The following is a 144,179-nucleotide window of genomic DNA, read 5'->3' as shown; positions in this document are numbered from 1 at the left end:
TGGCTTGTCCTGCAAAAAGTTTAGATGAAATCAGAATCATAGAATCATTTAGATTGGAAAAGACCTTTAAGATCATCAGGCCCAACCATTAACCTAGCACTGCCAAGTCCACCACTAAACCATGTCCCTAAGCACCACATCTACACGCCTTTTAAATACCTCCAGGGATGGTGACTCAATCACTTCCCTGGGCAGCCTGTTCCAATACCTGACAACCCTTTCAGTGAAGCAATTTTTCCTGATATCCAACCTAAACCTCCCCTGTTGCAACTTGAGGCCATTTCCTCTTGTTCGATCTCCAGCCACCTGACAGAAGAGGCCAGCACCCACCGCACTACAACCTCCTTTCAGGTAGTTGTAGAGAGCGATAAGGTCTCCCCTCAGCCTCCTTTTCTCCAGAGTGAACAGCCCCAGTTCCCTTAGCCGCCTCTCATAAGACTTGTGCTCCAGGCCCCTCACCAGCTTCATTACTCTTCTCTGGACACACTCCAGCACCTCCATGTCTGTCTTGTAGCGAGGGGCCCAAAACTGAACATGGTATTTAAGGTGCAGACTCACCAGTGCCAAGTACAGGGGGACGATCTCTTCCCTGCTCCTGCTGGCCACACTATTTCTGATACAGGCCAGGATGCTGTTGGTCTTCTTGGCCACCTGGGCACACTGTCTGCTCATATTCAGCCGGCTGTCCACCAACACCCCCAGGTCCTTTCCTGCCAGGCAGCTTTCCAGCCACTCTTCCCCAAGCCTGTAGCGCTGCGTGGGGTTGTTGTGACCCAAGTGCAGGACCCGGCACTTGGCCTTGTTGACTCTCATACAGTTGGCCTTGGCCCATCGACCCAGCCTGTCCAGATCCCTCTGTAGAGCCTTCCTACTCTTAAACAGATCAACACTCCTGCCCATCCTGGTGTCATCTGCAAACTTATTGATGGTGCACTTGATCCCCTTGTCCAGATCATTGGTAAAGATATTAAACAGAACTGGTCCTAATACTGAGCCCTGGGGAACACCACTTGTGACCAGCTGCCAACTGGATTTAACTCCATTCACCACGATTATTTGGGCCTGGCCACCCAGCCAGTTTTTTACCCAGCGAACAATACGTCCATCCGAGCCATGAGCAGCCAGTTTCTCCAGGCAAATGCTGTGGTAAACAGTGTCAAAGGCTTTATTATAATCCAGGTAAACAAAATCCACAGCCTTTCCCTCATCCACTAAACGGGTCACCTTGTCATAGGAGGAGATCAGCTCAGTCAAGCAGGACCTGCCTTTCATAAACCCATGCTGACTGAGCCTGGTCACCTGCTTGTCCTGTACATGCCATGTGATGGCACTCAAGATGATCTGCTCCATAACCTTCCTCAGCAATGAGGTCAGACTGACAAGCCTGTAGTTCTCTGGATCCTCCTTCTGGCCCTTCTTGCAGATGGGTGTCACGTTTGCTAACCTGCAGTCAACTGGGACCTCCCCGGTTAGCCAGGACTGCTGATAAATGATTGGAAGTGGCTTGGTGAGCACTTCCACCAGCTCCCTCAGTACCCTTGGGTGGATCCCATCTGGCCCCATAGACTTGTGTGTGTCTGAGTGGTCTAGCAGGTTGCTAACCATTTCCTCTTGGATTATGGGGGCTTTGTTCTGCTCCCCATCCCTGTCTTCCAGCTCAGGAGGCTGGATACCCAGAGAACAACTGGTCTTACTATTAAAGGCTGAGGCAAAGGCGGTATTAAGTACTTCAGCCTTTTCCTCAGCCTTTGGCACTATATTTCCCCTCTCATCCAATAAAGGATGGAAATTCTCCCTAGCACTCCTTTTGTTGCTAATGTGTTTATAGAAACATTTTTTGTTGTCTTTTATGCAGTAGCCAGGTTAAGTTCTGGTTGGGCTTTGGTCCTTCTAATTTTCTCCCTGCATAACCTTACAGCATCCTTGTCGTGCTCCTGAGTTGCCTGCCCCTTCTTCCAAAAGTCATAAGCTCCCCAGGGGCCTCTTTTATAGGTTGAGGGTGGGGCTTGCCTGCTGTCTCTCCCGGCCCCACCCAGGCCCCGCCCGGCAGTGTGGAAGGAGGTGGGTTCTGGCGGCAGATCTCTCAGCCCCCCTGAGGTTGCCCCAGTTGGGGAACCTCTTGTGCACCGGAGCTGGAGCACTCTGCTGAGGATCCAGCTGGCACCGGAGCTGCTCGCCTTGGCAGTTTGATCTTTAATATTGTTTATATGTGTGTACATTCTTGCATCGTGCATTGAAGTGACAGGGGGCCTAGATGAATCTTTTAAAGTAGATGGTAAACATAACACCATAATGCAATTACCACTTCTGGGTATTTACACAACCACACTTGCTTCCTCTCTTCTGTATATATCCATAATTAAGTATGTACACGTGTTTCTAAGACATATGCATGTGCACTTCCAAGTCCCTACACAATACAAATTGTAATCAACACCTTGAAGTTGAGGAGAGCCATTTGTCAGCTCTTCAGCACAGTGTACAACTATAAAGTTAATCCCCTGTCTAGGCAAATTGGCTTCTTATTTCTGATGTTTTCCATTTTCAGTATGAAGATTTGTTTTGTATGTGTTTCTTATGTGCATAAAATTCTCTTATTAATTTTAATATAACAGTACAGAATACAAACTCAAATATATGCACAGATTGTGGGTAGGATAAAGCATTTTCATAGGATTTATAGTAATGAACTTAGCCATTACAAACATTTAGCTGGGTGTTTTGAAGTATTTTATATTCATGAATTCAAGAAAACGGAGAGAGAGGAGGTACCATTGGACTGGACTCTCTGAAATCAAAGCAAATCGAAATCATGTTTGAACAAAGCATCCCTGTCATTATAAATTTCTTTCCTTCCACAGATTCTCTTTCACTCCTATACTCTCAGTAAGTCTTGATAGCCCAAAAGCTCTCTTGTGTAGCATTTGTTTCTACTAAGTTACGAATTTGGTGTCCCTTTTTTTAGTGTTCCTACCCCCTTTCCACATTTTGTCCTTCCTATCCACGTTTTAGATATCTGGAAAACATGAAAAGATAAATATGTGTCCAATCTCACTGTTAACAGCTTAGGTTTTGCAGCAGGTAGAAATGTCTCAGCATCATTCATGAACAATGACCTGGGGTTGCTGAAGAAGCTGAGACTTTCATGGAGGCTTGAGATAAAACGTAGTGGCTTAGCTTCTGTGTGAATTCTACTTTTTGGTGTGTTTAAACAGGTTTAGTGCAATTTTATTAGGTGTCACAGACATCACCTTTAGCTTTTGGGGAGCTCTCTCTTGAATATGAATCCTTTGATTCTAATGGATCATGTAATCCTTGTTGATATGAGTTCATGATCTCTGTTAGCAATCATAACTCCATAAGAAGTGATGTTTGAGAATATCCTTGCTGAAGATAGTATATGTATGTTTTGCTAAGAAATTGAGACAAAGGTACAAAAACCACATAATAAATTTTAAATATTTAAAACACTATAGAAAAGAAGTATTTAAAGATGTGTGAGCTACAGCTTTGTTCTAAAAATAGAGTAAGACTATTGACATGATTTTCGCTAAAACTTTCAAACCCCTATTTGCCATTCCTTATTCTACAGTTCTCTGTTATTAGTCAATGAAAGTATGAAACATGAAAGTTCTTAAGGTAAGGTTTTAGGTAAAACACGTCATTAATAGCACTACAGCCACTTTTTGAGTTATGGACTGTTCCACTGCTGTTAGTGTACAACTTGATAGATAAATACATATATCCCTTTTTTAAACATTGTGCCAATTTGGTATCATACTGTGCCAAGGTATCCAAATCTCAATATTTTCTGAGCGGTACAGATATGCGTTAATCTCCCAGGAAGCAGAATAAACAATTTCTCATTCAGTAGTACTACTAAGCATAATAAAGAGCTACAGTATCTATGGTAGAGAAAAGATTTGTGACTCTCCAGTCAGTGATCATTCAGATAAAGTACTTAGTTTCTTGCTAGGTGTCTTGTAATTACCCTCTGAAGTTCATCACATCCAGAAATAGAATATTCAGAGTTTAAAATCAAGTATCTTCAAGGGATCAGCATGAATATGGCCTTGGACACCAGCTGAGGCCCCATCTTTTTAAAGTTATAGCCAAGAATAAACAATAAGAAAAATATTTTGAAGGAAAAGGTAAGTCTGAGAAAAACAGCCATGTGTCCTACTGGTCCCGGAGTGAGGGAGGCACTTACAATTGTAGTAGAGATATAAATACAAAATGTTTGGTCCAAGAAAAACAAAATTATCTAGCACTTGGAATTTGTGGTGTTCCGATATACCTTTCTGAAATGCATTCTGTTCTGAAAGAGAGAAGATATTGCTTCTTCTGTAATTACTTCTTTCTGTTCTGAAAGAGAGAAGTGACAGGCTACCCCATAGTAGCAGTGTATGAACAGGAAATGCAGGAGATGGAAGGAAATAAACTGTCCAGAAACAGCAATGCTAATGCAGTGCACCAGCAAAAGCTGCCTGTTACTATGTTCAAATAGTCAAATTTGCTAGCGTTCTCCACCTGTCTTTCTGACAAATAGAATTGCAAGATCAGAGGAATTGGGGTTTTGAACAGTAATGTTCCTTATAAGATCAACTGGCAGTCAATCACATACACTTAGGTTCTTATGCACAAGTAGTCAAAAGATAACACAAATTCATGTTCCATATCTCCTAACAGTGACCTCAAACCCCAATGTATGTATATAACTCTGGACAATTTGCTGTTACCAAAGATAAATAGTCTGATAAATAACTGCACCTTCTAGGAGCATCTTAGAAGCGCTGAGTTTATACAGATATGTCCATTCTCAACTGGATTAGACATGATTTATTTTCAGTACCAGGAAGAATCATAAATCTTAATTGTTAAAAAACAAGCAAACTTATAAGAATTTTGGTTGTTCCGGGTACAGCATTGAGACTTCTGTTCTCTGCACAGGATGGACGAACTATGTGTTATGTGAAAAGTGAGAAAGTACAGTCAGTTTCACTGTATGTTCTGCACATGCTCAGGACTGTTATGAAAATATGCTCAGTAGTTTCAGACTTTTCCTGGAAGTCTGAAAACCCGCTCTGCTACATACTTGGAAAAATGCCCAGTTACAGCAAAAAATGCAGAAAAAACCCTGTGTCCCATAAGACTGTCTTAAGGGATATGGAGTTTAGTGATATACAAGAAATCTCGTTATATGGGAAGACTAGCAATGGTAACTGGCCAAGGAGTCTTGAAGGACTTTTCAAGAGGTAGGGGATTGGGGCTGGTTGCTTAAAAATGACATTATTGGGAGTATATAAAGAATTAAGGATTTCATACTGGGTTTCAGACACTTTCTTAGTTTCTGTATGATGTTTCTCTAAAAGCATCTGGTTTATAGGAGAAAAATTCCACATCTCATTATGTAGGGACAAAAAAAAAATTAAAAAATTCAGTATTATCAGATTTCAGAGATATTTTGTAAATGTTACCATAAACTATGTCACTATCTCAGTGATAAAAAAGGCATTAACTTTCAATACATCCACTCCCAGCTCATGACATACCCTCAGAGAATCAGCTGACTGCAAAGGTATTGATGATAGTTAAGAAAGCAACTATAACCTTGAAATCTCTGAAGAGACTTGGTTGGTCTAAACAATATGAAACTTGAAAAGGTACATAGCATTAAACATTCCCATCTGTTATGAATAAGTATGAACCAGGTCTCAGTTGAAATAAACTGACAGATGCTTTAGTTTTTGATGATTTTTTTTCGATCATTTGAAATTGTTACTTTGAAAAATTACTCAGTGTCAAAATAGTGGGCGTGTATGATGTTTTTCTCTTCATGAAATAACCAGATAAAACAATCTTGATAAAATAAACAGGCACTGCTAAGAGTGTGCCTATTAGTAAAGAGGCATTCTTTAAAATGTGTTAATAATGAACATTTTTAAGGAGTAAGTATGAAGGTAAGCAATTCTGAGAAAATCTCTTATTGCATTCTGAAGTGCTGGAAATGATACCCCTCCAGCCATGGTCTCAGGTTGCAGAGAATTATTGCAAAGTGTTCCAGCTACAAGCCCCTGCCACATGTGGTGGTTGGGAAACAAAAAGGTATTAGGGTGCCTCACAGTAGGGTGCCTCACAGTAGGGTGCCTCCTCCATTGGGATAATGTCTTGGGATTGCATTTGTTGTTTAAATCTTCCAGAGAAAATCATTAAATATTACTTAACTTATTATGACTGTTAACAATACTTTTTCTCCCTGCCTTCAAATGGGTAATCTGGAGAAAAGAACCACAAACTGCTACAGTCTGTAAAAAAAAAATGCCTACCATCTTCCTTTCATTTCCCTCCCCCCACTCCAGAACTTTGGTAATATATGCAGTCAGTAAAGGGGAAAAAAATCCAGAAATGACTGACATCAAACATAACTCAGTGTTCAATCAGTGGCATACCATGCATATTGTGTTAACATAGATTGTAATTACTTTCTCACCAAATGCTATGCCAGATCTTTTCACTGAATAAATGTATGCATGTGATGTGCCATCATTCTATCACTGCCAATTTAATAGGCATCTCTTTTGGAGAGAAGAAGAAAAGTGAAGGTATTTAACTCATTTCTTTGAATTTGCACATTCAGTATTGAATAGCTATGTTTGCTAGGGAACACAAAAGTTTTTATAAAAAAGTTGTACAGAATTAACATCTAAAATGATGGTGAATATGAAGGAGAACCAAGAGCCCTGAACCCTAAGAACCTCTGACAGTACTGGGACATTCAATTCCGTTCACTAGGAAAACAGAAGAAAAAAGAACAACACAGATGGGATGAGCTTTTTGGTTCTCTACCCATCCTTCTTCCTCAAAAAGAAAAAAAAACAAACAACATTTTGTCTCAACTCAGTACTCAGTTTTTGATGTAGACTGTTGCATATCCATTTTGTCTGGAATCCCACCTCAGCTGAGTATGCTGTTTTCATTGTATGTTCTTCTTGTGAGATAATGGTCAGAAACCTGTGAAGATAAAATAATATTCTAATGCTTGTTTGTGTGGTCTTAGAGCTGACACAGCCTTGTTGTGCACCACCGCACATTAAAATATAGCGTCCACAGCCATGCAGATTGAACTGTATGAGAAATGTGACACTGCAGCATGAGAGGGCGGTAAGGGAGTGAAAATGAACAGGAGAAACAGACAAAATGCCAAGTATAACATGTTAAGCCATGTTGTTTGACATGCTGTAAGCTAGCAAAGAACAAAATCAAGCGAGCTTGGAGGCAAAGCAGCTACAAAACCACTCTCAGTTCAGGTGCCTCCAACTAGGATTATGGGATGGGTATCTGTTTTCTGTGAGTTTGTGAGCTGAAGGGAGGAATCTGGGCAGGAAGAGAGTGCCCCTACTGAAATGGAGACGTAAACAAATTAGCTTCATACTGAAAATAGGTTTTATTTAACATGAATCAAGGCTTGTGCATTTTATTTCAGACACTTTCAGTAGAAGGAAAGACAATGGAAATGAAGAGTCTAGACTTCGCTTGCGCTAGACCAATTTCTGGCTTTTATTTATCAGTCTAGTAGTTTGGTAACTCACTCAGGTTGTGGAAGACATCTTCAAATCCATTCTCTGTCTGAATCCCACAAAGGCTTAAATTAGAATGCTTTAGGATATTTTGGAAAATGGATGCTCTCCCTTTATTTGTTGAAATTGTATATCTGATGGAACATTTAACTATCACTTTAAATCAGGACACGCAATTTAGATGTCCAGTTAGGTAAATGGCTTATTCATTAGATTGTAGAGTTTGATCTCTGGTGAAAACATTAGTGTTCCAAGAAAGGTGCAGCTGCATCTAAGAAAAGGGAATGGTAGTGTCCCATACACCAAACCTCAATTCAGAAATATGACATTACTTTGGGAAGATGCAATTTGGATTCATATCTCAGAAATCTCCAATAATTGAGTGAAGTAGCTGTACAATGTTCACAACTGCTTATTTTGGAAAATAGTTTATTTCCAAAAAAGAATTTGCACTTCTCTCGCCTAGACTGTAATCTGTACCTCCAAGTAATTCTGAAAGAGGTGCCACTTTGGGCTTTGATCTTCTTAAGGCTTGAACTACAGGAAATAGGTGAGATTGCTGGCTTTTGAAAGATACACTTTTGCATGAGTTTTTTAAGAAATATAAATGGTTTTTTTTAACCTTTCTTTTTTAATATATAAGGAAAAAATTTGTGAAAAATATCTACTGTTTTGTCTTTCTTTTCAAAGACAAGATTAAGATACATTATGGGGAACAACATGTAATGAAGAACGGAGTTGATGAAGTCAGGAGAGACCCTAGTTTCACTTTCTACAAGGGACCACAAGGTACTTCTAAGTAGTATTTCCAAATTTTATTGTTTCGTGATGTTATTCCTTTTCATAGAAAGTAAAAATTTTCAGGTAGGAAACCCTGTGAAGTCTTAAAAAGGAAACTATACATTTTCCAGTTAAGTATTGCAAAGATAGCTTTAGCATACTCAGGGGTTTGAGCCTTCAAAGTTTCAGGCAATGTAGTGCCTGAAGAACTTCCATGGTTTCTTCACTTTCCTGGCATTAATTGCCCTGAAAAGTGAGGATATTGGCAAAAAGCTCCCCTTCATGAGTTTCTTCTCTAAGCCCACAGTATTTCTGAGGATTTGACCCAGAAGTGTTTATTCAGTATAAGGATTTCTAAATATATGTATTTTTAAGAGAGCATTCTACATTGAAAGAAGGCCACAAGAAATGAAAAAAGATCTCATCAACAATGAGCCAGCATAAGAGCAACCAATAAACAGACATTAGCCAGACTAGAAAAACACACTCCAACCAGAAATGAAAGCACAAACATAAATTTAAAAAAAATCATATGCAATTATAAACCAATATCTTGAAGAGCTATATTTCAGAAAGCAGAAAGGTGCTTTAAATGCAAAAAAATTACCCAGCCTCATTAACCAGACATACAGTTATATGAAAAAAGACTGAAACCAAAGCAGGAATGAAAAGGAAGATCAAATTCAGGCAAAAGCTTTTAGATATTATTAACACTAACTTTGACTAGAGGATTTTTTTTTTTTAATTTGCCCACTCAGAATAGGTCTCCATTACTTGGGATAATAGGTACAGTGCTTTTTATTTTCTCTATTATTTTTAGCATAATCCATTTTCAAGCTGATGTACTTTATTTCTCATTTGTCTCTAATTATTTTTTTTTCATATTCTGCATCTTTTTTAAGTGATCTATATTGTTCTGTTGATAATCTTTAAGGAAAAGCTTGACACAAGTTGAAGAGGTGTAATTAGATACCTGTGAGCCATATGTCAGTAAAGAAGAAAAAATAAATAATCTTTTACTCCACAATTTTGTCTGTTATTTATGTAAGTGCAATGAAAGAATCAAATTAGTAACTGGGTAAAATTAGTTCTCTAGAATGTATGTTCATTTATCCAAGAAGGACTTTGTACCCACTGAATAAAGCTAAAAAAGAAAATCCCATGAAAATTCCCAGAAAAATATGAAAACTACAATGCACACCTGACAGTAATAATTTAAAAAATCATGAAATAAACTTGTGATTCAGCTTACAAGTTAGTCTACAACACTTAAAAATCTGTCATGAATGATTCAGTGTAAACACATACAAATTAAATTGAGACTGAGAACACCGTTATCCTTTTAGCTCTCTAATTTGTCTTGATGCTCAACTATCAACTCAGATTTTCAGTCTTTATTCATCTTTGGGGGGGGGGATTTTTTCCCCCTGTTTTGGGGGGTTTGGGGTTGGGTTTTCTTGGTATAAGGAAGCCTTTAAGATTTCTAACTCCTGGTAATTGGTAAAATAATATTTACATGCAAATGAATACTATGTGTAAAAACTTGGAAGAATTGTGAAGCCTGAGTAATTCTTCTCTCTATACTTTGTATCAGTAAACGCCAATGGAAATTTTTAAACTGCAGAACCAAGCAGTGTAACATCCAGGATTAAGGTTCAACTATATCTAGAGCAAAAATGTAACTTTGAACATCGTTTCTTTTGATGCAGTCTGGTGTGTGAGGGACAACAATCTGCACAGTCTACTCAACTTTTAAAGTCAGAATGAGGAAGACTCATCATTTCCTCTGCTGATCAAGACAAAGGAGAAGGATGAACTACCAGACTGTATTCTTGTTCCTTAATATTTTATTACTGCTTTATTTGATTGCCTTATTCAGTACAACAGATACTCAATATTCCTTTCGTACAGCTGTCAACCCACACAACTGGCTACAAAATTTGGTCTCAGAAGGGTCCCTTAGCTGTTTCTTTGATCTTGTGGGGTCTTGGGGGTTTTGTCTTCTATGATATTGATTGCAGAAGCCTTCCTGCACCTTTATATTCCTCCACAGATTTTTATGCTATAGTCTACCTCTTTTTCCTCCACTCAAGCTTATTATCTATATTGGACTTTAACATTAGTTTTAAGTCTATTTAGAACCCTTACTGCAGGAAAAAAGAAAAATAGTTGAGTAGTAAATAAGCTAGTCTTGTCATCTCTGGAAATGTTTTTGGATTTGAAGCATGTCCACCATTTGCTTTTCATAAAAGGCAACCTCAGTTGTTCAAAAACAAGGATACAGATGTACTGATTTTCTCTGAGATATTGTCAGGGCTGATGATAAATGTCTGTGCTACTTTCAGTAGTCCTAGTGAAAGAGCCTAGATTCATGTTTCCTTCAGGAACAAAGACAGCATTCTTGCTATATTTAGGGTTTTTTTCAACATGAATTTAAAGTTGGTGAAAAGTTCTTGATTGACAGTTCCAAAGGATGAAGTCCTCCAATGCAGTTACTCTAATAATGACAGTAATACCATCAATATTATTGTAAGCTTAGCAGTGTATCAGTGAGTTTATGTGTTCAGTTGCTCTAGTTGTAGTTTAATAAAAAGCAAACAGTCAACTGATAAGAGGAGGATGTTATCCCTCCCATTTGCTGATAAAGAACTGTTGAACAGACAGAATGAAACTGCTTCCTTGGTTTCACAAAAGAAATCTGTGGAGAAAGCAGGGATTGAATCTGTATCTTGATTTGGAATCCAGTTGGGATTGATCGAAGTGGCAAAACCTTCCTGGTATCCTGAGACGTTATTTAGGCAGCTGAGCGCATATTTCTCCTACAGTGCCAGTGCTGGGTTAACTTATGGAGAGGTAGCTTGCTGCTTTGATGCAAAGTACAGTTCCTGCAACCAAAGGTAGAGGATCTTCTTCATCTAATCAGTGGTAAAAAATAACAATGGATTTTGATCAAAGTCCATTAATGATTACTAAAGCAAATATTCACCAATGAAAAAAAAAAACCAAACCAAAAAATCCAAAGACTCTGTAATTGGGACTTTATGATTTTATAAGAGGATGTTCAGAGCTCCTAGAGGGAGAAGACAAATCACAGCAATGCCCACTGGTCAGATTCATGACTGCATGGCAATGAAACTCTTGATTTTGTGGTTGAAGTACAGGTGGTGTTTTCAAAGTCAAAGTAGAGAAGCTAGGCACACATTCCACCCGACTTAGCTTTGGAATGGACTTAAGTCTTGTAGACCTTTTGAAAAAAACATAGCCACTGATTTCTTTTTTCAGCATCATACATTTGAATCTGTCCTTTTATAGTAATCTTTCACTCTAATTGTGTAATCTTCAAAACAGTAAATATATCATACAAATTAAACTTATCATGATCTTTTCTGTATTACAAAGCAAGCCAACTTGCTCCCTCAGGACTATTTTGTCTTCCCCTACTTTTGATCTCCCTGATCTAAACTTTTGCACCAGAGACTGTCATAATTGTCTGTTGCATGATACTGAATCAGTTGTCACAGAGCAACAAATAAGAAATCCAGCAACCCTAAACTCATGCAAATCATTATTATGGCAGAATTCATCAAAATGTTTGACAAACATTACTCAGCCAGGCCTTACGATAAGCAACACTCATTGCTGGAGTCCTAATTATTTCAAAGGTATAAGAAGCTGAGTTTCCCATAGCAACATGGGAACAATTATACAGGTGTCATATAATGAAGCATCTGTTTTGGAGTTTAGGACTTTTTTAGAATCAGGAGCAAAGAAAATGTTTCCCAATTATGGGTAAAAGAAGATGCATCTTGCTACTAATTTGGCACAAAGGGAAAGGTTAGGCTTTTAATTGGTACAAAGAGCAAATTGGACTAATACAGTAAGAATAAAAGAGCAGGTCCTCAGGGTACTGTCGCAAAGAGCAATGCAGTCTCTAATTTTGTATTAAGAAAAAGTAATCAAAAGATGTTTAAACAGAAATAAACATAGCTGTGAGCAATCTGCTTCCACTCAGTGTGCTTACACCTTAAACCCCAATCCACTGAAACTGGTTTCATGTGATAAGTATTTTAGAGCAAACACACAGCAGGTGCTTACCATTGAAGTTTGAAGTTGACTTTTAAGCTTCCTCCCAAAGGAGCAGCAGATTGTGGTTCTGCTGTCTGTAGGTTCACAGGAGGTAAGAAAGAAAGCAAGCACCAGAAATTGGCTTCATTTTCAGGTGTCCTGCACAAGGGCTAACCTTGGATGTGCTAACCTTTTCAAGTACTGTTCGTGCAAGTTCCATTTGAGGTGAGTGTTACCCAGGAGGAGGCAGAAGCTGTGGCCTTTGCTGCTTGTTGTGTGGGCCCAGCTGGGTGTAACAACAACCTGTAGAGAAGGGCTCTTCTCCAGGAGCTCAAGTGCCAGGATAGCTTCTCACTAATTTTTTTTTTTTTTTTTTTTCCCCTCCACTCACTTTTAAACTTCTCCTTTGCTCTACCCTTTAGGTTGTCTTTTTCTAGAACAAAGTGCCCAAAATCAGAGTGGAGATATCCTTATGTGCCTTGTTATGCTGTATGTTCCCTAAAATCAGTTATGCCAGTCAGAAAGATATATCAGATTCTCAGTCACTTCCAGGGTAGGTATCACCGATACCATTTTCAAAATCTAAAAGCATTCTTAATCTTTCAGGCTTAAATCTTTAGCACATAAAAGCATTTGTATAAAATAGATTGAAAAATACTGAAATTTTCATTCAAGACTTCTTTCAGAAGAAGTTTGGATTTTCTACTAATTGTTTTTGGTAGGAAGCGTTTATTTTGTTGGAAAGCTTGTGAAGTGTTTGCGAAAACAATTCTCTAAGTGAGGAAGAGATTAAATTTTTTACTCTTCAGATACGTTAATTCTCTCTTGCATTGACTTACAGAAGAGCTAAACAAAGTAATATCTTTTCTCTGAGTGTGTGTCTTAATACAGAGGTATTATTGGTGAAAGTTTTAGAAGTTACAAGGCTGAAAATTATGGGTAAAAGTCTAAACTTTGTTTGGCATTCAGTGAAGAGGCAGGTTAGCATTCAGAATGTCATGGACAGGATGCTGAAATCATCCTAGATTATACAGGAAGATAAGTGAGGTGCTGCACTTTGAACCACATGCATCTTTTTCAGTCCTGTTCTCATTCCTGAAAACAGTGTTGCAACAGCCATATCATGTCTTCCCTGACCACCTATAGATGGAAGATCTGTTGCTGATTGCAGGCAGTATTGCAATGAAGAGTTAAAAAAAAAAAAAAAATCTAGGATTATGAGCTCTGATTAACAAAAGGTAGCCTCCCTTAACTGATGCCATTTTCTAATTATTTTTATTCCTCCATAGTACCAGAAGGAAATTTTTACCATCGTTTTTTCAATGTAATTTAACATGCTTTTAGGGTCCTATGTATTCAGAGCAGTTCATGTGGCATTTGTGGGTGTTGGTGATTGATACCCAGGTACAAAATTGGCTGCCTTTGGTCAGCTATTGATGTCTTTAAAAACTGCAGACTTCCCAGTCTTCCCCATATGTTCCCTTTATATATTTATATATTGAAGACTAAGGAAGAGAAGGTAGGTGTATGAGAGAAGCTGGATGTATGGTAAACTTAAAGTTTGTTCTTTGGCTTACGTAATATGTTTACATACTCTTTCGTAAGAGTTGTGGAGCCATGTGGATAAAACACCTCTTCAGAAAGCTTTTGTTGTAAAGCTAGTAATCGTATGTGTGAAGTTTCACTTCTCATTTGTCATTCCGTGGGCTTTGCTTTAAGATTCCACCTACTTGCTTGTCTTGCTCTTTGGTAAGGCAGATAACTAGTTAGCTAGAGATCCAGGAGAGTGCTTACCAGTGGCTATGAAGACTTGAATCCTCTCTTAATCTGACTCAGTGGTATGGCAAAGTTGTGCAGAATTTCTGTGCCCTAGTTCCCCAGCTGTAAAATAGAAATAATATCACTGCTTTACTTCAGAGTGGTGTTGTGAAGACAAACTTGTTAAAATCTGTGAGGTATTTAGTTATTATAGTGATGAGGGTTCAGAAACATATGGAAAACTAAGACAAATAGATTTCTCCCATTTCAATGGCATTTCTCCCTTCTTTTTTTATTTTTGGTTTTTAATTTGAAAATAATTGAGGTGAAAGTATATGATTATTCTCTCTGAAAATGTTAGCAATATTCACAGACAGGTATTTGAGCATATATACAGGCAAAGAAAAAAGGAGGATCACCAAAGATTAACATGAGGCTGTATGAACCTAAAATAAAGCAATACCATATGACCTGTGGGACACATGCGGAGATATTTTAATGACACGACATTATTTGCCAGTAAAGCCATTAACCCCATGACAGTACTACAAGTCCTTTTACATTAGGGGAAGCGATTTTAACCTCAGTGACTCCTTAAGGAACTGACTATACAAATAACAGTTCAAACTTACTTCATTAGAGTCCATCCTATTCAGCATAATTTGTTTTATATCAAAGTTATTCTTGGCTGCAAAGATATATAACATACTTTGGTTAATGTCTTCCTAATATAGCAGACTGGTATAGTATAACATGCTTTACAAGGTATTTATCTTCAGGAGGTGCCTCATCCATCTTACTTATGTGATAAAGAATTAATGATGTAACATAAAGCACATAACTGCCTTGTCTTAGGTAAAGTATATGCCCATACATAGTCATGCATTTATGGGAAATTATGCTCTGGTGATTGTTAAATAAAAAATAAAACATCTTGCCTTATATTTGGAGGAACAAGGAGAAAAAAATGCAAGAGGAACTCAAGGGCACTAGTGCAGGGAAAGGTGGATGGTGAAGGAAGATGACTGGCAAATATGATTTTGCTTTTGCTTTTTACCTTTACCAAACCTAACCCAGCCATACAATGAGTTTGAAAATATGCCTCTAGAACAGAGAGAAATAATTTGGGAAAAGTTTGGCCCTAACAGCTTTTATTTGGGTGAAAAAAAACCTCAATCAATTTGTGTTGTAAAAAGCATGGTTATCCCTCAAAAGCAAGAATGCAGAGATGAAGCAGAACACCGATCGTGCTTGACTTTTTCTGTGTTGTACCAGTTTTGTGAAGGCCTTTGGACAAGAGTGATCTTGCTCATATCCCACAGTCTGTATTATCTCTTTAATGAGGAACATTAGGATCATGCTGGAATATCAGTCAAGGAAAGCTTATTTTATTATGTGACGCAGGAAGAGAATTTGTCAATTATTCAGCTGTCTGGAAGACTGGCTTAAAAAAAAGGCTTTTTTCTGGCTGTGTTGAGGTTGGTGTGTAGGTTTTCTTGGATATATTTAGGTGACCTGAATCTAAATGCATCATGCCTATCATGGCTTAACATATTTGACTTAGAAGCATGAGATATAATTAATGCCCAATTATTCCATGACTGTGAAGTGGCTGAAGACTTTGAATGAACGTAATTGTGTTCTGGAGCGTCTTTGGGAAGACTGTCTTTCCACAATGACAGATATTAACAGTTACAGTTGAAATTAATAATATATATTACATTTGACCATTAGGATGTATATTTTGAACAGTTAAGGGAGAACTTTTTTCACTGAATCTTTTGATCCAGTGCAATTATTGGAGGCATCAGGAACAATTGAGAACTTCCCAGTGTGCATGGGAAACTGCAGTAGGATGAAGTAAAATAATTCTTACAATCTTTTTCATTGGTAAATGTTCCCTCATATTGAATTCTTTCTGCATGTTGAGACAGAACAAGCCCCTGGTTCCCCTAAGGGGACACTTACTCACTGCTAGCTCACCCAGTTGCACCTGCCCTGTGGTTACCTCCCTCTGCTTGTACTGAGTCGATTTACCTCGCTTAGCAGAGAAAATGTGCTGTTACGTGTTCAGGAGGGTCACAGACAACTTCCAGCATTATACGTGCTATCTCTGTAGCTGGAATGGCCCACCACCTGCCTGGCCATCTACCCCGGAGCAAAGGGGTTGAGAGCCAAGGCAAGTCCAGGGCAACAATAGATGCACAGGTTGGGTTGGTGTGGTTTGGTTTGGTTGGGTCGTGGTGTTTTGGTGTGTAAGACTGCACTGTTAATTTTTTTTTTTTTCTTTTTATTTGGTCATTAATCTTGAGTGCGACCAGAGGAAAGTGCAGATTTCTTTGGGTCAGATATTGGGAACCCTTGTTTTTCTCTTGCATCCAATTTCTGAACTATTTGCTTTGAGGCAAGGTAGTGCTCTGTATTTGTGTGTTGTTTCTTGATTTTTGTCAATGCTACAAGCACATAAATCTGTCCATCAGCTTTTTTGATATCCTGAGCTGTTTTACTTAAAACGGTATTCCAGATGTTATAGAAATACATATATTATAGTAGATGTGTCATCAGATTTCTACTATGCAATTCTCTAATCTAAAGCATATTTTGAATAATACAATATATGTAAATTAATATAGAATGTCTGTTTTCCTTTATGAGATGTTAGCAAGTTGATCTGATGTATATTATCTATATAGGAGAGCTGTGTTCAGGATCCCATTATGTGAGAAAATATTTTATCCTTCTGTCTTTATCAAGACACCAGTAGTCAGCAAAAACCAGTATGCTATGCTTCAAAATGTCGACTTAATTTGTGGAAGGGGCAATTTGACTGTGTTACAGGCTATCACTTTGGAAACTGAATCTCTGCCTTGCCTGTTTTATTTGATAAAATTTACTTCTTCAGGCTTTTTTCCTAAAAGGCCTTTTAGATTTTCTGCTACATACCTTACAGGTTACTCATATGTGCCTTTCTTGAATTTGTCGGTTTATTTGCTAAGGGAGCCTTTTAAATAGATGATGTATTTTCGGAAGTTTGAATAATAACAAAAAACTGCTTAGAGATACTTGTGCAACTTCAGTGAATGTTTATGAGAATTGCTTTAATATGCTACAACACTGCTGAGATTAAAAAAGTTTTCATCAGGATGAAATTGGTGATGCTCAGTCAAGAAAATCCAGATAAAGCTGATGAAATAGGTTTCGTGCATTCGTACATGAAGCTTCTTTCTTCAAGGGATCTTGATAGTTTTGGATTGAAGTGTCCTTAACCGGCTCCTTTGAGGGTCATAATGCCCTAGAAAAAGAAGTAATACACTTTACTGAGTAGCATGAACATGATAAACTCTGTGTAGTGAGCCAAATACTTATAGATTGTAACTCTAAAATTGCTGAAGGTTGAATGTTAATGGCAGATGTCACAAGCATCCTGGGGAGTACTTGTAAGGAGTTTTTGTAAGCAGTTGGCTGCTCTTGGAGTTGGGTAAAAACCTTCTTAGTTGTCTTGTTACTGACAGCTTTGCACATGTAAAAAAGCATTAAGAAGTCCCTTAGGAAGGGGAAGGTATGGATTTTTTTGTTTTACCGAAGTAGAATAAGGGTGAGAAGGCCAAGGAGAAGCATGCCTGCTATGGAAATGTTTAGTTTCTCTCCTCTTGTCCTGATATCCATGTCTAAGATGGTTGTTGCCTCCTCTCTTGTGGTTATCAAAGGCTGTAATACTTGGACTATTCTGCCTGACAACTGTATTGAAGAACAGGAATAATTCTCAACGCTGCCCTTTGGTTGGTTCTACCAGGTTGATAATGCTTCTGTGATTCTGCATTTTATAAAGACCTGTTAAATATCATTTTTTCAGCACTGTTGTCCCAAGGCCAGTTTTGTTCTTGGTTCTATAGAAAATCTTAATGCATCATGCTTACAAATAAGACCTCTGAAAGTAATAATTAATCTGAAGTTTTGCATGAATCAATGTACTTCACTAGCTGAACATAGCTTGTGACCTAGTGAATTTCTTTTTCGTATTTTTTTGATATCATGACAGAATAACATTGATATGTTTTGGTCTAAACTTGTGCTGGCATGGAGATGATGTCATGATGTGTGTTAAAGTTCATGCTTATTATGATACTCCTAAATAGATGTTGTAATAATGGCAAAAAGATGTTCGCATAATCTGAAAAGCTTATTTTTTTCAAGAAACTAGTACACTAACTTTTACATACTGGTTTTACTGGGGATGGTAAGCCATTACTGTATTCTTCTGGCAGCTTGTAACTGTGTAACGCCTTTATCCTGGGGGGAGCAGCCAGTTGTATATGACTGATGAAAAATCCAAAGTGATAGTCTATAACAAATTACATTTTGGTCTTTTTCATTTTACAAGTAAATACATTTTATAAGAAACTATAATTTTTGCCTTTACATGCAAAACAACCTCATTGTACATGTTTAATTCAGTCATGAAAGCTTGAATGCCAGCTCAATGACTATGTAAATTTCTTAGAGTCACAAGTTGGAAGCGCTAATTACTGGCCTTTGTGCTTACAACTGACTTCAGAATTGTTCAATCCATTATGCTGCTTTCACAATAAATCCCCATTAGTAAAGATATTAGCAAGAGGCTTGTCATTCAAAATGGCGTCGGGCATTTTGTCTTGATTAAGATGAGGAGTCAAGAAAGCTGACCCAGCAATGAATCTCTGACACCCTCTGGGTTTAGAGGTCCTGTCAGTCCTCTGCTGATTAAATCCTTCTGTAAAATCATCTGTAATGTAAAAGTGTGATTCTGTAAGATTTCAAATATCTTAATTCCCCTTGGTTTCTACAGAGTTCCAATTTTACAGTAGTGACTCACCATAAAAAGGAGGTAATGGATCAAATTGCTGTACTGCTCACTATATGTCCAGTCTCACAGAATGCATCTTGCATGCTGTTAAAAACATCAGAGCCTTTTGCTGACTGAAGTATGTGGCACCTCTTCTTCTATCTTTTGCAATGTCAGAGTTCTGTTACCAGAGAGCAGCCACAGTATTGTGATTTTTTTTTTTCCCCCCATCAAAAATAAGATGTGAATCTGTGAAATAGTAGCAATGCTTGTGATTCAATTGTTTTCCACTACCACCCACTCCTCTAAATTCTGAATGGCTGGTGAATGATAATACGTTATATCTTTCAGGTTCTTTCCTTCTCCTAGCCCCTGACTTCTTCAATGAAAATACCATAAACTTCTTTGATGTTACTTCTGCATTCTTGGTAGAAAACAAGTCTGACAAATGGAAAAGTCACTATAAAAATAAAAAATCAAAATAGGTAAGACAAAATATCTAGATTAGCAATTTTTAATGACTGCTTCTGTTGCACTAAATTTGCAGAGTACTCTACATATCTAGTGACTTGAAAGTAAGCAGGGTATGATAAAATCTCAAGGTAGATTTAGAGAAAATATTTTTAATACTGGCTTTTGAGAGCTTTTTTTTATATACTTATTTTGAAGTTTTATAATAGATTCTAATCATGTTTTTAAGCTTTTCTCTGCAAACATAAGGACTAGAAACTTATTTTTGTTTTAAATGAGATTCTCATGTAAACACTCTTTCAGGGAGCGGAGTTTTTAGGAAGAACACCAAATATTTTGAGACTCACAGTATAATTATAAGAATTGTTGATATTGTAATCAGGTCCAAATGTAACCTTCAGCTGTTGTCAAGTATGCAGCAAGTATATAACATACATTAAATCAGTGATGACAATTTCACAATGCGCTTCAGTGTTGAAGAATGAGAGGTGTTTTCTGCAAGTGAAAGTAATGTTATTTGAAAAGCTACTTGTTGCTGCATAGAAGAGTTTCCTCCGTAGTCCGTTTCCAATCTCCCCACTTGAGACCTGTGATAGATTTAAAGCAGCAGCATATATATCCTTCTTACTTGGAATTTAAAAGTCAGTACAAGAATTTAGAAGAAGGAAAAAAAAAAAAGGTAGTGATGGTGTTGTGAGAGAGGAGAAGGTAAAATAATAAATTGTGTTGTGGGAATCAAAGTCATTGTTTTGTGATAGTAAGAGACACCACTTTCTTCTTTCTTTAATTAACTTCACATTTCAAATGCCCTGAAACTTCTGTCTGAGTTAACTTTTTGACTATGTGCCAAACACTTGCCTTTTAACTCTAACATTATCAGCTTTCTAGTTAAATATGATCATAAACAGAAATATCACCATCTGTGGCAATGGCATTCATGATAAAGGTATTGTCAGAAAGGATGTGGAAAGATTCACTCATTCACTTGTAATAATCCAATAGTACGGGGGCTAGGTCATGCACCAGGGTAGAAGAAAACAGTTCTGACAGATTCTAAGTGTTGGTTTGCCACTTCCATAATGTATTTCAGGATTTTTGGGGTGGAAATCAAATGTTTTTTCTCTCTCTTCTTTTTTTTTTTTCTTTTTTTATTCCCTCATTTTCATCTTCCATTTCCTCTGATTTCCTTCCCCCTCCCCCCCCCCCCCCAAAAAAAGGGGGGGGGGGGGGGCAAAAACCAAATGCCCAAACCCACAACTCCAAAACAGCCCTGTAAGTGTAAGTTTTTGGTGTGGGTTTTTTGGTGGTGTTTTCACTGGTCTATTTTGCAAGGAGGAGAAGGGGCTGGGGGCGGGGGGGGAGAGAAGGGGGCAGGAAAAGAAGTCAAGTTGTGGATAACTTTTTCAGAATCAGATTTCTGTTTTCCAGCTAGTCATATTCCCTTGTCCTTCATATAACTTACAGGAATAAATAGTTCTCGCAAGACACTTTTCATTTAACACAGAGAATTGAACCATTTTATTTATTTATTTATGGTTCTTTTCACCCACTTCAATCGGACAAGTATGCAGCCCTTCTGTAACTGAAACCATAGTTTATTCACCACTGACAATTGCTCTGAGTTTGTGGCCGCTGACTTGTATAATTTGAGGTCACACTTGATGGTCCTCCAGCTTCCCCTCTGAACTCGCTCCTGGAGTTGGGTTGCCTGTGGCTCTTGTTGGTATGTTATGTCAGCCTGCAACACATCTGTCATTCCTCTTTCTGTGCACCGCATTCATGCTCAGACCTTGCGAAACAAGCTGAAGGATGACAGTTCATCGTCAAGGAGCAACTGCAAAAGTATTCAGTTCAAAGGATACTGTTAAACACAACTGCAATTCCTTTTCAGTCTTGTTAAAGCTGCTCTTTTTGCTCTAGTTCAGGCTATGTCATATGAAGGATTACCAGCTGTGCAGTATTGATTTGAAGTGTAATAATGTGCTTGAAGATTCACTTCTAAAACTAAGATGAAAGCTGAATATTTTTCCTAGTGTCAATGGCAGCAGTTATTGTGGTTGTCCACAGGCTAAGGGTGAAAGGTTCAATTCTCTTTTTTTTTTTTTTTTTTTTCTCCTGAATCTTTATCAAAACTTTTGTCAACTGTGCAGAATCATGGTGCCCTTTCTTCCTGCCCTTCAGAAATGCTGCGCAATCCCTGCATGCTCTTGTGTGTGTGCAGTTGATGACGTACCTCAGGAGAGCAGCTAGCCTATAAATTAGGATTAAATGTAGCATTAATTTTACAGTAAAGTCATTAGCTGTAGGTGAGTTACACCATGAGTTCTGTTTATACAGTGAACCATTGCTTGGAAAGGTCATTGCAATGCAGTGTGTGTTTCTGCTCTGCCCTTATCCTCGTTGTTTCAAGTAACACTGTTCCAGAAAGAGTGGCTACGTATATTTTAGCTGGTCATTTAAAAAAAATATACTGTTACTGTACATAAGCCAGTGTTTGCTTACAAATTGGCTATTTCTATAATGTCTCTGGGCTGGAGAGTCCCACTGTACTGTCAAGACACAGCTCCAACTATCAGTATTACTCTTGCAAGGAGATTGAAATCCCGCTTGCCCTCGCAGCAAATGATGTTTGGGCCTTTACATGGAGGACATCAGGCTGTTTGTTTGGCTTGATATTGATCACATGAAGGTGTCAGAAAAGATGGATAGGAGTATGTAATCATGCATTCTGGAAGCCTACCTAGTTGGCAGGTAACACAATGCACTTTAAAATGCAGGGTGTGCTCTGGGTTTTCCCTTTGTGCATTGCCCTGGTTTCAGCTGGGGTAGAGTTAATTTTCTTCCTAGTAGCCAGTATAGTGTTATGTCTTGGATTCAGTATGAGAAGAATGTTGATAACACACTGATGGTTTCAGTTGTTGCTAAATAGTGTTTAGACTAAGTCAAGGATTTTTCAGCTTCTGATGCCCACCCAGCAGGAAGGTTGGAGGGGCACAAGGTTAGGAGGGGACACAGCCAGGACAGCTGACCCAAACTGGCCAAAGGGGTATTCCAGACCATGGGACGTCATGCCCAGTATATAAACTGGGGGGAGTTAGCGAGTGGGCTCAGGAGCTAACTGGGCATCAGTCAGCAAGTGGTGAGCAATTGAATTGTTTCACTTGTTTTGTATATTCCAATCCTTTTGTTGTTATTGTCATTTTATTATTGTTATCATTATTAGTTTATTCTCTTCTACTAAACTGTTATTATCTCAGCCTATGAGTTTTACTTTTTTTTCCCCCAGTTCTCTCCCCATCCCACTGACTCACACTGGGTCTTACTCTTGTGTTTCTGAGGGTAAGTAGCATGGAACTTAACATAAACCTTGACCCCAAGGTCACTTTTACAGTGCCATGTAGATTCACTCAATGGCTACTGCAACTCAGATTTTAAGATGATCAGAATTTTGATTGGTTGCATATGTGCTGGCTTTTCTGGAAATGCTTCCATCAATAGAGGAATTGGTAATGTTTTATTTTAAGTAATTAATTCTATTTAGGGTCTGTTATGATCCTGTTCCAGCACTGCTGAATCAATGTATTTTGATAGCTCGAATTAAATGATTTGGAATTTCTATTCCATGAGAAATTCTTCAGCAGCAATGCTTAGTTATAATTCAAGAAAAGTAAAAGCAAAACAAAAGCCTTTTAATTCTAGTCTTTCCCAGAGATGAAAAACTCATTTTTCAGAGCAGCTCTAATAAGCAGTGGCATTAGTTTAGTTTATGTGACAGATAGATACATTCCTGATTGAAGAGCAGTACTGTTCCATACTTTAAAAGGGAGTTTGAGGAAAGCTTGTGCATTTGCTTGCTGAGTTTTGTTAATATAGCCTCCCTTTCACAACGGGACTTGCTATCTCTGTCCTCCCAGTGTGTTTGGCCTCAGTAAGACATTTTTTTCTGTTTCACTGAGGCAACTGATAGAGGGCAGCTCTCTCTTCTGCCAGGGCAAGACCCATTTGAACATCTGTACCTGAAAGGACGCCAAAGAGAAGCTCAAGCTTTCCCCAGAAAACTGTTTTATAGATGGTGTGGGCTAATATGTCACAGATGATCTACTGGCTCAAAAGGAAAGGTTCTAATGGTACAAGGGAGCATGATATTGAGTGGAATATGAAAGGCAGTTTTATGGTTGCCTTTTCCTTTTGGTTTTGCCTGTTGTCTTTTGGGATCAGGAGGGAGGGGATAGGAGTTTTCAAGTGGTGTTTGTTTTGCTGTGGAGACACAGGCTGATTATTCTAGTTATTCCTGGAGGGGAGCTAAGGAGGCTGAGAGCTGAAGGTAAAACAGTTCCCTTGCTTTGTAAGTGGATAATACCACGTTGGAAGAAGGCCAGCTGTTCCTGGCCTAGAAGAGTCTACATATCTGTCCTGCATTGTTGTTTCCTTCCCACTCATGTTTTTGTTCTAACTGTTGTCTTGATGTAAAATGCCTTGTTACACAACTAAATTTTTTAAAATTATTTTTTAAAAAAGCTTTAGTGCATATAGGGTAGGTCTTTTGGACAAGGTAGCCTGTAACACAGCATAGCACAGAACTGGGACTGAAGTGTTTAGTTCTCTTTGTGGTCTGCAAGACAGCCTTATGTAGATTCAAATCATGCTGCCTCAGTTTCCCTGTCAGTCAAATGGAAATGAGATGTATGGGGAAGAAATATCATAAAGACCTTATGATGATTTGAAGATGAGCATCCAGTGTAGGCGCATGATAGAAGTTTTGAGGAAGACGTAGGAATAGAAAGAGCAATTTGTAAAGACAATTGCCATACAGCCTTATATATTCCCCATCTTCCCCAAAGTAATTTGGTTTATATTCCAGTACCTTCTCATGGATTTTTTTCTTTTTGTTTGTTTTCTTCCTTCGCCAGGTACCTTTTAAAAAAGCTGTTTCTAGATTTCTACAGGACATAGATGGCACTGATTATAAACTCTTAAGCATTTTACTTGTTTATACTCTATGCATGCCAGGTTTATCATTTCAGCTGTGCTGTGCAATTTAAGGTCTCTGTGCATGATAACTGTGTGTTCTTCTCCAAAGGTTTTTAAGTTTGGTTTCCTAAGGCACTAAGGTTATCTGCTCACAATTCATCTGTCAGTAATTTTTGAACTCTTCTTTAATTGTAACCAAATTTTAGATATGATTAGAAGACAGAGCTTCACTTCCCCTCATCGGTTAGCTCTGCTTGTGAGGAAAAGGCAAGCAGCAGTAGAAAGCAGCTGTTAATTTTGGCAATTAGCCATTGCCAAACACTTAACTGCTTTAGCATGCTGACAACTCTATGCTTCCCACAAGCCATGGTATGCTTATCTCTGGCAGCAATGTTCCTTGTCTTTGGGGACAAAGAATTAGAGCTAAAGCAATGGGAAGGAAAAACTAAGGAAGAGGATATCTATGGGTAAACAAGCTTCATCAGCTGAATGTCTTTTTTGTCATTTCTGTCAAACATTTTCACTCGCTATATCTTTTTTTTTGCTATAGATTCTAGATCCTTTCCTTCTTTTAGATTTTTTTAAATAGTATTTATTTCAAAAAGCCCTCCATTCCCAGCCCCAGTATTTGCCAACTTCGTATCAGTTTCCACAGCTTCACTTCTATCCAGTATCTAGTAATTTTTTTCTGTCATTTTGTGAAAATCAAAATTGTATTGATTGTACAGTCTGATCAACAGTCTTGTGTAAATTGATCATGTTCCTAACTATTCTTGAAATGGACCTTGCATTTTTAGGCAAAAAACTCATGATAGCATACAGGCTTTATTTTATATTTTTTTTCTTTGCTGGAAATCTTGAATTCAATAAGTTTTGAACAAGCCTGAAATTTTTTCAAGCAACAATTGAGTCAGCTGAAGCCTTACTAACAATTTCTGCCAGGCTTGCAAAGTATTTTCATGGACTTTGAAAACAGATCAGAAGGGTATTCTGAATGATTCTCAAAGTATGCAAATGTTGCCTTTAAGGAATATACACGAGGAAAATAATTTGCTTGCCATAAGAGAGTATTTCCTGTGTTTCACTCTCTTCTACAAATCATTGACTGCAATTCTTCTTATTTTCTCCTACAGTAGGCTCAGAATTAATTTTCATTTGTTTCTCTTTATCCTTTTCTCTCATGTCTTCCCCCCCCCCCCCCCCCCCCCCCCAGAACTCTTCTCTGCTCCCTTATTATATTCCACCTCTGCTGAGGCAGAGATATAAACAGTCTCAAAAATTCAGTTCTCATCGTAAATGGCCACAAGGAAATATAAATTAATGCAGGAATTGGGCTACAGAAATAATAAACAAAATTAAAGCAGTATAAAACCCCTTCTAAATTAATGAACATTAACTTAAATTTCTGTCACTCCTGTTTTCCATCATTAGACCTAAAAAGGAAATCTGGATTAATAATAGGGGAAATAATAGGTAAAATACAGAGTTCTAATATCAAGGAAGAAAAGACCTGTTATGTCACAGATTCCTTTTCATTTCCCATGCTGCATAGATCCTTGTGCTCCATTGTCTGCTCTCCTTTAACTTCATGAGGATTCTCTGAGGAATAATGTTGTTGTTCCTAATCTAAATGGGGCAAAGTATTTCCTCCAGGGTTCAAACAAATTTATTTTTGCTTCATATTGTGTATTTTCTTTTAATTTTAAAACGAAAAATTGTTTGTTTAAAGACACGCTAGTCATCTTAACACTGTTTAATAGAGACTGCATTGAAATGAAAAGCAATAAGTTATGCTGTAAATAGCTACTTCCTAATTTTTTTTAATATATTAGTCGACACAAATTAATTTGTAACTTCAGCATTTTGGATCAACCCAAGGTCAACCCAAATGCTTTATTAAGAATTGTTGTAAGAAATCAACACAAAGGAAACCACTTCTTCTGTTGGCCAGTTAAGAAATGGTACTGGTCTTAGGATGAAATCCTGGGGCTCTGCTTAAACCTCATTGATTTTTAGTGGGAGTTGCTGGACCTATTGAAAGGAAAATAGATACCTTTGAAAGTTCAGCAACAAAGAAGTAGCTCCTGTCCCTGTGTTACTCTAGTGACAAATGCTGGCTGGCTTCTCAGCACAAAAGAAAAGAGCTCTTTTAATAGACAGAGCTCATACTTTTATTTCTGATGCTGCCAAGCTTGACAGGGAAAATCCTATCACCTCCACTTTCCTTATTGCTGGTGTCAGTATGGCTTGTAGGTAATGAAACAATGGATACATTGTGAATCTCTGTGTACAGAGGTGAAAAAATCAGGAGTCAGCTTACAAAGACAGACAGCAATTCATAAGAGCAAAGTAAAAGCAATCATTATGGTATAAAACATTTCAGACAAATCCCATGGAAATAAGAAATGACTGTTACCTAGCATTCCCCTATGGTAACACCATCAGGACTCTTCTAAATTTCCTAGTTCAATATGGAGGCGTTTTTCACACAAATGAGGAATATGGGGATTTCTTATAAGTAGTAGAAAGTGAAACAAGTATCATAGGAATTGCTGGATTGAGGCAAAGTGGTGATTTACTTGGTCCGTTACACATTAAATCAGCGTGAGCAGTGTACTAATAACAGCACTGGCAAAGTTAGGCAGCAGGACAAAGCCAAGATGTCTATGCTGGCTGCTGACTATCGGGACTGTAATCCTGCAGAACCGTACTGCCTGCAGCCTCCCAGAGCTGCTGGTAGGGTAGGAGTAGGGAGCTGCTGCTGGTAAAGCGCCCGTTGGTACCCTCTGCTGAGCATGGAGAGAAGATGGAAGAAAGTCATAAGCAGTCTCGGAGCAGATGATTAGGAGAATAAGGGGACACCCCTGACTTTGGTAGCAAAAGTGATGAGAGTTTACAAATTTAATACTAGCACAGTCCTGCGAACTGCTCGTGGCTTTTGTTTGAGGTGGCATTATTTATGCTTTTTAATAGCTAAAATAGGCTGTTGTGTAGATCTAGTGTCACATGTATAATGGAAAGAAGGAATGTTGGCCTTCAGTTAATCTGATGTTATTCTTAGCATGTAATGGGATGCTATTGAACCTAATAATCTGTAGATGACCTAAAGTGCAGTTTGGAGGAGGAAGCATTCCCTGATAATGGTGGCTTCAAACGACGGAGTGTGCTATCTCACCCCTGGTCACTCCTCTACCAGTTATTCATGTTCACCCGTGAAAGCTTATGTTCCATTTACAACTAGAAAGGAATGTCCAAGCACTTCTTCCTGTGCTGCTTTTGAATATTAAATTACATTTATAACAGCAGATTTTTTTTTTATTTCTTTAAAATGCATTATTTTTTGCCTGAGTGTAAGTACATAAGACTTTCTCTATTCAAGTCCCTTTATCACTATGACACTTCAGTCTATGCATAGAAGAGATGCTGCTCGGGAACAAGTTTCCTTCATGTTGAGTCTTTGTATAGTTGTTATGTGCCTCTACTAAATAACTAAATGACCCTAATAGGATATTCTTAAGAAAAATAGGAAATCAATCTGCCATGCTGCTCGAAAAGCTTTTAATTTCTTCATTACAGAGTGGTTTTTTCTGATTTTTTAATTCATTTTCTGTTAAGCATCATAGTAAAATCTCCTTACTGAACAATGAAATATAAAAACATAGCACATGATTCATGAAAGCCTCTGTTCATTCAGTCCTATACAGCTATACAAGTCTACTGAATTGCATTGCATTGCATCCGTGTGACTACTTATATCTAAATCAATTTACTGGAAGGATGTTGCAGAAGACAACATTGCCGAAAAAAAATCTCCTCTATTGTGATCATTGCAACCTTCGTTTACATCTGCTTAGCCACTGAGCAGAGGAGTAGCATCATTGTGCTCTTGTGTGGATTGTGAATGTCAGGCTGTAAAAAATTGCTCTTATCAGATGCACATCTGATTATTTTTTTTAAGTATTATGACAAGATTTTAGTTGGTGCATCTGCATGAATTCTGAAAAGATACATAATTTCAATTCACTAGTTCCCTAACCCCAGTTCCTCTGCCTTGCATATTACATCAAAAAGCCACCACAGATTGGTTTTTTACATTTTAAGACTGTCCTTTTTAGTGGGACATTGGTCAGGACTTGATGATCTTAAAGGTCTTTTCCAACCTAAATGATTCTATGAATCTCTGTGAATATATTGTTTTATATAACTAAAAGCACTTACATGATTCAAACTCAAATGGACAGCTGAACAACGAGCAGGACTAGCACAATTATTCTTTGTAACATTTTTCTCTAAGCTTTAAGTATTTCCAGGAATTTTCTCAATTCCAGCTACTTGTTAACACCTTCATAAGTGATACTTTTTTTTCCAAGAATGGGGGGGAAAAAAATTATTCTTGTAAAACCATGTAACTGCTCCATAAAAACAGAAACAACACACCCATTTCTTGATGCTTCCTAAAATCAGTGATGATCCATTACAGAGGCATAGTTCCTAGCAGGAAATATTCAAGTTGTTCCTTAGTAACTAAATTTGTATAACTGTTTATGCAGGGAGCCATGAAATTCCAGGAGGGTAGCACACAGAACAAGGGCACTCAGCGTGGTTTTCGCAGCATTCTTGAAGATAGACATGAGAGGATGGGCCATGTGAATATTAAATTTTAAAAGCCTCTTATACTTCAGGAAGCCTTTAAAACTATAAAAAATTTAAAAGGATTTATAAAAACTACATATACGTAGTCTTCAGAAGAGCTTGAAATATATTTGGAAAGATCAAAGAGGAATATCTTACATTATCATATGATGGAGGAAGGAGAAGGGAGGGAGGAGAGAGAACAAGTGTCTGGAGTTTGGTGTTGCAGGTGAAGAACAGAAGAGGATAAAGGTCTGCTTTTCACAGTCTTCTCTGGCACACACTGTTTGCCATCTTCACTTTTTGTATCTATCTTAGTGCTGCTTAGAAAATTGTAGAAGGAGGTGGGGTGTGAAATGTCTGAATAACCCATGATATTCTGTGGAGAAGAAATGTGCCAGTTTTAGTGCTTGAATGGCTGTAATTATCATATTGTGGGCGAGAGTGCTGAAAGCTTAACATTTCAGTGAAGTATGGTGGGATTATACAATGCAAGATGTTGATATGTACCTATAACTTGCACATGATATAGTGTGACATTAAAAGCAACAACAGAACACCCATTGCCTTTAGGCTAAAACCGTATGTGAAATTTAGGCCTTTTCTGAAGGGCCCTTTATAAATGTTGCATGCAGTGCGTTGCAAGAGCCTTACACAGTGGCACTTGACAGTTCAAGGAGTTCCTTTGGTTTTACTATGTGAGTCTACTTCCAAGCTTGAGATTCCAGCACCCTCCTGCCTAAGCAATTACAAGGTCTTTCAGGGTACTCAAGGAGCTATTCGTTAAGCTTACATCTTTCTCTCCCTTTTTCTCTTTCTTCCCCCCCCCACCCCCTCTCGTTTAAGAGGTGATGTCAGGTTAAATTTAGTTCAAGTTTTAAGTTTATGAAGCTTTTCTTAAAAAAAACCCAACCAACCAAAAAACAACACCACCAAAACCAAACCAACCCTCCCCCCCAATTAATGTGGAACAAAACAATAACCTTACAGTTACAGTTGAAGTTCTTGTGTGTTTGCAATTGAAATATTACACTGTTGGTTTAGTGTTGGAAATAAATTAACAATAGTTAAAAAAAGAAAGAAAGAATCTGCATTCATTGTCCAAGCAGCTGGGTGTAAGTAACCCACCCCAAAACTCGCAGTCAGTTTTGTGCTGTAACTCTGCATACTGTTTCACTTCTGTTTTGTTGCTCTTGATGGGTTTTTCCATAACCATTGGTGGTTTGTACTCAGATAGGTCACAGTTATTTTCTCTCCAGATTATCTTCTCCAGAGAGAGAATGAATTCTGTTGGTTCAGAATTGAATTCATCTCAAATGCTCGCAATCGGTGCCAATTGCTGCTGCTCTATTCTGCTAAAATAATTGTCACCTCAGAAACTATTACAATTCCTGCTTCTTAGTGTTTTCCATGTTGCCACTCTAAACTCTTCTGTACCTGCTTACTGGGTTTTGACTTGTCAGGTCTGGAGTCTTATTGCAAAACATACGGGGACCATCAGTGGGGTGCCTGTTCTCCCACTGCCGTCTGCACCCGAAATCACATAATAGCCGTTACCATGTACTTCACTATGAGGATGACAGATCTTCTAATTTGGCTGTGGTAGCTGCTTTTGAGCCAGGCTCCTTTGGTGGCCTGCAGTGAGGAGCCAGGAATAGTCTAAAAAGCTTTTTGAGCTTTTTTAGAAACAGTAACTGTGCAAGCTAAAGGGCTGCTTGACTGGTTTGGGTTTTTTTAATTTATTTATATGAAATTATAAGTGAACACACAAAGAACAGAATCCAGAGTCTTCCACTGTCTGAAACTCCTATATATCGAAATCAATTTAGCTTTAAGACCCATATTTTGAGACTTTAACATTATCAGAGCATGGAAATGAGTAACTATGCTTCCTAAAGGTGTTTATGTGCCCTATATACTTAACATGTCCCCGAGGCCTTCCATGATCTACTGAACTTTTCCAAGTGAGGTGCATTTGCCGTATGATGATAAACCATTTACTTTCTCTCTCTTTTATATTTCCTCTCTCTTTGTGTTTAATGTTATCTTACGTAAGACTACAGTATTTTTCCCCAAGAATCTTCCCAACATATTTTACAAACGGAATACTTTGAATTTATTTAAACTCAGTATAATCCTATTAAGTAGCCTCTGAAAGTAGGTATGTGCATGTAGAGTTCTATATTTCTGTCTGCCCTGTGAAGCACATAGAAGTGCTGCACATGATATTTATAAGCTCTATTTTGAATTCTTTCTGCAACTAAGGCTCCCACTGAAGCCATCAAGCAAGTTACTTTTACAAGGAATGCAGACTCCTACTCAAAGTGAATATTTCTTATTATAGACCAAGCCAGGGGATGCTGAGGGAATACTTAGTGTTGCCTTTAAAAGTTACAGTAAAGTTTTGAGTTTCTAAGCAATAGTGTTGCAGGAGAAGAGTAAGGGTATGCAATGAACAATAAAGTAGTGTTTCTCTGCGCCAGCAAGCCAATTCACTCCTCATCAAATTCCTCAAAAACAGAATATAGGATGATGATTTCTGGCACAAAAAGGAGGTAATTTTTGTAAGCAAATAGGCAGAACAATGGAAGCAAAATAGCATACTCCCTGTGTCAAGGTGTGGCTTCAGCTCCTTAGTCTGACCACTCTTACTTCGGAAGCTGACACACTAGATGTGTTCACTTGTGTTTGGTTTAGGCAAACGCTTATCCTTGCTGAATGTCCTAATTACCAACAAAGACTCCTAACAGAGGCTCTTGCTATCTCTCTTTCCCAAGTTACCATTTGCCTGTTTACTGTGTCCACATAGTGTTCTGGCCTAAATATTCATTCATTTTGAAACTTGTCAAGTCAAAGTGCATTACCGAAGCAAAAACTATTGAAATATTTTCAAATTAGAAAGCAATTTTGGCTTCACCAGATCAGAGTGGTTAGTTGCCATAGTAACAACATCCTGCAAGGGGGAGAAACATCATTACAATAATTCATAAGTATTGAATAGCTGCTCAAAGCTTTTCCCCTTGGCATATGGCAAATCAAAAGGTTCATAACTTCGTTGTAGCAAGAAGACAACCTGAATGGCTTTTTTTTTCTCTCCCAGCTCACTCTGAGGGACAGCAGATTAGCAGACTTCCCACCAGTAACAGCCAGAATAACAAGCTACAGTTCAGTGAAAAGTAGTCTAGTGGTTAGGAAAGGTAAGGAGACCTTGGCTTGTGCTCATGAAACATTTATCAAGCCAAATTCCTGTAAGTAATAGCCTTTAACGGCATATGGAGAGTGAAAGATAATGGAGAATGTCTCAACACTATTAGCACAATAAATTGCGTGAGATTTTGCAGTTATATAGCAGTAGCTAGCATTAATATGACACCAATTGGTGCTAATCAGCTTAAAATAAAAAAGTCTATCCCTGTTGCAGCCCCTTCCCCCCCCAAAAAAAAAAACCCAAAAACAAAATCCTCAAAAATAACAAAGCACCCCAACACATTAATCTCAGAAAATGTGTGACTTGTGAGGGAATGTTTTGCTGTCACATAGCATTCTCTTTGTTTTTAAGAAAAAGGTAACAAAAGCTTAACTGTTCACTATGTTAAATATACTGAATAATGTTGACAGAACCCATCACTGAAATATTATGGAGGATATGTCTTGGCAGTCTTACTAAATGAGTCAGGAAATAGGGCAAATCCAACACTTCCATTCCTATAAGCTTTTCAGTTGTGTTCTAAACTTTTCCTGTCCAGCAAGCACGCTAAGAAATCTTAAAATACTTTGATATAGTGTCATCCCATAAAAATGCAAGAAACCCACTGTAGTTTTACAGACAGAATCCTGTGTTGATGATTTCAATAATTCCAAATGAAAATCCTATTTTAATTATACAGTTTGGCTGTTAGTCTCCACTTGTGTTTACATATTTTACACTTTTGGCCTTCTGATTTCATAACCACTGACCAGAGCAAAAGAAATACCAAGTGATTGGTCCTTGTTTGTTTGGTTTTGGTTTAGTGAACAATTAATTTCTTGCCTTATCTGAAACTATCATCTAACCTTGGAATTTTTTTCTCTTCCTCCCCCTGCCACCTAAGGAGAAGAATCAGTCAGTAGTGACAACTGCTAGATTATTATGTCCTCATGGAAAAAATTGAAAAGCAATACAGTGTGTTTTGAATAGTGATAATCTCTACTTAATAGCCTTTACAAAGAGTAAGGAACTTTTTAATATCTGGGACCATTGTCTTGTGTCTCCAGTGTTTGAAAACTTTGTATTAGAATTTAACCATAAGTACTCTGGGACTACATGTGGCAAAGGACTTGGACACCTTCCAGTTAAATGTCATAACTTTTAGGGGTCTGACATTCATATTATTATCCCAGACCTCAACTGAGACATTGTCACCTTCTTTATTTTGCGTTGGGCACATCCCATTTTCTATTCGGAACTTTTTTCTGGAGGTAGGGGGTAGAAGAAAAATGAGTGATTGTTGCTAAATAGATATCTCACTGTCGCAGCCACGCTGAGCATTCTGACAGATAACTGTGAAGCCCACATTGCTTATTATCGACGTGCCTATGATCTGCATGGGTACAGAATTTGACATCCATTGGAGGTATGGGGCTTGGCATGCGTGTATTGGTTAACTGTGCAGTGCACATGTAGAGTCTTTGACTTACTCTGAACCCGATGGACGCAGCGTGAAGGTCTTTCACAGCACTGGAATGCACGGCTCTAGGAAATACCTGTCCAGGAGGTCTCAGCTTCCTCCCTCTGCTGGGAACGTAGGTACCCGTTAAATGCTCTTTTACGGAACTGAACAGAGGTCACATATATATATATATATATATATATATATATATATATATATATATACACACACACACACACACGTGTGTGTGTGTGTATATATATATATATAAAAATAAAAGTTAACAGAGAATTTTCCAGGCTGCAAGGTCAGGTCATGTCGCCACTTCTGAGAATTGCCTGCAGTGAACCATATCTGTGTCTTTTACCTCCTGCTCTAACCAAAAAACTATTGCAGGGATGGTGAAGGGGGGTTGAGAGGAGTTGGAGACAGTAAATTGAATGGGAACATTTCTTTCTTGTCTTTGAAACTCTATTAGTACCAGTTAAAAAAACTAAAACAAAACTAAGTTTCCTGAGATGGAGAGAGCACTTTGAAGTGAGTATAGTTGAACAACCTATTTTTTTGGAATGCCTATTTGAAAAAAAAGCAAGCTCAAATTCCTATCCCCGCTTTCAGAACCATTTCTATATTTTTTTAAAATAGTGTTTCAAGTAAGTCACAAAAAATTCCTTATATTAGGGAATGCATTTTATGATGATAGGCTTTAATACTTTTGTCGCCAGGATGCCTCACAAATTAGGTGGCAGTGCCTGATACCTGCTTAAGCTTTTTTTTTTTTCCCCCTTTGCAAAGCTCTTGATTTTATACCCCTGAATGACTAAAAGAGAATATCTAGTAACTACCTGCCACATCACAGCAATTCACAGCAGCATCCTGCAGTAATACGTCGTCTTTCCTGTATTTTCCAGTGCTTATGCAAAGGTTTCTGGAAAGATCATTTCTACACCTGAGGTAGACTGCCATTAGTATGCTATAGGTAGAGAAGTGTGTAATATGCACAATATATCATTTGTCTACTGTAGCCTAAAGAATTGGTTTCTGCTCTGGAGGAATTCTTGAATAAAGGCATCTGATTATGCCAGATCTATCTCATACAGTGAATAGACCTATAGGGAGAAAATTGATAACTCTGTGTTTAGAGCTTTATCTGCAGAATGTGCAGTAAATAATTTATGTGACAAACATTAAGTAATGACAATGTAGGAAAATGTGAAGTAACTCTTTCTTTATGAAGCCAGCTATGCTGTATATGAAATGGGACGGTAGAGAGAGTCCTCTGGGGAGAGACTATGTAAATAGCAATTAAATACTGTATTGTAATGTATATACACTCAGGGATAAAATATAGGTTCTGCAGGCATACTTTTGTAGCATCTTCTAGCTCTCCGTGAGCCTGAGCTTCTTCCAAACTAATTAGCAATTCCTGTAATCTTCCAGTGTGATTTGTATTTCAGTTGCATATCATGGTTATAAAGAAAGGGTTCTTATGCATATCTGTTAATATTACACTTTTACTATTTTTAAACAAGAAGAAATAAATACAAGTATGTGTGGTTTTGTGCATTCCATGATACCATTATAATCTGCTAACTAGAGGTAATAAAATACTGCAAACTGAATATTCAGCTGAATTTTGACTGGTTCCCAGTTCAGGCACGTTCATAAGCCTTTCTCCCTGTTTTTACTTACACAAGCAGATTTTTAGCTAAATATTATTCAGAATACCCATTTGATCACCTGTACTTCAGTAGAAGTCTTACATAAATACCTAAAACACCATTTGCTGTTGTGTGTTTATTATATTTCTGTTTCAGAAAGCTGTATGCAGTCAAAGACCAGGAACAGTACTAAATTGTTCAATTTTGTTGTTATTGCATGAATGTAAGACTTTGATTGTGCCCTTGATGTCTTGTCTCTTCTTATAATACACTGTAGTAGTGCTGATTAGTGTCTTGACTTAGATTTGTCACAGAGATCTGGAAATCAGCTTGCGACCCATGGTGTAGGGTGGAACGTGGGGAAAATGTTCTGTGGGCCCTTTGAGTCAGATGTAAATTGGTTGTGATTGCAGGCTGGGCATAGTTAATGGCTCCCATGCTCTCTTCCAGTGCTCTCTTCTTTTCCGTTCATCAAAAGAGAGAAAATGAAATGTAAATTTGGAAACAAAGCACATAATACAACTGATGAAAAACAAAAGCAAATGTGTAATGATGACCTGCAGGCAGAAGGTGTTTGTTTAAGTTGCTGGTTAAGAGATCCACTAGTATTCAGAGTCCTTGTGCTGCAAAGGGATAATTTTCATCCTTTCTGAATGCTTACAAATACTGTAAATATTTTTAGAAATCAGAATTTGTTGAAGAGTATTCAGAATTAGGTGTTGCAAAGCATTTGGCTAGATATATGATTGTATAAGGATTGGTGAGCAGCTTTTAAAACTCACCTTTGAATTGAATAATTAATGGAATTAGGGTGTTGAAACTTCCATATAACTAATACTCAGTCTAGAGAACTCAATACTGAAATTGTGCTAAAACTGAGGTTGGAAGAAAGTCCTAGAGTATAGAATGTCAAATCTCTTCACAATTACAACAAATTATTTAGGTCTCTGTATTAGCAGCAGTTGGCTCTAAAGTAAAAATAGTTCTTTTTTTGTTTTGTTTTTTTCTTTCACTTTTAGTATGCAATGTATGAGGCTAGTACAGATGTTTGTATATTCAACTTTTCTTTTTTTAGAATAGCTTGAGAATAACCTTACAATTTATTTTGCTAAAAGCAAAAAAAACCTATCTGCATTTGCTAGTTTTATAGTATGTATGTAATGGAAAAGAGAGCACTGCTTTCTCAGAAACATGTTATTGATGACTGCTGCTTAGCAAAGTCATTAATTTGTCAAATGTCAGCAACACATTTCTGACAGATTAATGGTTTTATACAAAACCTGAGAGGACCTAATATTCACAGGGACAGTCAAAACTGAATATTGATTATGACAAAATTTCTCCCAGATATTGACAAGTTTCTAAAAATCTTTAGATTTAAAACTCTGTGAAATCTTAACACAAATATGAAAATTCAAACAAAACTATGCTGCTGTTTGCAGTTTTTCCCCTTTATTGTTAAAGCAGAACAGCAGAATTCATTAAAACCACCTAAAATAAAGTGTAACATTAATGTCTTTAGTTATACAGCTGTCAGCAATACTGGTCATAGTTTAATTAAAACATCAGTGAAGTTGCTGCCACTTAACTAAGTAGCTCAGAAAATTAGATCCTGTTTTGCAGTGTATATTTATGTTAGTCCTCTTTAAAATGTTACTTAACAGAGGAAGCAACAACATAGTGAGTCTTTTATCCATGGTTTCAGAAGTGTAGCAGGTTTTCTTTCATTTTTACTGTTTTCTTTTTCTTGTAGCTGATAATAATATTAATGGTAATGAAACAAAACTTTGTATTGTGATTGATCTCAGTAGATACAGACTGTGCCCTTCAACTGTAAAAAGTAATTTAAGTTTTCACAATATCTGAGAATATTCCCATTGTGCTTTACCAATAAACCAGAATTTCCTATATGCTACTGCCTATATGCTTAGTAAACAAAAGAACTTGTTTGAGCGCGAAAACAAAGGGTGTTTTTGACATATCAATTCAAAACTTTCCCAACCTTTTAATAAAGAAAATATTAAACTATATATAAAAATTGTGTAACTTCACTGTAATTATGCACTCAGATGGCAATTATTTTCCTGAAGTTCCACATTGTGCTTCACAAATGGGTAATAAACATTTAATGTATTTAATATGTATGACTTTTGTGACCTTTAGTTTTTGATACTGCCATGAAATGACTGGCTTCAGAGTGTAATGTGAGCTTTCTTATCAGAATCTCCCACAGGTAAATCCTGTGAACTACAAAATCTAATTTACAAGTCTTAGAAAAAGACAAAGAAATGAAATAGCCTGTCTTCCTGTGACTGATTTCTTCCCCACCTTTCCTCCATAGCTACATCTTCCAAAAAGATACAAAGAGCTTGCATCCTTTTACTCCCCACCCCGCTTCTCCTTACTTCTTTTCCTCTTACTTTCTATTTTTAATTTTTTCTTTAACAATATCTTGCATACACTCTGGATTCTGGACAAGACAAGAAAGGTCAAGAAGAAAACAATGTAACATGGAAGTAAGCTCTCTATTATCCTCTCACTCTTGCATCATGGTGCTCTGGGTGCTTTGTGTGTTTTAGCACCATGAAACTCTCTAATGTTGAATTCTTGATTATTTTTTTTTTTTAGGGTTTTTGGGGGGGGGTGTTTTGCTGTGGTTTTTTTGTTGTTGTTTGTTTGTGTTTTGTTTTGTTTTTTACAGGGGTATGAAATCTATTGTTGCTTATCACATCTCTTAGTGTTTTCTTACCCTGAAGCAATTTATTTTTCCAAATTCAGTAAGGGTTTTGCTGTGGCTTCCATAGAAACCACTCTCCCCGAAGTAGTTAGTGTCCTCTTATTCTCTGCTAATGAAGAGTCCTCAACCTCAGTTCAGTATTTGACATTGTTGATAATCCCATCTTCCTGAACTATTTCCATAGCAATCCTAGTTATTCTACCAATCTCACCCATTTTTGTCTTTCAAATTTGAGCAGCTACTCTTTGTTGATAAACCTTCTGCTTATAACATAACAAGATTAGACTCATGATCTTCCATTTTCTGTGTTTGGTTGTGCAGTTTTCCTCTGTTTCCTTGCCTACATTTAGTAGGTTCCCAATATTGTTTTACAATAATAAATTCTAAATGGTTTGTTACATGTTTTAAGGAGAAGAATACCAGGTTACAAATGTAATTGCTGGCATTAGAATTATTGCTAAGACATGATTTCACAAAAAGCTTGGCATCTTTGTGAAAGAATATGCAGATAACGTAAAATAGCACAAAAAAAAAAGGCAGTTACTTAATTTTTTAACAAATTGAAAGAAAAACAATGATTATAGCATAGCTGTGTTTAAACAATGGTTGCAAACCAGGACACTGTGCTTTCTATTTTTATCTAGGTGCATTGATTTGCTATGATAGGATATAATTGATTTTATATGATAGGATAATTATTGGTCATATTGTTTTTTTAGAATAAATCACCAGGGAGGCTAGAGGCACTATTGCTGAACCAACAAGGACTAACAAAGTTACTAGTGCATCCTTTCATCTACAGTCTTTTCCTGGTGTGCAGGGAGATGTTACCATTTTCAGCAGAGAATAAAATTTAATTTTCTCTAATAGTAAAGTTAGTCTAAACCTATATTGATTAAAGATTGGGGGTGTGGGGTGTGGGTGTCCATGTGATGTGTATGCAGAAGGACATTGCTCTTTTCTAGAGATGACAGCAGAAAGATTTCACAGGAAAACAGAACCCAGTATCAGCCTTCAGTTCAGAAATGCAGCCTTCATCCTTTCTTGTTGACTTTTTTGAAGTTAAAAAAAAAAAAAGGTTATGTAGCACAATTAATTATGGCTGAATTTTAACAAAATCTTAACTATGGTTTAATACAGATTCAGAGCATGCCTGTGTTTGACATATGTATATTTGCATTTCAATATCCTTTGACATTGTTTCTAAATTATTAGCTATTCTGTGAGTAAAACTGATGAATTAGATGGAATTCTAATGACAAGACTAAGCATATTTTAATACAGAGATATGAAACAGAAGGTTTGATTAATAATGAAAATTGCAAAGTATCATCTTTCATTGGAAACATGGACATAGTTGATCTTTGAAACAAGGGAAAAACGACGCTCATGTCAGATCACCAATGCTGACGTGAACAAAATATGTTTTCTGACATATCATTATTGGTCTGGGGGGAAAAAATCCACTCAAGGAAAGATGCTAAAACCTACAATTCAGATGAATGCAGGATAAACTGCAATTTACTTCTTAAAATACATTTGCTGGAAAATAATTTATTATACATAGTGTATTGTGAAATTTCAGTTCTCTGCATCTAAGTAATTCAGGAATGTTTAGTTGTGATAACCATTTCAAATTTTTAAGTAAAAATAAACTGTCCTGTCTGTATACTGGAAGATTCTGCTGTCTCGTAGACCAAAAGTACAAAGAGTTTGTATATCCCACTCACGCCAGGCTTCCTCTAGTTATTTAGCTTCAAAATCTTGTCTTGAACTGACCTGAGGATCCCAGAGATGGGTAACAGGACTGAATTAGCAGTCTGAAAGGAATTCTACACTCATTTCCAGTGGTGAAATGGCATTGGCTCCATAGCACTTTTGCTTGGATAATTCATATCCTGTCAATCATAGGTAAGGGCAAATTAACAGCGGAGACTTCAGACAACTTGACACTTCAAGATGTAGTTCGCGTCAATGCTTGTTTTTAAACAGTTTTGAAAGGCACACACAAAAATATGTTGCATTAGCACAATGAGAAGGTTCATTATATTCAGTTAATATATTTCCCCGTGTCAGGTTCCCTCTCTAACCATTAAGTTGAACTACCAGACTGAAGCAAACAGAATCTGTTCTGATCACCTGAAGCGGTCTGTGGAAAAAAGAAGTGGGATATAAAGCTTATATGGTAAATATAAAACAATATCCTTTTTTCTAGGAGAAGAGATGTGCCTCTGAAAGACATAAAGGCTATGACTGCTGAAGGACTGTTTGTGTTTTCAGAGGTGTAGCTTCTGACCATGATGTAGCCACGCTAAAATTGGCCACGTATATTCTGTTTGCCTAAGTTGCCCGGTGTTATCTGGCAGGCTCCTCGGCTTGTATCTTCGTTTTCACACAAGCTGCTCCGGGTGGGCAGAACAGCCCTGCCGAGGGCAGCTACATCCTCCTCCACCAAGCTGGGGGAGCTGGCAGAGTGGAAAGCCCTATCCTGCCAAATGCCTCTGAGGAGCACAGCAGGCACAGTGGGTTCCGCAGTGTGTTTCTGAGGTTGCCGGCTTATCTAAATAGTCTTTCAGCTGGAAAGCTGTATTGGGATACAGTATCACAGATACCAGTATGGATTCTGGTAAGAGTGTGTGTTGAAAAAAAAAGTTACAGAAATAATGCATAAGGGTAGGGAAAGTAACAGTCTTGAGACTAGGTTAAAACACAGCAACTTATTGAAATAACCTAAATGCCTTCAATATAGCTCAAAGTTGGTGTTTGAGGCCTTGTTTGTGTTTTTCTCCATGGCAGTTTAATTGATGTATTTGACAATGGCAAGTTTGCAAGCATGCAGGGCACGGTTCAACACTTGTTTTTCTTGAGTTAAATGTAAGCGTCTGTAGAAAGCATACCGTTATTCAGTGATGTCCTATGGCAAATAACTACTCTAGAGTTTTCTTCATGAACATTTAACTAGTGTTAAAAATCCTATACTGGTAAGGCTTAAGTTTAGAACTACATATTGCTGTTAAACTAATTTTGTTGCTTGTCTGAAGAGCTTTCTGCAGGTCCACGTTGACAAAGCATAGTATTAAGGAAACCTTATCTTCTTCAGTATACTTTAACAATTATTAAAAAATAAGCAGGAGCTGACAAAAAAAAAGTAAAAAAAATTATCTATAGAGGTATTTTTCCTGTTCTTTACTAAAAAAACTTTTGAAGAAATGTGTTTTAACACAACTTTGTAATCTTTTCTATAAAATAGCTTTCCAACTTTGCTATACAAATATGGCATAGTCATCAAGCAGTATGCTTATGTTCCAGAAGAAATTCTGATATTCCTTTAGGTAAGAAAATAATAATAAAAAGTACATTTGAAAATTTCATAAGAAACAACTTGAGAATAATTAAAAATGTATATGTAATAAGTAAAACTTAATTTTAATAATTTAGCTTAATTTTGTATGTTTGACATGCTGGTTTCATCAAACCTTTTTCTAGGTAGAATAAAATTTAATGAAAATTAATGTGTTGTGTGTGCTCAGATGGTAAATTTCTTATTTGAAGCTAGAAAGTGCTACCCTGTCCCGAAATAGCCTTCAGAGTCAAGGATTTGGCCTCAAATATTCAGGTGTCAATATAAGACAACAGCAATAAAACTGTGAATGAGATCAGCTTCCCAGACTTTTTGTGGTTGTATACGGAGATGCTGACTTGCACATCTTTTCCCACAGCTTTCAACGTGGGAAGCTCCAGAGGAAAGAACTAATCCATGTTCCTGAGTACCCCTTTTAGGTTCTGCTTTGTTTTCACCCTCCTCCCCAGCGGCGCAGACTGTGATTCAGGGCACCTAGAGGGCCCTGGCTCTCTTTCTCTGCGTGCAGAAGCTCATCCTTTCTTGTTGTGAGGGTTAGCAGTTTTGCCTGTGGGTGGTATTTTTGGTAGCCTGCTGGGTGGCAGAGGAAGTGGGATAGAAACAGCAGAAGGCAGTCAGACAACCCTACACCTGCTAGCATTTTCCTACAGAAAACGATGAAGTACTCTTCCTCTTTCTTCACTTTTTTTTTTTTACATTCTTTTATTCAGTATATATCTCAGTATGATAATGTCAGTACATCAAATATACTGCAGCACTGTATTATACAGAAAATGGGAAAGAATAAAGAAAAGGTCCACATGGGAATGATAATATTTATATATGAATGTAGCGTACAAAATGTGTATATGCTACTGAGATTTAAATTTCCATATCTGACATATTGGTGATTTGTTTTTCTTTGATTACAACCTGAGAAGCAGCACAAGAAATGTATGCTGTTAACAGCTGATACATTGAATGTCATGTTTAATATTTTTCAAATATAATAAAAATATTTAATATTTTCTTGTTGTTTCTTCTGTATAATGCTGAAATTAAGGCCAATGAAACACGCATATTTTTTTAATATTCCTTAAGAATGCAAGAGAGCATATAAATGACACATACTGGGCTGATTCAAGCATTTTGCTGTATTAGCATAAACACTTCTTTTTGAAAACACGCGCATAAAAAGCACAGCAGGATTATAAATTTGGCATTACCATGCCCCAGAGGGCTTATGCTTATGTAGCAGTGCTAGGAAATGAGACCCTTCTTCCAAAAAATAGAATTTTGCCCTATTAAGGCAATTTGAAAGGGGTATTTTGCAGGTATACAGAGGTTTGCCAGTGGAGAAGCTCTGCAGGACCAGGTTCTGCATCTCCATACTATGTAATAAAAAAAGGCATCTATGTACAATTATTTAATATTGCAGATGCTACTGCTGTAAAAGAGTAATATTGTCTTAGTAATTACCCCTTCATTCTGTTTCCGTCTCTTATGCCTTAGCAAAATGGTACTCTACTGCATTATTGTATGTTCTTCTCTTAGGTTAATTTAAATTGTAACAAGTAAATGAGCTTCTACATTTTTCCTGGGGAGATAATTCTCCAGTTTAACAAATATCAGTGCTTTGCTATTGAATTTCCTCATAGTCACTCTATACATCCCTATTTCTAATTTTAAATGGAATACCCTATGGTTTTGAAGAGAAATGTCTTGTAGACCACACCTGGTATTTAGACTTCTTTCCATTGGTTTTCTTGAATTTGAATGGTGCATTTCTACTGTGGAAAGCTGCTTGGTTTTAAAGGACACTTCTTGGTTTTACTTATTTATTTAAATGTTCTGTAGTTCACAAACAGGCCATTGGCTGGAGTATTTCTTACCTTATACAATATCAGAAGCTTTACCTTTTGTCTATTTTTTTTTTATACCACAAAATCTTCTCCTTCCTTCTGTTTCCTTTTTCACTCCACAAGTTCTAATTGCAGAACTATGGGTGATGCATGAGCAGAAAAGGGACACAGCTTGACTTCCTGCTTCCATGCTGCGTTTGAGGCATGACTAAGAATGAAAACAATATTTCTACTAGGAGACTGAGCAAATACGATCTTGAAGTCACTGGCAGTTAATAAATTTGGAATCCCCATTTTTGTTGAGCTATTTACTAGGCTAGGACTGCATTGTCTGTTAGCAATCACAACATATATGTAAGTTCACATCTTAGAAGGAGAAATTGTACTTCAAATTATTTTGAAGTTACTACACAAAGTTCTTAAAATAAGAACAAGTTAGTTTAAAAGTCTGGTTTGGGAACTACTCATCTTTTGAATAAAACTAATAAAATATTTATAGGATTGGTGGCTGAAAGAGATTTAAAAGTGATCACCGTTGATCTGATGACCAACCAAACCAATTTACAGATTTAACCATTTCTAGTTTTGTGATTCTCCCCAATACTAAAACCAATAGCATAATGTAGACACATAACCAGACTTCTAGTTAGCCAATTTCTGTTCTTGGTCACTGGCCACATCTCTGGCAGTCCACTGTCTGTCCCTTGATCAGTCTGGCTGCATTCTGTGACCCTTGTTGTCTTTAAAACATCATCAAAATGTTTTATTTTGATTTTTGCTCCCAAATTTCCATTATCTTTCATCCTCCCACACATCTATCCTTTTTCATGTTATCATTCTGATATCTGTGTATCTTTCTTTTACGGTGTATTTTGATGTTTCGCAAACTGTAATCTCAGGTCTGTGATCCACATTAATTAGTAAAGAACTTGTGTATAAATATTCTTCTTTTGTCCTGCTCTTTCTCCAAACATCCTTTTATTGTATGAAAGTAAAAAAATCTATTTTCTTTTAATTTTTCATCCTTAAGCAATTACGTGCCAGAAGGATGCTTTATATCCTCTAATGAGCATACTTAGTTTTTCAGGAAACTGAAACAACATTACATTAATCATCTGTGAATGAAATTATATCCTTCTAAACTTCAGTAAGTTGCCAATGCCATTTAACCTCCAGGTTGTTTTTGTTGTGGGTTTTTTTTTTTTCCAAATTAAATATTCAAAAACTATTTATGCATGAAGAAATAGTCAAATAACTTTAAAAGCTGAATTTAAAAAACATAAATCTTGATCTCATCGTTTTTGGAGAAAATCAGGTAGCAGTTTTAAAACAAGTGCAAGCTCAGATCATAAATAAATAGAAGCTATTCAAAGCCTAAATGGAATCAAAAGAGATTTTAAAGCTTCATGGAAGATAGATCTATTAGTGGCTATTTAAATGATAGTCCAGAACAGGGCAGGATGAGTATTGAACCAAGCTCTCCTCTTTCATTTCTAGAGGCTGCTTGTTAGAGCTTACGGGTATTACTGTTATACATAGGAAAGAATGCATGTCCTTTAGTAAAAAAAAAAAAAAAAAAAAAAAAAAAAAAAAAAAAAAGGCAATAAAATAGGTCTTTTACATTCGTGAAATAAGAATGAATCAATCTTTCATACATGAGTGTAGAGAAATGGAAACGTTTAAGATACTCCAATTATTGTCCTACAAAGCACCTCTTAGGAAAAATAATAGTGCCCCAATATCTAAACCGACCTGAAAGAGCTGAACTGCTGGAGGAATCTCTTTGTGTGTCAGGGTAAGAACATTAGTTTCTTCAGTCTGTTATATTTACAGTCTGCAGGTTTGGCTGCTTGCGTGAACAAAAGATTAGTAGCAAATCATCAGCAGCAACAATATTCTGGAGAGCAGAACCACATCCATGGTTGCTTTTGCAGCTTTACTCAATGAGAAAAGTAATACTACAAAATTAGAAGGTAGCACTACACTGGTGTATGTGGGTGCACAAGGTATTATATAACAGCAAATATTTTCCTATATACTCTGAGACTGCAGGTGAAAGTCCTGGGGTTAATTGCTAAAGATGGGGAGAGGACAATGCAGAAAAAGAAACTCAGGGAAAAATGGATTTGTTCTTAAACCTGGCAGAACATTGCAGTGTTGTTCAGACCTGCTGATGGGCACTATATAGGTTCAATGATTTATGTATTATGTAGATTTATGCTGCCTAGATTTATATTTTTAAGCAGTGTATACTCTCTATTAGAGGAACTTTGTACAGGTTCTTTGTAACATCATTGACTTACATCACAGTCCATAAGGAAAGGATATGATGCTATGGGACAGATGGCAATCTAAATCCAAAATAATTTGCTCTTAAATCTGGAGCTGCTAAGTGTAATGCAATAATCACTTTACCATGTTCTTAAAGCTGGAAACCACTGAAGCTCCATCAGTGAACTTCATTTTCATAGGTGTATTCACCATCTCTGCAGTGTCCTGGTTCCCCAGGATATTTAGAACAATACTGTCACTAAATGGACCTGCAGGCATCCACAAAGTCATTGTGGCCTGCTTCCATGATGATCATGCAACTTGAGAGTTGCATCGCTGGGAAGCAGGACTCGAATTTAGATGAGACCTTTACTGAATCAGAAATTTAACTGACTTTGGAACAATGAAGGTTTGGAGTCAAATGTTACGTTCTTGCTTTTGATTTTTGCCATCCAGGGCTGCAACCCGACACCTCTGAGTTCCCACCTTTGGCAGGATAACCATGACATCGCAGGAATTTTCTTAAAATCCAGCATCTGGTTGCTGTGACCCACTGGCTTCACAGAAGTTGCGTGCAATACTTTAAAGGACTGCAGGTATTACAAGGGCCACAGGATAAATTGTTATTTAAATACATAGTAAAATTTATTCAGAATATGTATGTATTATGCATATGAATTGTGAACTACTTTGTTGCAAACGGGTTTATTTAATAATTTTGAACTAGCTGCTTTGAAATTCCACTCTTCTGGCTCTCTGGGTATGCTGACAGTCCTGTGCTACAAAACTCAGGCAGTGTGTTGCTATACTGGCTGAAAAGTGAGATGAGAAGAATGTTTTCTCATGAACGGATTTGCTGTATTTATGCACATATGATAAAAATGAATTGAAAAAAGTATTAATTGGCAAATGTCCCTAAATGTAGCTATAGGGCATGTCAGCACATCTACCTTGCAAATGTTGCTATAGCAAAATACTCAAAATTTGTGATTTATAAATGAGAACTTCTGTTAATAAACAATTTAAAAATTAATTTGGGCATTTGGACTTAAAAAGCTTATATTGCATAGTGGCACTGGAGATTTTTCTAGTCTTTCTCAGTCCTGATGAGAAGGGATTCATAAGCCTAAAAACTTGTCTGGTTTTATTAAAGCAGCTAATATAGTTGGATAAAAGATACTACCTCTCTCCTCAGACTTTCCTTCTATTACAAGTGTGTAAATCTTTTTTATAGGAAAGTCCTTATTTGCTGGGTAGAAATGTAACACTTTATTTTTTTTTCTCTATGTAAGACAGTATAGATTAATAGTTTTTGTAAGATTATTTAAAAATCTGTACAAAGAATCTTTCTGCAAATTATATATACAATACCATCTAACCATTTAACATTTATTTGAACCTGCTTTATAGGATTGTTAGGATCAAGCTTTTAATTTACGTGCAACTATCTGGTTTAAAACATTGAAAGAGATTTCCTTTCTATCACTGAAATACTTATGCAAATTACATCAGATTACATCACTTGTACAAACATGTGTTTGTATTAATGATGTAGTGCAAAACTCTTTTTCTTTTAATTTTTAAGGGCTTTTCATAAAATCAAGAGAAAGACCATTAACACGAGGGTTTGCTTTCCTCTAAAAAATTGTAGCGTATGATTTCTCATAGTACTTTGCAATGAGTTTGGTGAAGTACAGGAGCTCGTCACTGACTTTGGAAGAAAAATGCAGTGGGTGAAATCTGGCCGTTACTGGTAGTGCTGTGCAAAAGCTGGCTGTAAAACAGTGCAGGGTTGGCCGAACATCAGTGACAACAAATATTCTGGCACTGTTGCCCGGGACGGCTGAAGGCGCTCAGCCATGGCACAGAGGAAAGCAAACTGCCATTGCTTTGGAAAAGAGGAAACTTCCCCCTTGGTCAGTAAGTTGCAGATGGCAGCATATGTGTTAGCAGGTGGAGAAGCTGTTTACTCCCTTTGGCTCTCGCTCTGGACCCCGTCGGATGGTGCCGTGCTGCCTGGTGTCCATTCTGTATCCTGATTTGAGCATTAGTTGAAACAAAGCCCTTCGCTTACACAGGGGATGGGGTTGAAGAGCCTCTTCGTGTCTTGTTTTCTCTCTGCATCTCTGCTGAGTGCTGGTCAGGCTCATTCCTAGAGATTTGTCATGAAATTGCCATTCTGGAACTGCTGGGGAAAAAGCAATTTTTTCAGCAATCAAAAGATAATGTCTCATCAAGAAATCAAACGGAAAGGCATGGGAGTCCTTAGAAATAAAAAATAATTAATTCTGAAGGAGTGGAGACCAGCTGGTGTTGGTTACTACAACGTGATGTTCTTCCACTGTCCGCCCCTTCTGTCTCGCTGTCATCTGCTTTAAATGAAAGATTAACTTTTAAGTTAAAGCTATGTCTTTGCCAAATCTGGGCATATTCCTGCAGTTTTTAGGGCTTACTCCACATTCCTTTGTCTCTCCTTTTCACTTTGTACCTGGAATTAAAAGCCTCATTCATTCACTTTCCTTCAGGAAGCAAGCCTGGGAAAGCACCTCACTTTCTCTTCTTGCAACTACCTTGGACCTGTCTCAGAAACGCATACTTGTCCAAAGCACCATCTTGATTTGGAAAACGTCTTTGACTCATGATGTCGCATGGAAGGGCATCTTCCTTTAAGATGTCTTAAATTTGTGGGGCAGTAAAAGCTAACTAAAAGCAAGATTTCTGACCAGTTTAAGCAGGGAAGTTACATAAATTAATGTCTCCTCAATGGTCAACAAGGTAGCGTGGCCTGTGAAGAGAAGAGCAGGCTTCTGCTCCTGTTTTCAGTACTGTGCTGCTGGGTGTCCTTGGGGAAACTGGTGCACAAAAAAGTGCTTTTCCTACCTGTAAAATGGTGATAATGACACTGACCTTCTTCGTAAAAGCTTTAAAAACTAGGGATGAGAAGCATTATATAAGAAGTAAGTATTATTATCGTTGCTCCTAGCAACTAGCAGCCTGCTTCCTGACAGCTGCAAGAGCAATTCTCAAGTGACAAAAATCCCAGCCCTAATTTCCTTCTCGCCATTTTTACTCATGAAACTCTAGCTTTCAACTCTTCTTCCAGTAGTAAGTGCCAGATATGTACTTGTGTGCTGCAGTGCCTGGGAGGGTCATTCTGCCTCCTGCTGCTGGAGGGAAAGGAAGGCTGTACGGATCCCAGACTGGTTGTTGGATCCTGTGCTGCTCCGAAGATATTCTTGCACTACTCTACCAGATCGTAAACTGTTTCTAATGGGGTCTAAATATCTACCAGTAGCTCAAAAGGTAAATTGAAGGACACGACTATAAGCACCGAACAACGTTATTATCATTTTACTCCCACCAAAAATCAAAATCTGTGTTTGTGCAGGCTTACTTTGTACAGCCTGTCATTCCCCTGTGAGAAGTGATGGGAGAACTGCTTGGCACACTGACTCTAAAAGCAAATGCTTTTTAAAATCATGGAGTTCATTCCAAGCTTGATGAAGGTATATTAATATATGTTATGACAGGAGCTGTGTCAAATTCCGTGGTAAAATGAACAAAATCAGGAATATGCTCATATTTAAAGTCACAGGACTGCTATGAAAATGTATTTCCTGCTAAAACAGTGCACACCAGCAAAAGGAATAAGACATTGAATTTGTGACAAGACACTGTCACTTCTTTGGCTTTTACTGGTAATCTGAAATTTGCTGAAAAGGATTCTAATGAATTTTGCTGGAGTGGGTGAAGGGGGTTGCAGAGTGCTTTGCTTCGAATGGGGACAGTGGCGGGGGGGGAGTAAAAGGAAAGAAGTAAATGTTCCTGGATTTCCTCTCTTGCATGGTACCCTGTGATAGCCAGTGGGCTGACTTCGCACGGAGGCACTTGCTTCCCCTGCAGAAATAACACCAACATGATTTCTTTGGAACACAGGAACAGTGATCTTCACAACACTCTGTTCTGCATTTCCATTGCTGTGGGATTTTAACAAAGATGCAAAATCCCAATTTGGAAGTGATTTTGAAGTAGAGTTCAGGCCAGATCCCTCCTAGTTTGAATTATGATTCATGAATGGAAACTGAACTGAAGTGTAAAATATACACTCTAACAGGAGGATGCTAGAACAACATAAAACAATCTGTAAAATCAGATAGGTTTATGTCCTTTTGTTTGCACATAGTTGAATGTGTCTTGTACTCTGCCGTGGGTTTTTTCCTCTTAGATGGGCATCTCTGAATGGAAGTGGGACCTAAGGGTTTCTGTTGGTTAACTGTATAGATAATAAAGTGCGATTTTTTTTTTTTATATATATGCTTATGTATGTACACTCACCTATATGTACAGACAGATATTTGTATGCATACAAAGTAATATCTATGTTATGTTCCTGAAAAATTCTTCTAGAATTCATCTCTCCCCCATTCATCTTCCTATAGCAGAAGCAAAACTGTTTGATTTCCCCGTACTGCTTTTTTTTCCATGTTTTTTCTTTCTGGAACTGCTCAAGTTCTTCTACAAATTCAATTGTAAAACATAAAATGTGACAATACTCCAAAATGCAGTGACCCAAATGCTTATGTGTGCTCCTCACTTGTGCTAAGCAGACAGATAGAAAAGTGTAAATGTGACTTGAAACTACAACTTTCAGTGAAAATTAGACCATTAGCAGTTGAAATACCTTTGGTAGAGCAGAAGGTGTTAATGCCGTTTGTCATCAATGCATAAGAAAGGTACTAAGGAAAAATTTTATATATGGTTTTTTTTTTTTGTGTGTGTGACTATTCTGTTATGAAAACAGCCATTTCATGAAATGACTAAAAATTTTAGGTTCATGGATGGTAGTGGTTGCAGTTAGGTTGCTTAACCTGGCATAATGAGGAGTCTGTTTCGGCATTTCACTGAAGGATGCAACCTTCTGTGAGAGATTGTCTCCAGCATTATTTTTTACTGATAACACTGTTTATCCAGATAAGCTTGTACCAATATGAGGCTGTTACAAAATTCAGTTAAAGTGAAAAGAAATAGAAAATACATAAACATTACAAAACAAGACCTTCATCATATGTTCCTCTTTCCTTTTTTTTCCCTGCTTTCAAGATGGAATGAATTTACTTTTTGTTGTTTTTTTTTTTTTCTTGGAATATTCACTTGGAATTTTTCTGTGTTTATTTTTACTCCTTTTTCTCAGCTTATTTGCTCTTAACCCTGGGGAAAGCCCATTCAAAATTTAAGACTGTTTGGAATGATGACTAAATCCCACAGTATTTCCTCAGGAGTTAGTAAGTTTATCTTGGCCCTTAGCAGTCACAAGTAGTTTTTGTGCAAGGCATCAAAATTAGTCTTGTACATCCTAAGTATTTCCAGCTACTTTTTCTCCTTTGGAGTGAACCACAACAGTGGCAGAAAAGTAGATCCTTGGTGAGATTCACATCATAAAAAATGACCTTTCTCCTTCCTTTTGAGCCTCTTTTAAGGTCCCAAGGCCTTGAGCGTCCCAGTGAGACATGTCTGAGATTTGAGGCAATCCCATGGATCAGAACCTTTGCTAAGCACAGTTGATTTCACAGAGGATGAAGAGGTGCATAAACTTGAAATGCCCAGCACTTCTGTGCCTCAGTTCTCTCTCAGAGGGAAGAACATCTGCAGAAGCATCACTGGAAGGAGTTCCTACCTCTCATCCCTCTCTTTTTTTCCTGCTCCTTAACCAGTATTGAGTATCCCACTGCATCAGTCAGCACTTCTGCCCTGTATTGGACCATATTGTTTGCCTATCCAGCTGAAGCTTGGTCTTTTTTGTTGGACCTTTTGTCAGTTGTACCCATCAATGTCACTAATCTTAAAATGCCAAAGGAAGCTAATAACTTCATCAGTACCAGTTTGTATTGGACAACTCAAAGACATCTTCTGTGTCAGTCAGCTCCTTCAACCATATTAGGGTAGTGGTACCCACGCAGGACCTCACCCAATTCCTCTAAATGTGGACCTGTGAAACCGAAAATAGCCATCGAACTTTAAGAGGCCTCTCAGGACCTTCTTTTTCTTCCTGTACCTTTGGGAATCCAAATACAATGTAATAGTGGGATCTAGGTGTGATGCTCCCTTTGGGACTTAGAGAAATCATATAGCCATTGTTTCACTGATGGTTTAAAGGAGATGACTTGCTAGTAACTGGACTTCAAAATGAGCTGTCAACATACACGTTTATTATCCAATCTCCTTCTCCCACAAAATTCCTGTTTATTCATTGAATGATGAACTTTGTTAATATTTATTTCACAAAAATATTGTTTAAATGATCAAAAAAAATGATGTGCATAACTCCATCAGTCTGAACTTATTACTGGAAAATAGAAGTTAATCAAAGGGTGATCTGAAGTTTTTCTGCCACCTTTGTATCCCGACGAGGTAGATTTCTGCCAATGCTATGCAAGTTCCCGTTGGTTCCTATGTCTGGCCTTCTGCCTGTTCAGAGGCACCGAAAACCTGAGATTTAATTAGCCGCAATACCCACTAGGACATCCAAAGCTGCTGGCCACCCAGCAGCCTCAGCACATCACAGGCAAGAAGTTGCCCTTGTTCATCTCAGAATGTCCTCAGCGTCGGGAGGTGGTATAGCGTGGGGATTGCAGGCGTAACGCTCTAGCATTTTGGGTAGGCAAACTCAGAGGCAGTGCAGCTGCTCTGCTGAATACCCATGGCAGCAGAGGTGCATGCCTCTGTCGTAGATAAAGGTGGTAGTCGTACCCTTGAGGGGTATGGCTATTGCTGTGCAAAGGGTCCTCTCTGTGGGAAATACCCTGGGAATCAGTCAGGTTTATGACACCAGAAGCAGCAGCTTATCACATGGGGTTGTCACTCATTGGTTTTATCGTATAAAATGTAATCAAACATGCCACCCAAAAAATCTCAATGGATGTAAACAGATAAAAATGATACAGAGCAAAACGGACATATCGTGGTAGTTTTCACTGTCAATACAAATTCCTCACCTGTGATGTGGTATTTACTGCGTTGTTTCGGATGTAAAAGAAGATCCATTTTTTAAAAAACAATTGTAATAGAAAAAATAGTTTCTGCAGCCCATTTGGATGAACAAGCCCACATCACTACCAGTTAGGCATGTCAGGTGACAAACTTGCCAGCTAGCTTTAGTCATTTTAAGAATGCTTGAAATTTTTAGCAATTTTGAGAAATTACTTGTTTTGCTATATCAACTATGTGAATTTCTGTGGGCTGTAAATCCATGTAGGTCCTCTTTTAAACATATATTGCTTTAAGTGAGCCAAGGGTTCTTGGGCTCACTACTGAAATAGTAGGAAAGCGTGGGAAAGTCTCACTTTCTTGCTGAAAACAAAGGCTAAATCTCCCTCTCTTTGCTTTAGTGGTAATGACCCATGGGCTGAGAAAACCTAGAGTGAGAGAAGGGGGGTGCCTTTTACTGATGATCTGCTAGAGTTTCTGCTCTTCCCAAAGTACCACAGTGGTACCGTGACATAATGATACTGAGGACATGTCTCTGTCAGAGTGTTCTGTGAGTGAATTCTATAATACTTCTTTTTCCTTTCTGTCACTCCTTTCTGAAAATAAAAAAATAATAAAAAAAAAATAGACAAGATTATTTCTATGTGGAAAATATAATTTCTAAATTAAATTTATATGTCTTCAAGGAAGAAGAATTCCTCAGACCCTGTTTCCTCCATCCTGCCTTCACTAGTAGCCTCTCTGAAATCAAACTGGTACCCTTTAATGTGTTCTGCACCAACTCTTAACAACTTAAAAACTTACTCAACTGCACTGATATATACTTTGTCTGTGTCTGTCCTTGCTTTGGGACAGATTTTCATTCTCCTCTCTCCTGCCATTCTACATCACTGTGTGATATTCAGATTTCTGATGACAAGTTGCAAGATTGCTAAAAGCTCTCCTCTTAGTCCAATCTGCTGTGTTAGTCACTGAAGATGAAATTTGGGTGTACAATATTCTATAAGTCAAGGAAGATTTTCCTATATTCTTGGTTTAGTTTTATTCTTTTCTCCCCCGCCACCAGTAATTTCTCTTCAGGGACATAGTTGTTTTATCATCCATTTTTTGCCTCCTATCCCATTTTAAGGGAGTGCCTTAAAGTTATGAAAATTGCATTGAAAGACTAATGCCTTCCAGTGTACTTTCACTTTGGCAGCAACACTGTGGAGAACATACATTCCGTAAGTCTTTTGCTTTTTGCTCCAAAAGACACAAAAAAGAAATATGCATTCCTATGCCATCAAGCTATGCACTGAGGTCTTGTTACTACATCATATCCACTTACATGGCTGCCACGTAGCTGCAGGTTATTTTGACTTTTTTTGTGTCACTAAAGTGTTTTGCTTGCAACATAGTGTTTCAGCCCTGACATGCAGCTCCCAGTGAGCTGTTCAGGTGCTTGTTTAGAACCCCAATCCCCTGACCCCCTGTCCCCCCAAAAAAATAAAGGAGTTCAGTGTCAGAAAACTTGAGATGCATCCTTGGGGCTATCAGAAGAATACGGTAGAGGGGTAGAATAAATAATAATAAGAGGTGTTTTTGGGAAATAATCTGAAAGTCAACATAGTAGAGAGGAAAATATTAGGCAGGAGTGTGTTCCTATGTCCAGGCGAAGTGACTTTGTGTGTACCTTCTTTATTATCTTTTTGGTAAGAGATGAGTGCCTCGGTAGTCCACATTACCTTGCCAATGTGTATCTTAAGTTTCTTTCTGAAAAGATCTGAAAAATAACTAATTGAGAGAAAACCTTAAAACATTATTATTTTGGACATCTATATGCACTTGGTTTTCCCTAAAGTTGATATTAAAAATTGAAATGCTATGGATAGCGTACATCCTATATTGTTGTCATCTTGGATTCTTTTTCATACATTTGAGGTTTTTTATTTTTCTTTTTTTAAACAAATGTGGATAAGCCTTGCAACTCTCAGTTAGATCACATGTGATCCAGGTAAATTCCTCCTATCCGGTGTTGTGAAAAAAAATGTGCATTGCATAAAAGCTGATCACAGATATATACTTGAAGATTGTCATTATCACTTTTAAAAAATATGCAAATGTATGCACGTCTTTGAAGGAAGAGAACACTAACATCTTTAATAAAATATTACTTGGGCTTTGTTTTTATTGCTTGGCTCGCTTTGATTTAAAAAGAAGCTATTAGTAACATGTCTGATTTGCCTTATTGCCTCAAAACCCCCAAATAAGATTAGAATAGAAAAGCCTTCCTTTCATTATTGATGTTTGCTTAATTATTCCATTTTTAAAAGGGCATATTATAAAATTGTTTTCATATCTACCAGAATAAACCTTCACCGTTCCTTAAATCCCCAGGTGTATATCTGTTAAATCCTCTCACTGGTCACCTGTTTGTATAAGAAGGTATGTGGGAGCAAGTTTCACAATGAAACTATATTATTATGCAATATAGTAATACACATTGCAAGCCAGACTGCATTTATTTATAACCACTTTTTCAAAATAATTTTTCTTTTTTCTACACTGCATTCCCATTACAGAGCACTCTCTCCATATTGTTCTTGCACAGTACATTTCAACCACTAATCTGACAAAAGAAGATGCATTCAAAAATTAAGTATTGCACAACACGCAGTTTCCTTTGTTCAGAAAGACCGGACAGTTCCTTATGATTAACAAAGTACGTGAGTAAGTATTGTTTTTATAAATACTGATTTATTTAATAAAAATACAAAAATATAAATATACATATATAAAAATATCATGATGAATCAACACACAGACATTCTTTAACTCAATAAATATGGCAGTAATATTAATCTTTTTTAAAGTATATTTTTGAGATTATGTTACAATGCAGGTGCACACTGTCCCAGCTAGTAGGAAAGGTAATGCAAAGCAATTAAAAAAAATTAAGTTTCCACCTCATTATTAAAGGCACAAAAAGCCTTTTATTGTCTTTTCATTGTCAATAAAAACCTTTCATCAGAGGTTTCTAGGCAGAGAGGGTGAATTATAGATTTTTTAAAATCTAAATCATTCATATTCATTCACGTCGACTTATTGATTAAGCAAACCCCTACTAAGACAACACCTATTTTTTGTAAATTTTTTATTCCCAAGTAAGAGAGAGTAGGCCACTTTATCTAGTAACATAGACATGAATTCCACTAACACTGACCAGGTCACAGATTACTTTCTCAGTCTCGATCACTGTCCTCGCCACCATACATATCTGCTAGTTTTTTAAACCGAGGTCCCCAGTCACTGAGGTAATCATAGTCTTGGTTGCCCTCCGTGGTAAGTGATTCCAGGGAGCTGAGTGAATTTGCTATGGAATCATTTCCTTCGTAGGCATATGTTGCTAGTGAATCATAGGGAGGGGCAGCTGGGTCTAAATCATTTTCCTTTAACCTTCTATGAATAAAATCTTGGACATCAATGTTTTCCCAAAGAGGTGCGGTCCGTCTTATCTGAAATATAGTTTCTGGGATAACATCTCTTCTCATCTTACTTTCCTCTCTTGCTTCTGGATTTCTCAGTGTGCCAATGTCAAAAGCCTGGGTGTCTTCTTCCCCACCTCCTTCATCGTTGTAGGTCACAATGTTATCCCGAACATCATCCTTTGAGATGATCAAGGGTTCTTTCTTCCTCTGTCTCTTGAGAGCCGTAAACAAGACAACTAATACTGAAAGGAAACAAAGGATGAATGCAGAAACGGGTAGTTAAAAATGAAATAAATGAGCTAATATGTTGCATTTTCTGTTGAACTGGAAAAGTTTTAAGGCTAGGATGGGACTTTTAGGAGGGAAAGAGTGATAAAAGCTCTCTCCAAGCTGAAGTTGATAAGGAAAAATATTAATGATTTTATAGTAGTCAAAAACTTATGCTTTTTTAAACCTATGGGAGCAATGATTAAAATATTATATATTGGAAATTAGAGATACAGTTAGGCTGAAGTTGAAAAGCAGACAATGTCTTAAATTATATCATCCTACTAGGGTTTGACTTTGATTTTAGTTTTTTTGAAGTACTGCCTTCCTGGCAGTCACTAAGGGTGATTTTGTCAAATGTAGTTGAATCTCCTTGGCAAAAGTAATTCACACTTTTGAAAGCTAGTGATTTAGGTATTCCTAAGTGCCTAATTCACTTTTGAAAATGGGATCTACAGGTCCTTCTGAAAATAAGAACCTGAAGACCTTCAGCTATCAATACTATTGACAAAACTATTTTTGGCTTCAATGACTGCAAGGATTGAAATCTAATCTTTGCTACTAAATGTTTCTTTTAAAAAACATGATCCCCCTAGTTTAAGAAATGTTGGTTGAATAACCCTTCCTTTTGGAGAGGTAAAGATTGACACAAAAATGAACCTCTACAGAGGGAGATGAAAAACTGAAGTTAAGATTTGTAAATACATTCTAGTGCCTAAATGCTATTGATTTCAGTAGGAATTCAAAGCTTACATGCATTTAAAAATCTGACCGTAGCTCCAGTAGCTGGAGTAAATAGGAGAGGCCAGCGAGATCATCTGTCAATGACATATGGCATAACAATGGTCGCCGAACCACGCGTTGCAGCAGTGCTGAGCACTTCTGTTGAGTCTTAGGAGCAAAGCTTTTGCTCTGAGTGACTTGAGTACTGGTGAATAAAAGGGAAGACTGGACGTGCCACGGGTAGGGAGAGGGGAACTGGGATCTTCCACATGCCATGGTACAATGCTGTGAAGGTAAAGGCTGTTCTGTTTTGTTTGCGGGTTTTGTATCTGTACAGGAACGGTTTTTTTTCAAGTTTTCCTAATGCTAGACAAGTAATAGCCCACTTAAGTAAGTTTAAGAACTTCATATACAAGAGTAGGGCAGATCACTAAAAGGTTATTATGAAGAAGTGTCTTTCACAGCCAGGTACTTAAAATGTCTCTGCTATTTTAGGCATCATGACACCAGTCCACTCTCCTAAAACACTACGTCCTGTTGAACAATCAGATAAGGTGCTGAGAATCACAGCAGCTGTAGACTAACAATTCTGTTTAACTGCTCTTCAGCCCTATGCTACTCTGGCTTCACCTGTTCTGTAGCACTAAGTAGTGCAGGGTCTCTAACCTTGGGGTTAGAGACACAAAGTGTCACAGTTATTTTGCACAGCACTTGTCCCTGAGCATGTTCTGAGTCTCATGAGCTATCGTTGTGGTCCTAAGGCACACCTTGATTTTTGTTTTTAATTCAGTGTTTCTGTACTAAAGCATTGCAGCTGATTAGAGTGATGTTTTCCTAGTCATCAAGTAAGGGCATGTGTTTCATGGTATACATTTCATCCTCTACGCTGGGGCATAAAGCGTGGCTTTGAAGATGCAGAGCCTGTTGACGTGTTGTTAAGAGCTATGCAAGGTGGAGAGCCAGATCTGGCAGGGTTTGAACCACAGTTGTCTGCTGGAAGTGGTGCCCTGCAAGTTCTGCTGCTCAGGCTATGCCTGGGCTACATTCTGGGGAATCCCCGCTGGCTCATGCTGAAACCAGGGCAGCAGCAGTGCTTGTACCTAAGCGCTGTGGACAGTCAGTTTGTCGGAGCTCAAGTACCCTCCCTTCCCTATGCCTAACAGTATAGATATAGTTCCTACATATTGCCCCTCTCCTAACAGCCTCTATGTTCCTCTGAATATTTACCGGAGGCAGCTTGAATCCAGTCTAAAAACTGGAAAAAAAGTGATCTCCTTAGAATGATGTAAGCTGACACCTGTAAGCTTGTCACTGCCCCCTTGGCAAGCTGTGTTTGCTAGGAGAGGTGGAAAGGGAAAGACGTTTTCCACAGTTTGACTGGAAAGTAGAGATGATGGCACTTTTAAGGAGGCACTTCTCTGGTAAGCGAAACACGTGAGTTGCAATTTTTATGTACTTAACACCAGGTTACAAGCTAGCATTTATCCTAGTTTCTTCTCATATCACGTCATCTTTCTAATGCTTCTGCTCTCCAACCACCCATCTAACTTCTGTGCTCGCACTTTATTTAATCAGCTGCTCTCACGACCACTTGCAAGCAATTGAACATTTCTCTTCTATGCTTTTGAGCTAAATATTTCCTGAGTATAAAAATCACAAATCATTCATGATTAAATAGCTAGTATAATTGATAATTTTTTAATCACTGAGAAACTTATCATTCAGCTTTAGGAATATGATTGTGAAGTCCTGGTTCCAAATGAAGATCTGTTTATAACACAGAATATTACTCAAATGAGCATGGTATCTAGAACTGACCATAGATTTTCATATTTATTTCACCTAAATAACATTGATAGTCTCAGTCTTGTCACACATTCTTCTGAATAGTGTGATGACAAACAGCCCATAGTAGCTCCCCCTCCCTCTCCCAGCTCCTTCAACTTAGAAAACAATTGGTAAAAAAAAAAAAAAAAAAAAAAAAAAGACATCAGGTATGAAATATTGTTCTGCAGGGTCATGTGAATAAGGGGTCGAAGAACGTCAGGGGTCTAGAAGTGACCAGACCTTTGCCTAGTCAATGAAACCTCTCATGGCAGGTACTTACCCAGCAGGATAATGATGCAGAGGAGGATGGCAACCAGTGCGCCGGTGCTGAGGCCGGCAGGGAGGAGCAAGGCCTCAGCGTTGCAGGACTGCATGTTCCCCCGGCTGTCGCAGGCACACACGCGAATGGTCAGCGTGCCGGTGCTGCTCTGGATCGGGTAGTCGTTGTCAAATATTATGACTGGCAGGAGATAGGTACTCATCTTACTACGGCTGTATCCGTTTCTTCTAGTCATGATTCCTGCTGTGTTATCTAGAATGGAAAAGCAAAACAAAGAAATGTTTGTGGGTAAAGTTTTATGTAGTATTGGGGTTGGGGGGGGAAGGGGATGGTGCTGGTCAGCAGTTACCTTTGTTGTCTACAATGGAGAAGTTTGGATGAACAGCAAATTCTGGCACCAACTCAAAGAAAAATCTGTGTCCTCGAGGAGGCTCGTCTTTGTCAACTGCACTCACAGTCTGTATCAGCTATAAAGAAAACAGTATTTCATGCTATTTTAGAAATCTTGTGTTTGAAATAAGGTCTCTGCTTTTTATGTCCAGTAAAAATCCAATGAATCTCTATCTGAAGACACAAACTGATGTCCTAAGCCAAATGTTCCCCGCATAAACACAGGAGAGGTTACAGTAAGCAAATTGTTGTTTTATTGCTTAAACACGTAGCGGGGGATGAAAAAGGGGCCAGTCCTCACTGCAAGATAGCTGTGTGCTTTGATTTCTACTCCGTATCTTGCAGTGATACAGAAACAATTGTCCTTCTGAATAAGCCGTAAACCTCCTGTGGCCTCATGTAGCAATGACACAGAATGGTGTATAAACCAGTTTTTAAGTGGGTCTAATTCCCAGTCCACCCCATCTGCTCCTGGCAATAAATTGGCGTACTGCGCTGGCAGGGTGCTCAGTTCTCCTGAGGTAATAAAAAGAGATGCTTTACTCCCTCCTAAATTGAAATCTCTGGCTGTGGAGCTTTATAGCTGCCCTAACAAGGCCACTCAAGCCCAGCTGGGAAGGAGTGATGATAGTGCCAGCATCGGGACAGAGTAGCGTGGACTGAAAAAGAAAGGCTTGAGCGGTGTCTCTAGATCGCACAGGCTTCCCTGTCGCATCAAAACATGTGCAAATATGTGTACTCGTGTATATATAGACACACATATACACTAGCAATTTGACTTTTTCTATCTGTCCGCTGCTAGACTGCTGGATAGAGGCTAAGGAAAAGAGCTACAGAACTGAGGAAGGAAAAGCTACCTGGGAATAGCTGTGGTTTGTGAAACGACTGGCAACAGTTAGCGCCGTGCCAGGTTGCCTGAGTCGTAGTAACGCCTGCGAGCCCTATCAGTGACTGCTGTGGCCTTTGCACTCCCCAGTGGGTATCGCACTGGAGAGTGACCCATACTCCACCTTGGCTTGCAAGAACGTGTTTGAGTTCAGTCACAAGATGACAAATTTGGTGCCATGAGAATGGGAGTAAGCTTCAACTGAGGATGCTGCAACTCGGTACAGGGGAGTTCCTGCGGCACCTAAACTTCAAGGCAGAGAGAGCTCAGCAGTCAGACTTGTTTCCTTCAAAGCCATAAGGGAGCCAATGCCTGTCTTGAGGTTTTCAAGTGTTTCCAGTGTGTAGGGTGTCTTGAAGTCCCACAGACATCAAAGCCACTTGTTATCAAAGGCTTACTTCGCAGCTTGTTTTTCTGATATTTCCAGGGAAAGTACAGCATGACTTCTTCAAGACATACAGTAATTGACAAGTAACACTGATACGATTTTTAAGCTTTGCAGCAATCAAGTAAGGAATGCCTTTTTCTTATGTACTTTCTCTGAATACCAGCTTCAGTGGGACCTGAGGATACAGTTAAATTTTGGAGGGTATTTAGCATCTCTCAGGATGGAACACTGCACTAGACAAGCATAATTATAGGGCTACCAAAAATACTGAAGTGTTTTCCTTACTGTATCCTTCAGAAACCTGCTGCTGCTAGTGCTGTACTGCACAATGAGTATTTGGCCCATTTGTTCTAGTTAATTTTGGAATAATTTTATTGCAGCTAAAATTAATAAGCTGTTATTAAAAAAACAAACAAAAAAACAAACAGAAGAGATGTCTGAGTTTAGCTCACTCACTTCCCAGCGACTCCTTCTAAAACAACCACAAGATTTTTTTTTTGTCATTTTCTTTTTATTTTTGAGGCATATTGAGGAACTTGAAAGGTAATTTGTGAACATCAGCCTTATATAAGAGGATGTGACTATGCTGAAGGCAGGATTATGCATTTTTTCCAAGTGTGATCAGAATAATAGCTACTTATTAAGGCCTCTTCACTTTTAAAGCATTTGATGATCATTGCTCTTTAGATTTATTTTTTTTTTTTTTAAGTTTTAGCTGTTTCCTAAGATTAGCCAAATCCCTGTTTATGGCAAAGTAGCCTATTTAGTATGTTGCTGAGTCTCTGATTATGCCAACATTTTTCCAATATCCCATTGCTTTTCTCTTTGCCATAATCTGCCCGAGAGTGGCAATGCAGAGAGCAAGACCAGGATAGTGCTTAGTTTTAGTTTTGCATTGTTTAATGCAAAAATGTAATATTGCTACCAAAACCAATTTCCTTCTGATAGGACTAAAATACCAAATTGAAATGAGAAAATTTCCCTCTCACATTTTTACAAGTTTGAAAAGACAGAAAAACTGTAAAAGTACCAAAGAGAAGAGAGAGAATTAGAATAAGTGATAATATTTGTGCAATTACTTGCTGAAAAACTCAAAAAGAAAATATCCTGATATAATAGCTACCAGAAATTGCAGTTGAGTATCTTGGGGCTTTTTGAGATGTAATCAGTGGGATGTTTGTAGGATCTCGATTTGATTCCCTTCATGTGCAAATCACATGGAGGAGGACAATTGTACCAGGCATAGAGGAACCTAATTACATTGAAAACTTATTGTTGAGGGTAAGGCTGAAGAAGAAAAAAAACCAAAAACAAAAACAGAAAAAAACCTTATTACCTGCTCTAACTATTGGCTGCATCAATTGAGAACTAGCTGTTCTTCCACCAGGAAAGATGGGAGAATAAAAGAACAATGAGAAAGGTTGATTGCAGGTGAATTTTTCCAAATGATGAATAGGTGAAAGGAAATTAGAAATGTTATCTAATTAAGGGTTTTTTTTCAGTTATACAGCTGTAAATAAAAGAGAATCATTAATGATAATCACTGCAGAAATGAAAGAGATGTGGCTATTTTTATTTTAAGTATCACAGTTATAGAAAAAAATTTAGTACTGTTTCATGTACGTTTTTTAATTTCATGTTGGAAATGTATTCTTCCATTTTGAAGCAGTTATGGACATTGGGTTATGATTTCTCTTCACCAGGAGTTCAGAGAAAGATCTCTGACACTGTAAGATTTATGAGGGAAGAGTTATTTCAAGAAAATTACTTTTACTCAAATATATTTTAAGCATATCAGGCTTAGGTAAGATAAAAAGCATTCTCATTTTTTTCTTTCTTCTATAGTTTCCCATGTGAATGAGCACGATTTGGAAAATACAGCATTACTGTCGTTATTTTGAGGGTTGCGTGTGCATGTGCACTTCTGTGTGTTTGAAGAAACAGTCTCATATTCTTGAGTGGATCTTATTGGGTAAATTCAAGTTTTTAGGGGTCACTTGTCTTTGAGGGTACTGAAAATTTAAACTTAGGCATTGACATAAAGTTTTCTTTTTTACACTGAGGACAAAGTGGTTGTAGCACCTTGACAATGTAAGATGAGTTGTGAATGAGGAATTATTCCAACTGGAAGAATTTCTTGAAGAATTTATTTCATTATGAAGCCAAAGATTCTGTTAAAGGGTTTGGACCTATTTCCCATTGGCATAATTTCTTCAAAAGTGGAAATTGTTTCATTATAATACTGTTTTGTAGGTTTGGGTTTTTTTCTCCTGGATACTGTGTTTTTAAGGCCATGACTTACACCACAGATGAAATTGTGATTATAGTTTATGTTCAGGCTATTTTATAGCTATTCATACTCATCTCTGAAAAAGTGATTGGGGATGAATGGACTGCCTAGTAACGGATTCCTTCCGTATATCTGGTGCATCCCTAGGTGTAGTCTGCTCTTCAGTTTTCTTCAAGCTGTCTTAAAGACAGAAAGTGAGTAAAAGCTAGGTGGGGGCATTCTAAAATAACAAGGGTCCCTGTGCACTTCAGAGCATGCCCTTACTGTTTCTGAGGCTGCATTTGTGGACACAGAGAGCTGCACAAGTAGGAGACATGGGTCGTGGGATCAGCCTTGGGACTGCCTCTAAAAGGAATATAGGAATCATTAAAGCAAATGTTAAGCTAGTAGTGCATCTTTAACGAAGGTCAGCACTGGCTAGCCACTTTTTAGATGGGCTTTTCCACCTGTGCTGGCTTGGCGTGTCATGCGAATAAACCACAGTTGCACATTGGGTCCAGGGTACACACTTTAAAAACGCAGCAACATGCTTCAGACAGATTCTTGAAAGGTTCGTTGAAGAAAGCTGAACAAGATGAGGTATACGGCTGGACAGATGCAATATATTTTCAGGTTAAAAATTGCTAATAATAAAACAAATTTTGAGACAAATAGAATTTCTGCAACATAATCTTCTTCTGCTTCTTTTCAAAACAGCATTATATTGGTGGTAGCTATCATATTTTTAAACCTTTTTTCCAAAATTCCTTCCTTTAAAATTCATTATAAATCAGACAGTGAAAAATAATGTCACTTTCAGCGGAATTTAAAGATGGTCTGCTGTTGTAGACAGTGCCTTTCTGAAGTTTTAAAAGAATGTGATTGTCATATAGCATGAAAATTGTACTTCCAATCTCTGATAAGCAAGACCACTGGAGACAGGTGTTGTTAAGCTAGAGATACAGTAACAGCTGCTGAATTCTGTTGTTTCTTGTATGTGATTGTAGATATGCAGAGGAGTAGGCCTTCAATCCACTTGAATCATTAGGGCTTTTGTTCTTGTAATATTATGCTCTTAGTTAAACCGGGATATTGTACAACAGAGAAATTTCTCAAATGGCATTTATCTGCTTTCAGCTGCTTCTGAGGTAAGACTTAAAAAATTGCACTAGGCACTTGAGAAAGGAATGTTCGGGACATTTTGCTGTGGTTTTTTTTTGTCTGACACTTTTTTTCAGAAGTCATATAGGAGAGAACAGAACAAATCCTGGATCTTGGAGCACTGGCCTTGTCATTCTTGAAACTGATTAAACTTGTTTTGTGCTGCAAATATTTCCCAAGGTACCTGGAAAGATCTCACCACTTCATCTGCAATAAACTATGAAAAAAACATATTGTGAGAGAGACTGCACTTTTGACAATCATCAGAATGTAGTAATGTGCAAATGCTGGGGGGGAATGGTGGAAAAGCAACTTGTGTTTCTCCTGTCCTTTTTTTCTCTTGCCCCTTTTCCTGCCTGTATGATCTGGTAGGGCCAATCACTAACTAATCTTGAATGTATTAATAACACAGCACAGTGTAAGTGTGTTGGATGAAGATTTTGTAGAAGATTTCGCAGTGGCTGCATTTCTCTAGGAGTGAAGTAATAATATAGTCCAAGTGTCCCCACATGGAAGTGTTTCAAAATCGATCCAGCTGTCAGTGGATGCCCATCTTGTCATTTTGCAGCTTGAGTGATCACACACGTTCAGGCACAATTCTAGCCCATACACCTGTACGGTGCTAGCTGCAGAAAGCAGCCTCCATCATACGTGTGTAAGCTTGAATAGACCTTTGATCTTCATGCTTTATGTCTTAAGAAACGTTCAGAAATGCCTGCCACTTAACAAAGCTTCATGTTTGGTAATGCAAAACAGTTTGGTTTTCAAGTCTTGGCTCTCTTTCACAAATATGTTGGTAGTTTTGAAGCAGCACTGAACGCTTATCAGAAGTTGGAAAATCCCCCATTGAACTCCAATTCTTGCTTCAAAAGAGAGACAGGCTATTAGCATGGGTCTCTTACTAAATCAAGCCAATGAGTGTCTACCCTGAGAACGCAGCTACAATGTATAAATAACCGGTAACTGATAATTAGCAATGGCCACATGAAAAATGTGATTTCTGTCTGCTCTATCTGAAAAAGGGAGGGGAGGTATGGAGACTAATGAAAAGAAAAATCTGCCAGCTTTCTACAGGAAGAAGTAAACTCATTCTGTGTTCTGATGTCTGAGAGCCCCTGAATGGCAGGAAAGAATATAGCATCAGTGCAAAAAAAGCAACACAGGTTATTTTCTTAAATATTATTATTGATGGGTATTGAAATTAGCTAAATTGTTACTAGCAAACAGTTCAGTTAAATCAGTCTCCTTTTCAAGTAAATCTTCCTGGTTTCCATGGAGAGGACTCATCCTCTAATCCAGCTAAAAAGACCCAATTAATTCCCGTGACAAGGGCACGAGAGAACTTGTACCAGAGCCTTCCCCACAACAGTCCCTGGGGCACGCCATCAAAGGATTAGGGATTTCTAAATTGTGCGAGAGGAAGGCTGCATCATACTTTTCTTTAGCCCGTGTATTAGCCGGTGGAACGGGACTCGCATGGTGACAAATCTGTTCCAGCATAATGAATGTAGTTGTTTATGCACCTCTAGTGATAATGTTTCTCCCCAGTCATACCATTGTTGTTTGGAGACAAAAGAGTGGCAGGGGAGGAGGAGCGACTGTAGGATTTTCTTTCCTTTGACCCTCCTAAGGCTATCTGAAAAACACAGCGAATGCAGCCTCTAATATCTGCTGATGTTGAAAATGAGTAATGTCACTTGGCGGCAAAGAGCAATATTTGATCATTCTGACTGCTTCCTGATGCACCTGAGATTTAGAGAGCGGTGTGATTAATAGCTGGGCCCGATTGAAAAAAAAAATAAATTAAAAATTAACTAAATGTATCTATCTTCTCAGTCTGGCTCTCCTGCTATGGGCACCAGATGTAGAAGCACTGCTGTGATGTGTCAAGAAGCAATAATGATTCTAATAAGACAGCTGCTTTAGGTAATCTCTAAAATGAGGTAGAGTAGTACTAAATGAACACAACATGATTCTATATCTTTATTGTATTATAGGGGGACTGCTAAACATGAGCAATACAGACTGTCTGGAATGTAGCATCCTTGGCCAAAATATTCAAGTTTGTATCTCTATATTCACTACTATTTTTAGGCACCAAAATAAAAGTAGTCTCATGTACTGAAGGTAATCTCTTTTCTGAAATACTTAGTGAACTATATGTAAATGTCCAGATATGAACTCAGATGGCTGTCTTGAGGAACCCAATTGTTAACAAATAGAATAACGATCTGGATGTCTCATTATTCTGCAGCTACACTTGATGCGCACTGTCTTTCTAGTATTTCTGTGGATTTTTCCAATTAGGGAAAATAATTCCTGAAATTACATTGGTACACTAGATGTAAGAGAGGTCTGAATGACAATATGCCTATCTAATGGGCCTCTGTCATCTCTGTTGTTAGAAAAGCACAGAGTTTACCAGAAAGGTAAATGAAATTTTATACATTAATGGATATTTCATCAAGTATGCTAGCCTAGATGGAAATTGGGTTAAGGAAACTGACAAGCAGTATGCCTGGATTGAACTTGGTTCATACATATGTCAAAACCTGTCTTTGCTGGTTGATAAAATTGCACATGATTAATTTCAATGAAACCTTCATTTGTAAGCTTTGGAACTTTTCTTTGTATTATTAAAGTACAGTCACTTTACTATCAGTCATTATATGGAGATTTTAAGGCTTATTTGTCTCAGTTTCATCTCATGCAAAGAGATTTTTGTTGCACAGACAGAATTTAGGTCATATGCCAGCTGTTTGAAATTAATGGCTAGAATTATCTGAATGTATTACACCCGGAAAAACCGCTTATAAATCATAAAACAAAACTACGAGGGTACAATAACCAGAAGTTTAGGGAATTTTTGCTCATTCCATAAGTCTTGATATGTATTCTTATGTGACAGTTTATGTCACTGGTTAAGACACAATGTTCTGATCATAAAGCTCGGTTGTTTTGAAAGGTGCTCCTTGCTCATTTTTCTGATATTATAATTCCTTCCACTGTTTTAATTTAATTCATCACTGTCTTTGATATGCATATTCCTCTATTTATGTCATTTGCATCAAAAATAGTAAGACTTTCTTGAAAAAGAATTAAAATAATGGTCAAGTACCTTTTCAAAGCCAAGTCATTTCACTCAAAGTATCCTCTTTTTAACCTACTTACTTAGATTCTAGTATTAGGTACAATGAATGAAAAATAAGTAGAATTGAATGCAAACTCCAGCAATCCACTGTATCCTCTATCCTCTTTTTTTCCTTTTTTTTGGTCTCTTTTTTTTTTTTTTTTTTTTTTTTGTCTGTTAAACCATTCATAAAACATCATTTGAATTGCAACTGGTAAATTGCATGTTCTTTCTCTGTCTAGAGTTCTGCAGGACCTGACCTGAAATTCCAGCCTCATCTCAGGTACCATCTGTGCTACTCTCAGTGCAACCCCTGTGACTATGTTGAGTACAACACTGGAAACACGAGCATGCTTCCTCACGTGTAGCCATATCCGCCAGCTCTGTAACACCTTTGAGTGTTGTAGGGTCACTGTGCTCTAAGGAAAACCAAAACATTCTACATTCTGATCCTTTCCACATACTTTCCATGAAGTCATCCAGCTTTGGTTGGATGAAGTCAGCATAAAACTATTGAGACACAAGGACAGACCTAAGCTGAGTTTAAGGCTCCATCCTGGCCTCTCTCTGCTAAAGTAGGAACCCACTCAGATTTGTACTAGCAAAAATAATGATCTCAAGCTTCTTCTTCCACTCAAAAATGCATGAGTCTAGAGAAGAGGCTCGTGCATGGACTTAGGCCCGTGCTTGAAAGACAATCTCGAGGTACCGAGTCTGCTATTAAATCCAGTTCTTTGGTAAATACTTTCAGAATTAAATATCAGCAAAACATACATCTTTCTTCACAAGATTTAAAACTGAAAGGCTGACTGGCACTAGCATAAATAGGTGGTGGTGGTAGCAGCAGTAATATTAAAAGATTTCTGTAATATCCTGGCTCTGAGTTCTGTGGGTCTGCCTGCTTTCTCAGTTCCCAGTTACCACTTTATTTTCTCTACAAATCTTGTTATTGTCTTTTTAGATTATTACAGAATTTGTGAGATAGTTTAGAAAGGGATATACATGAGCTTTGACCAAATTCAACTCAATTCCAAATTGCAGTTTAATTTACAATGGAAAGAGTTGCATTATCTTTTATTTTTGTAAAAGTTTATTTTTCACATCTTTACTGAAGCATAATAAGATTTTCCTGCTTTGTGTACTTGAAGGTGTGGCTACATTATCTAAGGCTCTGAAAAGAATCCAGAAGGAAATGGAATTATCAAACAGTATAAATGGTTTTGTAGCATTATATATAACTAGTTGTGAAAAATATTTTCTGATATTAGGAATGAAAAAACATCTTAAAGTACAGGTTTGTATTATATGTTATGTTATTATACTAGGGTAAAATCCTGCCTCTTTTATCTCCTTCTTTTTTGAATCAACTGGTAGTTTCTGTAGAAGATACGGAATAAAGAGGCTGGGTTGGTTTGCAGTTGTTCGAATTAAGACACGTTGAAGTCTTCATTATGGTATTCCAGGACAGTTTCATTACAAGTTCTTCAGTAACATAAGTATTTGTTTACCTGTCCTGCTTTTGCATTTTCACAGACAAATGTTTCATAGTATTTGGCAAATTCTGGCGCATGATCATTTATGTCTAAAATCCGGATGAAGACAGGTATCTGGCTACTTTGTTTAGGATTATCTGAAACAAGAAAATTATTTATATTACAATACAAAGATTTACAGTCTATGTCCATGAAAAGACCTGAAATTATCTAATATAATTTTTCAAACAGACATTAGAAATATCGATTTTTCTTGATTATACTAAAACAATTATGTTTCATTTTCTACTGATTTACATTCCATATGCATAAAAGCCTTATTTATATTTGAAACAAATTGTTCTATTATAGTATATATATATTGAAGTAATATAACGTATACTTAAATGGATTTGCATTAAAAACAGGTCACTGAGTTATTATTGACTTGTATTCCATACATCAGTGCAGTAAATGATTCATTGCAAAAGCTGTTTCCTGAGGTTGAGCTGTCAAGAACATTTACTTTGCCAATCAGTAAAGCAGTTAAACAGTGTCAGTCAATAACAACATCACAAAAAAACCCCAAACCAACAAAAAGTTGTCCTTTTTTGTCCACAAAATCTAAAACCCAAACCAAAACAAGGAGATATGTAGATGTTATCATCAATTGGTCTTCACAAACTTGACCTCTAAGGTCAAGCTATTGCTGGAGATTAATCTCATAGTACAGATATTGAAAATGGACACCATATTTGGTCAAACAATGAAAAAGCATTTATGACAAAGAAGTATCGGTCTTTCTGAAAATGGGGATATAATTCCTTTCTCCATATTACCCGACTCCCAGACTATTAAGCACATAGAGTTCTAGGGAATCTATAGGGAGAATGAAGGAAGGAAGAAAAGTTTTCCCCTAGAATCGGTGTCTCTGTTTCCCCTCTGATGACTCTTACCAGTTGGCTGGAAAGAAAAGGCAGGCACGAGACATCCAGATCTAAAAGGGTCCAATAGAATAGTAAAGAATCCAGGTGAAAGATTTAGGGCTAGAGTCTGCTTCAGACATGGAGGGGAAAGAATTTCCTCTAATCTTGGCTTCAGATGAAGCCATTTCCTGACATAAGTTAAAGCAGTTGAGGTAAAGCATAATTCTTCCCCTGTTTACAGTGATCATTCTGACAATGTGTTATTTGTCTGTCATAGACAACTTTTTTACCAAGGATTTTTCCAAAGACTTAGCTTAGGATAAAGCCAGTGCATCACACCTGCACCAAATTATTTGCTGGGAATTCTCAGGGAACCAGCTAACTTGTCTACTATATACTGTACACGGTTTTGCTGAGCCTGAGAATTCCAAATTCTCTTTTCATAAATGGGAAAAGATAATCTTAAAGTAGTAAATTGAACTTTTAGATGTGCATTTAAAGATACTCTGTCCATTGATAATATCTGAATAAGGGCAAAACTAATGAAACAAGATAAATCATAGATACTGTAGAATTTCAGTCGTTTCTCAGTTCTAATGTTCTGAGATAAACGATCTCCAACTTACTGATTTCAGATGCTATGACAGTGATGTTGTGCCAAGGAGTTTCTTCCCGATCAAGTGGCTTTGAGATGAATAAGGATCCATTTCCTGAATAGATGTTGAATATTCTGTCAAGGTCAGTGTGTCGATCCACAGAATATCTGTCAAGATACAGTACAACTGAGCATCACTATCTCCTGTTACAGTCTCTAGTTTAGCTCACAGCCACCTCTAAAAGTTTTCTACTTTTAACTGTGGTGAATCAAGAATGTTTTTTTACAATTAACCTAAGCTTTCCTGTAGCTGCCTGAGTGCAGCATGTTACAAATACTGAGAAAAAATTTTTTAAGACTAGTGAGAAGGATGAAGACCAAACTATTTACGTGGTCAGTTTGTTGGATTCATATTTGAAATTACATTTTAGCTTATAAAGTGTATGCTGGAATAACAACTAAAAGTGAACATTCTTAGATAACATTTTCGCAAATTAGTTGTTTCTTGGAGGACTCAGTCATCAAAGGACACACATTGCAGATATAACTAAGTATCAATTTATAACAAGATATTTTTGAGATATCACAAGGAGCATCAAAATCACCAGAAAAATCTTTGGCTTAATTGTTGTTTAAGATGAAAGTTCTTAAAACCTTATTTTATGACACTTGTGTTTGCTTTTTCTTTCCCAGCAAGGAAAAACTTGTTTTACAGGTGCTTTTTTAATTAGTCTAGTAGTTGCCAGTCACTATCAGGTTAAATTTATACATAGATTACCTAAAAATATTTTATTTTCTTCCTGCTCTCACACCTCCTACCTCAAACCGTACTGCTGCAGGACATAACAGTCTTGTTCAGAAATGCAGAAATCAGGTTTCCTAATCAGTTGCATGGATAATACACAAATTTCAGTGCTGTGTTTGTCACTGCAGATAATAATAGCAGATGGCTAACAATTACAGCAATTTCACAGCACTGAACTCTTACCTCTAATCATTATGACTTTCTCGCAATCATTTCTTATTTAATAATGTGATCATTAAATAGTTAAGCTATGGAACATGGTAGACAATGTCATGTCTAGGGGATTATGAAGGTACAGAAGGCTGACTGCTATCAACTAGCAGGGAGCGCAGAAGTACACCATTTTGAGTATTTTACATAACTTTGCCACAGGAAACATGGTATAAAAGCATAATCTTATGAACAGTTTGGTAAAATTACTGGACCATGATGCCAGTTAAATGCTGACCTCTCCTTTCTTTTTACTTGATGCCTATAGGCTGTCCTTCAGAAGCATACCGTGCCCTGTTAACTGTGTTTGCTTTCACAAGCTCCCATGGATATTTGTCTGCTTGACACTTTTCAGTAGCCCCTATGTGCTCAATTACTCAAGTGCCCCCCTATTACTTTTCACTCTCATCACTGTGCAGGAGATTTGACCCACATCTAAAGCATTTTATATTGTATAATGGCTTACTTTATTGCATTCTTTGTTATATCTGGATCTTGGGCTACAACCTGCCCAATAATGCTTCCTTCCTTGGCATCTTCATCTACCTCTATTAAATACCAGGGTCTGCTGAATACTGGAGGTTCGTCTATGTCTTCCACAGAAATTTTGACAAAAGCTGTGTCTTTGAATGGCCCCAGCTGAAGAAAACGGGGATCAGGATGAGTGTTGGTTGCTTCCACTCTTAACGTGTATAACATCTTGTTTTCAAAATCCAGATGCTGGGGAGCAAATAATAATAGTAAAGGAAATTGTGTCACTTTACAAGAAATGTGAATACGTTTTATAATGCTGAATTAGAAGTGTAGGCATTTTTAGGAGCAAAAGCTCTAGAATTTAATGCATCTTGAAGAAGATAGAGTATATTAGGGCTTGCTCTAGGTATAAGAAAAATGAGGAGTATTATAGGGCAGCAAGGCAATTATGATCCCTCTGCCTACTACTTGTTCAGATTCCTGGAAAACCAGGAGGGGTCAATCTATAGTAAAATAGAAAGAGAGAAAGAAACAGGGAAGCTGGACTCAATCCATGAGTAGGAGTTGGTAAAGGTCTTATTTGTTTCATCTCATTGGTGGGAATAAGAACAATTATCGCAGCTCTTAAATGCTCTCTGTCCTACTTCTTTTTTCTGTACTCCTCCCCATTACCATCTACCCTTACCTATTTTGCATCAGGAGCAACTCAGACCTGTCCCTGGCCTCCATGTTCCAGAGTGAAAAGAAAAACTATGAAGTCTGATTTCCAATCTCTGTGACATTTATATTATGTATAACCATGTATGCTTATGTCTATATACATTCATATGTGCACATATATAAATGCATGCACATACATAAAGATACATGTTTCCAAATATATGTGTATAGATCTATATTATATATATGTAGATATCAATTAATTGTTACTGATACGTTTAGTAAGAAAAGAACAGTAAATAGTGTTCAGAGTTTAACAGGCTGAACACTAAAAAGCAACCAATAAATCTGTCAGAGATGGTATTTTGAATTAAATTTCTGTCCATGCCTTTGCTCTTTAAACTTCTGTTGACGTTATGTGTAGCAACTTAAGTTTCACCAAGTTTGGACTTAAACCAAGACAGATTTCAGGTACCGGAGATACCTGACTGTTGGACAGACTAGAGAGGGACAGTTTAGCCTTGGAGGTGTAAGTTCCTCAAACTTCAGGTGAGCCTCCAATCCTTGTGAGCCTTACTGCAGCATTCAGCTGACAAACCCCACTTTAAACTGAACCCCTCCAGGTTTTGACAGCCCGAATTTGAAAGTACTGTGTGTGAGAATATATATATCGAACAGACAGCAGCCACTGAAATATTGCTTTATGTGAAGTGACATGCCAGTAAATTTCCCTTGAGACTTGAAAATAACAGATATCTGCTGAAGAAAGAGAAGAACAAAACTAATACAACAACTCCTTGGCAGCCTGACCCCTGTGAGATCTACCCTCCCTTCCCCTGGAAAAAGAAAAATAACTGTAACACCTGGAGAGCTAAGTACATATAAAAGAGAGGGAGAAAAAATAAACCTTTTTGACAGTTATAATCCCTTCCTGTGTGTCCTTGTCAGTGACGATATCAAACATGTCTGATCCATCCCCATTGGAGATGCTATACTCAATCTCTGCATTTTCACCCACATCGGGGTCATTGGCTTTAATTCTGCCAAGAGGAGTCCCAGGTGGTGCAGACTCAGGAGAGCTGAACTGATAGGTGCCTGGAAGAGCGAAATCAAGCATTTATTGTTTTGAGAAGCTTTGGTCTTATGAATAATAAACATCTTCAATTTCACCTGGATTTTTAAAGTAACTTGAAGTTTGAAACACTTTAAGAAAATGCTGTTAGTCATCATACTAAACTTTAAAACAGGGTTTGGAGTTGATTGACAAACTGTCACAAAAATTTCAAGTGATTCTTCAAAGCCATTTAGTACTGTGCTTTTAATTTCTTTTTTTTTTTTTTTTTTTGTTCTTCAGCTCTAAGGAGCAGTGAAGCTCAACAGTAAAGCACCAGTTCTAACCTTGATTATTTAACAGCACATACATTTTTTTTTCTCTCAGTTTTTTAGAAATGTTCCCAGATATATTTAGAAGTAGTAGGGGATTTTGTTTTGTTTTCTTAAGGCACAAGACTTGTAGAAACCAGTGTGGATTTTGAAAAGAGACTAAAATAGAATAGGCTTTTTTTTAATTCTTTTGAAAAATATATTCAAGATTTGTAGGTGATCTGTGTGAAAGTAATTCATTCATCTTTTATTGGTAATACATACTAAAGAGTCATGGTAAAGAGCATTTGGATACATGTTCATGTTAATTGCTATAGTTAATTGAAATGCAGATACATTCAGATTTTCTTTAATTTACTCTGCATATACTTTTTGTGCTCTTTCAATGGTTGGTTTCATTTAATGTTTTTATAATCAGGGTTTGCTAGAAAGAATTCTGATTACACAGACTTTAATCTTGCCTATGTGTATGAAAAGTGAATTTATATGTATTTTCTGACAACATTTGCAAGAAAAATGTAATTATAAAGACATACTGTTGCAGAAAAAATATTAATGGGATGGTTTTCTTGACCAGTCAGAACCAGTCAATGAAGACCTTTCATCACTAGCAAGACACAAATGTTTCTAAATCAGTATTTTCAGTTATTTCTTACCAAGAAAATGTAAAAAAAGAAATCTGATATATTCAGCATTTTACATGTAGCAACCCAGAATGTGATGTTTCTTTTGATCTCTTTTCTCATGTAAATTAATATTAATTTACTGAGTGGAATACTAGTATTGGAAAAATAACTTAATAGTCTGACAAAATTAGCACCTGATAAAATGCACAATCCTCATCTGAAGGGTCCAATAAGAACGAGTATAATTGTATTGACTTGTAGTGAAGCACAGTCAAGTACCTTTCTTGCAAGTAGCCTATTTCCTATATTTACATGTCCTTTGCTTTCTTTAAGACACTTAAAACTAATCTTGAAAGAAGAGCATCATAAGGAGCAAAGGCTAAGGAGACTGAAAACGCTAAGTTATTTTGCAGTTCTATGCATTTTTCATTCTTTATTTTTTTAATTTAATTTAATTTAATTTAATTTAATTTAATTCAGCAACAACACTTACAATGCAATGTTCTACACTGCATTCTAATTTAGGTTCAAGAATTCTTATTTGCCAAAATAGTATGGGCTATATAATGCCATACATGTTTAAGCAGTATCCTTTTCTGAAGTCAAACAGGAAGGTTAGTTAAAAATTGCTGTTTGAGTTTGCCATGTGAAGGTTATTCTCAGCAAGTAAACTCTGAGTGTGAATTCAAATTATATTTTCTTTATAAGGAATGCAGTACTTCCTCTCCTCTCTTTTTAAAAAGCAATCTGTTATCATGAATAGAGATAAAAAACTTATATGCAATTTCAAGAATCCTTTCTCCCACGCTGCCAGAGTTTTCTAATATTGTAGAAAATCTGTTCTAGGTTGACCTGTTTATACTATTCTGAGTGTACTTATTGGCGTTGTACTGAAGTGCTTTTCAAATTTCTTCAAGTCCAGGAGAGCATTTTCTAAATCAGCTGTGTTTGTTCAGTCCTTGGTGAATCTGTAAAGAGAGCCAGTCAGGTCCCTAATCAGTGCCAACAAGCAATTCAAATTTTACAATGTGGACATTTTTCCAGCAGGCACTGAACTATGGCTGTAAATTTCTTCTATCTGCAGCCTATCAAACAGTTATCAGACGCTGATTATAACAATTTGGGATTGGATTAAAACCAGTGGCCTAGGATGAAAAGATCTGTAGTATGCTACTGTGAAGCTTTCTGTATTGTGCAGCTTTCTGTTCTTTGCCATTTTTTTATTCTACAGAGATATTTTTAAAAAACTTACTTGTGTCAAACTGGTCCAGATCATTCAATCATTCATGAACTAGATCTAAAATCATTCAACATCAAGAGCTGAACACAGATTACAGGTACCTAAACCAAATGCTTAGACTTCCAGCAGAGCATACCACCTGAGCAACTCTGCCTGTGCAAGGTGGTACATTAGAAAATTTGCTGACCTATTTGCTTGCCTAAACATGTGGAACTAAAAGTGTCTCCAAAAACTGAACCCTAAATTTTGTAATTAAATTGCTCTAAAGGTTTTCAAGTCTCTGCAGTTAGCCTAGGTTATTGATACAGCTCATATTCCTGTAAGCAAAGAATGGGAAGGAAGTTTACCATTCCAAGAAATATTTTGCTATTAAAAAAATGGAGGCAGAGATTCCCATTTGCCTTAATAATGCTGCAACATAAACAGACACAGCAGTGGGCCAGCATTTATACTAAATATAAAGGGAGAAAACCAGAAGATCCCAGATGGTGACAGTGAAACAGCTGATTTTAGAGAGGTTCTCTGGAAAACAACGGAACTATTAGGTGCTCCATACTCTGGGGGAAGCGAGGCGGATTGTCGTTGACATCAGTCAGCGTGATGTTCACGGTGGTGGTCCCTGATAGTCCTCCCATCTGGCCTCCCATGTCTTTGGCCTGGATGACCACTTGATACTGTTCCCTGTTCTCTCTGCTCATGTCTGGTAAAGCAGTCTTGATTAAGCCTTGGAGAAGAAACAAAAAAGAGAGATAGAGAGGTGAAGAAACACCACCCACTTAAATCTCAGAGTTTTTAAATGGATTCATGTAAAATATACTATGCAGATTTTAATCCACAGCAGTCAAAAAAAGGTACACTGCAATAAGCCTTTCAAGCTATGGCTGATTTAATGTGATTTTAAGAAAAAAGAGAAATAAAGGTAACAGGGACATATTCATTGTTTGTGATGTGCTAAATCAGTCTCATTATTCTTTCAATGACAAACATACACATATATTTGTTGAATTAATTAAATTTTTCAGCTACTATCCCCAGTTAATATTTTAATGTAATATGTAATCTCCAGCCCTGGTGAGGTTTTGATATTATAGCACAAGGCTGAACTCTTAACATGCCCCGGATTCATTCTTCTGGACTGTAATAAATCATAGATTTTCATGCCCAGTGATGGGCCCTGTAAGTCAGCTAGGACTATAGCTATTAAAAGCATTGGACAAGACTGTAAAATCAGTGTTGGAAATGTTTTTTGGTTGTCTGATCTCAAGAATTTCATAAATGTAATTTAAATAGCTCAGACTCTTGTACAGCACACAAAACCAGTAGGGACCTCAGGTGAGAAAACCAAAAATCCCATAGCCTGAACAGAGAAGTGACTTCAGTCCTCCTGGGATCCAGAGCCAAAAAGACCTTTTCATTAAAGTGGACACACACATGTTTTCTTTTACAAAACTAAGCAGAGCTTTTTCTTGTACTTAGAAGGGTGGTGGTTTTGCAAGGTTGAAGTGATGAGAGCTTTCTCAAGTGACGTTGGAGGATTCACACCCCCGCCTTTCCTTTCTCAGAAGGCAGCTCTCATTACAAGCTCGGCTTGCTATGGAGGCTGTTCTATTACGCAAAAAAAGCAACCCTAGAAAACTCCTACTCCTAGAAAGAGAGTGAAACAAAGAAAAAAACCTCTATAGTCTAGTGGTTATGGCATTTACGTCTGATCCAGGATTGCCAAATTCTGATTACCGTACCTAGGCTCGTTAATATATGTAGCATTAAACAGCAAATTGGATAAAAATGAAAGATAATCCCAGAACCTAAGATGAGAGCCCAGGTCTGCCCTAAACCATCTGCCTGCCTAACCGCCTGCTGCCGTCAGTTAATGCCGGTGTGGTACTGGTCCAGTTTCCCTGCTCATGCCTGATAAAGGTGTTTTGAGTAGGGGATTGGAGAAAAAACGGAGAGAGAGAGGAAAAGGGGAAAAAAACCCAAACACTTTAATCCTAGGCAAAATCGTTATGCTCCCTTTTCAAACTGTAGCCATGTGACTCTTGTTATCTTTCTGATATAATGCCCTTGCTGTATTTAAAAAAGAAATTGATTGAAAAGGAAATTAGCCATCATCTGAGCATGCTTAATGGGTTAGGAACTTCAGGCATTCTGGGCACAATTGCACTTAAATTCTGGTTTCTCAAACCAGAAGAATTTTGATAACGTGCAAGAACAAGCTAATGCAACACCTGCTAAGGATTAGGTATCTGGAGGGGTGAAGGGTGTTGTTTGCTTTTTTTTTTTGAAAAACAATTTTGGATTATAGATTTCCAAAGTTGACACAAGTTTTTCTTCTTTGTGTCTGTCTTTTATCTGATTTCCTAAATAACAGTGAAAAGGGCTTCCATTCATGCTTTACAACTTAAAACCATGAATGCTTCCCGCTTCAATTCTAATTGCCATTGGAATCAGAATATAGTTTCAAAAAGCATCTTGAGTTAAAAATTGTCAATGGTCAAGAATCTATAACAAACTTTTAGAAATAATTAATTTTCCTTTAGGGATCTTTTTTTTTTTTTTTACCTTACAGTCTGAAATTATCCAGCTCCTTTTTCCTTTTCTTAAAGACAAACAGATGAAATTCCCAGAAATTGGTGTAAAGAAGGCTTTAATACTTTCATGATTCTTTGGACCCTTTACAATATTCTACACCCTTTCTGAACTGTTGACCCTTACAGCTAACAGTTGTCTTCCAGAAGTTTTTATTCATACCAAGTAAAGCAGTTCTTCTGCAATAATATTTTAACAAAAAAAAAGGAATACTTTTAATGTGATTCTAGTTTCCATTTAGAAAAAATGTATCAGCTTCGTGTCAAGTCATATGATGCCATACACCTGTTCCAATATTTAAATGCAAGTGAAAAGTGTCTTGACCTCTGCATCCTGTCTCTGTCATTGCAAAAAAGTAAGACTGAATGAATTGCTAACCTGTTTCTGGATCCACCGAGAAATATGGCTGTCCCTGAAGGATGCTGTACACCACTTTGGCACTGTTTCCATAGTTGGCATCATCAGCATCTGTGGCTGTCACTTGAATAACAGAGGTACCTAAATGGGTATCAGACAAGGAATCAGCAGATTTTAAGGCAGCCCCTACTTCTTGTAAACCACCTAAAGTTGTTTCAGTATTGAATTCAGTAAAAAATTGAACAGCATCTGGTGGACAAATCCAGTGTTATCCTACCCAAGCAAACAGTAAAATAAAGTCTTATCTTCCCTGTGACTAAAACTAAAATCATTATCACTTAAGATTCATGCTTCAGTTAAACATGAGTAAACTCATAGGGATTGACACTTGTCTTTGAAACCCAACACAGCTTTAGGTTTCTTTGGTGATCAAATAGGTTTGAAGACTGTTCTCTGGTAATAACATGACCTCAGTTGAAAGTGTTCACTTAAAAGGTAGGTAGCTGCTGCGTGAAAAGTACCATTGTGATTCTTAAGTTTGGCTTAATCAGTAAATTAAATTAAAGCAAATTTCCCCATACTCATTTTCTGCTTAGATGACAACCTCCAAAGATCTGAAGTCAGACTAAATAAAAAATTTTGTGTCATCTTACCTAATTTTTAAGATGCTTTAAAAAAAAAAAAAGCTTGGTTTTGCAATAAGAAATTCTGGGTTTCTTTTCTCTTGATCAAAGTTATCCACCTATTTGGCAAATAATTGCCAGTAAAAGGTAGGTACATCTTTTCAGCATTCACTTATTTTCCATGAAAATATCTTACCTATGTACTGTGATGACAATGAGGAGAATATAGGCTATATGGGATTAAGAGCACTGTGAGCCAAGACATTTGGTGTAGTTTATGGATTAGAAGCAAATGAAAGCTTCTGTCAAGCCTTTCTTATAAGATATATAAAAGGACAAAATTGTTCCTCACAAGCTTTTATTTCTAAGCAATTTTCAAGGTGTCAGGCTACATTTTGCTAACACAATCTAGAGCTGACAAATGTGTGGATAAATGCAGCTAGATGTGTAAAGGTCCTTACATCCTTGGCAAGGGCAGAAGGCTGACTGCGAAGAAGCTCTTTACCCTTCTTTTGGCTGGGTATTTTTTATGTATCTCACTTTCCTTATAAGAAAAAGGTCTAGTGAGCACTGTCCACTTAAGTAATATCATTTCCTATTCCTTTTTTTCTTCACCTTCAGCTTCTCAGTATTGAAGTTCACCCAGATAACTTGCAGTCAAGTAGCTGTCTTCACTATAAATTTAGAAGATGCTCATTTACCTGTGACTAATGGAATTGAAGTGAATCACTCTACTGTCACTCTTCAGTGTATATGAAGCATTGGGGAAAGTAGAAATCCAGAGTAATCAAAACAGATTTATGAGAGCACATGCTATTATTAGGTCCTGTTAGACGCATGTATTTTCTCATAGTACATAATACCACTTTACACATAATAGTTTTACCTACATAATAGTAACAATTCCCACTATTTCAAGTTATCTGGACAGCATGACAAGAGGGGAGGAATACTTCTTTCTCTGCAACAAACCAGCAGAACAAAGTTGTAAAAATGCTTTCTCACAATTCATCAAACTATGAAGAGGATTTTTGCCATCAGCAATCTAGATTACTTTTTGTCTGGTTAAACAATTAGAGGTCATCTGTGTGCCAAGCTGAGCTCTAAAGATAATCCTGAAGAAGTGAATATTTAAGGACAATTTTATTACTAACAGTGTCCAGCAGAACTGCTCTTCTGGACAAAAACTGAAGACAGTTTTTTGAGAAATGTAAAGTTCCATGAGTCCTATCTGCTTTCAAAAAAGCAAAAAAAGTTAAATCCCATGTCTCCTCAAGACTAACAGGGAAAGGAGAATCAATATCATTTGCTAGCCTATAAAAAATGTAAAAGTCTTCAGTAGAATCATATGCTGGTACTGTGTGCCACTGTAACATCTACCAGTTAAGAATCAAGGGAAATGTATATGTCCATCCCACTCTCCCCCCAAAAAAACCCAAAATATCTTCATCAGGAAAACTTATTGCTGTGGCCTCCTGATCTAGGCACTGTCTTGGGACTGACACAGAAGTTTGAGTTTAGTCACAACAACTGAACGCACATTAATTTTCTTTTCCTAGCATACTGTTTTGATGAAAAAAAGAATGCTGAAGCCTGTTTTAAGAATGATTTTTTTAAGGTTTTGTGGTTTGTTTGGGTTTTTTTTTGTTTGGTTTGTTTTTGTTTTTTTTTTTAAGAAAGGCATTACAGAGCTCAGGGCAGTCTTTGGGCAATTTCTGTCTTTGTCTCATTGGAATGTATATCTGTTTCCCGAGGCTCAAGTGCTATATAATTATGGTTGCTGAGGAGAGTACAGAAGCTGTAACCCTACAGAAACCTTGGAGGTCACTACCAGATAATTCAAGTGGATCTTATATAGAATGAGATCTCATTATAGTTTGCAAAATATCGATGTTTTCTTTTATTTGTCGAATTTGGTAGAGTGGTGAAAAAAGTGTTACAACAGCTGCTGCTTCCTAGTAAATTAATAGTACAATTGTAAAAAATGATTAACCAAAGTGTATCCTCAGAAAATTCATTGTCAGCATGCAGCGCACTCCCTTCTCTGCCAACAGTCTGCTGTGTCATAAAAGAGGATCCTCATGGATGATAGGCAATGCTTGTGCAGCTTTTTTGTGAGGAAAGAAACTTCTCTTAGCTTTGGGGTTCTGAAATAAAACCAGGAAAGGCAGTGAAATAAAGGAACTCGGCACTAATTATGAAGTTATTGGTAATGAGGCAAAACCAGTTTGGCTCTTTTAAATTAAAGACATCTATGCCCTGTCCTCACCCCCACATGAATGGTACCCACAGAATGTGGGTGGTTTTATTCATTTGTTTATTTTTAGTCTAGATTACCTCACAAGCAGCCTTTTGCCCACATTTATCAGCAGAAGTCAGCATGATTTAAAATACAAATCAGGCTGCTAGCTTAGGAACTTGAAGCTTTCTGAGATACTTCCACAGCTGTCAACATGATCAGGAATGAAGGAGTGAAGTAGGGCCTGGGAATAATTAGGGGTGGGGTGAAGGTGTTTTAGGTTTTGTTTTTGTTTCTCATCATCCAATTCTATTTTAATGAGCAATAAATTAAATTAATTTTCCCAGGTGCAGTCTGGTTTGCCCCAATGTAATTGGTAAGTGATCTCTCTGTCTTTATCTCAACGCATGAGCTTTTCTATCTTATTTTCTCCCCCTGTCCTGTTGAGGAGGAGTGAGGGAGCAGCTGGGTGGGCCTCTGGTAGCCAGCCAAGATCAAACTCACCACACGGGCAAACTAGTGTGAAAGATGGCAGAGAAAGTGTGGCAATGATTACAATAGCAGTCTAAGGAGTCATAACATCACTGTTCTGCAAAACGAAGTGAACTTCAACACAATCCTACCCAGCAAGCCTATCCCATCTCAGCATGGGAACTAAATCTCAGAGTTCTCGAGGTATTCCAGAAGTATGTCTTATTTTATTTTCCTTTCTTTTTTCTTTTTCTTTATTTTTTCCTATTTTGTTTTGATGAATTCTCAATACTTCTTTCACACAGCTTGCAGATTGCTTTCTTGGCTTTGTGTCTCAATGATTCTCTCTATGTCTGCACACAATAAGCAGTTTGCTGAATGTGTTGAATTTGCCAAACTTTGAGTGCTATAGCATCAACATTACTTTTTTTTTTCCTTTTCTTCTTTGCTTAGGTAGACATTTGAGTTTGGAAGCTTAAGCACTTTGACAACACCTCTGTGGTGGATGGGGTCCTAATGTAAGGGTAGAAAAACGCAGAAGGGTAATTGTGAAGATAACCTGAGAGAAGACAAATCTAGACTAAAACTGTGTAAGTAGCATCTTTGTGTGAGTGTATGTATGCATGTATGTGCATGTAAGAATGTAGAGTCCAAAAAGGAAAACTGAATTAGAGAGAGCGTCGCTCCATATCTAGGACAGTATAACTCAGTGTTAGAACCGAGTCCCGCTAACACAGACTTCCAGAACTCATGAGGAGTGAGACATAAATTTGAAAAGCATTTGAAATGAGAATGTCTTTCTGAATTATGATTAAAATGATTTCTATTTTTTTGTGCTATTCAGTCGTTGAAAGAGTCCCTCTGGTATAATTAGGTCTCCCAGCATGATACCAGAGTGCGTCGCCAAGCTGAAGTAAATAGCCTGCAGAGGATTGCTGTAGTGTAAAAGAGGTCTTCCACTAGATGGGATAGACACACATTTTGCTACCTTTTCATGTAAAGTCATACTCTTCAGCATGCAACTCTTGTTCCTACTTGGCTCCTTTGGTTGATATGAATTAAAACAGGTTCTGCCAGTCAGAAAAATATATCTGTGTCTATTTGAAAATGCTATTTTTACTGATAACTTTTTCTGTAACCTTCATTTTTAAGAGTAATCTCCAGCTTGGATGAAGAAAATGAGCAGATTATGTTGATAGTGTAGTATGTTTCAAGATTCCACCATGAATGTTGGATCAAAAAATGACAGATAGTGATTTAAATATCATTCAGAACCATGACATTTCTTTTCCAAAGGGAATTCTGTAACTTCAAAATGCATTTTGAGTTTGATGCTGACATTTTTTGTAAAAGTAGGATTCCAGATCAATTCAACCTTTTTATTTTAAGAAAAAAATAAGATGTTTGGCTTAGACTTTGGCCTTCTAATATAAAGTTTTCCAAAAGTAATTTGGAAATAAAAAAATCTGAAAATGCTGAAACAGGATGTTTTTTACATTATCAGACAGCTTCTTTTCTATTTTTTCTCAAGTCAACTTCTGTCAAAATTGGCAATTATTGAAAAGTTCTGATTTTTACAGAGAACTTTTGTGTGTGTGTGTGTATCTAGCTCAGTTTAAGAGAGAGCTCCACTCAAAGCAGAAAGGCTGTTTCAATTTCAGAAATAGAAGACCAGCTGGGGTAAGTGGAGAGGCAGGAAGGACTTTATCTCCCTGAAGGAGAGGCTCTTGTGCTTGCTTCCTGTTTTCAAGCACAATGACAATCTGCGGTTCATCAAGTTTATTCATGGAGGGAAGATATTAGAAGTGGGTTACTTTTACAAACTGAAAAGTTTGGGGAGAGCTCTGGAAAACCTCTGGAGGCAAAATAAGGATTCTTGTTTGGCTAAAAGCCTAAAAAAGATAAGTGGGCATACAGTTTGCTCAGACAGCATGGCTCCAAGGATTATTTTCATGTGGAAATACTATGGAAGTACCCCTGATGAAGACATGAGTGAGATTTTAAGTGAGATACAGAAATATTGAGAGGTATTAAACTACTTTTTGAGAGCAGGTTGTTCTGTCTGGATAGGAGTCTGTTCTTAGGCAGTGAGCTGGAGAAATTATGAACTAGGAGCAGTCATATGGCACTACCCAAGCTTAAAAAGTTGAGAATTCACCACCAAGGTTCTCATTACCGCATCAGTTGGACTACATCACTTCAAACTACTTTCTATACAAAGGGCAGGGCTAAATAAGGTTGAGGTATAACTCTTATGTTTTGACTGGGAGACAACTCTACCTAGAAAGCTGAAGGAATAGGGAACTGCAAAGTGAACTTTGCTCTTTTGTACATGACCACAATTTAGTGGAGATTTCACTAGACTGCTTTTTCTTTGATGCAGAAAAGGCCAGAAGGTTGGTAGCATGAAAGATTTGTAAAAGCAAAGGAAAAGGAAGAGTAAAAGCAGAAAAGGAGCAAGTGTCAACAGGTAAATAGATAAATGATCCAAGCTAGAAGAGGAATAAATGGGCATGACTGGGAAAAATAAATAAAGCCAACTTAGAACAAATAAGGAACTAGACTCAAAGGAGCAATAACATGACACTGGAAAATTAAGAAGGAACTTAAGGTGTAGTTCACCCATATATTGAGGAGAAACATATAAAAAAGGAAGAAAAGAGGAGACAGAAAAAGAGGTGGCATAAACCAGGAGATGCAATATTCCATAAATTACATTTTACCAAGTTGATGATTTTTAACAGTCTGCCATATAGGTATGTGGTGAAACTTAATTTCACTTGAAAACATGCTGTTTCTTATTTTTGAGTACATAGTCTCACATAATGGCTGATCAAGAAGTCCTAGCTCCTGTAGATGGGTACTGTACCTTTGTTTTAGCTGCTCACTGATGTCCTATCCAGGAATCACAAACTTTGCACCACCGTGGTAGACATAAACAGTCCCTGTAATCCCTGCTAATGTGATTAAAAGTAATTTATGAGCGATGTGAGAAAACCAAGCTATGCTGTGTGGTATAGCCTTACTTCTCTCCTCAGATCTACCTTTTCCTGCCCGTTTCACTCCATACCAGTAAAAACAGATGGACTTTACCACCCATTCTGGAAATACAAGATGCTATTTTTAGGTAGCTTTACTCCAGAAACAGTGCCTTGTATTTTATAAACATAATGGGGAAATAATTCTCATCATTTCTTGGGTGTGTTGTGCTTTGATGTTTTGGGGTTTTGTTCAATGCTTCATTTTCTATAACAGAATGAATTCACGTTTTAGATTGTGTTATCAGAACTTGCATTAAAGAAGTCAGTAGATCCTAATGATTGTCTCACCACGTAGAAAGATGCAATGTGACTAAACTACTCTGTCTTTAATCTGCCTGAAATGCTGCATGGGGTAGAGGCTTTTGCCAGTGAATACAATACATGCACCATTGTAACATAATGTCTGAAATTGAACTGGAAAAGAATGGCTAAAGCTGAACAAAGCCTCTAGCCCTCACCCTCCTGCTGTTCAATACCTTGATACAGTAAGTTTAGTTTTCCTTTTGCAGTAATTGTAACTGCGAAGTGCATCAGATGCCCTGCATGAGAATTTGAAAAGCATTATGGATGCAATAACAAGTGGGAAACACTAAAAAGAATGAGAAGCAGTTTCAACTATTGGTGGGTGAACAACTCTGTTCATTCTTTTGGGAAGCTTCTTTTTCCCCTTCTCACCATAAAGAAAGTCACTTCTGAAACAGCAATTCTGGTGCCATCAAATGGCAGTGATAAGATAGAGAAAAAGTAGTCAGACTCTTTCAAGTGCTAAAGTTGACTAGCTTTTACATTGCATTTCCTAGTGACTAAAGAGGTATAGTATAAAGTGATCTGCCATCCATAATAAATGAACCGCAGCTTAGAAGTCTTTTTCATTTTGTTCAACATGCTGTACATACTTACAATTAGAAAACACACTTCTTTTAGGCAGAGCAAGTATCTGCAGTCTATGTTCAAAGAGAAATTAAAACCAAAAATGAAAACAATGAATCACAAAATTATCTGAAAATTTCTATTCAAAATAATGATGAAACTCACTGGTAGCATGTTTCTGGGCCTGGAGCTGCTATGCATATGGTAAGGTTGTTCCAACTAGAATTAGTTGCTAATGAAACCAATATGTTGAAGGAGCAACAAGTAATGCCATAATATGGCAGTTAATTATCTTGGTTACTCTTTCTCTGACCGCAATGCTTTTATGGGGTATGTGGAAATAGGCCAGCTTTATGGACTGACAGCTGCCGGCCATGGCAGGTTAGTCACACGAACTCCACCACTTGTTTCCTCTTTAAAGATGAGAGCTGGCCATCTTGGCCCTTTGCCCCATCTTAATTTCTGGAATACTCCGAAAGAGAGAAACAGCTTTCAGCTGTTTTTACGATAAACTTAGGAAGAGCTTGTTGCCGTTGATACTACTAGGAGAAGTAGTAGTTCGTAAAGGCTGCAACACAGTTATCTACTGATTAAAAATTCCAATTCCTAGCCAACAGTTCCAGCCAAGTTTTTAGTTCTATTTATAATTTTCAATTTATAAAATAATGAAGTAATCTTAGGGATGTTATTTCTTCACTACTCTCAGGGCCCTTTGTTCATGTAACACAGCTTTAAGGGGTCTTCCATGCAACCTCTAAATGTTTCGCTGAAGAGCAAAAAAGCAAGCTTAAAAGAAACAGTTGTCAATAACTGCGACTTTTTAGGACTAAACTTTAAGTTTCTGATGTACATGCCCGTACGGTTCTGTATTTCACAATGCAACACAGATGGGTTTATGAATTTTGGGGGAAGGAGCAGATTAGCCTTCTGTACCTATTTTTCATTTGCTCTCTTTTCTTTGACTTCGGCTTTTGTATCTATTAGATTTTTGAGAGTTTCTTTACTATGGATTTCTGTCTATGATGGGGAACTAGAACCTCACTCTCATTTGCATCTTCAAAATTCATCTGTAATACAAGTAAACAGAAATCTTTACAGATTTTCTATCTTTTTTCATCTCAGCAAACAGGTACAGTTTGAAACCATATGTGAATCTCTATTGTGACCATGAGAATGTAGTACATGATTATTCAGACAACAGGCTGGCCTCATATTTATTTTATTTGAGGGCATTTGCATCATCTGTGGGAACTCCTGTTTGGGTGGTGATAAATTCTGTCTCTTTAAACATTAATACAGCTGTGGAGAACAGTAATTTTCTATGAAAATGCAGTAAGTGAAGATATTATTGGTAAACTCAAATTTACATTAGTTTATAATATGTGATTCGTGAAAGCCTCTTGCTTCTGTCATGTTTAGATACTGTGCATGTTGTCTCTGGAAATGACTATAAAGACCTGTAATTTGGAAGAGAAATGGAGTCTAAAGCAGAGAAAATGAAACAAATTCCAGGGTTATTTTAGTCATAGGCTTTTTTAAAATTACATTAGTTAGGGTACTATTTTTAGACAAAAGCAAAACAATTCTAGAGCTTGCATGGGTATATATATAAGTAAATACAGATATAAGTATATACATGCGTGTGTGTGTGTGTATATACATGTAGATAAACCTCCTAGAATGTTAAGTAGGGTCACTCTAGGCACTTTTTTGTTATTCATTCTAGACATTTCATTTATTTTCAAAAGTGCTCAAATGTCTTGAGTGTAATCTGTCAAATGATTCAAATGCAGAAGTGTTCTGCTAAAGACTGTTGAGTTTTCACTATGTTTGCAAATTGATCACAAGTGCATTGGCTATTGATTGCAAGATTACAGTTACAGTAAATGACGCACATCATGAGGACAATCTCATTTGGACAAACCTCATAGATGTGAAAACTTCTGGTTGAAAAAGATTAAAGGTATTGATTCCAAATTGCTTGTTTGGGAAATACTTTTAGAAATGCCTGAGCTAATTTCCAAACCTTTATACATTGGGGTGTCTAGGTGTCTGAAAATTAGTTGGACATATGCCTTTAGTTTGTTTATCTTCCTCAGGTAGACACATGTTCCTGATAGCCAAGCTATCTTTTAAAAAGTTATTCATTAAGTCAGTAAGCATTAGTCTTCTGGACCATGAAATATAAGACTTTTTTTTCCATGTCCTCTCTCTTACCCACCTCAGTGCACTAAAGAGGTGGCTATTATTTAGGTGCTTCTTCCACAACTGTCACATATTTTGACTTTATGAGGAAATAAACCTTTTGATTTTTTTGTTTACGTCTCCAGTATACTGTGTACATAGCCTTATTTATCACAGGCTATTTATCATTTGCCTTGGAGCAGAGTGAAGTAACTGTTATTGAGTTGGCTTTCTGACAGGAAGCTTTGATGAGAATTTGTGGTTTATTGGCAGCAACTCTGTCAGATGCAGGATATTCACACATATGTACATACTTCAGTGGACAGCAAGTTAGGTTGTTTTGGTTTGGTTTTAAATTACCAATTAGGTGTGAGCAATATGTGTTTTAAATATGAAGATATAAACAACCTTCATAAGGAATAAAATTGATACCTACACAGATCTTAATCGTGCTTGATCTTAATTTCACAGTGTCACATATCTATGAGGTTGTAGAAAAAAGCTATTCTGGGAAGTCTTTTGAGGCATCTGATTAGATTGTAGATAATAAAGTAAATGTGAGCACCAGGATTGCTGTCATTGTGAAAACTTGCAGCTGTGCATTTGGTAGATATTAAGAAAAATACGGTGATTGTCATAAGAAATGCTGTAACCTATCTTGTTCCATGTACTTAGTAAAAGATGAGTTTCAGTGGGAATAATATAGAGTGGTTTTCAAATAAGCAGGACTTAAACAAGATAGTCCAGGATAAGACTTTTCTTACCTTCATTTTCTTGACTCTATGAAGGCTGTGTCTGACAAAAAATTTCCGAAATGACTATACGGTTGGCAAGAAGGAAAAATGGTGATGTGTAATAGAATTCAAGCTGAATTGTTAACTGAACAAAGAAAAAACACACACACAGTAACTGCCATTTCTATAATTCATCTTCTGTGTTGCTAGAAACTTATTCTCAATTCTCATACCTATTTACATGAGTTAATTGAAAGAAATGTCATATTTTATTTCTGTAATATATATAAACATACACAACATATATAGATATGTACATATATCTATATATAGATATATACATATATATATGTATGGGCACATTTTAAGTGAGAAATTTACATATTTAACAATACTGTATCCATTATGGGCAGACATTCATAATCTTTCCGTCTCAGTAGAGAGCCTTTTGATGGTCTCTTTTAGGGAAAATAGTGGACTTCTTTTGGGGGAGTAATGTTTCTTTCCTGAGCTTGGTATGCTGCAGCTAAATCATTTATAATGGAAGTAGTCCTAATCATTCAGATTCACATGAGATAAACCTTTCATTTCTCAGTAGCTCTACTAAAACTGAAAATTAGGGGTGGAGGGGGATAGCTCGTGAAATGAGGTACATGGGATAAATAAAGCTGCAGGTGTGTGGACCTTTGTTTTGTGACAGACTGATCTGTTTAATGAGACTGTTACCTCTTTGGAATACTGAAGGTTATGTCACAGCATCTTTCTGTACAGTCTACTGCATCTGATGCTTAGTTACTTTATATTATGTTAAAAAAAAAAAGTTGTGTTTTATCTTAAACCCAGATAAGATCCATTTTATCTTATTTACACATTTTGGAAATACTTAGAAGATATAGAGATATCTGGAGAAAGAACAAAGAAACAAACAAACCACCCTGCCTTTGTGTTTTACTTTCAAATTAGATGCATGTGTTAACATGATTTTAAAAAATAAACCTGACATTTTACACTCAGCTGCATAATGTCAGCAACTAAAATGTATATTCAGGGATTCAGAAAGCTGCTTTTGCTTTTAAACACAACTGAAAAGCTTCTGTGTTCAGAAGATTAGACTAAGTAAGTATCCCAGATGTGCTTTGATTTAATAGAATAAAAAAATGAAATAATACTTCTCAATATAATTTGTAAATTTCTTTTATGGCTACATATTACCAGTTCTCAAACGGATTTAACTTATAGCTAGTTAATTACAAATCCTGACTTAATCTGTGTGTCCAGTCTTCCCAGCCTACTACAGATCCCACATTTGAGAAATCTCATTCTCAAAAATCATTTACGTAAGTGAAGAAAAGAATTTTTTTGTCAGACTACACAAACTACACAAGTAACTTAACTGCATGGTGTCAGGAAAGAACCCTGTGCATTAGCATGGTATAAACGAGAGACATTAATGTCAGCACTTCAAGAGCAAGGTCTGCCCTTAGACAACAGATTACCTCCTCCCCACTACTAACTTGTTTGTTCTAATATCTGCCACATTATATTTTTAATAAAGGATATAACACATGTAGGCTTCTATTTGACATGTTCCTTCTGATAAAGACACTAATATTAGTAAAGTTAATTAGTCCCAGCTATTCCAGTCCTTAGTACCAGCAGTTCAATTGCCGCAGGCTCCAGTACGGTCACATAAATGTGAGAAGGGGCTTGCCTTACCTGTTATACTGTAGCCTGTCTTAAAAGAAGCAAAATTATTTAGTGGCTGGTAGCTGAAAGAGCTCATAAGGGAACAAATTAGTTGCCTGTAAACTGGCATCATGTGTAGGAACTCAGTATTTGCTGTGGCTCTGAAAATAGGTTGTACGTGGCTGTGAATTGTAACACATGTTTATATCAAAGGATGTATAAAGGATGTATGTTCATATCAAGAGGTATATATACTTGCTGAAGCAACATAGCTGTTCCTTAATATTTTTGGAATGTCAATGAAATTTTTACTTTTTGGATGTGAAGCCATGAAAGATGAAAGGACCTTGATTTAACATCCTATTGGAAGGACAGCATCTCTAACAATGCAGAACGTATCCCATTGTACTGCACTGCAGCGTGAGCAAAAGTGCTGATGTAAAGAATTCAGGCCCATTATGCTTTTGTTCAGAGATTATAGTGTTATAGCTGAAAATCTACTGAAATAAAAGAAAGGAAAATGGATACATCAAACAATTTTCAGTGTAAGTATGATACAGGAACTTTTAATGCTAATTTCAAGCTCTAACCTAGAGAGGTCCAGGCATCTGGGTTTTTATGTTTTGGTTTGGTCTCTTTTCAATGTACAGATAATGGGAAATAATAAATTTGTTGCAATAAAGGAGCCATGCAAACAGTATTGCACTGAATCTTTTCAGAGAGATATAAAGGGGAGCCACATTAAACATAGGCCAGGCCTGAAAATTCCACTTGGCAAGAAGAGTGTCACTCCAAGGGCGCTGTGATGTCCATTGCTGCAGTAGCTGAACACATTTCAACATATCTATGGAGTAGAGCTGTTCTAGTCTTCCATTAGCTGATGGGAAATTGAGACATACAGAGCTTAAATGAGCTTGTGGTCACCTTAAAACTACATCTCCAAAGTTTAGGCCAACCAGTTTCCAAATCTTAAAGTCCCATATGGTGCTCTAGAAGTCACCCATCCTGCTTACTAATTGCTGCATTTGATCTGCTGTCATCTTATTTCTTCCTACGAGAAATGGTTTAGACCAGCGTGTCATGAAGAGTCAGCAGGTGGAGGTTTATAGGAGCTCGAGGAGGTCACCAACTTCTAACAATGAATTGACAGCAGCTACGTTCCCACAGGACAGAAATATTTATGCCTTCCTGTGTTTACAGCAAGCGCTAGCTACCTTTACTTGCTGACAGCACTTCTGCAAAACCCCGATTTCTTCTAGCACCAAGAGTTACTCTCAGGGGTCAAGAGATGGGTCTGGTTTTCCCATTGTGCTGCTGCAGACTTGTGGTGTCTTAATAAGAAACTAAACTCCCCCCCCCCCCCCCCCCAAAAAAAAAAGACGAGAAAGAAAGTGAGGAGTCCTGTTTAGAAGAAGTGAGGATTTTGTAGCTGAAGAAAAATGAACATGTCAAGTGATTTTTTTTAGCTGAGGTTAGATACTGCTGGATGAAAGAGTCTCTCTTGCTTTTACCTGCGATACTTTGCATGCTCCTGTCACTTCCCTAGCACCGGCTCTGGCATCTAACTTCATGTGATCTGACCCAGGGAACAAAAGTAGCAGAAAAAGAATATTGACCTTGAACAATCCATTTTTCTGATAATTTAGCTCCTTAAACTTTCTTCTTTTGGGTTTAGAGGGAAAGTGGGTAAGGCATAAGACAGCACAACCAGGAGCCGAGAGACCAAAAGAAGAAAAAGATGCCACGCCTTTTGGCTGTAGCTTGAGAACTCCTTATCTGTCATGTTAAAATGTTCTGTAAATCTTAAATCTGTGAATGACTTGAATTCTTCAGAAGCACCGCTTTGATCTTGTTAAGGCTGATTTTTGTCCCTCATTTTTCTGAATGCAGTGTCTCTCAGTTTTTTCAAGTGTGACATTAATACATTCTGCATAAACTTTAAAGGAACTATGGTATTTCTGGTGACTTATGAGGAATTTCCCAAATTTTATAAACAGGATTTATTTATTTGTTCCCTCTTTACCTTCATATATATATATATACATATTAGTTTTTATGTGATTGCTTATATTTTTTTTAAGTGTTTATCTTTTCTTCAGTCAATAACAAAGAATAATGCAGTAGCACTAATGGATAAAATTATTTATGTAAAAATAAAATTAACCAAGCTCTGAAGGAGAAAAAATAATATATAAATTCAATGTTTACTTTTAATTTTATTTGTTATTTTTGGATGTTGAATAGAGCTGTACAATGATAGTCATCCCAAAATGTTATTGTTAAAAATTAGTTACATCGCTTGTTTGGATCCTAAAAGGAAACTATTGCTTTTCATTTGGATCAGAGTGTATGTTTATTTGTTTCTTGAGATTACATAATTATTTGGGAGTGTTGTGAACTCAGAGATTTTCCTATGAGGATGGTTTCATTCTGTTTCTTGAAGAGCCAAAATGTCTACATTACGTACAATTTTGTTTATCAACTAAACATAGGAGAAACCTCAGGAAAAAAATAGTAGTTGTAAATGGACATTTAAATTTTACAGAAATTATATGCAATAACAGTGAAATAAAGTCCATGCAGAGAGATCCTAACATTTACATCCAGCTTGAAATCAATGGAGCTGTTCAAATTCAAAATAACCTGTTTATAGTATCAGCGCTGTAGTAAGTTCCTTACAGAGGAGACCTCCTTTTTGATAGGAAAATGCTGTCCAGAAACTATACAAATAATAGAATAATTTAAGAAAAAAAAAAAAATCATGATCTAAGTAAGATTCCTTTGGCATTCCAGTGGTTTTCTTTTTTAACTGTAAATACAAAGTTTTAAAGCACCCACTCTTCTGAAAAAGTTCTGCCTCATGCCAAATACAAAATATTTATAAAGCATTCTGTATAGTTTCCTAATAAAAATGTAGTGCAAGCCTATTGTAAATAAAAATGTTATGCACATATCTAACAGAATGCATGTTCAAAACTGACAAAATCCCCAAATACCCCAAATTTCTTGGAAAACTAGATTTCTATTTTTAACTGTTTAACAAAAAGAGGGTTTTGCCTTTTTCACCTTGATGGTTTATTTTAAGAAAGTATTATGAGGCATTGAACTCTTATTTTATATTGTCATTTTATTTTGTTGAAAGGGATTTTTTTCATTCTAAAGAATTGTATAAAAATAATAAAGCAGATAAATTAAAAAAAAAGATAAAAATACTGCATTTAGAAAAGAGAACCCTATGCAGTTTATAGAGGTTTTGAAATTCTTTAGTTATAGTGGCAAATGCAAACAGAAATGTAAGGAGTATTCTAGCTACAGGATTTCTGCCAACATGCTTAGTTTGACTAAAAGGAATTCTAATACTATATTTTAACTGCAGAATGTAAAATATGAACTTGCAGATAAAATATTTATTTGAAATATGTCTTTCTCTTAAAGCTAACTCAATAATTAATTTTAAAATAGAGTATATGAAGTATATGCAATTTGCATTCTGAAATTTTGCAAGTTAGCAAAGTAGTTTTCATAAGCTTGTGGCAAAGTCAAGACAGTCATTCATAGCTTTTTTTTTTATAAACATCTGAAACCAGGGAAAATATGCAGTGGAGAAAATAAAATTATTTCCTGCTGAAACATGAAAGATGAGAGCTGCCTCCATTTAGTCGTTTACACACATCTGTAGATTAACGCTTATTGACATAAGCAAATTCAAAAATAGAAAATGTGATGATTACTGTATTTGGTTTTTGGTTCAGTTTCTTTTTTTTTTTTTTTTTACCATAAGGCCTATTTGTTCTTGTAAGAGCTTCCTGTACAAAATAACAAACTGTTCTTGAGAAATATGTGTTTATATTTATGTGATGCTGAAAACGTGATGTAGCTAAAACTAAATATTGAAATGCAATCTTACTTAAATCCAGTAGTAGTTGTGATGCTTATAGATTCCCAAAAGATACTATAGAAGTAGTGAACACTATTAGGAAATTCTAACACAATCATTGTGTAATTATGTTGCAGTATATACAACTGCACTCACAGACAATAGTACAGTAATGAAAATGGTAGTATTAATGCATATTACCCTGTGTGTTTTACTGCAATTTCATCTCTCTTTTTCTCTCTTTCTCTTTGTGTGTATGTATTTTATATATATATCTTTTACTTAGAGTAGCTGATAAATACAATGCGTGTTTAGGCATGCTGTAATCCTATATGCCTGAGTTGAAAATGGCCGTATCTACGGATCATATATAAAGTCCCTTTATCAAGCTTCACTGTTCAGCTAAAGAAAAACTCTTTTGACTGTATTTGCAATAAAAGTAATTTAATGGAAAATTTATAGATTTTAAATTTAGCCATTTAAAGAATGGTCCTTTATACTTATACAGATCTTTTCATGTAGAAATTCTGAACCAGGAGGTGCCTTTGGTTAGATCCATAAAATCTAGAAAGTAGCAGTTAAGTATGAAGAAATAAGTGCTAAGTTAAATTGGGCATTATCCCTTGTCTTAATAGGATCAATTCAAAGATTAAAAATATGTTGTGAAATAGTCATCAGCTGCATGCTGAAGATATTTAATGAGAACAAATGGTAAGCCTTACTCATTAAAATTAGCAAGGCAGGTACAGGAGGAGGATGTAATAATATTGACCCAGGAGTCAAAAGGGATTGAACTCCACGGGACATCTCATTGCTAACTTCCCTTTTAAAAGATTTCTTAATAACTTTATTTATATCCTGAGAAAAAGTGGTTTTCACAATGAGGTGTAGGGTTAGTTTTGATTTAATTTTATTTTGTGTTTTTAGCAATCATCTTTCACTTGGAAACATACTTGGTCATGGCTTCTACTTGTGGAAGCCTTGAAGATGAAATGAGTAGATTTTAAATATGATCAGGGCTGTACTTTTCCTTCTACATGAAGAGGAAATGAAAAGATTATTCTCAAGATGCATAATATGTACTTAGCTTCTGTGAATTTTCCTCTTACAGTATTTCTAAAATATAGCCAAATCAGAATAGGTCATGCTTTAAATCCACCTGTTCTTCATTATGACCAAGATTGTATCCTACAGCTTTGGCTTTCCATCAATTTAAAATGTTGAATATCTTTTGTTCCTTTACTTTCAATATTATGTTTTGATTAACCTTTTTGGGTTTGTCTAGCATCTTTTTCTCATTTTTTGGAATTATTTTTTATTGAATCAATCTACCTAGTCTGACATAAATCTCAGGATTCTTCCAGTCAACTCTAGCACTCTTTAAAAATATAGCTACAGCAGTTATTATCCTCCAGTACTTCAGTATAGTAGCTGATTTTAATGAGAAATTCCATGTTATTGAGTTTTAGAATCTTTTACACTAACTTTCTCATTTAATTTTTTAAGTTAATATCACTGTGAGCATTTAGCGTGATCATTTCCATAAAAGCTATCTGAAATGACACTGCAGTCAGCTCACTTCAGTGGTTTTGACTGCTTCCAGTACTAACTTTGCTACATAGCATTTTAGCTATACCCATAATGCTCTTTGAGATATGACTGGATCCCATTTAGGCATAGCAAGGTTAATTTATGTATAGGTTGATGGCTGCAGTGTAGATATTACAACATAGGATTAGCACAAACTAGTGCACAAATAAGCGTTCATATTTCCCCCCGGGCCTGGCTAGGTTGTGCTGAAAATACATGCTTTGCTTTCACTGTTCTTACTATCAAACTAGTCAAACATGAGTGAAGTTTGCCTATTGGTACTGAAAATCACACATTCTGTCAGAGGTGTTGACTTAGCATTTTCCCTTGTGTGCTCTAGATCTAGTTATTCCAAGAAACAGTCAGTAACACAGTGCGAAATATGTAGTACGATATGTCATTTGAATAACGGATACACACACAGCTGGAAACATTGCTAGCAATGATTCCTCTTCAATTTCTCAATCTTAGTGACATTTTCCTGAGCTTTCATAAATATCTGATGTCATATTTGTTGATCTTGGCAAACATAATAAATATAATAGTTAAGAAAAAAAATTGTATTTTAAGACACAAAATTGGGAGGAAGTGAAGCATGGGAAGAAACTGAGGTTTTCCCACAAATTTTTGACCTGCTCATTATGAGTATATCTATTTCCTAAAATGCGTGTAGTGTAATTGTGTAGTTGTTTCCAGTCAGAAAAGTTATTTGGTTAGGTATGCAAGAATCTGTGTATATATAGTTATAACAAATAACCTTCATCATCTTAAGTATTTATGCAGGTAATGCAGGGCTACACTGACTTTTTTATTTGATGTCATCTTAGTAAAGATGATCACCCTATTCCAGGGATTCTTGTTTTTATTTTATTATTCTTATTTTCTTCCATTTGTTAAAGAGGAACAAATAAATTAAGGGGCACTTAATTTTTTATTCTGAAGTCTTCTGGTTTTCTGGAATGCACTTTTGTGATCACAGTCTTTTTTCTCTTTCTTTTAATTTTCAGTATATTTTCTGTCCTTTTCTTCCAGATGCACTTACTTTCACAGCAGCAATAACCCTAATATGCATTGCTCACTCAGTAATTTCTCAGTTTATTCTTCCTTCATGACTTGTTTTACACAACCATCCAAACTCTAATTGCATTTTAAATTCTACAGTCCAGAACCAACTAACAGGTTTGGCCTTACTTCCTTACCAAATTTAGCTTTTGAACATCTGTTTGACACCTATCTAATCAGCAAACAGCAATATATACCAAAACCACTGAAGAGATTAAGTGTTGAGGTGTAATGAACCTACTTGCATAATTAACAATTCTGTAAATTTGTGATGTTCTGCAATAAACACTGTGTTCAGGAAAAAATTGGACGGCATATTCAGACAAAAGAAAAGCTAGTAGTTGTTCATTAAATCATACCTACTGAATGAAGAATAATTACAACTGCTTAAATGCCATTTTCATAATGCAGTGGAGGTTTTTTAATGGATATCCTAGCCACTGTGGAAAATATGAACCAGGAGCTACTTCCACAGGCCATTGTCACACTCTATCAGTTTTGAGTTTAATTTTTGTCACTCTCTTTTTTCTTCTTTTCCATGCATTTCGTTGTATGTGCATATTTGTATGTGCGTATTTGCCGGCTTACATTCACATAGCTTTCTTTTGTCTAGTTATTTCAAGAACTACACTATCTTAATTCTGTATTTTTTGTGTCCTCTTGTGTGTTTTATGGAAAGGTTTACAAGACTACTACTTGCTCACCTGTAAGTTGTATTCCACTTATGGCAAGAATCTCACTTTTTTACTCCAAAGTTATTTTCTCAAGTTATGGCACCTGCTTCGTTATCTGGAGGAATGGGACAAAGGGACTCCAAGAAGGAATATATTTCTGTATTCCTTATTTACCTACGTGTACATCCTGACTGTTGAATTAGCATTCTTATGACTGACTTCAGAAATATAGAATTTCTGCTTCTTGAATGGACTGATCTGGTTTGGGGATCCTATTCTCTGCTACTTTAAGAAATTGCAAAACTACTTTTACTCATTCAAATTCAAATGCTAAAAATTGCCATTTTGGTGTAGTTTTTATATTCCCAAATGCAGATGTCAACTAAACAGAGCAAAGAGTAACTCAGATCCCTTTTTGCCTTGATATTGGATGCTAAGGGGCTTTTTCTACTGTTTAAATCCTTTTCCTCTAATTCTTTCTTCACAGTAAAACTCACCTTTACTTGGGTCTTTCATGGACAGTTTCTTAGCTTAAAGTACATAAAGGTACTGATACTATCATCATCCTCATCAAATATAGTCATTTCATAGACTTAAAATTTCACAGGCAGTGCCAAAGCACTGGATCTTATTCTGTTCTCTTTTATTCATGCTTCTCCATTGACTCTAATGAAGTTGGACTAAGTGATAAGGTTAAACATGGACATCGTGCTTTTTATCCTATCTATTCCTATAGAGTTCCTTCCTTACAAATATATTTCAAATTAAATATGACAGGTGCACTGCCAACATTTTTCCTTCACAGATTATAAGCAAAGTAAATTCTGAATGGAAAGGATTTCTCTATTTTCCACGTGTCTTTAAAAGAAGATGGACTATTCTTGGGCTCTTCGCATTATACATAGTAGTGTAGGTATTCCCTTCTCATGATTATAAGAGAGTTATAAAATAGAGTTCTGTTCTGTTATACTTCTGCTACTGCTCTCAGAGATAATTATTAGCTTCTGTAAATTATTTTGCAAAGATACTTATAAGTCACAAATGTTGATTGGTATTTTATTGTCTCTCTTAGCAATGCCATCGTCCAGGGCTGATTTTGCAAACCATTACAGTAATTTGTGATAAGTAAATAACTCTTGAGAATTTATCTGTCAGTTGTTTCCCACAGCCTATATATTTTATGCTTACTCATCTTATCAGAGAGACTGTCTCTGCTGTAAAAGCGTGGAGCACTTAGGTAATCATGATAAGTTCTGATGAATGTGTGCTGGTGAATATTATCTATCACTTTATATTATTTGAACAAAACTTAGAGAATTATTTTCCTTTGATGCTATATTTCTCACCTGTCTTCTACTGTCACTCCACATTTTTGCTTTTCAGTGCAGCAGTTGTGAATATCTGTGAGTTTTTATCCATGAAGAAAAATATTTTTTAAACAAAAAGATTTATTTTTGGGGGGATGGGCTTCATATGTTTGGTATCTTTAAAAAAAACCCAACAAACAGACAAGTCCATATTAAAAAAAAACCACCAACAACAACTACTAATACTGACACTAAAGAGAAAAAATGATTAACAAAAAAACAACAAAGAAACAAACAAACCCAGAAACAAACAAACAAACCCAAACAAATTTTTAGGTATTTGTAGGAACATATTTTGCAGTATTTTGACACATTAATTGATTTATATACTTACGTGCTTAAAGTTGTTTGTGTCTAAAAGTACAGAAATGTTTGGTAAATTAGACTTTACAAATAGCAAGAGGATACATTTTATGCAAGTTCAGCTGTGGCAGAACTATGTAGTAACTGATAAGACAACCATATATGTTACATTCCTTGATGGTTCTGGTGGGCTTAAAAGAGTAAAGAGTAGCTTATAGTGTGGAAAAAGGATTAAAAAGTGGATGAAGATGAAACAAAAAAAATAAAAGCAGAAACCAATCATTTATGATACATTACTGGCAACAAAAATTGTTCCATGGATATTAACAGAAGCTAGTATTAAGTAAGTGCCTCAAACAATAAATTACTTATAAGTTCCAAATCAACTCAAACCCATTTGTATTTTACATAAGGATAAGTTTTTACCTACCAACTCCAGACATCTCCGGAATACTGGCGGTGTACATGTCCTTGGTGAATTTTGGTTCATTGTCATTGATATCGTGGATTTTAATGATAAATTCAGACTCTGGCTCCACTTGTCTTCCCGTTTTTCTGTCTATAGCCTTGGCACGTAGCACATACAGGGATTTTTCTTCTCTGTCCAATTTCTTTGCAGCATGAATATCTCCTGTATTTTCATCTATAATGAACAGACTGCCAGCCCCATCTCCTGTTAATATGTATTTTAAATTTCCATCTCCTTTATCTTGGTCAGTGTGTAGCTTCAGGGAGGTAGAAAAGAAGAATTCTATAAATATATGTATTGTTAATACAGACCAAATCATTCAGCATATATGAATAAGTCTGTACAATCTTGACTATAATTGGGGTCAGTAGTGGTTATCTTCTGTTTCACTGTTGGAAAAATTGCAAATTTGAGACTCAGTCATACACAAAAAATAGCTCTAAACAAACTCAAAAGGACACAGGGGGATGTAGAAGGTATTGGAGTAGCATTTAAAATGACCAACTTAAAACAAAAAAATGATATTTCTTTGAGTAGTCTGTCCAGAAACTACCAGAAGTCTACTTTCTTGAAGATGATGGGGTGAAAACTTCCAAAGTTTCCATTTGCAAAATAACACTTGTCCTCCCATTTATTGATTGCTGATAAGGCAACCAGTTACCTTGTAACAACATAGAAGAAATGGGTTTTAAGGGTTATAGCTTCTGAACGTCCCAAAATCACCTATAAGTGTTCTGATTTAAGCAACTTGCGTTTCTAGTTGTATTTTTTTTTTTTTTTTTCCTCTTTAGGAACATCTTACCTCAGTTAATTACTTCCTTCCTTCTAGTCCTCTCCATGAAGGAGAAATAATTTTCAAGAACACTAGGAGGTAAATTTTCAAAGCATCAAGTCAGGTTGAAAAGTCCTTTTCCTCCTACACCTCTTCATAAGAGTTCAAAACTCTATCCCTGTGAACTTACAGGCACTGATTAGTTTGCCATATAGCACCATTATGAAAAAGTGCCTAAAGCCAAAGCAAGCCATTGAAGCTGAGCCAGGCACTAGAAATTCTCACATAATACTCTTTTTCGGAAGCCTATTCCACTAATTTCATTTACGGGGACCCACAGGTGCTTTTTATGAGCATCTGCAGTATATTTTCCTCAGATATATGCTTACAGTCACATCTGACCACAGATCAGTGACCTGAGTGTTTTTCAAATGTGGACAGAAAGAATCTTATCCCAGCATTTTTTTGCTTTCTCTGAGTAGAAAAATATAGTATATCGTCCACCTGAGAAAATATTGTTCAGTATCAGTAAAGGGATTAATCTAGATAGTCACTAAAGCCAGATAAGTTATTTTATGCCACTTCTTTCCTTGTTTCTGTATTCCTGCCAGTGTTTATCTCCATGTTTCATAGCTGAGCCATTGCATCTTCTTATTACTCCACCTGTATGAAGGGTGATTGTGGCAGACTTTGTTAAAGTTCTTCACTTTGATTTTTTCCTCTAGTCTAACACTGTAGCCTAACACTAGTCATCAAATGTGATCTGATTATTGTTATGGTCTCTTAGAGGTAAGACTGGATGAGATGACTATCCAAACAGTTTTAGCACTTAATATATCCATTTACTATCAGCAGAAAGTAATTCCTGTTGAAATATTTTGGTTTGTTTTACTGTACATGTTCCTTTTTGTCTATTTGGGGTGGGGTAGGTTAACAGGCAAAAACTCTGTATGGGTGGAAAATGAACTTGTCAAATGTGTCCTTCCTCATATCATAAATTTTTCATTCTGCAATTTCTGTGAAGATCTAGCAGGTCAGAGGAGAACCATGAAACACTTTGATAAAGGAAAGCAAACAAACAAACAAAAAAACCCCAAACCAGTTAATATATTAGATTAGTCAGTATATAGTGACCACACCGATAACAAATGCCATCCCCATTCCATTCAATATCCAGCATCAACTCATCTGAAACAGATTGGAATGAAGTCATAACTTAGTAAATGCACTGCTGAGTATCTTGATTTCATAATATTATTTTGCACACACTTCTTTTTCTGTAGTCTTCTGTGTGGCTGGCTAAAGATGTTCTCAACACAACTTTTCCTGAGCATCATCAGAGACAAAGACATTGGTAATGGTTATGGGAGTGATAATAAACTATTTCTGTAACAATATATGTCTTATAAATATGTGCATATTTATAAATGCTGTCTCAATCTTTTTTCTTTATTTACATAGGAAAAGTGTGCATTTCAGATTAGCCTGTCTTCCAGTTCTGTCAAACTGAATTTTTATGTGATGTGATAATTGAGATCTTGATGTTCTCAAAAGAAATCTTGACATTAATTTACATACGTCCCTGTTACTGTAATTTCCAATAAGTAAATGAGTAGGCAAACAACAGATTATCTCAGAGTTCTGTAGCATAATTCTATTTCCCCTAAATTAAGTACCTTGCTCCTTTGGCTTACACTTCACCCTCATGTAGCACTCAGTATTTATCAGCAAATGGTGGTTATAACACCGTGTTATAACTGCCTTGTTGCAGGAAGTATTTTGTTTGACTATGCATTCTTATTATGTCCAAGGCTAATCCATAACCTCTCTCAAAACTGCTATTATTATACACAGTAGAGAAGATACCAGCATTCTTTGGAGGAAAAAGGTATCTCATAAATTACCAAGTTCAGGAATTGGTATGGAATGGCAAAACAAAAAATAGAGGAAAAAGAAAAAAATGTTGCCTTAGAAAATAGTTACTTAAAGGCCCATGTTTAAAAGTACTTCATTGCTTCTTATTATTTCACTTTTAATTTACTAAATTTCCTGTAAACTGTGCAGCTGATCTGGTTCTCAGCTCTTTGTAATAGAGAGTAACTCTTTTCAAGTTAGGCAGACATATAATCAATGGAAGAGGGGAGAATCAATGGACACAGTTAACAAGTTATATAGTGATATGAATGAATTTTCCCTATTTAGAAGCAAGAAATTGTCAGACTTCATTTAGATTTCATTTCATTTGCAATTTAGTTCTGTATGTCATGGTTTAACCCCAGCCAGCAACTAAGCACCACTCAGCCATTCACTCACTCTCCCCCCACCAAGTGGGATGGTGGAGAGAATCAGAAAAAAAAAAAAAAAAAAAAAAAAGTAAAACTCGTGGATTGAGATAAGAACAGTTTAATACGGCAGAAAGGAAGAAAATAATAATAATAACAACAATAAAATGACAATAATAATAATAAAAGGATTGGAATATACAAAGCACGTGATGCACAGTGCAATTTCTCACCTCTCGCCAGCCAATGCCCAGTTAGTTCCTGAGCAGCGATCCGCCTCCCGCTGGCCAATTCCCCCCAGTTTATATACTGGGCATGACGTCCCATGGTCTGGAATACCCCGTTGGCCAGTTTGGGTCAGCTGCCCTGGCTGTGTCCCCTTCCAACGTCTTGTGCCCCTCCAGCCTTCTTGCTGGCTGGGCACAAGAAGCTGAAAAATCCTTGACTTGGTCTAAACACTACTTAGCAACAACCGATAACATCAGTGTGTTATCAACATTCTTCTCATACTAAATGCAAAACATAACACTATACCAGCTACTAGAAAGAAAATTAACTTTATCCCAGCCAAAACCAGGACACTATGCAACTATTGATGCAGAAGAAAAGGGGAAAAAACCCAAGATGAGCTACTTATGATTAGCAAGATTGTTATTAATAAATACAGTGAAAACATTCATTTTAATGCCTAAATTTAGAAAAGAGGTATGATCTCTCTTGTGGAGAGGGATGAGTGGAAAGGAAGGATGAAGACACGCAAAGGAGAGGGTAGATCCATATTTACATTGTGGTAGGTACTGTACTAATGCTTACAACTTGGATGGTTTACAGTGTGCCTCTGTATCATGGTATAGAAAAAGGGCTGTTACTATGGATTTCTTACCTCCACTGCCTCCACCCACGCAGTTGTCTCTAGCAGAGGATATCCCATGATCTTCTGTCTCAGACCCTATTTGCCTGTAAATGCTTTCTAGAAAGTGTGAACAATATTCTTTCCTTATGTTTTAAGTGAAGATATGTTGGGGGATTATCATGGTCAAATGAACTCTTTTTAGTGTCACTAAATTGGTAGATCTCCATATTTTAGTGGGAGATGAAGACTATGCTGATTTCCACATTGTTGTGGTGAAACTAGTACCAGAACACAAGCGAACCTCTTCAAGGGTACGTGAAGGATAGAGGATTGCATGGAGCTGCAATCACAGCTAGAACAGATGTGCATGGGAGGGACAAAGTGCACAAATACAGAGTAAATTTTAAAGTCAGGAATCTTTTTTTTTTTTTTCGTATGTATCATAACCTTACTAGATAGATAGGCAGGTGTTTGATATCTGAGCTGGAGGACAAGTGAATTCATGGGCATGCCCAGTCCCACGCCCAAACCCCTGAAACTCCAAACTCTCTAACATCCTGGTCACACATTAGAGAGAGCAGAGGCTCTGTCCCAGCTGGTTTTATTTGCTCTCCTCAAACCAAGACAGGGAGGAATAGGAGGAAGATGCAAAACTGGGTCTTCTCTTGCCATGGGGAAGCAGTTCTGGGTCCCACAGGTTAGATACAGCTATGGCATGTTACCTTTCCTCCTGTGTTCACTGTCAACAACATTGCCTTCTATATTGTGCAATACTGCACTTGGGTGCTCATCCTTACTTGCTATTTGCAGTTGTGTATAAGTAGAAGTAAGAAGTTCTTTGAGCAAAAGTCCTACAAATTACATTAGAAAATTTTAATGTCGTTACAGTATTCTTTAAATTAATCCTGTAGAATTGTGGAGGTATTTCCATAATTTCTGTAAATTTGCTATGGTATTTTAAAGAGCTTAATTCCTCTTTCACATTGTAGTTGCGTGAAGCAATTTCTAAGCAATCTACTCTGTTATTTCTTTCCACCTTCACCACTAAAGTTCAGTTGTATTTATATTTACACAAAACATTGAAAATGCTAATGGTAAGATTGTGTATGCCTGTATATGCATTTTAGATGTTTGAAGCAGTAGCCTATTGCATGCTCTTTGTTAATTTTGTCTGGAATAGGGTTCTGTTTCAAAGTATGTGATTCAAAGGTCTTTCTTAAAGGAGGACATTGGGGTTCGCTTGCTTTTTTTTTCTTCCAGTTGCTGGAGGCATAACAATAAAAACGTAAAGTGTCAATGGTGCTAGTTATTTTGGTTTCAGGCTATCACAAGTCAGCAGGGGAAAATTGGAAGCTATAAAAGACAAAGATGTTTTTTCCCCCCTGTGAAAATGAAACCTGAACCAAGAGTTATATTGGTATTGTCTTTTCAGACCAAATGTATTTCTATTTAAGGTTTTGCTAAACCGTAACACAGCTGTCCAAACACATCTCTGTTCTTTTTATATTTCATGTGCAATTTATGCTTCAGATGGAAAACATTCCCTTTCCCACCAAAAATTCTGTATGTTCAGCCTCTTAGCTCCTGGTACAGTTAACATGCTTTCCACACACCAGTCACAAGTTCACCTGTACTTACAAAGTCTTTTCCTTGAGTTTACCTTTCATATCATTGCTTTCTTTATGGCTTAAGGCAAAAGACTCAAGCCATGTATAGCTTCAGATTGAAAAACTTTTCCATAAAATTAACGTAATGAAGCATTATATTCTGAGTTTGACAGCTAGAAAATGTTCAGTTTTGTCTCTAATATATCCAGACCTACTGGCTCTGGAAAATGTTTAGGGAAACCATAGTAGACTGTACTTGGCATAAAAGATCAACTTGGCAAAGTGTCATTAACTGTCAGATTTAGTACGATTCTTTCAAATATGCTTATGTCTTCTTAAATGTGAAAGCAATAAGCATAAACAGTAAGCAATGGGAGGGAACAGGGAAGCATAAGCTATGCAGATGTGTCCGAAGTGACCCTTTCTGAAATTAGAGGAAAAAAAGAAAATTTCTGTACTCTTAGGATTCCTCAAACTTCTTTTAATCACAGTTTCTAGCTAAAGCTCCTGAGCTGAGGGAAGAAACATGTAAAATACAGAAAAACACAAGCTCATGTGTATGTTACTTTTACAAAGCCATGTGCCTATTTACATCAAATTTCTATTCATATATGGTGATTGTACTATGCTATTTATTCGGAAGCTGTGGCACAAAAACAGATTGAGTTTTCCAAGTCTGCCCAATATGTATTAAAGCACAAATTGATTTGACCCCAGGAAACTTGACTGTAATTATCACTGCAAGCTTACTCCAAGTAAAGAAGGTTATGCATATAGAGGTGGGAGAGAACACAGTATTTGTGAAGAAGGATGGATGAGTATTACCTCAAACAAAATAAATTAATTCATACTAAAAATGCAAGAAGTGTACTTGAAATAAGAGCTTGTAGCATCCCAGCCAACCCTAAAATCTCACAGAAAATACGTTGAGTGCTAATGACAGGTAGGATATTAACCAGTGCCCCCACTGTATGATTTCAGACCTTTGTGAGATTTACAGCAGCTAAGATACAGCTCCAATAGCAGCTCAGCCAATATTCTCCTTCATTAGCATTTTAACAAATTAAAAACTCTAAACATATCTTAATAACTGCAGTAGTTCTTTGGCATGGATTACCATGGCAGTATCTGCATTGCTTTAATTTTCTATTTATGTGTGTTTAATCAAAAGTTTTATATATGTGCTAAATGGCAATGTATTTACCTGACTTGAATTTGTGACATCAGCACAAACTTCTTAATTAAACAACCAAACTCTGTGTGTGATGGTAACCTAAGTGACTGTATATTAAACAAGGCAAATGACATTTACTTTTCTTATCTTCTGTTTTCCAGCATCTGGTTCTTGTGTTCAGCTGTCTATTGTTACAAATTCTCTAGGGAATGATATTGTGAAAAACACTGCTGACATCAGCTGCAGGTGCTGATTTTGACTTAGTAGGTAAGGGTAAATCTGGTTCTCATTCAGGAAGGGTGCAGCAGAATTCTTAGTAGTCTTTTGGTTCTGTTGGTACAAACACAACATGGGGAAATTCATTCCCTCCATGTACATCTCCCCAAACCTTGGGTGGAATCCTGGAAACCAGAACTGTTGACTTAAGTACCTCCTTCCCCTGCATACCTTCTACATCTCCTGTGTCCTATATGTTAGGTTGTCATCAAATCTGGAAAAGTGGTTGCATTCTTACTTCTGCACAAAGAATTGGATTTCAGAGCCCACAGAATTTCTTTGTTTGTTCACCTCTCTCTATTCTCCAAATCAACAGGTGGGTCGCAGGTTTTCAGCCTGATGAAAAGAGCCAAACTGGGTTTTTTTACGCTTTGTCATACCCTGTCATTTTGCCGTTCCATAACATGAGATACAGGTTTACAGGAAGTGACTGTAGTCATCAATTATGTCCACAGGTCAGAAATTATCACATCATAACGTCAAGCACTGTCACTTTAATCAATCCCTGAAACAGGTGGTAAATCCATCATTATTTTAAAGGCTTCACAATAAGAAAGGATATTTTTCTCAGAGATTTTTTTCTCTCACCAGAAACTTCTGAGTGAAATCTGTCTGTGTGTGTGATATCTCTTGCTGTTTCAGAGGTACTCAGAATGCACTGTGGTTCCAAAAGATGTGCACAGAGATAAGCAGGAATAAAAGCTCTGGCCCTGGAAGCAACATGAGTTCATCATATGGATGGATTATCTCTTACCCTCCACAGAACTAACTGATCTGGGCTCAGCTCTACGCTAATAAGCATATAAGAAATACTCTAGGAGGGGAGACCAATGGTTTGTCTAGCCAAGTGCTTTATCTCAGAGGCAATAGGAGATGCTGGTCTGAGAGAGCATGCAAGACTGGCCACTGTAATTTTTGCTTCTTCTACACTCCCCACCACCCCAGCCCCAGCATCTACAACTGTCAGTTTAGAATAGGGATGTTAGCAGGACCTGGGGGGGGAGTCGTTTTGTTTTATGAATCTGATGTCCCTGAACTTGTCTAATTACTCATTGCCCTAACTTTGGACAAGTACTGCATTGACTGAAGTTATACTGAACTGACCGATGTTATACTGTTTTCAGTTGCGGGCCATCCACAATGATCTGAAGAATACATCTGTAACAGGAGTATTTTACTACTTTTAACCACAATTTTATGTGTATATATACATATATGTATGTATACTTGTAGATGGATGTCTACAGATCAAGACAATGTTTTTCAGAAAGTCATACAGCATAATACAAGAGTAATAGAGTAAGATGTTGAGATGTGAGGCAATATGATCAAAGAGTCTTTTTTGGCCTAAAATATGTAAACAGGCTTCCAGATTTGCAATACCAAACAAACAAATACAGACTGTAGGCCTGCTGAGTCAAAGGAAGCAGATTCCAAAATGTGCATTTTTCCTAAGCTGTTCAACTACATGTTGTTTCCAGAAATATTCGAAATATTTTAAGTTATTTGCTGTCCTTAAAACATATTTGCTTTTACATGAATGCATTTCAAACCTAAAAAGTGATGATTTTGAGTTCCATGCTTATTGATTCACAACGATCTCTACAGCAAAGCTTCAAATCACAATTTTAAAAGTGCTTTTTTCCTAAGATCCTGCTTTGCAAACTGATAAGCTAATTATTTTGTTGCACATCTCACAAGATGTGTACACATCTCACAAGAAAAAATCTGTTCATTCCTCAATACCCATTTCAGAATGTGGTTGTTAAATGGTGACTCTTTAAATACCTCAAATATTTATCAAAAACTAAACTTTCAAATGAACAGTAGCGGAAGGTAGGTAAGGTCATTGCATGATTAAAAGCATCACTAAGGTCCTTTGCTACTGCTTATTTATTGACAAAGTTAATCAAACAAAAAAGAAGAACATAGGCTGAAATTAATTTAAAGTGTTATACTGTTTCTCTATTCTGCAGACTGTACTGGAAATGTAAATTGTAATACCAACCGAAGGGTACTCAGTGAAAGTTTACTGTAGAGTTGCCCATCTTGTGCCTTCCTCAGTCTGAGGAATTCCCCTGCCCCGTGCCTGCTCCAAGACACGTAGGTGCATGCCCAACTCTTCTCTGAGAAGCAGATTCCTAAAGGCAGGTATAGCAAAGCATAAGGTTTGTAATCAGGACGGGGCATATTAAGCACCAGGTCTTGAATCTGTGTTGTGATAATGTACCTTCCTAAGTGAAGCTATTGTTTCAAGAGAGTATGCTGAAAACCAGTAAAGAAATATATAGGGTCATTTTTTGCTTTTTCTTATTTGTCACTGATTTTATATTTATTGAAATCTGCATTACCTACTTGTATGGTTCTTTCAAATATTGTTTCAAAACACCATCTTTGAAAGGCCACCACTGTAATGATGGTAAAGACAAGGCAGTGGCTGGAATAGCTATCAAAACAACTTAATTATTTTCCTGGCACAACAGAACCTGGAAAGTGTAATGCTGTTTTTGGAGGGGGGCCTGAGATGGGCTTCAGGTTCCACATAAACCACAAGCTGATTGTGCCTGTCCGATTAAGCATGAAGACTGTGGCGGTGAGAGCCAGGATAAGGCTGCCGGGGGCTTCCAATGAAAACTCCATAAAAGAAAAGTAGTGCCTAGAGAAGCCAAAGCATAAGGCTCAAACCAAGCATACAGTATTGCTTCATCAAGGGTATGTTTAATAGCTGAATCTGCAAGCTGATCAGGTGAAGTGACATTAATATGGAGATGTTAGGCAATATAGGAGTTATTTAAGAGGATTTGGTTTTTTTTGGTTGGTTGGTTTTTGGGTTTTTTTTATGAAAAAGAAGACCAGCAGAAGGTGCAAAAAGGATGAGTTGAACTAATGTTAGTTTAACAGCATGGATAGTCAAAGTATTTACATCTGGTTAAAGCAGATAAAAATCTGAATGTAGCAATGTTAATTTCGTGTTAGTTTTATGAAAAAAAGGAGATGGGGGGGACTGGAATCTTCAATGCTGACTGTCTACATCTTTTGCTGAAATTCATTTTTGTCTAAAGAAGTACTTTGGAGAAGCACACAGCACACAAAGTAAAACTGGATTTTTTTTGCTAATTATCCTATGACTTCATCTGGAGTAAAATGTTGACCATGGCCTTGTTGACCATTTGGAGATAGGTTTTAAGATAGAACTTGAGATTTTGCTAATATTCAAAATAAGGGATCAGGAGTGCTCTTTTTTCCAATGGCTTTCACTCTTGATGTGTGCTGTCCTTGATCTCTTCAAATAGATAAGCCTTGCCATTATGCTGAATTTGTCCCTGTGCAGTGGCTATTGACTTCTGCATCTAACTGTTGTTGGCTGGCTCTGTGACCTCGTGTCACTGTTTCAGCAACTCTGCTGAAGTTTTCTCCTCAGAAGAACAGATATCATGTCATTGCCTGCCTCATCATAGGTACTGTTCATTTAATATAAAATACTTTGATATATTTTGTTGAATGGCACTTACGGAAGTGGAAATTATTATTAATACTCACAGCATCATCATTAGAAGGATTTATTTATCCTTTTCTCTTTTATCCTCATCAAAGAGATCATGAAGAGAAAACAATGTTTTTTATATATATACATACATATATATATATACACATATATAAATTCTTACAGATTTTAGAGGCATACAATTATTTTAAACTGTGGGCTTTTTTTATTGTTTCTTTTTGTTTTATGCACTTTGAACTTAGACCAGATTTAGCCATCTGAAGTACAAAGATAATTAATTGCAGTACCTCTGATAGAATGAAAACAGAATGGGTCATTCCTGTTGCCTTCCATTAACAGTATATTTGAAGGACTAAAGAATTTCTTCTGGGATAGATTCAAAATTTGCCCTTCACTTCATGCCTTTATGCATGTGTTTCTAAATCTTTCATATGGAATGGGTGGGAATCAGACCATGACCTCTTCTACTTCACAGTTACTAGCCTGTACAGAGGTGAATGTATTTTCATGTTCTGTGAAACTTAGAGAGACAGTTGAAAAAATCTTTTAATTATTTATTTCGCTTTCTTGCAACAACCCCGCTTCCATTTGCTTCTCCAACGATATATATAGAAATACTTGTTTCCATGACAAATTCCTCTTTACATTAATTTTATTGTCCACACCATTTGTTTATATCTAATTAATATAGGTTTAAATTAAAAATAAATATACATAGTTATTTCTTTTAGTCACCTGTGTTACACAGAATATACAGTAACTTTCCTTTTTTTTTTTTTTTAATTCTTGATTTAAAGGATCTTTAGTCTCAGTGTTTTAAATGCAAATGCTGCAGTGGTAGAGAGACAAGGTAAGCAAATACTTTCTGTATTTTATTTTTCATTTGTTAATTCAGTCCTATCAGTCAGCTACCTGACCCAGTTATATTTGAACATTTAATGCTCTGTTACCTCCTGGTATTTGACAGTGTTTATTCATCACAAATGCTTATTAAAAAGAAAAATATGCTTACTTCCACAATCCCTCTAAGACTGAACTATCAGAAAAGTACCATTTTTAAAGCTTGCATCAGTAGTTGCAACATTTTTATCAGTGATATAGTAGTGTTAATTCCACTTAAGCTGCATAGAAGTTGTAAACTAGAACTTTTTTATAAGAACCAAATTTGTTCTCAATATTTAGAAACTAAATCTGTTTCAGCTCTTAATCAGAAATATGTAACAACAGCTAAAAGTTCAAGGGCCAAAAATGGCTACAGGTGGTGACAACAATCACAAGTTTGAAGTTAGGTAAATGCAATTTATGAATGCTTGAGTAGAAGTATAACAATATCCCACTTAATACTTCTGTGTTTGTCATTTTTATGCACTAGGAATGCATAGTTAAAGCAATCATTTATATCACGAATTCAAGCATTCAAACACTGTTCACCAAGTAGGTAGCTATTAAATATTTAGTTCTCTTTTTTCTCCTTTTCATAGTGTGTCCTGATTATCTTATTCAACCAAATACTTCCAAGCCCTGCTTTCAATCAAATGGCTGATTCATGGCTGTTTTCATGATATTCCAGAGCTTTTTTTGTAATATTGTGTGGGAACACCTCATACATAGACATGTTCTGAGGAAAAGCTTCATTAGACAAGTGTTGGCAATTGCATTTTACAGACAGAAAAAAATAAAGCAAAATGTACATAAAGCAAATATTCAATCAAATTTTATTAATAATTATTTCCAGCATCACTAATTATTTTTATGGCAGGGTTTGGGCTACAACTTTACTCTTGTATCTGAATCAACCATTCCAAAGACCTCTTTGAGATTTTGTTAAGAGTTCTACAACTTTAACAGAGGGGAATTGAGGTCATTTCTCCTTAGGTTCCCTCTATGGAAATGGAGAACACATAAAAAGAATTTCTCTTCAGTTAAGGCTAAAACTCATTTAATATTATGAGCCTGATTGTCATTTCCTCACAGTCCCAATTTGACAAAAATGGTCTGATGGCTTCCATCCAAAATGGGCATTGTTGTCCCTGAAATGTGAAGCAAGATAGGAAGGAATTTATAACTTCTCAAATGTTCATGGAGGCTGGAATGCTTTCTCACTCTTTTCATTACACTCCGCTGTGTAAAAACAGAAAAGAGATTTCAGCAGAGCTTCTTGACCATGGATTGATGTAAGAGAGAGCAGAAGTTAGCCCAGTATGTTTATGTTGCCACAGCAATGCATACGGCAAGGATTTGACTGTAGTTACATATTTCAATAACTGATAAGAGATCACAGATTCCTCTTTTGATTGATCCCCAGCATAGTGTTAAATTGACTGATTACATTGGCTAGACTAACATATTTTTCAGTTTCTAGAAGGCTGAAATGTATGATGATTTCTGCAACGGACAGGATTTGATGTATCAGACACGTACAGGAAGAAAAAACATGCTGTTCTTGACAGTTGCTTGTTGACAGCTCCTCTGTTTGTCTTCAGGGTGACTATTCATAAACCTTTCTCCGACAGACAAGATGTTGCACAATACCACCCTCCGATGCAGTCAAATTGCCCTTTCTAAGTAGTCACATACTGATTTGCTCTGATGGGTTTTGCACTCTTTTTATCACCAGGTTGGCAGGTACCGGTAAACCACAATATAGTCAAAATACTTGCCCTCTTCAGAATCGCTCCCATAACGTAATCAATGCGATAAATATACAACATCATGAAAAGTATCTTGTCAAATACATTTTCCTCACCCTCCCACCTTTTCGTGCACAATAAATGATTGCCTGATAACAGATAATGATAGGTCTGCAGATTGCCACTAGTCTAATCTTCTCTTCCCACAAGCTTAAAGCTGCAAGGCTGAGAAATACCAGCCTATGAAGTGGTAATAAGAAGAGAGGGCTATTCTATGAATAACAATTACCTATTGTGGCAGGTTCCTGAGCCAGCTAGATCTTTTAGGCCGAGCTGCTTAGGCTTTTTCACATAAGAAGCTTGCCAAGACCAAGAGGCTTTTAAGCTCAGAAAAGCCAGTTTTTATTAAAATGAAAATGGTATTTTAAATGGCAACTGGAAATTACCACTGAAGACAGAAGAGAACTCTAGTCTTTGTGCCCACTTTGTCTTTAAATCAGGTGGTTTTACTTCAAGCCTTGGTTTTCTTTAGCTTGTCAGCACCCTCCATCCCAGCAAACTCCACAGGGGGGACCTCCGTGGGGCCCAGCCCCCCGTTACTGTTGTCCTGGCCCACCCATGGGTGCTCGGAGCGCACTCAGGACATCCCTGCAGAAGGGGAGCTGTGACCAAGCAAAGAGCAAGGGCTGTAGTGAACAATAAACTAGACTCCACATAGTACCCTTTGCTGCTGTGTTGGGTATCTGGTGAGTGTAATTTTTCCACACCTGAGAGGAGAAGCATGGCAGGGAAAAGGGAAAAGAATCAGGGAATTATTATTGTTTTGCTTTTGTTGAATTGTCTTGTATTGGCTTTGGCTTTAAAAGTAGCTGGGTCGTTTTTCAGATGCCTGTATCTATGCTGTGGATGAAGTTGTCACTTAGCCTTGCTAAATTCTTAAAAATTGTCTTGAAAATTCTCCTTTTTCAGTTAAATACAAAGGGTCTTTAAAGGCACATAGTTGGCAGCTTTCTGCTTTTTTTTTTAACTTGAAAATCATTGCATATTGGATGTTCTGTCTCAGGAGAGGAGAGGACAGGAAAGGGGAAGGGAAAAGGGAAAAGGGAAGGAAAAGGGAAAGGGAAGAGTTTTGAATAAACAGCTTAAGGATTCCCTCATTTCTTATGTCTTTGGGTTTATTCTTGGTTTAGTTTTGCTTTTCACAAGCAGTTGAGCTGATTTAGCATTTGAACTTGAAAAACTCACACAGAATCCTTGAAAACAGAAGAGACAGAGACCAAAAGAGATAATCTGTGCCATCCCACTGCCTCCAGGAAGAAACAGTGTGGACTTTCTGGCACATCGTTTTTTAGTTTGTCATGAAAACCTCCAGTATCAAGATAATCCTGTCTTTCTGAGTGATCTTTACCTAGTACTTCACTGTATTGACTGTATTTACCAACAAAAACTTCTTCCTGATGTTGAATGTAAATCAACCTTATGACACTATGAACCCAACTTCTTGCCCTGAACATGACAAGAACTTGAGATTATCTTTTTAGCACTCGTCTATGTAGTTGAATAAACAGAAGCTGTCAGATCTCATGACAGCTGCTCTATCTGCACCAAACAATGCCAACTCACTCTTGTTATTCATGTATTTGAAGTCTGATCATTGCAGTTGTTTTCAGACATTAATCTTTATTTTGTGAAATATGATGTCCAACTTTGATTGCAAAATTCTAGCTTAGGCCTATCATTGCAATGTAACATTCAAGGTATTTCGTATTTAAACTGTTTACACCTGGGATATGCATGTTGTGATTACATCTCTTCGCTATATTTGAAACTTCAATTAAAAATGTATGTAGGTTGTCAGAAATGAGCTGCTGTCCTTTCTCCCAAAGAAAAAAGTCTTATTGTTTTTGGAAGATGTCACGTTTGTCTTTCAACATTTTCTTCCCTGGCCCCCCAGCCTTCTTCCTAAAAGCAGCAATAAAATTTTATTGAAAACTTTGGGGTTTACTATTTTTTGACCAAAAAAAAAAAATTCCTTCCAGCAATTTTTCAATAAGGTTTACGACGGAAGCCTTCAGAAAATAAGTTATTTTTAAACAAGTAAAGCTATGGCTTTTCATCAGTATTTGTAGTTAAGTTATGCATGTATCTGGAGACAGGGACTTGTGGCATTTTTTTTAACCTTTTTTTTTCTTGGTTTGCCTGTTTCCATTTTAGATTTATTTTGGGGATTTGTCTGCCTAGAGATATGGCTGCTTGAAATTAGATCAAAAGTTTGTTGAAAAAATGTGCTAACTGAAGAATGCAATGTAAGTGGAGATAATTTATTAATTTATTAATTTTAGAATCAAATAGGTTTTATGTTTCTTATTTTTTAAAATATTGGTCAGACTCTTTTTCTTATCTCTGATCTTTTCTGTCCTTATGCCTTTTTTCTTTCTGTTTTGATACATCATTATTTCTGCAGTATTCATTCAAAGACAAGGAGAAACTTGGGGACCGAGAGAGGAAAGTAAAGACAAAAGGATGAGATCTTTTATTTAATCTTAAAATACTGATTTTACTTTAAGAGCAGAGATTCTAATGAAAATATGTTATTAAATCTTCTTCAAATCTGTGTTTTAAAAGATGGCTTTGGGATATAGCACATGCTAGATGGAACATGTTAAGAATGTGACAAAATCTTCCCCCAGTTGAATTACACTTCTGAATGACTATATGTCAGCAACATATGATTATGATTCTGTTGGTTTTTTGAAACTTATCATACTGCTAAGACAAAAGATGTCAAAGAAACACGCTGGTTTTAGCAACATTTAGGTGCTGTACTGAATGCAACAGTTTTTCAAATGAGACAAGTGGGTTGCATCTTTAACAAAGTGGAGGGCACACTTGAAACACTGAAAGGGTAGTGCACCTGTATGTTCTCTCATCCTAAGAATAGGTGGTTCTTAAACTGACTCTGTGGAGGGAAAATAACAAATGCTGTAAAGAAATACTTATGGATTAGTTGCATAAATTGATTAAAGGCACAAGTGAAAAGGTAAGTTGTCTCACATACTCTAAAGGCACAATTAAGATAAAATTCAGTACATAAAGAAAACAATATTAGATAATTAATAAAAAAAATATTTTTTGCAGCAGATGTCATGTGGCAGATATATGCTGTACCCCACCCCCCTGAAAAATAAAACAAAACAAAACAAACCGTCCCCCGTAAAAACCCACCCTCTGAATATTTTTCTTTTCACTTTATACTTCTTAGTAAGACACACAGGCAAATGTCATGAATAAAACTCACAGGTTAACTGGAGGTAGAACAGGGTGTTTTTTTAGTTTACATCCAATTTAAATGATGCTTATGATATGCAAAACTTAGTTAATTTATTTTTATGGAAGTTACAAAACAGAAGGTTATTCACGGAGCAGCTAAGTTTGAGCAGTGTCAATTCTTTTTTATTTGATTTTGTATTTCCCCCCTTAATATGAAAAAGAAAGGTTGCAGGTGGTGTACAAAAGTGGTTTTGTTGTTGTTGTTGTTTGTTTATTATTTTTAAAAGCTGGGTTATGACAGGTGTTTGATTTGAGTCTAACATACATTGCATAGAAATTCACACATTATCTGCCCATCAAGATTAGCAGCCTTTGATTAGCAAAGTGCCTGTTTTGCTGTAGGGAGAGACTAGCTTTCATGTAAAAAATGTACTTGAGTGACTTAAAGGAAGGAATATCTCTTGTCTCTTGAAATCACTTTGCAAAGCATAAAGGACTACCGTTTTCAAAATGGCTGATGATTCTGAATAGGCCAGTTTCTTCCCACCTAGGGATGTTTCATAATACTGGAGTTAAAGAGGGGTGATATTTGGCATTTTCCACAACTGATGCCCATTCAGTGGTTATCAGGTAAGTTATTTAGGAATGGAGACACATAAAATCAGTATTAACTTTGGAATATAAAACTAATTATCCCTAAAGGGCTAGTTGATTAGAGCCTTCTGTGCATTTTATTAGCTTTTTCTTTAATTAATGAACATCATCCCCATCAACATTTTAGTACTTCCTAAATTGCATGTCCTTTTTTTTTAGATTATTATCTCTTTGGATTGTTTGTTTAGGAAGTAAGTAAATTTGGTAGGATTTTCTCATAGGAGGTCAGTGGTTTAGATTTAATTTCTTGGGTTCTGCATGGGGCTTAAAATTAGTAGCAGCTGAGAAGGTGGATCTATGGCCCCTCCCTAGTGAAAGAAAGGACATCCCAGAAACCAAGGAATGCAACAGTATGCTATACAGTCAGGTGTTTTGTTTTCTCAACCCCTTCATATTTCACAGACAAAATGCCAGTTGTTTCTTTTCCTTTAAAAAGAAACTTCTCTCAAACGTTTAACTCTGAATGTTATATTGTAATCCACTTTTTCTTTTTTGTGAATTCTTAGTAGGCAGAAGGAATTTTACAGTTGCCCTTACTACATCCTCTGAAAATTCCTCGCACTGATGATCTCACTGAGATATTCAACAATCACACCAGGCAACAGGCATCTTGAAAGAATATGGTCATTTTTATGTTTTAGAAATTTTTAGGGTTTTTTTCTTGGCCAAATTTTTAAACAGGACTCTCTGATACTGCTTATCTTACCTGTGTCTGACTAAATATTTCAGCTGCAAACTCTCCAGAGCAAAGTTTTTCTCCCTATCCAAATTTTAAATAACACCTAGCATGATGGAGCCACTGGTTTCTGTAAGCATTTCCTGAATATAATTTAAAAGGATAAGAAACGAAAGGATGTTGTAAGCAGGTCTTGCATTGTTGCAGGTATGAGTAATAGGACCTAACAAATTTATAACTTCCTATGCACTTATTTTTTATGCATGCACCAGTATATGAGACAGATGGGTCCTCTGACTTGGAAGAAGAAAAGAAAGATGCGTGATGGATATACTGTAGGTTGTCTGGATTTACTTTTGACTCCAATCACATTAGCAAGGCAGTTGTTCTGCATATATGCCCTGTCCCTGAAGGGTGGTTTGTCATTTAGGCCTGTTCTTTGAATAATTTCCTTACTACAATTTTTCTAGCCATCAGGTTTTTTGGCAGCTGTTGAATGCTAACTTCCTTTGCTCATCAAACAATATTTTCTATTTCTGCTAAGTGCATTAGATGCACTTACTGGTCTCCATTTTATGTCACCTCTCATCACTACCACAGCCTTTGTCTAAAAGCTATCTAACTATAATAGGGAACATAAGCTCTGTTCTAGCTGTTCAGAGTCCATTAACACCATGTTACCCCTGTTAGCAGGCTGGGAGCCATGCACCAGGTTTGTGTGGAGTTGGGTTTTTCATCTACCTTACAAGTACACCAGAGCTGCTCTTTAGTTACTTCTTGTCACGGGGTGAAGCCTACCCACGAGCACCACTCAGATGAATGAGGCCGTGATTGCATCTTCCACTCTAACTGCTTAGATTGGTTTGGGACGTGCAGGAAAGAAACAAAAAATCCGGGATGATGGAGCTGTTAACCACTTTCCATTCTTGGAAGATATTTGGGAAGGAGACCGGAGGGTGAGAGTAGCCGCAGTAACAACTGCTATTTGGCCTTAAATATGGGCAAAGAGGTCGTCCTGGGGCTGCTTGGCTAGTAAGGCCATTGGCTGCTGACAATCTAATTTTAAAAAATGCTACTTAAGATGGTAACACCTCAGATATGGGAGGAAAACTCCTTCTAGAAACCTCTGACACCGAGAGGGGCCTGAGCACAAGGCAGAAGTGCCCTTTTAGGGGCCAGACTGCCAGCCAGGACTTGGACAGTCCAGTGGCCAAAGCAAGTGTCCAGTTCCCCTGGGTCCCTGCTGCTGGTCTAAACTGGGCTGGGGGGCTGAGCGGCGGGAGTGAGAAGTGTGAAGCTGTCACACAGTAGCTCTCCATCCCATGTACCCATCCTTCTTCATAAATAACTTTAATCCCTTTATGTCATACCGAGTGATCCTTCCCCACTGGCAATAACAGAATGCACTCAAAATAAAGCATCAACAAAGTAGCATCACTAACAAAACACAAACAATGACCTAACAGATTAAAGTTGTTTGAAAATTGAACTGGGGAGGAAAAACTGATTTTTTAGTATTATGGCTATGATCCCTTAGAAGTTTCTCTGCTGATAAAGTTTCTTAATTCAGTTTATTTAATTTTTAGTACAACATTTATTATTCTACCCCAGTAATCCATCTGCCTGTGCCTATCCATATTAAAGAGGGACTGGATAAGAATACTGGCTATGAACTAGTCCCCATGGGTTGGAATAAAAGTGCTCTCTCTTCACACATACCAGTTTGCTAATTACCATCACTTTGAGCAGGAGAATACTAAACCTGAGATTTAAGCCTTTCTCAGAATAATATTGTTCAAAAAAATTGTTGCTTTAAAAAAAAAAAATAAAAAAAAATCCTTAGCTGACTTCTTGTTTTAGCAGCTCCCTCTTGGTGCTGCATGTCACGTGTACCTAGGATAATCTGAACTAACTTAAATGGATTTACTGTGGGTTTATACCACTGAGGACAGAACTACGATCATTTTGTCAGGTCATAAACTGTTCTAAAGTTAATGCAACCACATGGAGTTTATCCCTTCAATCCAACTCCATCTCTTTGGAACACAGGGTAATATTTGGGGTGATTTCCATCTGTTTAGAGATCAGTAATACTGACCTCTCCCTCAGGGCCTCTGTACAATATTTTGCAGTAACATGTGAAAAATCTCCACATGTTATCTGAGTTGTAAGAAATGAATCATCTCAGATCCAACTGCTGTACAGCCATTTGTTTTCCTTCCTGGACTTAGCACTATGGTAATGAGGTCCAATGGCTTTTAGGTAGTTTGGAATAAGTGCAGAATAAGTTTGCAGCTGTTGCAATATACCATGTAGGCATTCCTTCTGTGAAACAGAGATGGTGATGACAGTGTTGATGTAAGCTTAATTTATTTGAGATTTAGAATGGCATACATGGTTTGGAGTCCATTCATCTATAGCAGTGGGACTGAAACTGGAATCAACTCTTATGTTTGATACGTGCTTCTCCTCTAGGATAGCTTTCTATTTTTACAAAAAAAATATTTCTGTGAGTTTAGGTAGAACTTAGCGGCTATGGAGGTCTATATTATAGTGCACCTTATTGTATGTTTTCTTTGCAAGTTTACTTAATACTAAAAGATACTTTCAACCAAATTTTTTTCAGAAATCTTTCTATGCAGTTACTTCTCTCTTTATTGGAAACCCCTTTGCCTACAACAAACCTTCCTATTTTGCACACTGATAAATGCCTCTAGCAATAGGGTTATTGGCTCTCATCTTATTTCTGCTACTGCAAGTCAAAAATTCTGCTACATCTGCAACTGCAATATTCAAAAACATTTTGAGGTCTTTTAATTAAAAATGCCTCAATCTGTTTGGTAGTTAGGCACCAGAAAGTGAGAGAGCTACCTGAAAATCCAAGCTAGTGACAGCATTGTGGATGAATGACATAAGCTGGAATGGACGCTAATTAACTTAAGATAGTAAGATTAACATTTTCTTAATTTGTAAGTCATTCTGGGTGGTTGTTGTCTGTATTCAAGGCCTCTACCAAGATTGCTTAGTTACACGAGACCACAAGGCACATCTGTGGATGGTGAGACACCACAAAGGGCTAAAAATCTGGAAATCTTTGAGTTGTGTGTTATCAGAAAAGGTAGGACTGCAGACAGCTGGAATTCAGAGGTACTGTTGTTGGCAATAGCTGATGTAGATAGGTCTCAAAGAATGGAAAGTCTTTCAAGCCATCAAGTAAAGATCTCAATTTACTGCAGAAATGATGAAAACCAGACTTTTTTTCTTCTCAAACACTTTATCCGTACTGGGAATTGTGCATAGACAGCAATTTTATTATTAATAAATAGAATTCTATATTTCATTTGAGGAAGTACACATCCCAGTATACTGGCAAATGACATGAGGTAGATGAATGAAAGCATAACTTCTCTATTCCCTTATCTAATATTTATGTTTAACAGTTGAAAACTGGAAATGAGTCAGTGATAAACTTGCATGGGCATATGTAATAAGAAGTTGGAACATTTTAGTCTGAACAGTTTCCTATTTTTTTTCACCAAATTACTTCATTTCTCCCACAACTTTGAACAGTCATGGAAGCCTCAGGTGGTCCATGACATGCTTTTTCTGACTTAAATGAGAAATTGGGATCATTGTTGTATAAAAAGCAAAATAACTATGGAGAAGGGGGGGAAATACCAAGGCTGTCAAATGCATCACCTCTAAAGAATCCTTTAAACACAAGGCTTACCTTGCCCACATATTGAGTATCGGGACCTGTGTACTCCTCCAGCAAGAAAAATTGATTCCACATCCAACCACGCTTGGTACGGTGCAGTGTTTTTCCATCATTCTCTGACAATCCTGTTATCCTTTCACTGCGTAAGTGCTTGTTAGTCCTTTTTTGGGATGGCATCATATGAATCGCATGAAACATACAGCTCCAAAGCAAAACTGTCAAGAAGGAGTAAGTCCTCATCATTTACAGAGATGCTGTTAGCCTCCACTCCTCTAATAATTCACCAGAACAAATTTTTCAAATGTTATATTCCTCTTGCAAGTAGGACCTACAGAATGGAGAACAGTATTTCAGTAAGTTGCAATAATTTTGTTTCCCTAAGGCCATGGCCTTAGGGAAACAGGAATACCAATAGCCTAGTGATCATGACAATAACCCATGGAAATTACATATAACCGTAAAAATTACTCAGAAAGTTTTTAAGTTCTTTAATGTCTCCTTTATCTTCTTCTATTTCACTCTCTCACACTGTATATAGACATTAATTTAAAACACAATCTGAGTAAAATACTTCTTCATCTGAAGGCTTTAGCTACCAGCAGCATCGTGACACAACGAAACAGCCCAAATAGCAGACCTTCCAACGTAATCTCTCCCAGTTCAGCTCTCTTACTATCTCTTCAGAACTGTCTGCACATCTGAATTTTCTGTTACTTCATGATTAATACAACCCCTCTCCCCCTTTGTTCCCAATTGTCCAGAGGATCCACTTCTGTTTCTGAACAAAGGAACTCATAATATGAAAATTAAAGTATTATTGATGCCTTCAACAGATTCCTTATTCCAGAAGGAAAAAGTACTTATTAGATAAGTTTCAGTTCATAGGAGTCCTGCTGGGGTTAACAAAATTCTGCATTCAGGACAGAATTCTGCATTCTAATGCATTTTATTTTTTCCCCTCCTGAATGAATGGGAATTTTCATGATACAGAACCTTATTTTTGCCATTATTTTTCTGAGACTGGCAGTGATGTTTTGTGTAGAAGTTTGTAAACAATATTTAATCAAAACCAAAGATTTTTTTCTTAAACCCATATTCTTTATTTGGCAGTACAGCTGAGGTGCCTGATGTCCCAGTCTTTTCCATAACCTGGATTTCCTCTCAAGTCTGCTTTTGCTTTAACATATCTTTAGCTGAGCTGTCATTGCATATTACAGAAAGCATAAGAAAACAATTCAGCAGCAGAAGTATCATTTGCTTTGGGAATCCTAGTCCATGAACAGTGATAGTAGCATGAAGCCACAACACCCAGAAGTTTTAGAATACTAAAGTTCTGAAATTTTAAAAAAATATACATATCCATCCTCCTTTCTCCCACAGCCCAACATTACCAGCAGGTACTTTCACTTTTTTTTTTTTTTTCAGGGGAGGGGAAGGGAGTCTTTTGCTCTATAAAAAGTGAGATTTTTTTGGAAATAAGATGCTTTTTGTGAAAATTATTAGTCAGTCGAGAACCAAAACTGTTTAACAGAAAACATTCAGTGGATTGTACTCTAAAGGCCTTAATGATTAAATTGATAGGATTGTGCCCTTGTGTGAAGTTTTCCTTAAAATGATGATATTCTGTATGGTCTCAGGATCTTAACTAGCAATCCTGAAGGAGGATCAAAGTCTTTGCATTTTAGTAACTTCAAAAAGAGTTTTAGCTGAGCAAGAAGTGAAGGCTTGGAATATTTATCACTTTCTAACATGTTCAATAACAAAAATACCCCAAACAATTTAATAGGTGTCAAATTTATGCAGAAGATCATGGATATAATGCAGGAAAACTCTTATTTTCTTTTACTTCTTTATTTTACTTGAAGAATGAAAGCACAGAGTAAATTAACTCTATTTGCATAAAATCAAGAATGTTCATAGATTTTGACATACTTTAGTGGATATATTTTCTTTGAATTCTATAGGTATACTCAAAATCTTGTTTTCTCCCTTGTAATGCTTGGTATGTTCCTGTTGCATGCAGAGGGGCAAAGGGGAACTCTCCTGTGGCTGATTTAATAACAGTAAATTTTGACATTAACTGGAAAACATGTTGTATACATCATGATCTTGCCTTGTGATTGAAACTTACTGGATACAGATCAAAAAAAAAAAAAAGAAAAACACTTAACCAATCTTTTATCCATGTCTAAATTTGATTATTCTAATTCCCTGTATAATATAGACTGAAGTAGTTTTTATCACTGAATAAAACTATTTATCAATGTAGAGCATAAGACATGATCATCCAGATCCTCAAATCCAGCCCACTGCACCGTCTGAGGCAGGGCCTCTTCAGACTTTGTAAATTAGATCCTGGTTAAGGTATTGTAAAATGAAAGTAAACAGCAACAGGAACTACTTTTGAAAATACAGTACTCAAAGGGCAGTTTATCAAGTTTGTCCAATGGCTCTGAATTCTTATCTCTTCTTGAGATACTCTTGCCTGATTTGTCCTCATACAGTGCTCTTTCACAGCTGTAGTACAGCACTTTTTGTTGGACTGTTGTTCAAGAATTCATCTTATATACATTCTGAATGATAGCATGTTCAAATATTCATGTTGATCAAATTGTGGGTTTGTTTGCTTTTGCTTTGTATATGAGTGATGTGTTGCTACTTAACTATTCCAATAAATTTTATGGTTTTATATATTTAAGATCATGACTGATTTATTTCTCTAGTTTCTTGGAACATATCAGCTCTTATGCATTGAAACAAAACGAACCACAAAACAAAAAAAAAACCAAAAAGCTCTGGAAACTATACATGTATTTGGCAAAATTTTAACACATAGTGAATCTATGAAACTACTAAAAATCCTAAAAATATATTTTACAAAAACTCTAAGCCTTGGAATACTGCTGTGAAAAACAAGTTATCAAAAAATGTCAAACAATTCACATCTTCTCTTCAAAATGTCATTATTTCAAAACTTAAACAAATCTAACACTCAAATTATTTAGTCTCATTTATTTTTCTCTTTTTTTGAAATCAGGGGAAGGACAGAGGACATCAATATATTTTCGTTTGGCCATTTTAAGAAGTGTGATTACATGTTTAGTTTTGTGATAATTTCAAATGGAAGCAAAATTTCAAATGCTTCACTTTTGCTTTTTCAAAGCTACACATTTTTAATTTCCTGAAATTGCCTTCATTCATTTCTGTCCAAACACTGCTTGCCATGCTCATTCAAATGCATGAGATGTTTATACTACTCTTTCCTTTGTACTCAGAGAAATACTTCGAGGTGGTCATTGGCTTTATGCATCTGGTCTTGTAGTCAGCTACAAGTCAAGTGGGTAAGGAATTGTGTTTGGTAGACTCAGAAGGTATATTTTAATACTGAAACAAAGGATTTTGGTGTAGTCTGGAAAAGTAAGAGCAGATGTTCAAGGGACCACAATACACTGTGCACAGATGCTCTGAGCCTGCTATAAGAAATTATTTCTGCGCAAACACTTATTTTTTAACAGAGGTTTTTCTCGGAGGAATCTAGGTTCCCATATTTTGTCCCAGCCAAGGCAGAACTCAGTTTGACATTGTTTAAAATGTGTGGTTTTCTGTGTAGTGCTGCCCTCTACTGATTTCCTTGCTAATTAACAGAAGGACTTCGCTGCCACTGAGAGGAAAGGTAGTATCTTTCATGTCAAGAAGGATAAGATTCGGGTTTTGGAATGAAAAAAAAAAAGCCTATTATTTCCCACTTTTGATTTTTACAATTGTTGGACGTATTAGGTGTAAAGAGAGAGAGTTATTCGTCTGGATCAGTCTGGATCTACTGAACATTATGGTAAATATCTAATTTGATTTCTTCTAAGAGGCACAAAGATCTTAAGTCTGAAACCAGAGAGAATAATTTTAATGGGTTTTGTTCTAAGCAACTGATCAAAAGTTATCCAGGCAATCCCTCTCGCTTCACGTCTGCTTCCACCATTTGACTCAGTACAACAGTCAACTTCTTCTTGTCAAACAATGGAAAATGGTTTTCTTCCTAGTTACACTGGAAACTTCTTTTAAGATGAGGTATTAATGTATTAAACATTTTAATACCCCAAATTGTGGAGAACCTGCATTCTTTCCCTACTTTGCAAATCAGAGGATCTGAGTGGAGGCAAAAAAAATTTTTATTTTTATGGTTTGAGGGATCTGTGGTGGTAGCCTAGAACCATTACAGTCTCTCCTTGCAGTAAGGATTCTGATATCAGAATCCTACAACAGTTCCAGGTAAATGAATTATCTCTGTATGAAAGACATTATTCTCCTGAACACATTAGCAACTGGAAAAATTGTATCTTTTAAAGTCCTTTTGAATGTAAAATATTCTATTTAGATTCTTCAGGTGTAGTGTGAAATAAGCCCTGCTGGGATCAATAGCAGGGATTTGTTAGCAATGATGCCAATTTAAATGTTTCTATAGCAATTGCCATGGCAATGTTTTTAATTAGTGCAGCACAGTCACTCACTAGCATGACATGAAGAAAGGCTAACCTTTGGCAACTTGATAATGTATCGCACATTAGTTTGTTTCATTTGTTAATACTGAAGTAATATTGTGTTCTAAAAGAAAGCTGTAGTGCTTGTGTACAGCTAAAAATAGCAGAGTTAACTGCAACAGCAGTGCTTCATATTGCACTCGCCATTCTTTAAATAGGAAAGATGCAACTGATGTTCAGGATGATCCAAACAATCTGTCAAACTAAAATATGTATTTTAACAGGACATAGCAAGTATAAATCTTGTGTAGCCTGCATGCATGGAAGTGATCTCATTGACTTTGGCTGTGTTTCTTTTGAAAACAAAATATCTGAATGTAGCTTTAATCTACCTAGCCTGAATACTAAGAACAGTGAAGCTGTAGGAACAAAAGGCTGTGCAATAAGCAGCACGCTACCACCAATAATACCAAGCCTTAGGCAGAGGCTAGGTCTGTGCCACTGTAGGTTCACTTTTATTACTCCCCAAACTAATTAAAGGTAGCTCAAGTATGCATACATATGATTCCCTCTGACTGCAGTGCTCAAATATTCTCTGAGTGTAGTCATCCTACAAACATGAATATAGACTGGATGTATCACTGATGACTGACTTTTAAAAACAAGCTCCTTTTTTTTTTTCATCTTCCTAATTTTTTTCCTACCCTCTCCCCTCTTCGCAGGTAAAGATGGGGTTGGGGGTAACATTGAAAGAATGAAAAGAAAACAGCCAACGTGCATCTTGAGTGACCTCCTTTGCTGAACCTGGGAGAATCAAGAAAGGTGTTTTCATTTATTTCTATGAGAGCTGAAGTAGCTTTTGAGGGATCCCCAAAACTTAAGGGACAGGTTTTTGACTGGTGAGTACCCATTCTTTGAGTACAAGTTCTCAGATCCCATTCAGGCACAGAAACGTGGGCCACTCTGAAAAAGAAACACTTCCCCACTCAGCAACTCCCGCTGCAAACTGTTCGGAACAGATTTTCAGAACCACTTTTTGTCCATTGGGTTGCTGATCTGTTCAGCAGTATATACAGTGGAGATAAGCTCAGCTGAAAATTTTGCCAGGAAACAGCTGAAGGCAGTTCTTTGTGTCTGGGATACCAGTGCAGGTTCCCTTAGCTACATGAGTCAAGGAGTCACACGAATATAAATAAAGTTTTAGGGAACGTGAACTAAAAGCAATTTGTATTGGAATGTCTGTTGAATTAATGTCTTTAGGCAAATGAATCTATGGCTTGTAGGTGCATTATAAGAAACATTTATCTTGCTGTGACAAGAGAGAATTAGCATTTATTTGAGAGTTTTACCAGCCTCTTGGGCATGTACATTGGAGACACTGGTCCAAATTCATCTCAACATGGCTTGAGTCACCCTCTCTGTAGCACTCACAGTGAGTGACGCCAGTCCCCCAGGTGGGTGGATCTGGCAAGAGAATGTGTTGATTCATGTTTGGATAATCCCCACTGGCAAGGACTCGTACAGAGACACAGCTGTGATTTACAGCAACTGTCCCTGGGCAGTGAAAATGCCATCTGCCCTTCTCTGGAGCAAGTCTCTTCTGAGGTGCGGATGAAACTGTTTCTGGACTTTTTCTCCCCCAACTATCCTTTTGTCAGCTAGTGAATGAAGCCTCCAGCACTTCCAACCCATCCTGCATAAGGGTCTCTCACTTGTTAGCAAAGGTATTCAATGAAGCTAAGAAGAGACTTTAAAAAATATCTACTCCTGAGGCAGCAGGTCACTGGTTTACAAAAGTGAAATGTGTATTTTCACATTTAAAAAAACCCAGAAGACTCTTTTTTCTCCAATAATGAACCTTTTTACATGATCTGCTTTTCATCAACATGAGGGGAACTAGGAAATTCAGCACTTGTAAACTCTTAATGCAACGCCTTTTGAAGATATTCCTTTGATCTTTAGTATCAATTTTTCTCCACAGGGGACACGTTTCACTCTTACCATATAATGAAGCTGCATTATAAGTTTTTATACCACACCTTATTTACAAGTGCAATACAGTCATCACATTCATGGTTTTTAAAGAATAGCCCTCAGAAACAGGAGGAAAAATAAATGCTGTCATCAAAGCAAAATTCTTCTCTTTTCTTCCCCTTTAAGATTGTCTCAATAAACTGGTTGACAATATTTAATATTACCCTGCAATATTTAAGGCATTTTTTTGTTTGGCTTTGTTTATTTTTTGTTTTTCATAAGCAGTATAGCCCTCTATCTGCCCGATACAAACCCAAGCAGTATCCGAAGGTGTAGACCCCTATTTTCCAGACACGGTGATTCTCATCAGTCTCCCTGCATGAAGCAGATGAGATCCACCTGTGGCAGCACTGTTAATGACAGGAGGTACTTACCAGATCTTCTGATAACTGGGACTACGCACTTTTGCCAAATGCCCCTTTCTTGCTCCTTCATTAGGCAGCAGTCCGCTGCGGTCACACAGCTAGGTCCTAACGAAGCAGTCTGGGATTCCACGTCAGGTGCCTCCTACCTCTGTGTGTCTCCTGAGCATAGCATGCACCAGGAGGAAAGCCTGCTAAACTTTCCGAGTCTACAGCTTGTATAATGGCCAAGAAGTTGTTACAAGCCAGAATTTCTCAGAATAAAGACATCTTCAAGCTAGTGTTTCCCAGATTTTTAAAAACCATTAATTTCTCCCATCATCTTTTTTTTTTTTTTTTGGCTTATGTCCGTCTGAGTCATTAGAAATCTTGTTCCTATAGAGAAGGATCATGAAAATCAGACTTTAAATTACTACCTGCAAGGGAATATACATTCACTTCTCCAGACTGGAAAAGCTCAGTTGCTGACCAATTAAAGGAGTTAGCAGATTCAGACTGGTAATTGCAGCCCGTTGTTGCTGCTTCCTTCCTGAAGGAGCTGAGCAGCTGCTGAATGCTGTCATTTATCAGAGCTCAGACCCCTTTATGCCCTTCTGCTGTCTCCAGTGGGATCACAAAGTCAAGAAAGTCTCATCCTCAGAGCTGAGCAGACCCCTTGCAAGCACAGGAATGTGTGCACAGAAATAGTGCATAGGTTTAACATAATTTTTTGCTATTTGTTATCTCAGTTAATCTGAAAGCAGTCTGATGCAGCTGAGGCTTCAGCCTTTATTTCCATAATAAGCACCCTAAAATACCTATAAATGGTAATTCTACCACTTACAGGAATAATATAGATCTCAGAATTACAAAGTACAATGACTTTCCTTTTTCTTATTTCTAGGTCTGAATCTCTTCCTTAAAAAGAAACCCCCCCACCCACCCCCACAAACAAGCGAAAAAGCCTTTCACTTGCATCTCATTTGACTTCATTAATGAAAGACAAATGCAAAACATGGAACAAACTCGACATAAGTGTAATAAAGTATTGTTTATCCTGCTAGTATCCTGATAGACCAAGACAAGGATGTCTTCAACAAGTAGACATCCATGATAGTATATAAGCATGGAGAAACATAATGATTTTTCTCCTCTATGTTTTCTCAGTCTCCAAATACTAGGTTTTTAGTAATCCCCAATAGATTGTCTTTGTCATAACTTTCTCCAGTTTTGCTTTGAAACCATGTAAGCTTCTAGGAGCTGGAACATTCTGCAAGGAGACTCACAGTTTAACAATCTTGTAAAAAGCAAGATTTTGTTTGTTTTTTGAACATTGTAACTGACAGCTTCATTAGACAGCTAATACTGTCATTGGAAGCCACAGTAAATAGTCATTGCCTCTTCACTCTCTTTGCCACAGATGAATGTATACACTTAAACCAACTTCTCCTTCAGCTGTCTCTTTTCCAAGATGAAAAGTTCTGGGACTGTCTGCTTAATCATTCCTTGTCTGAAAGCTGTGCCATACTTTTGATTGCACCTGTAGCCCTCCTCTGAATCTCTTCCATTTTTCTGGTGTATCTTTTGAGATTGACGATCATAATTTGTGGCAGTATTCAAGTTGCAAGTGCTTCATGCATATATAGACAGCAGCTTAATTACATTCTCTACTTAATTTCATCATGATACATGGCATTGTTTGCTTTTTTTGACTGCTGCAGGGCTCTGGGCTAATGTTTTCCTGTTATTATCTATTGTTACATTATGGTGTTATTCCCTGACGGCAATAGTCAGACTTTATTATTTTAAATGTAAAATCTGGGGTTTACCGTGTGTGTGGCTTTACATAATTTCATAACAATTTCACCATCCATCATTTTGGTGTCCATTCACTGTATTGCGTTGGATCGGGACAGCATAGACTACATGTATATGTATATGTAGCAAACTACTATAGTTATTAAACCATTGTAAGGTAGGGACTGGTTGGCATGGCAAGGCTCAAATCCATATGGCTAAATTCTCCTCTTCTCTTCCCTGCCTTCCTCCAAAGCAGGGTTACCTTGTCTATATCATCTATGAGAAATCACCCTGGGCTTGGTCCTTAAACACTGACAGGAGTTTTCTGGGAGAGTACCAGCTGGTACAGGCCAAACTGATGTTAAGGACTGTAATAACAGAAAAATGGTATGGACAATTACATTGCAAAAGCCAGTTTCCTTGCCAGGTGAAGTGTATTAGCATAGTCATAGTCATAAGCTTCTTTTGCAAGTTTTTGCAAAGGCCCCTTAGCTTTATTATGCTGAATGTCACTTGCAAAGTTTTTCACCTTGATATTCAAACCTGTTTTCAGTTTATTTATGAGTATGTTGAACAGTGCTGGCCCTGGTACAGATCCCTGTGGAACACTACAACAGACCTTATTTCAATGTGAAAACTCGTTATTTACTTCTTCCTGCTGGTTCCTGTCATTTAATCAATTACTGATATATGCAGGGATCTTCACTTCTAGCTCATGGCTGCTTAAGAGCCTTTGGTGAGTGACCCTGTCAAAAGCCTTCTAGAAGCACAGCTAGATCATATCAAAGAGGTCAAAGCTAACCATATGCTTGATAACTTTCAGAGGACTCCAACAGGTCTGTGAGGCAGGACTTCCCTTTCCAAATACTATACTGACTTTTCCCCAGTATGACATGTGTGCGACAATTGCATTCTTTATAAGAGTTGCCAACAGTTGCACTGGTTTGGGTCTCAGACTTTGTCCCTGAGACTTGGCCCTGGTAGAACTGAAACTGTTTTTTAAAAGTTGGCATTGCATTTGATACCTTGAAACCCGCAAGTATCAAGAACATTGAAGTGAAAGTTTAAAGAAAATAATGAATATTTCAGCAGTTTCATCACTGAGATTTTTAGGATTCCTGACAGTATCCATGAAGCTACTGCCATTTACTACAACTTGAAAACCCACTGTACTGAAGTTAGATCTCCTCATGAGTCCCTGGTTAAATAAATAAATTAAAAAAAAATCATAAAACAATCTCGCATTTAATCCTTAAGGGTTTATAACCCCTTCTGTTTTCTCCTGAAAACTGTGACAAATAACCACAGAACACTGGGTAGCCACGAGCATAGCACTGATCGAAAAGTTGTTCATGGAACTTCCCAAGCAAGTTTTCAGTCTTTAATTATAGCAGTTTGTTAAAATCAAAATGATTCCCCAGCCTCTGATGAAAGGACAGAAAGGGTAACACACGGGTACATGGCACTGGATGTTGGGTGTATATGCTGTTCCAGTGGATCCCCTTTCTGCTATTTGTTTCCTAAGGGTTTATCCTCTCTCCCAGGAGCTAGTAGCCTGGATGTGGTCAGTCAATCTCCCTCTGGTGCTTGACAGTCCTGCAGAGAAGCCCACGAAGAACTCTGATCAGTAGCTCAGAATTTGGCTTCCATGCTCAATTTCATATTGAAATTTTGATTACTTCAAGTTTTAAAGCCCTCTGGGGAAAGAAATCCTCTAAAAATTAATCTTTTATTTTTTATACCCCCTGTTAAGGTTTCAAGGTTTCCTATAGTATTTCCTGAATTTGCCCTCCTCAGATTTCTACCATTAGTACAGACTTTGTATGTGGTTTACTGCTGCTACCATGATAGGCAACTTCAGAAGACTTCTGATCCATCTGGAGCTGAGTCTAAAGATGGGGAAATATGTCATCTGCATATGCATTTAATCATTTAATCATGCTCTGATGAGACTGCAGTTGTTATTGCTGATACCAACTGTTTTACTATTTGGTTCCTTTGTTTCTAGCAACCAGAGACAGAAATAACTAGTTTATTTCTCTTCAGATACCAGTTAGCTTTCAAATGATGTGATATGTTTCCTTTAGCAATATCTGAACCAGACTTGAGACTTTAATAGTCTATAGCTCAGTATGACTTGCCAGAGCATGCAGATTTTCATGTGATTTATTTGGATTAATTCAAAACACACATAGTACCTTTCAGATGGCATTCTAGAATTACTCCTTCTATTTTCCTGCCCTTTTCATTAAAACTCAGTAAGAAGTAAAAGATATAACTGCATGAAACCATGTATATGGTTCCAGTTTCAGAGTGAAAAAAGAGTATAAATATGACTGGAAAAAGTTGGTATAACAAAGCATTTGCTTTATGTTGTCTGCTCTAGTATTTTTCTGTCTAGCTTTGCCTGAAATGGCAGTGCATAGTCAAGCTTTAAAACTTTCTTCCATCAACTCAAATGCCCGTGACTGTCTCCCTTCCTTCTCACATTCCTGAAAGATGAGGCAAAAGGGTGTATGAGGGACCATAGCTGTGTTTGGGCTCCATACTGCTAAGTCAAGTCATAAAATATCTGGCTTCATAGAAAACAAATCAACTCAGTCATGTAACAGGAAAAAAAGAAGTGCATAGTTAATCTGTACATAGGGATGTGTATGTCAGTCACTTTTTCTTGATCCTTTTCTTGGTTTATGTAGGAACAGATATTTTACATGAAACAAACTTAGACTTCCTACAAGTGAATTTCCTCCCTCTTTTTATCTTTCTGGTTCTGCAATCATTATTACAGCCAAATTTTGATGTCACTTTTTAGTAATATGGCTGGGGGTACACAGTATCAGTGAAACAGTGTCATTACTACTGTCAATAAAGCATGCTAAATTGCAGGTTTTTTCCTAACGGAAGAACTGTCATCATATGCATTATCCACAGGCAGTTCTTCATGGAAAAGAATGTAAATTCATCTAAATCTCGTTACTACGATGTTGATTTTAAAATAAACACTTAATGGTAACAGTTACTAATAAATAGAGTGAATAATAATGATGCAGCATAGTCAAATGTAATTGTCCTATTGTAATTCTGGATGCTGTGAAGGGAAAACATGCTGCAATGGTATAATTAAGATGGGCATCATGATATAACAATTTTAAGTTAGTTTATATAAATCCAACTAATTTTTTAATCGTATAGACCGATATCTTAATGAATGTTGAGGAATGGCTATTTTTAGTAATAGGAAGTGCTAAACAAAGCCTGTAGAAAAATTCATTTATATATACCTGCCTAACATCAATATTTTATATAAAGGTAATAAGAAAGCAATAGGAAGGATTTTTGAGTGAAATAAAGCCTGTCTTCTAGCTGACACAGCTGAAGTCATTGAACAGTGCTGCTGAATTTTTCATGAACCTTTTTTTTGCCAAAAATTTTATTTCTAGTTGTCTCACAGCAGCATACATGGAGACATGGAGAAAATTGAACCTGTTGTGTAATGTGGAATTATGCCTATATATTAATGTAGAATAATGGTGGTATGCCTCCCATACTTGGCAAAGCAAAATCCAAATTCAGAATTAAATATAACTATATCTATGAAGACAACATTGTTTGATTACTACTTTTACATTAGGAAAAAATCTTAAACCATAGGAGTTTAGGCTCTGTCAGGATTCACTGTTCTGTGTTGATTGATAACTTTTAACGGTTTTTCTCTTTCCTCACCTTTCCCATCTAACGAAACACCTTTTATTTTACAGGAGTGATTTTTTTTTCTTCTGAAAAAGTTATATGTCTTTTAATTCTTCAAGAGCGTACTCAAAAATTTCCTGAAGCTAATGTATATAAGTCTGTAGACTTTCAACTAGGTCACAGTTATGCTGGAGATTCTAAAAGAGCAACTCAAATGGCCGTTTATTTTGTTTTTCACTCACAGTTCCTAATGAAGTAATAGTGTAGGAACAAAATTTGTTCCTTTCTGGTCACTTGTCCAGAGAGTAAGTTAGATCAAGTGCTTTCCATCAATCTTTTGTTTATTGTTCTCCTTCATTTTGTATTAACAGCACTGCTAAAATAAGGAGCAATCCATGAGAGAACTTTATGTTCCAGTCTTTATAGGTACTTGATAGACTAATGTTTAATGTATTTCAAAAGTATTCTAGCTACAGTTCTAGCTAGGAACTGCATGTCTATTTTTATAGAATGTAGAGATCTGCAATATAATTGCATTTTGCAAGAAACTTATAAAAAGATTCGGTTTATTGGCTGCATTTATCACTGTTAAGCAGGATCTGGGGGAAAAACAGAGAGGCTTGTGTTATTTTTTTGGTGTTAAGGACATGATGAATTTTCTTATTATTGAATACTAGATATGTGCGATCCAAAAGAGGGAGCCATAACATTATACTATATCTTTTCACTTTATGAGACAGTGAAACTGCATACATTCTTCTATTCCTTTTTCTTAATTGTACTTAAAGATGATGTTTGCTCTGAGGTTTTTTGGGTTTATATGAATAAGCAATATATTTCAGAACTAGATAGTACATACTAATAATCTTATTGGAGCTGAGTTAAATGGTTGTAGTAAAGTCAAATATGCTTAAAAAAAGAGAAAAACATCCTGTCATAAAAAAAGTCAGAATAATTCCTCTTGTTCTTGCTTCCACCACATGATTTTTTTACCAATTTTGAGAAAAGAGTTTAATCTCTCTGTGCTCATTTCCTACCTTATGAAAGGGAAAATATATAACTATCAAAGAAGAGTGTTTGAGGTATTTGCTCAACATATTTTGATTGTTTGTCCCTGTAAAAAGTGAGATTGACAGAAAATATCACTCTTACTAACTGATGAGATGTCCAGTTCTACAAAACCTTTGCTTGGAGGGGCACAGTACTCATAAAGACATTACTTATATTTTGGAAAGCAGGGACTGGATTGCCTTCATATCTGAAAGGTCAGTGAGCTAGGATGTATCTGAAAGAGTAGAATAGAAAAGCGCAGAGTCATCAGTAACACTTGCTTTACTTTCATAACTTCTTTAGAGCAGTGTCTTTGCCTCTTCCTGAGGGTTCTGTGTAGCACGTGGGGAGTTCAGCACACCCCAGTAAGCCTATGTGAGGAGGGACTTCAGGTACTTTTGGTGTCAGAGAAGCATTGATAGTTGTTTAATGCCTTTCTAATATTTTTGAACTAAAATATAGGTTTGATTTGCATGTTGCTTTACAAAAAAGCTCTCTTGCTGGTTTGGCTATGACCATATGTCATTATTTGGTAGTGATGTAATTGGCAAAAAGTAATGTTAATCTTGATATTATAGACCTATTGGGTAAACGAGAAAAGGCAGGCCAAGTTAAAACCCTAGAGATGCTAGTCCAAATACGAATTCTGTGCTTGAAAGTACCTATGCTCAAATGTGTATGAAATTATATATGAAACTTAAGTGAAAACATATGTCACTGCTCGTATGGAATGTGGTTTTTTTTAATTGCTTCTAGTTTTTTCTTTCTTATTCCTAAGTAAAAATCATAGCCTACATATAATCTAAACAATTACATCTTTTTTTTTTTTTTTTTTTTTAGTGAAACGAATACTGAGTAAATAAGAAAAGAGGAAGGCAAGTATAGGGAAGGGAAAGCGCAAGTGGAGAGAGGAGAAGAGAGAGGATGGAGGATATAAACACTTGAGAACAAAAAAGCTGCAGGAAAGGAGGGTAAGTGTTCTTCAGAGAACTGTGTAAAGTTAAATGTGAGCATTCCCTTCATAGCATATATGTTAGATAAAGTTTGGCTGACCACTAGAATCACTGTTTTCAGTTACTCAGTTCAAGAAACATGGATCTGACATTTTCAGAGCTGCTGAGTATCAGCAGGTCCAGAAATTAAACTAGTTTTACAAATGCTTAGCAACTCTGAAAACAGTCTGTGTAACACTGGGTCTATTGTTTCATTTATTTTGAGATCCACTAAACTTTTCTGTCCGTAGCTTTTTCCTCACTGGAAATATATGTAATTGTAGTACTTTCTCCATGTGATTTAAGAGCCTCTGCTACTTTTTGTGGAACTTCAAAGATACACATGTCTGGGAATAAGCATCATTCACAGAAATGAGTATTTACCACAGTGGTATCTGAAGCCACCTAACAGTTTCTACTGCAATATAATATATAGATAAGTTTTAGGAAAACTTTTATGTTATTGGGGTTATGATAAATTTTAAGAGTGACTCCACTGCAAAGTAAACAAGTAGGAGTGTAGATTTTTTGAGAAAAGCAATCAACTGAATAAAGCATGACAGAATAAACATTCCACCTTAAAACAATTTAGCTGAACAGAGCATCTAGGCAGTTTCTTCTTCACTCTGAAATTCTCTAGATAGTTTTTGCTTATCACATATCTCTTTATCACATAAGGTCAGTCCAGCCTATGATGCACCTTGTTGGAACAGCTTGTGACTTGCCCTCCCAATAATTTGCTCCAACAATACATTTGAACTCAAAACTTGAAAAAAGAGAAGATCGTTTACAGCTATTTGTGTTCAACAAGTTATTATTACTTGTTAAAAGTTGTTCACTTTTTATAATTTGCTCTCATTCCCAGTATTTTTTCAAATTTCCTGTAAAAGAGAACTTCTTTGGTTGGTATGTTTTAAAAATTATGTTTTTCAGTTTTAGTATCAATATTTCATGAGCTTTTATTATATTGCCTCACAATATGTAAACAGCTTTCCACTTCACCACTTCTGTTGTGACATGGTATGCTTTAGTGGTTAATATGAAATAATAAAACCACTTTAATTATTGAAAGCCTTGTTATCTAATACAAAAAGAAATACTTTATCTTAATTTCTAGATTGACCCCCACACACACTTGTGTTATAATGAAAGTGAGTAATTTTGCACAGAAGTAAATTTCATAAAATAAAAAAAAAAAGTTATTATCTGCCATTAAGTCATCGTAAAAGAAATAATGAGCTTGAGGTTAAATCTATTTCTTGATATTTAGCTTTCCTTTTGGTCTTGATGAAGACATAAGAAAATACATTTGTTAACACCAGCTTGTGAGTGTTGAAATTATAACAGACAATGCATTTAAAAATATACTACTTGTGAAACTTTCCTGATTTGGATGTGAGCCTTCTGAATGTAATTTAAAATAAAAGTGCTTACTCCAGCCATATTTTTACTTTCTGTTTCCCCTGTTGACATTTGAAAATATGTTCACGTTTTCTCCAATGATGTTCACTGAAGTTCTTTTATGTGCCATCAGGCTTACTTTGCATACTCTATTACCAAGTCAAAACCATTCATACTTTCAATTTATTGTTTTTAATAATGTGAGTCCTCTGTCATACAGTGAATTACGATTAATACTTAACTACTTTTTGTTTTTAATGCAGGTTGTATCTGCACCTACACTAAAACAGGTGGTCTAACAAGAATTTAGGTAGTTACTTCATAGTTGGAATTCCCAGTTTTTGGTGATTTCTCTATAACACATACAACTATAATTTTGCTTTTTCTTTCTGAAAGCCAATGTATTCCAGATTTTTCTGATGTGTTTATTTCAGTATCTTCTTCATTTTGGCATGCATTCAAAGCTTAAGTGTGGTAAGGCACTCTTTATTTCCATGCTTCTTTCCTCCATCACTTACACAGGACATTATTTCAATCAGCAATTAATATTTGTAGGGGTGGGGTTTTTTTCTCTTTCCCACATGCACTATATTTTCTCTGCTCAGCTGTGCTGTTCTAGTCTTTGCAGGAAATTTTAGAACTTTCTTCCAAGTCATGTAGGTCAGTAAAAAGGTTCTGCTAACTTCAGTGGCTTACAGTTAGGTTTTTGCTACATTTGTGTAGTTTTTCTGCTTTTTGTCTGGCATTAGTCACTTAGTGTCTCTGTCTTTTAATGAAATTTTCTTTAATGCTATATACATTTTAATGCTTTCTAAAGCAATGTCTTCTTCAACATGTGATACTAATGTATACATTTGAGTGTGCTTTTTTTTAAACCAAAGATTTCTTAGCCCTGTGTATAACTCTAAAATCTGTACTGTATGTTTATCTATCATTCTAATTATGCAGTACTCAAGTATAACTATTTATTTTATCTAATAAAAGAATTTGTTACTTTTATAAGCAATATGTTCACAGTATTCTATTTATCCCATTTTAAGCTGTACTGAAATTATATTTCAGTCTCATTTTGATAGCTGAACAAGCTATAATTTCCCTTTCTTTCCCAGCCTGTGCAGAAAGAAGCCTCTTTACACTATCTCGATTTTCCTCTAACTTTATCCTTTCATATATCAGAAATCAGTATTTGTTGGTACTTTGCCATACTGTTTCCTCTAAGATTTACCTTGCACAGATCATGGAGTTATTCCACTTATTTATTTGAATACTGATGACTTATGTGCAGAAGATAATACATGTTTAAAACATAATTATCCAAATAATTTTTCTTCACATATTGTACGTAAATTGGCTTTGTCATGTAATATTATCTATCTACTCACATCATACGCACATGCACATTATACAAATTAATGCGGATTCTGCACACATACCAACCCCTGTGCAGGAAGAAGGATGTGAAGAGGCTGGAAAGGAAAAATGTTGTCACTTAACATTAGTCTGATTACACGATATTTGACAATTTCCCCCCTAGTTTGGTTGCTATTGCCCAGCCCGCGGGCTCTGGGGTGGGTCAGGCACTTCAGGCGTTCCTGAACAAGCTGGTGCTCAGCTGCATACCGATTTCTGCCCTTTCTGTCCCTTTGCAGCTCTCAGGTCCTCTGCTCTGCTTATTAATGACCGTGACAGTATTCCTCCCTTTATAAAGATTGAATCTAAATGTTACCGATGTCCATGGGAATATTCAGCTAGACCATGTTGAGCTTTCCATCAGGACTATGTGCACTTCTGTTGTTTACCTGGAGCTTATACTTAACTGCTTTCACAGAACACTTTGAAATACTTTGTTGTAATTACTGACTGGTAATTGGTAATTTCTGAGGGGCACCACATGAATACCAATTTACTTGGTCTCTAATACAACGCTGTTCTTTCAGTTCAGCGATAGTGAGATAGAACCATACCGGTACAAAGACATTACATACGATGTGCTAATATTATTTGTATAATTTTCTCAGGTTCTAGTAGTTCTTCTTCAAGATTTAATTTCAGTATTTTATTCTGTACTCAATGACAAAACCTGTTACTCAAGTTAGTGTATTTTTTTTTACTGAACAGTAAGCTATGACTCTGTTTATACTTTCCTGTTCTACCAGTAATTTAACAGTACTTCAAATTAAGTAGTAAAATTATTTGGTTATTCTTACCTCAGCTGAAGTCAAAGACAAAACTTGAACTTAAGCAATGCAGACTTATATCCATGCAAGTTTCTGAACTTTTTAATAGCTTCAGATTAAAACTAGAATAGTTAAAACTTCTCATTTTTAAAACTGCTCTTTCTCCTGCCCTTCAGATTTATTAGTGATATCAAAATCAAAACAAAGTATGAATAAAAAATTCTCCACTCTCAAGTCCTTTCACAAGCTCTCCCTTTGTGTGCCTCCAGTATTTGCAGTATATGAACACAAGGTTACTTAGGCCACACATCTTTTTTTAAAAAACTCAAATTTGTTGAAAATGCAGTAGACAAATAATTGTTCTGAGCTGTTTGCTTTTTGATTACTATGGTTTACAGACGCTATAAATATTTTCTGTCAGAAAAGTGGAATACTGTACCACAAATTTAAACCTGCTTGTAATTAGCATATATATTTTTGTATGGGTTTCTTAGAAATAGGCTTCTTAAAAGTCTGCAGACTCACAGGGTAAAAACGACTCACTTAAACCAGTGTATCCCTAGTGAGCTAGGTAGTGTTGTGTTGTTCTATGAGAACTGGGTTCGGTGTCTTTAATTTACAAATGAAAAATTGACTTTCACTTAAGTAATATGTAATATTTTCCATGTTGGGGGAATGCAGAAATATTATTCATATTTCTATTAGTTAAATATTACATTTTTAGCCAGGCAGTCACGATCAGTGGACATGAATATAATAGAAGAGTATACAAATCACAGGTGGTCTGATCAATGACTGCCCTAATAGGATGACAAGCTATGGATGTCCAGTGAATGCGTGCACTTAGGCCAAGTTAGATCCTGTGCTTTAGCCCAGTACCTGGCCTTTTCTGGAGGTCTCTTAATGATGGAGTACAGACAGACATTAGGGATTCTTAAGATCTTCTGAATCTTTCATTGTTTGAATATCAATAAAGTGTTAAGAAAAACATGATGGTGACATTAATTCTTTTGGACAAGAGGTCAGCAAGACTTGGAGTGGGATGAAGGATCTTCTCCTCCATTTGCTAAACCAGTTTGGTCTCCAGAGCAAAGGGAAAGGACTTTTTCACTGACACATCACTCTATGGTGGAGGGTGCCACCCTCTTTTTCCTCGCTTCCCTCAGAATGAGGACCACTCAGAAACCTTTGTCCTCTTCACTGTCCTCTCTTCAAACCGGCAAGTGTCTCTGACCCCACAAAACTCAATAGTCCTCCAGCTCAAACCACAGCAAGGACACAGCAAGGCCAGTTGCTCCAGAAGGCAGTGAGGTCAGGCCCTAGGGAGGGGTACAGAGTATGAGAAGAGATAAACGTTGGAAAGGTTATGATACTGCTGTCATTCTGGCAGATAATAATTTTGGTAATTGGCATCATGTAAATTAAGATTTTACTGGGATCTTGAGGTATTCTTGCTCAATAGCAGATGCACTGTATGAAATTATAATGCACCTGACTCTCTCTCCTGGTTTCAGCTGGGATAGAGTTCCCCCCCCAGTTTACATACTGAGCATGACATTGTATGGTACGGAATAGCCCTTTGGCTAGTTCAGGTCAGCTGTCCTGGCCATGCTCCCTCCCAGCTTCTTGTGCACCTGCTTGCTGGCAGAGCATGGGAAACTGGAAAATCCCTAACTTAGGATAAGCGCTACTTAGCAACAACTAAAACATCAGTGTGTTCTCAACATTATCTCACACTAAATCCAAAACACACTGTACCAGCTACTAACAAAAAAATTAACTCTATCCCAGCTGAAACCAGGACACTCTCACTAATAAAGTCAACTCTAACTTTTTAATTACACTTATTTATACCCATAAATACATATATATACATTAGTAAAGCATATGTATGTTCTTGCATTTAAATGTTGAGGGTTTTTACACTGATTATGTTTAAATTTCTTTTGTATGTAATTTCATAGGACTGTGGACAATAAACCAAATGAACACTGACAAATACTTCTTAATAAATTCTCAGTGAGATAAACTGCAAGTTTTAACATCTATTCCTAGCATTAATGAACATGGCTGGCAAAGTATTAAGATATATCACTTCTCAGACACAACAGTTTAACATACCATATGGTAACATTCCATTTCTTGAGGAAAAAAAAATTACAATACATGCTGCTTCCAAAGATGAACAGCATTATATTTCAGGGCAAATAACAATTCTTCATCTTTTGAATAGGATAGGTGCTGTTTGTCACCTGCACCTGAGAAAACAATTGCTTGTAAATGGAGGTGGTAGTTTTGTCCTATGACTACCTTTTTATTTAAATCTTAACATCTACAATTCTTTTCTTTATAAATAGGACAAGAAATTTTGGATGCTCTGTGGCAATTCTGAAAACCTCATACTTCATTCAGTGTGCCTTAGAATTAACCACTACAGACTAGCTGGAAAGGATGGAGAACATGGCTTTATCTTCCTTGACCTTCCTGTCCTTCAGATACCTGATAGTGGCCACTGGGATGGAAATTTCTGTCTAAAAGGAGCATGCTCACATCATTTGACCTGTCAATTATCAGGATAAAACTAAATTTCAGGAGCAATTAAGTAAAGTAAGAATAAGAAGTCAACTTTGTATTTGCATTGTAAAGGGACATCTAAATGAAAGTTATCATTGGAGGGATTGCTTTGGCTGCCTTGGGGCTGATCATTTGGATGACCATACAGTAAGGCTGAAGGCATTCCAAAAACTACATTGTAGCAACAAGATTCCAGGTTTCCTGAATCTTTGCCGCTTGAGGTGAGAAACAGTGAGACAAGCTGAAAATCCCATTTTGAAATAGTCGCTTAAATTTTCTGAAGGTAGGAGTTTTGTCAATACATGTAATCAGGTAGAAAGTGTATAGGTATTACATACAGGTGCTTCACTGAAAGTAATCAGTCATGCCATATAATTGTACTAAGGTAATTTAGTCATCAGTTCCTCTTTCAGGGAATTCTTGCCTCAATACAAAGTTATTGAATGAAGCAGAAATTGTTTCCTGAAAATCTTGAAAGAATAAACTGATGCTGACTGGTTGGTGGACCCTGGGAACTACCAGGCAGTCATCTTCACCTTTGTGACCGGTACGATCATGGAACAGATCCTCCAGGAAGACATGTCAAAATATATGGAAGGCAGGGAGGTGATTAGGGACAGCCAACATACCTTCACCAAGGGAAAATCCTGCCTGACTAATCTAGTGGCCTTCTACAATGGACTGACTGCATCAGTGGGCAAGGACCTACAGATGTTATCTACCTGGACTTCTGTAAGGCCTTTGATATGATACCCCATGACATTCTTGCTACTAAATTGGAGACATACGGGTTTGATGGTTGAACTGTTAGATGGATAAAGAATTGGCTGGATGGCTGTGTCCAAAGAGTTACAGTCAATGACTCAATGTCCAAGTGGAAACCAGTAATGAGTGGTGTCCCTCAAGGGTCCATACTGGGACCAGTACTTTTTAACGTCTTCATTAACAACATAGTGGGGTTGAGTGCACCCTCAGTGAGTTCACGCAGCAAGACGACACCAAGCTGAGTGGTGTGGTTGGTACCCTAGAGGGAAGGGATGCCATCCAGAGGGTCCTTGACAGGCTTGAGGAGTGGGCCTGTGTGAACCTTATGAAGTTCAACAAGGCCAAGTGCAAGGTTCTGCACCTGGCTTGGGGCAATTCCCAGTATCACTACGAACTGAAGGATGAAGGGATTGAGAGCAGCCCTGTGGAGAAGGGGATACTGGTGGATGAAAAACTGGACATGAGCCAAGGACTTTAAACTGAAAGAAGGCAGTTTAAATTAGACATAAAAAAAGAAATATTTTATAGTGAAGGTGGTGAGACACTGGAACAGGTTGCCCAAAGAAGTTGTGGATGCTCCATCACTGGAAATATTCAAGGTCAGGTTGGATGAGGCTTTAAGCAGCCCGATCTAGTGAAAGATGTCCCTGCCCATGGCAGAGGGGTTGAACTAGATGATCTTTAAAGGTCCCTTCTGACCCAAACCGTTCTATGATTCTGGATTGATGGTGTAGGCAGAGCAGCTGTTTTGCTGTTTTCCTCTGGTATTTACTTGCCTGGGTCTGCTGTAAGAAAATTGAAACTTGATATGGCCTGTGGAGTTCTCCTCAACTCAGAGCACATAAGCATCTTACCTTACCTGATATTGGCTAGAACATTTACCACTGGAGACCTTACAATGCAAGTACATGCATGGCTTTCATGACACTGATGCTGTGCACATAAATATATAGATAGACATTATAGAGATAGAGATATATTTACATAGATATCTCTAGATCTCTTTATCTCATCTCTATCTCTAAAATGATATCATTATCGATACAGATACAGATATAAATATAGATACATGTATGCACATATACGTGTGTGTGTTTTCACCACAAGCAATGACATTTCAGGATTTTTTTTTATTGCCTACTAAACTCACAGGCTGACTAGCATGAAATTTAATTAGTGCTAATCAACTTGAGGTGAAGGAAGCAGAAAATTAATGTGACTCATTTATTTTCCATTCTACAGCAATGTCCCCCTATTTATGTTCCTTAAAAGCATGGGTTTTCAGATTTCAGCTTTCAATCTGTACAAATTAATGATTCTGATGCTATTGGCTGAGAAAGGATATAGACAAATTACCATTCATTTTGGTCCTGTTTGTATTGTAGCTGCCCACAGTACCACATTTAAAAAGAGCTCAAATCAAGTAATCCAGAATCTTATGGTGGTTTACACAGATCTTTATGTTGCTTCAACTTTATGAATCCACTTTTGAAGCTTTGGAGAGGAGGCCAGCCTGACTGCCTGCCTGCCTTCCTTTCTTCCTTCCTTCTCCAGAGAACTAGTGATTC

General features: G+C 36.9%; 1 protein-coding gene across 2 annotated transcripts; it reads right to left on the bottom strand.

Moving 5' to 3' along the window:
- Positions 1-55,801: 55,801 nt before the first annotated feature.
- Positions 55,802-121,555, bottom strand: LOC142042483 (cadherin-9). Of its 2 annotated transcripts, XM_075052452.1 has the most exons (11): positions 121,325-121,555; positions 99,857-100,151; positions 78,727-78,846; positions 76,316-76,483; positions 73,418-73,605; positions 71,843-72,096; positions 70,393-70,529; positions 68,877-68,998; positions 59,494-59,611; positions 59,145-59,396; positions 55,802-56,289 (listed from the first exon to the last, which is right to left on the bottom strand). In XM_075052452.1, exons 1-11 carry the CDS (start codon positions 121,553-121,555, stop codon positions 55,802-55,804), a joined length of 2,373 nt encoding a protein of 790 aa, XP_074908553.1. The 2 variants fall into 2 exon arrangements, with proteins under 2 accessions (XP_074908553.1, XP_074908554.1); XM_075052453.1 differs by lacking the exon at positions 78,727-78,846 and having other exon boundaries at positions 121,325-121,393.
- Positions 121,556-144,179: the final 22,624 nt, after the last annotated feature.

Source organism: Buteo buteo, chromosome 20, assembly GCF_964188355.1.
Source record: "Buteo buteo chromosome 20, bButBut1.hap1.1, whole genome shotgun sequence".
NCBI lineage: Eukaryota > Metazoa > Chordata > Aves > Accipitriformes > Accipitridae > Buteo > Buteo buteo.
This window is presented reverse-complemented; position numbering and strand designations above follow the sequence as displayed.

Bases quoted from the DNA above. Each gene is read 5' to 3' on its own strand.
- LOC142042483 (XM_075052452.1), bottom strand. From the start codon at position 121,555: ATGATGAGGACTTACTCCTTCTTGACAGTTTTGCTTTGGAGCTGTATG. The intron at 72,097-73,417 runs GTTTATTTTTTC...TTTGCTCCCCAG, and splicing joins GGATTATAACTGTCAAAAAG to CATCTGGATTTTGAAAACAA. The intron at 59,397-59,493 runs GTAACTGCTGAC...TTTCCATTCTAG, and splicing joins CTCCATTGTAGACAACAAAG to ATAACACAGCAGGAATCATG.